Source organism: Falco peregrinus, chromosome 2, assembly GCF_023634155.1.
Source record: "Falco peregrinus isolate bFalPer1 chromosome 2, bFalPer1.pri, whole genome shotgun sequence".
In the NCBI taxonomy this organism is placed as follows: Eukaryota; Metazoa; Chordata; class Aves; order Falconiformes; family Falconidae; genus Falco; species Falco peregrinus.
Genome location: NC_073722.1, coordinates 10,038,556 through 10,182,734, shown reverse-complemented (window position 1 = coordinate 10,182,734; position 144,179 = coordinate 10,038,556).

Below are 144,179 nucleotides of genomic sequence, written 5' to 3'. Positions count from 1 at the left end.
AGCAAATTATCAGGCTGCAACAAGACTTTGCCTTCCATCAGATTCTACTGTCCATGCTGTTTCTCCTTCCTCCAGAGGTCAGACCACACTGCTACTGCTCCTCCTCCCCCATCCAGCCACCTCTCCTCTACTCCTCAGTGCTATTTAACTACTTAGGAGGAACGAGCTACACCTGCACATCACCCATGTCAATCAACCCACCACCCCGAAGCAAGCACACAGCTGCATATTATCAGTGTTAATTAACCCACAGCCTTCATTCCTCTACACAAGCAAATATATGAGTTCAGTCTATTGGACTTGTCAAAACCTGCTTTATAAGACAAAACTATTATTCTTCCTCTACTCAAGATTGTCATATTTGTTGGTGGCCACACTTAATCACAACACTTTAAATCCAATTAAAATCTATTGCTCCTGCTGAAAGTAAAGCAAGATCATGCTCAACATATAAAAAATATTCAATTTTCCTGCAAAAATTACATGACCGGGTATCTACTATATGTAAGAGATGTAATCAGAGAGTATATCTGTGTGTTGCACACAATGTAAAGGTATTTCTTGACTTAAGGTGTAATTACAATTACCAATAACTTAAAAGGTAAGCTATTGAAACAATATGAAAATTTAGGCAAGATGAAGCAGTACACAAATATGAAAAAACAGTAAAAGTTAACGTAAAATATTTCCAAACATGTAGAAACAGACATGAGAGGCACCAGATTGCTCCTATTACTGAATCTATGCATAAATCATGAAGACACGATAAAAGCCTTTTAGTGACCAAGATGCCAGCCTGGAGAAAAGTGATTGTAGAAGATAAGATTTACTTTTTCCTCCTGGTGTCAGTACAGGGCTGAGTTGAGGTTGAGTGTCTCAAGTCTCTGGTTCTGTAATTCAAATCTGTTTCAAGACTTCTTTTAAAATGCATTGCAAGTGTAGAAAAAAAATAATGTATCATTGCTTCTAAATTATTGATAAATACTGTTGCCTAAGTTCGCATTTCTGAAAGGTATTTTCTGTGTTCATGTTGAAGAACAACAAATACACATTCCCCTCTCTTCCCACTCCAAATTCCATATCTTCCACTTTATTTCTATTTATACTGGTATGACTTTACATGTAGGAAGAGTAATTTACTCATTTGAAAGCTCATTAATTAAATCAATACCTGTGCTTATCCCTCCTTTAGGGAATTCCATTGTTCCATTGGCCTATGTATTCACAGAAATCTTGAAGGAACCCCTCTTTCATTTTCCCATCATGAGTTCTATTGGCTATTTTACGCTAGTTAGTCAATGTAGAAGCATAACGGGTATCAATGGTAATTTTGAAAGCAGGTGAGAGTTTGGATGGACCTTCAGTTCAACACGTTCACAATGAAAAACCTCATGCTCCCACCTACTTATTTGCTAGCATGTAGTTTTAAAGATTTACAGTTACTTTCAGCAACTAATGAAACTTCATAGCCTTCAGAAAGAAATCCAAGTAGGTTTCTAAGTCACCGACTATGTAATGAGAAATCCAACAAATTATAATGATGGCTTGCATATTTTCTTAGTATTTAGTAGAAATGTACTGAATAAATAAATAATTTCAGAGTTCTAATTAAAGACTTTTAAGAATGAAAATACCTCTGTTTTTCTCTGGAAAAGTTTAAGTCTTCATCCTACCATTTATATTCAAACTTTTATCAGTCTCTACTCAGACAGGTGAATACTGCAGTGTGGAAACTCACTTTTCATCAGAATAGATGGTCAACTGTTCCACTGCTGCAACCCTGAATTTCACAATTCTCATCTACAACACAATTACATATCAAATTCATAAAACATCTATACTTCACATACATCTTCAATACCTAGCAAAACAAACTTAACTCAATTACAGTACTTGTTATAGAAGTTGATGTATTTTTTTTTAAGTACTGACATTCACTGCCAAATAGAAAGGAAGTTCCATTCCTCTTTGAAGCCAGACATAAGGCCCCAAATTAGCCTCCTACTTGCACACTGAAGCAGATGTTGTTATTACCTGAGTGATAAAACTAATGGACTTGTACATAAACAGAATGCAAGAAAAGGTGTGTTACACGGAAAAGCCAGGTGGAAAGGAGGCCTTGAACTGTTATTCATGGTTTACTCTATTACATTGAACAATTTGTTTATATATGTTTATACCGATAGTGGTCAATTCTTAATTAATTTTACCATTTTCAATAGTTGTTTATATTTTAACTAAGATTTACTTTGTTGTAACTGTAGTTTTAACTTTGGTTTAAGTTACCATTTTCTCCCAGAAATCTGTCTCCCTGTATGGGAAGTTTTCAACAGGGGATGCATCCTAGAAAGTCAATGTTTTCTCATATAGGATTCACTGCTAGTTTAGCCTATTTAACTTTTATTTTATCCAAGTTACAGAAAATGTAAAATGTAAAGGAGCTAAAAATTAAGTTTTGGTCTGCTGCTCCTCTTTGCTATAGCATGGATAAACAATATGCAGTAAGGCAGCAGTTCTGAGTAACAAGAAACTGAAGAAATTTCATTATTTACTTTTCATGGGGTGCTTTGTGTTACTCTGCTTCAAACTCTTTAATGTATAAAAAACAACATCAAAAAACCATAATTTCTTTTCACTTAATTTTAAAGAGGTTTTGCAGTTATTTTCTTCTCATTATTGTATAGAGGGCTAAGTATTGCTGGTCAGTGAATGAGTATGTCCAAGATTATATGAATCAGGGACATAGGTTAGTGAAATCGGTTTTGATTTTAAAAACTTATTGCCTGAATGCCCTACACTCCTCAATATCATACTCCAGCATTTACATAAAAATCATATTGGCAATTATACCATAGGTTATATTTATATGAAAAATACTTGTAAGTATGTACCTTTAAGGTGTTACCATTTTACATGATCAAAGAACAGCAAAGGTTTCAATTTTTAAGCCCAAGTGTGTTAGCAATAACATTCTTTTTATCACTTGAAGAACTGATATGTGAATGCGGTTTTAAAATTAAATTATTTCAGTAAACATACTGTCGTATCACTCAGGAAAACAGTCAGAACCTCAGCCCTGGTATCACCCCAAAATGACTGGTTACCAACTATCATGTCATGTCTCAAAAGACAGCCAGTAATGGAGCGCTTGTCTTAAACCTATTTATACGGCTGTATTAAGTTTGACTGGCAATGTCCATCTTTATACATAAATACAAACATCAGAAATACATAGAAAGACTTTACTCTCATATTGAACATTATCCTGGCCGATTAAAAATAGCATTTTGTGTCATACTGCCTGCACAACACATTTTTGGCCTGCCTAGTTGTTAATCTACTTGGACAGGTGACAACTGCATCTACCAATGCCCAACGGATATTAAAGCTTCTACTGCTAAACTGCAAAGAACAGTTGAAACTGATTTTTCACAAGATTAAAGACTAAAGCATTCTTAAAAGAGAAAGGAGGAAGTAAATATTCTTAAATGAAAGATATGCAAAGTATACATTAAAAAGTGTGGATCCCCCAAACTGCAACTCCTTTCCATGAGGGAGATCTGACATCAAAAGGTTGCAAAAAAATCAGACCATCAGCGTACAAAACATCTGCCAAACATCTGTCAACCTGTCAGCTGTATGCATAGGAAGTAAGAAGAAAAAACAGAGCTAATTATTTAGTATGTAGTTTTATTTTTTACTTTCCTCTATCTGTACACGTATAAAGTTTTTCAACTGTCTGTATTCTGCAGTATTGGGGGGTGGGGGTGGAGGGATGGAGCAAAAAGACTTTCAGATACTTTATGTTAATCAAGACTGAGTTAAAGCAAATGGGTAACTTAAGTTTGTTCCTGAACTTAAGTAGTGACCTAAGAAACCAAGTTCAGAACCAACTTTCACAGAAACCAGAACCTTTACACACTGAGTATCTACAAAGAACAATAGAAAATACTGATCGTGTAGGTCTTCACTTGGCTGCAAGGACTAGTTTGGGAAGCGAAACAAGCTCCAGTGACCAGCAATTCCACAATGCAACACTAGGGAGTCCCTGATTCCTGATCCTGAATGAGTACTGTATATATATACATGTATAAATCCCCGTGAGGATCTGAACTTTGGAGTGATAAAAGAAAAGCGCTGCCGTCAGACATAATAGTTGCAACAAAACATCACTATTTGATCTTCATAAAAATCATTCTTACATTCTTTGGACCTCCTTTAAGGGAACCTCTGAACAGCCCACTGACTTAGGCACCTTTGACAAGACAGGTGTTTTGTTTGCCTCTTCAAATAATCCCAAGATCTATCATCTCTTACAGATCACACTTTCTTCATACTGTTTGATATCAACAAAACATACCAGTTGCTAAGTACAATTATACGCTATATATATGCTAAGTATAATAAGAAATTATAGCATCTAATGGGTACATAAGCCTTCCTTAAGAAGACTAAAAAATCTAGAACTTTAAACATTAGAGGACTAAAAAATCTAAAGAAGACTAAAAAATCTAGAACTTTAAACATTAGAACATCAAAGGCAAAGTGGATATAATGATTAATTCTGGAGATGGTAGCCTAGATATCTTTAATATTTTGATGCCAAAATCCAGTTGCCTGGGAACAGGGTCATCCTAAGTAATCTCAGTATTTCATGTTATGAGAGCTATTATGTTATTCAAACACAAGCACAAAACCAACTAGATCCCATAAATCTGCCACTGGTCAGTATAGTAAAATGGCTTGAAAAAACTTAAGATTTCCTTTACTATATGCTGCCTTATAAACATTACCTTAAAATTCAAGTCCCCTTCCGAAAACTTTTTTCTGATCCACCATAGTATTAATACTGGTATTAATCCACCTTAATATATTGTTCAACAACATGAGGCATTTCCACTTGCAAAAAGTAACTTTTCTTCATGAGGAATTACTATTACGAAGCATGTGAGAGCTTATACCAAATATTTAAATTAGCAAGTTAGCTTAAGTTTTGCTTCTCTAGTAAATAATTATTTTAAAGCTCTGAGCTTATGTAACCAAAAATTTAGATAAGAGCTAAGAAGAAAACCCCTTATGACTATTTTTTTTAAGTTTTTTTTTCCTAAAACTGTTCTTCTTAACCTACAATACTTATAGATCAAATTTGAAATAGCTTTAGTTAAGACTTGAATTTCCAGATTATAAATTCATAAACCTGTTTATGAGATTTGGATCTCTTGTTTCATTCATGATTTTAAGTTAGGAGTTGGGGAGTTCATGAAATTTTCAGACATAACCCAAAAGTGTTTGTCCAGTAAAATCTCTGATGACCAGTTCACTAAAGCTCTACTGTTTGACAGAGGTGGCATAAAAAAAAATTGATTTTACAGTGTACTGGAAATTACTCTGAGCTCTTTGCCTATATTAGGCTAACCCTTCACTTGTCACCAGTAGTATTACCTCCTCTAAGCACAGGCACTGCCTAGCAGGCTTTCTTCAAGTCCCAATCCTCATACCAGTAAGACACTCAGAGTGGAGGGGGAGGAGGAAAAGCAATCTCTGTCTTCCATATTAGCTAAGAAATAAAAAAGCCAGTTAATAACAGTCTTTTTTACTGAATTGGACATAATGATGAAATAGCCAGGCAATCCATTGTGGAAGTGCAATGTGACATACCTACTCCATGCTATACACTTCCATATTTTTTTGTGTAATACACACATGAGGAACATTCAGTTCAGAAGCAGAATACTCTCCTCTGTGTTTTTTCTTTCCATACAATTGCCATCTTCTCCTGGGACACAAGTAGCAGTTAAAAAGCTGAGAGAAACTGCCCTTAAAGCAATATTTGAGTCTGCACTGAGTTTATCAGTGGCAGAAGCTGGAGAACATAGGATGTAAAAGCTCACATATCTGATAAGGTATGAGGTTTATGTGGGCATACCAAGCTTTCATACCAGGCTTTCACCTTTAGGAGAGGTGAAGCACATGAACAACAACAGATCATTGGCTCCATCATGGTATCCCATGATACTGTTCTCTTCATCAGACACAATTTCTGCCACATAATATGGTGTGATGCTATTATTTCAGATACATTGTTACACCTAACAGGGTATTCCTGATCCCACTGAAACAGATCAGTAGGTCATTCAAGTGTAAATCACTGTTAACAGATGACAATAATACAATCACCCAAAAATATTGCTCGGATTTCCTGACAATGGTGCTTTTAAGACTGGTTGGGCATTAAACAAACTGCTGTTTTATAAAGCTACAAAACCCCCATGGTTCAGGAAAACTTGGAAGTTACAGGGGACAATTATTTTGGAAGAAGAAGAAAAGAAAACCTAGAGATGCAAGTGGTAAAGAATACAAAATTATTCCCATGGAAAAATAACAAGTTAGCCAATATATATAAAATCTAAGCAGATAAAAATTAAAAATATAGCATGCCATTTATCACTATTTTCCAGTAGTTACCTAAACTTAATCCTTAACACCTCAGTAAAAAAAAAAAAAAAAAAACAAAAAAACAAAAACCAAAAAACACACAGCTTGACAAAACAAATTAAAATTTTAATAATACTCTGAGGGTTTGCTGAAGAAATATTAAGCAAATACTTTTATTTTTATGGCATATGCATGAGATATTTAGGCCAAATAGGCCAAAAAGCTATAGAATGACAGGGCAATAAACAGTAATTTTAGCTAGTCATTTGTATTGTACATATTAGTTAAACCAGACATGGATAAACAAATGCTATTTTTGAGGAAGGGAAGAATATTTTCTCATGTTTTGCCTACTCAACGCACAGGTACCTTTCTCCTGCTCATCTCTTTACTACCTCTCCATTTTAACTGCACTGTTAGGACCTCCCCAGCTCCATGTCACTTTTGAGTACCCTCTCAACCTCTTTAAAATGTCAGAAGTTCCCTTTTCTCTCTCATTTCCTTCCTTTCTGCTTTTATCACAACTTTGAATCTTTGTAGTATTTGAAGGGATTCTATTCTATGATATAATGGGATATGCATGGTTTTATACTTGAACTTCTTGCCTCTTCTGTTGGTTCACTTGGTTATGACTGGGACAAGCCCCACAGAAAGGGGAGGCAGGTAAGACATCCTTCTTTGGTTCTGAATACACTGCTTTAGCCTTCATGATTTAAAGAACCAATCAAATATTTTTTCTTTTAAGCTCTCACAAATGACATCTTTGTTTCGAAGAACTGAATCATCTGCTTCTCAAGCACAACCAATCTACTACCAGAAAAAAGAGGTTTTTCTCGGCTGCACTTTTCTGTACACTCTTTTTATCAATCACACATCTTCGCATGGTTTCAGGTCTCAGCTTTGACTTAAGACTTTTAGCTGTAGAGTTGCAAAAGTTTTTCATCTATCAACTTCCAACCGGAAAACTGGAATGGTGCTACTTCTCCTCCGGACCTTCTGCCACCACTTTTAAAATAAGAGCTGCAGGACTGCTGCTTGCTATGGTTTTAAAGCCAGTTTCCCAGAACTTTTTTGGAACTGTATTCTGTACTTATTTTCCTTAGTAAGCTATCATTTATTGGCCAACTTTAAACCAGTTTGGGAGAAGGATAGAAACGTCAAAAAGACAGTTTTTACAAGCTCTGTGAAAGATCAGCAGGAGATTGAAAAACTGATATAAGGAAAATGCCCATGTTTCCAAGATGAAAAGGCAAGTGTGACATCAATACTTGGTCATCTTCTGAGTGGCCAACATGAACACATAGATTTGCTAACCAGGTAAAGGATGTACTCTTCATTAAGGGACACAAATACAAGCTGAGACTACTGGCTGAAAAGGGATGGTTGGGCAACTGGAAGCATTACAGAATTATAAACTTCAAAGGGAACAAAGGAAGAGCTGGAATTACTGCAGTACAGGTATCTAAGAAAACAGGCTTTCATTTTTACGGTTAAATAAAAAACATGTTCTCTATCATTCGATGCAATGTCTCACATTGACTAAGATACTCGACTTACCTAGTATTAAGTGGTAACTTCTGCAAACCTCTGCATTTTAGAGCTCCAGACGAGTAATTTAGGAAAGAGGATCCTTCTTGCTTCAACAGGACGCTAAGGCTGCAAGAGCTTATAATAGGAAGATCATTTAAAATACGTGCTGGGCTGTTGAGGTGTGACCTAAGCTACCCTATGTATTCCAAGATAATCGTGCAGTGAAAGCAAAAATGGATGGATTCACTACAAATCTCAGGCCTCAAGTCAGGGACTCGGAGTTTCTACCTACTGAAATTTAAAAATGGATCAGAAATAAACAAATTCAAACTAGAATGGAAGAAGGGGAAAAAAGTTTGAGTAAGTTTCTCAGTTTTTACTGGCATGTAATCCTATGTTCTTTGCATTTTGGAATACTCCCCATTTGAGAAAAATAAATTACATTTAATAAAGCAGATTTCTCTACTGTCCTACACTACAGATAAGGAAACATGAAGGAACAGTTTTATGTCATTTTGGAAAAGCACTACAGAAAACCTACATATTCTTATATTAGAAGAGAATTCTCCAGTTGTGGATAGAAATGGTATTCTATGTTGGCAAGATCCCCAAGGGTAAACGCTATTTTCTCTCATAGAAAGTTTCAAATTTTGCTTTAACTAATGCGGTGGTAAAAAAATTAATCTTTAAGATTGAGAGGCCTAGCTAGGAAGTTATCTTCACTAAAAGAACTTTCCCTTTGACTAAAAGCTAAGAATCTGTTATTGTTTTTAACTCCCCACTTCTGAGCTAAGCTGGGTGTGCCACTCGCAGGCTTCACTGAGAACCCTCTCACCCTATTGTCATGTTACCTTCTGCTTCATTCCTTCCCCCAACTGTGGCAGTTAGCAAGCTACTTCAGGAGCCCATGGCTCCCAGGGATGGATACCTGCTTTGTTAACATCTAAATGACTGGGGTTTACCACCTTTCTTTTTTTGCTGAAACAGTATTGAGGTGGGGTGTAGCACTCCCTTGGCAGGGAACCAGAGCAGAGTTCTCTCCCTTGTACAAGTGTTATTTATACATTTGGAGTCCCCAGGTTTTCTGACACTAACAAGAATCACAGAAGTATTGGGGCTCAGTTCTTACTAGAATATTTTCCTCATTCTGTCATCAAATCACTAACAGAAGTAAAAAATAATACTTCATATGCTCCACTTATGTTTGCCTATTTATACTGTAGGAGCTAATCTACGAATACACCATTGTGCACTTAACTTTAATGCAGCTACTATTTTGCCTCCTTGTTTGTAAGAATGTTATAGTCTAACTGCCATAATTCATAACTTTTTCTCCCTAACAGGCCCATTAAAAATAATATTCTGTCAAGACAGAAATTAGAATGCTTGTGACATAATGTTTTTGACAGAACAGCTCGGTCTGTTTCTTTTCTACCTTTGAAGGCTTTTAAACTGCTTAATGTTATTTCAAAGTTTTCCTTGTTATTGACATTAGCCTGAGTAGTTCAGAATTTTAGACCTTCCTTCTTCTGCCTCCCCAAGTGTGCCAGATGACTTCCATTCATGTAGAGTTCTATGGACCATATGATCATTTCCAAGTAATAAGAATTAGGGAGTTTTTCAGACAACTCCACAACTAACCTACTATAAAATTCATCACTTTACCCTGATTTAGATGTGCAGTTTGTTTAAATATTCTAGACGTATTATCTTCATTGCCCTAATAGTTAATAGAACTTTGTGATCATGCTGGTGACCACATCACCAATAATTTAAAGACTAGAAAGCAAAGACATTAAACATTTCAGCCTCATTTATTTCACTCATTATTTCTTTATTCCCTTGGCTAGGCACTGGAACCATACTTTCCTTTAGCTTTCCCTGTTTCCAAATGTGATTTCAGAGTATTTCTAGAATCCTTAATACTCATTAACTGTCCAAACATTCTTACATTATTATTTTATATACATTTCTAACCATCTCTTCTTCCATCTTCTGGTACAATTCTATTTTGATTTTCAGGTGACTGAAAGGCCTTAGTAAATACATTTGGTATCTTGCTCTCCTTTTCAACACTGAACAGACCATTGCTGTGCCTTTAGGATGTTTCCTTTTCAAAACTGCCATTTGTCTACCCTGTGCTCTTCTACTCCCAGTGGGATGTCTTCCTCAGGGAATTCTTCATATACCAACTAATACATACTAACTATAGCTAGTAATACTAACTTCATAGAATTTATTTAATCCAAATTTTTACTGTTCTACAGATTTTCTTTCTCTAGATATGGTGTCTTTGATTTCACAATCACTTTCATCCTAATTACTAACCTTGATCAAGTTGTTCAATTGCAACTAGTTCATCAGAAGTCTAAAATAGCTTTATCCTCAACGTTATTCCCAAAAGCAGAACTGCTCATATTCTTCATGGACATGTCACTTAACTCTGTGATACTGAAGTCCTTTTTGTGTATTCAGAGAGCTTCCAACAGCAACCAAGTTTACCCATGACCAAGCACCACCACTGAACACACTGCAGAATTCTTCACATACCTTTATCAACACCTGTTGACTGTCCAAGCCCCTTTTTTCAAATGAAGAGTTGTTTAAATCAAAGATGTGATATGAAAACAAAGACCAAAAGCATTTCCAGTAATAAAGATTATTATTTCTTACAATGTAAGGTGAGAAAACAGGAATTACAGCACTGACATAAGGCAGCATCTGCACTTTTCTTAGTACAGTCTGTCCCTAAGCAGTCCTTTACAATGTGGAACTATAACAGGGTCCGGGTGAACAAAAAAAAGGTGATAATTAAGTAATTAAGCATCAACTTGCTTTGCAGCCCCTGAGCTGCTTGATGTATTCAGTGAGACTAACACATTCGCTCCTATGACGTATAGAATCTCACTATAGCTTACAATAGTGTTGGCAGTGGAGCACTGAGGTAGCTCCATATGCAGAAAGTGAAGCAGTATCAATTATAAAGCATGACTGGGATATAACTGCAGAGCAAACTACTTGTACCTGATGCAAATCCAGCAAATAACTTTTTTCCTTTCTTTATAAACCCCTTCAGGCAGCACAAATAAGCCCCTCATTTTCAATTTTTCCCCACTGACAGTGGAAAAAAACCACAAACACTATTTTCAACAAAAGTAGAACACTGACACTCAAATTAGGAATTAAGAGTCTACTACTTTGATGACCTCATTCTCAAGTTTTCTTCATGTAATCTGCTCCTGAGAGAATGTTCTGGGACTGACCGTGTAATTTACACCCTGGCAAAGTGTAAATGATAAAACGCTAGCACTGTTTCACACAAGGAGATAATTATAATCTAACACTGTTTTGCATCCACTGTGAATAGGTGTAAATAACTGAAGAAGATACGTGGTTATGGGAAATATAGTGAATAACTTCCTTTCCACGAGTTCTTAGTCCTTTTTGTATTGAGAGGTTAAACAGACTGCATATCATTGTTGCAGATTGTCTTAAAAGTTTTACTGAATCTTTCTACATTTTGAGTTTATTTGTGAAACAGTTAACTATAGGAACATCTTGATTTTAAGAAGCCAGCCTCTACATTAGCATTATGTTAACACTTATTAACAAGTGATGTATGGGTTGTTGCGCTACTTATTATTTGAGTCTGTGTTACTTGAAGTCCTTATTCTCTAGACCATAACCAGAGCACCTGGGTTCTATTGGTTATGGGATAGATTATTGGACAACTTGGCAAGACATGCATCTAGTCACCTAACTTGGCAACAAAACTTACTTTTAAGGTGTCCTGAAGTGAACTACCTTCATTATAATACTAAAGAACACACCACAGGTCAAGAAGACCCTTGCCCAGATGAAGACCCTTCCTTGCGCAAGCTTAGCAATCAAAAAGGATGACACAGCAGATATTATAATAAATGCAAATTAATAACCAGCCATTGTAACTGGGAGTGTAATACCTTGTAATTTTTGTGTATAAATGTAACGGTGAAATCAGCACGGGCATGCTTGATTTGTGGAGATTTGACCGAGCACCCAGCACTACAATAAACAAGTACCTGCTTATCTACTTCATGGAGATGGATCTTTTGCTCCCAGCTAACATCGTCATGCTAAAAAGAAAAATCATATTTAACATCAAAGATAGACTGTAAAATGCTAAAGAAAGATTTTTTTATAGCTATCATCGCCTTTGTGTATCTACCTATAGGGTTTTTATTGAATTAATAATATTCTAAGAAGAATTAAGATAGTAAAACCTCTCAATCAAACCCTGGTGTTTGCACATTTTTTTTCATTTTTTTTTTACCTGCTGACTCATCCATTCTATATCACAAAAGAAATAAGATTCTCCTGTCCATTTCTTTGCTTCTTCAAGGCACAGAAAGTTGCATAAGTTTTTTGTTTCAAACAGGAATAGTTAAGCTTTTGTTAGCACTCTTTACCCTACTACAGACATCCCTTGTTTAAAGAACCTTGAAGATGCAGGCAGTCATCCTGCTGGCAGTCACAGGTAGGTGCTATCAGGGAGTGCTGTACCTCCTGCCTTGTGCTGCAGGTCATTTCCACTCACACTTCCACACACAACTGCTTACTACCTCATACCAGCTGAGCAATTAATAAACTAAACAGGTTCCCTGCATCAGTACAGAACCATTTGAAAGCAGTAACCTCCTAATCTGGTCAAGGTCTTCAAGAATAAGTCCATCTACTGCAGCATTTCATTTGCATTTTGACCCATGTGAGCTATTTTGAGCTTTTGGGAAGGATACATTTGCAAAGCTTACCTTAATTCCAGATAGGTCAGTTACCACCAGAAGGTACTATACAAGACCACTATGCATTTGCAGGAGCTTCTGATTGCCAGATCCCCGCACCCAGTTCCCAGCACAGCCAGGAGTGAGGGTGCTGACACACCATCAGCTACAGGGTGCGATTAGGATCCTGATGGGGCAATTAAATTAAATGCTGTCAGCTAAAAGGATATGATTACTCCTCCCAGGTGCTGCAACAGGACGAAAATTAAGTACATCAAACACTCAGACAAATAATGTGCTGTTTCACAACTTAAAACAACAGGCTGGTAACTGCTGTGGTTCAAGCAAGTTTCCACAAAGCCTAACCCACCTCAACTGCCTCTGTGAGTCCCACCAGCAGAACAGCGGCGCTGGAGTATTAATTTGCAAGTTGGGTTAATGGAACAGCAAGTGAGAAAAAAAGGCAGATTCTGAAGAATGAAGCAAAATCAATGATAAGATTTTGGTTTATGAGGGTGGGAGCTGGTAACTACAAAATCAGAGAATAATCTAGTTTGGAAAGGACTTCTGGATGTCCCCTGGCTCAGCCCTCTGCTCAAAGCACCATCACTTCAAGCTGAGCGACCATGAGAGGGGGACACCAAGGGCCGGCCCACGCTGCAACTTTTCTCCAGGCTCGGAGTGAAAATCTGGCACCATCTCTGAGAAAGCAGATTAAGGAACTGTTCACCTTTTCCCCATTTAGTGTTCTCCCAATGTGTGGCGGCAGTTCTGGCTAGCATACTTGAATAATATTTATCAAATCATCTAACCTAGTGTCTAACTATCTCTAATTATGTCTTTAATTAGGACTGGACATTCACTATGTGATCTATAGTATGACTGGCCCAAGCAATCAAGCAATTTTTTATAATGTTATTTCTTGAGCAATTACAATCTTTCAAGACTGATAACTTCAAAAAACAATTACCAAAAAGTCTCAGAGAAGCAGCTTTTTCTGAACAAATTTTTCATATTAAACTCTTCACTAAAACAGCTGGGGCAAGCAGGAAGAAACTATAAGCACAGGCAAGGGCAATTCAGCATATTGTTTTACTCAGTGTAAACAAGAGGATTTTTTGAGGCATTTACTGAGCTGTAATTATTCTGATCTTGTATTGAGAAAGCATGTGTAGGAAATGTTTTTTCAATCAAATGATCAAGAAAGATAATCCAAAGTGCTCTACATCCAATGTTGCAATTAATTCTCTTAAGCTTTATCTTTATTCATGTTAAAAGCACTGTGCAATGCTGCGAACTATACCTCATCCTGATGTAGGTATTATTTTGTATAACACCACTAGAGCATAATAAAGCATTGGTTCAGTTATGTGTAATGCTGAGAATGATATTAAACACAGCTCATGCCTGCTCTGCATTTAAACTAATTCTGTTGACAAAGATGCTGGTTTTCAGTAGGCAGTACACCTACAAAAATCTGTTGTAATTACTAAGTTATGAAATAAAGAATGATGCAACACGACAGACCAGCATTTGGAACATACTTTTAAAAACATATGCAGTAAAAGTCAAAACATGCCTAGAGCAAAATTTTGCCACAATGTTTATTAATTAGAAAAGCAAGACCTGATATGTGATTTGGGTATACACACCATGTGTCTTTCAATATGTCACAGCAGACAGAACATTTTATAACCAGCTTGCCTTTCATAAAGTAAAACTTTAAAAAGATAATGCGCATACCACTGTGTACATTACTATTAACATCACGAGATGTGCATGTAAACAGATATGTAGGCAGACATGTTCCTTCTAGGAGATCAATTTATGTTTTCAGATGCTGCACATATAGCTCTACACTAATCTCCTTTTCAAACATTAATTTCATTTGGAACAAGTAGACCACTCTGTTTTAAACTGTTGACCTTAAATAGCTGATCATTAAAGTGTCAGCCATTTGTCTGAAAATACTAAAATGGATTTTGGATGGCTTCCAGAATCTCAAAGAATTATGTGTCAGTGTAAAATGGATTATATATTTTTTTCAATGATGAGTCCAGCCTGTCAATTTCATTATTTCTCTTCTTGCTGTGTACCCAATATATACATTATGCTTTGGAAACCTAAAGGTCAGCTTTAGGTGGTGCCAATTACACAGATAACTCACAGTGCTGTACCTTCCCATTTGTTCTGTCATTTCAGCTGGCAATGTTTAAAATGAGTAACACTTACTGCTCTGTCCAGTATTGAGTTTCTGATTCACTCTGACAGGATACCATTAGCAGTTATTCAGACTTTAGCTGGATACTAAATTTCGTTATATTATCTTTTAAGGTAATACTGAATAATACCGAACAATTTTGTTGGAGTACTGCATGCAACTCGGTTTCCTCTGATGAGAATGGAAGTCAACAATGTGCACGAAGCCTCAACAAGACATAAAGCTCTTGTTCTGGAGTAAGAATATTTGAATAGGAAAAATCAGTTTAAAAATAATAATTAACAGCTGCTTGTGTTATTTAAGCAACTAAGAGAATCTACACTAACAAAGACATCTAGAAATACTTTGGTTTGTTGATTTGGCAGGGGGGTGATGGTTCAAATTCTCTTAAGCAGCATATCCAATTGAAAACATTTGGCAATCAGAAAAAATTCTGGTCATCTAATCAATGATGCAAAAGCATCCTACCAGACGCAGTAGTGTTGTGTCATATGCAGTGTAAGTGCAAATTAATTGTCACAAAATACTAAATATTGTATTACATCATAAAAGAACTATTTCATACAGTAAAATTAAAAAGCAAGAATCTTAATCTCTATAATGTTAGAAGGCTTTTCAGTGTCATTATTTGGGGGAAAAAATATAGGAGAATGGTCTTTAAATTTTGGCATCCTCCTAGGGTTAGGTTGTAACAACAGGAACAGACTGCAAATAGCTACCTACCTATTTAAATGTAACAACTTTCCAAAGGCCCAATCTGCCTCTAAGTATTGACATATTTTAAAAAACCCCAAACTTAAAACGACTATGGTTTAGAAGTAAAGTGCAGGACCAAAAAAACAGCCAGGCATGTGCTTCAGGCACTGTATTACATAAAAGAAGTGTGTAAAAAGGTGGCTTAGAAACTTTTCTCAACTTTAATCCTCTAAAAACCAAAATAATTTTTGACAGCTTCTTGAAAATTCTGAAAAAAAAAAAAAAAAGAATGCTTCTCTGTTACCTGAAATTCCTTTTACTTATCAGTCATACAAAAAAACCTTGGTTTTACAGAACTTAACACAAATTAGGTATCTGTACGGAATACTCCCGACTTCTAGACCATGTAAAAGCCAATTGTTGAAGAGTAACTAAACCTCTTCACATAAACAGAAACAAATCACATCATGCCTAGGTGCATTCCTGAATGCATTACATAAACCAATTGCTTTCTTTTAAAGAAAGAAAACAAACATCCCTTCTTCAGAAATGGGTTTAATGAAAGAACCAGTACAACCCACAAATGTTTTTAGCCTTCATGAAAAGCAGCCGATGGTCTGTTTCCATATGCATTACTTTTCTAACACACATTAAACTGGGCATATGTACTAACTGATACGTATGTATAGATGCTTCCATTTTGTATTTCCAATGTCTCCCAAATATACAGAGACTGCTGATGAACCTGTTGACACCAATAATAAGACTCCAGCAATGCAGGTTATCAGGTTATTAGCTATTAAAACTTTCTAAGAATCGAAAACTCTAGGCTACTAGCTGACTATTTTTCAGCTCTTTTAATTCTAATAAATCTAGAAAGGCAGGTTTACAGCTAACTAATCCTTTAATCTCCCACCTTCTGTCCAAATAGCTAGACACCACCATAATTTTAATATCCAAACGAGTAATTCTGAAGTATAGTTAACAACAATCAAGTGTTTTTGAAGTTTCTTAACAAATGCACTTCTATCAGGATGTTTACTTCACTAAACAGGTTATCAGGAACGATTTGAGAACAACAGTTGGCAAGGCACTTTTGTAAACAAGGGTTAACTTTACAGCCTTGAGATTAGAGATGCTTGAAGGAGGTGCAGAAAAGTCAGTTAAGAGGCCCAAAAGCTTGCAGTCATACTGATGAAATTAAAGCAATTTTGCAGGAAATGTTTATTTATGCAGACATTTGGCAGAAAGACTGGACAAGTGATGAGCAGTGAGAAAGCACGTATTTTATTACCATTGTACCTGTGTACCTGTACTGTCCACACATGGAGTGCTTTCAGTTTCAGTATATCTTCCCCCCCCCCCCCCCCCCCCAAACTACAATTCAGCTTGTAAAAAGTTCATGAGATGCTAATAACTCAGAAGGAAGTATGCAACCACCACATGAGCTTTTATGTTTTAAGTAATAAATGCATTACACAAAGCCACAGCAAAACATTAGTTCACCGACACCAGTTTCTCTGCATTCTTCCAGTCAAATACAGACTCATTCTGAACTTCCTATATATTATTATAAAATTGTAAAAGTAAGATGTGGCTTCCAGAAAGGTGACAGAAAAACAATGTTATGTAAATCTGTGCAAGACCTTCATTGATTTTCATCAGTTTTGCATTGCTGGAAGCAAGGTAGTGAGACAGCAGAGATATCTAATCAGTAGGGAAAGAAATTTCCATCATTCTTTACACAGTACAGTTCCCAGGATATTTGGGGAAGCAAATGGAGTCAAAATAAAACCGCAGGAAGTGGAGGGCAAGGAAAAAAAAAATAAATTGAAATGTGCATTAAATACTATGGCTTAGAAACTCTGATGGAAGAGACAACATATTACTGCCTCTGGTTCTACGAAGATGAAGCCAAGCAGCTCGTCAAAAGAACCCTATTAGAAGTGAACCAGGGTTCCTGGAGGAGACCACAGACAAAGGAAAAACATAAGGCCCCCCATGCAGATTGCATCATCTAGATATGCTGACCTCTCAGGATTCAACAAGATCTGGAAAAAGGCCTTTACCTCTTGCTGTAAGAAAAGGCAAGTTTGCCTAGGTTTTTAATTCAGCAAAGCAAGGTTTTGTCTGAATCCTCATGGAAGCACAATAAAACTGTGTTTCTCTTAGCCTAACTTCTTTGGCTAGGAAAAAAGCAATGCAAATGCTTTTCTTAATTGAGAAAAATATATTTTACTACATGGCATGAAGTTTTCTGCCTCAAGACTATTTTAGGAAGTGGTTTGATTTCTAGCTTGCTATCAAATCAGGATAATTTTTGAGTACAAAAATATGAAATTACTACAAGCACCAGCAACATCTGTACCCCTCTCCCCCCAATCTGGAGAACATATTTCCTCAACACTTCTGTAAACAAGTGTGCGTATGTATACTGATCTTCCTTATATTTAAATGTTTTATGCCTTAACTATATTTGCTACTTCAAAGCCTTTTAAATTGCACAGAAGGGTGGGGGCTGGGAGGGTGAAGTGTGCTGAAGACTTTTCCTGGACAGCCCCCCAGCAGTCTACACTATAAGATCATTTTAGTTACACTGATTAGATTAGAAATAGACACAGATTTCTCCAAAGATATTAATCTGACATGTAGGGCCTTGTCCAGAAAACAGGTGAGAGACTTCATACATTTCATCATTTCTTTGATCTTTTAATCCATATTCATGACATCAGTCCCGCTACCTAAAATGGAATCAGGGTGCCTAAGTGGGTAAAAGAAAAATATTAAAAAAAAAAATTGTTTACTTGCTTGTATTAGGATTACTCACATAAGAAATGAGTTCCATGATTATAATCATAGCTAGTAACGTTCCTCGTGTGCTTGAGAATTTCTGTGATCCAGCCTTAGACAACTGGATGAGCTGGGGATTTCCATAATCTTGTCATGAGAATCTATGCATTAGAGATTAGAAGGTGGTTCAGCTTTGTTCAGTGAGAAGCTATAGTCCACTACCCCTGCCCCAGCATCATTCTAGAGAACAAAAAAAATCACAAACACTGTAAGACGGTTTTATGTCTTTCTCTTGTCAGACTGGTATTAAGATGACTATCTTCATAATGCTGTGGAATAATTGTGGAATTAAAGATTAACTTTCTCTTCTCCTTTACAGAATCTTACTTTTCCAACTCATCAGAAGGATGGCACCAGTAGATACAACTCTGTTTTAACTGTGTTATTAGCAATAAGAAAAACAATTCTAAATTCCTAAATATTAAAGTAGGTTCTGTTTATTCAGCTTTCTCATTCTCAGGAGTTAATTGGCTTCTTTGTTTAGCAAATGTTTCTAAAAAATGTTTTATCAAGGCTTTTTCTCTCGGATAAAAAAATGCACCACTAGAGACAGGTCGTTACCCCGAAATCAGATCTGTTTGGGTAAGCTCCTTTTCTATGTTTATATGTTGGTTTGTTTTTTTCTTGTCACTGACGAAATGGTAAGAATGGCAAGTTAGCTACTGATAGACACAGTTGCTTTTTTTCTTCCTGGTGATAGCACTCTTTATGAGAAATTCTGCATTACTTTTGCATTTTGACATTGTAAACTAGTGCCTAAAAGCTTCCTCTTTTAGCCACTACCAAACTAAGTGCTGAATGGATCAATAAATAGATAATAAATATTAAACCTTGAGCACTCATCTTCAAAATTCTTTGCAGAAAGTTTAATTATTATAACATCCTTTTCACAGATTAAGAAGAGTTATGATATAAAAACTGAATCACGGGCAGTACATAACAAAACTTTCTGTAAGTATACTACATGTGCAATGATTTACTCTTTGCATCCTTCAGTCTTTGAGCAGTGGATAAAACTAGTTTTGCTCAGTCAATAGCAATCATTTCACCTGTGCCCACACAGGGGAGAAGGGCATATGATACCACTTATTCTCTTTATATTCTAGCCCATGATGCTCTTGGTCTCCTTAGGCTGCCTCCACATTGGTTCCTGCTGTTCGGTGTCCCTATATGTCTTTCTTAATGACCTGCTTAGGTATTAGGGATTTTCCAGGGTCATTAAAACTGTCAATCACTCTGAAAACTCCAAAGAAAATCAGGCAGCAAGAATATGCTTTCAAATAGTCTGATCTTGGATGTCATTCTGGGATATGCAAAGAATTGGCTGACACAAACTCAAGAGTTGTTGGAAGTGCTTTGAAAGCATACAGAATATACATGAGCTATTAAATGACTGGGTAAGGTCAAAGACAGTGCTTATCTCTAAGAAGCGAAATGAAATATCTTTCCAGATGAAAATACTGGTCAGAAGGCAAAAAGGGGTCCAAAAATCCCCAGGAAGATTACGGAGTGATCAAAATGAATCAACGTAGTGTGGATGTGAAGGATCTTTTTTGTCTGCCGAGATTACTCAATAGATTTAGTCAACTTGTTTTTAAGAGCAGAGAAGTGCAAATACTACCTCTTATGTAACAGCTTAAAACATGTCCAGGAACTCTCCTAAGAGGTATGTCCCAGAACTAGAGATCTCTCAAATCCTGCATGAACAGTTCAACTTCCCAGCTGTCTTACTAGGTCTGGGTAAATCTGTCTCTCTTGCTAATATCAGTGTGTCATAAAAAGCAGAAAAGATTGGAGTGAAAGAGTGCACGTACCACACCATCTTGGTACAAAGACAGTAGTAAAACCAGATACAAAAGCTGAGGAAGTTTTTGCTGGTGAGAAGAGTCTGTCTGAAAAACAGATGTAGAAAAGTACTAAAAAAAAATAATTCCAGGTTTTGATACTGTAGAGCACCACCTGCTCCAGCAGACATTTTCAGATTATGAAGTACAAAGCACCATCAAGTTTCACTCTTACAATAACGCATGCATTTCTGATCTGCCCAGGACAACCCCTTTAAATCTCATTAACATCAATATAAGGAAAGAATGGGGAAAAAAAAAGTAGAACGCTGTTAGCTTTAACGTCTTGATCAGTTTTGGCACCATCTCAAATTTGGATTCCCAGGAGTCAAGACAACTCTTAGCATAACTGCTAAGTTTTTAGACTATAATGTAAACAGTAGCTTTGCAATTTTTTTTTTTTGGTCTGTACATCTCCATAACCTATGAAGTACAACAGGTATGTTTCTGCCTGAAAGTCTTATTATTTTCTTCTTGTTTATTTACAAATGTCCCAAAGCACAAAAGCATGTCCTGTGCACTAGCCTGTAGGAAGCGGGAAAAAAACCCCAAACAAATAAATTAAAGCCTGAAGAGATGAGACAGTCCTGAAGGGCTCTTTGAGACGACTTCCTAACAGCAACTCCTGTTACTGTTAATTTCTACATTCTAGTGCGAAAGTGGTCAAGATGACACTGAATGCTAATGCATTATTTAGGTCCTCCAAATTATGTGTGTACATATGTATTTCTTTTCAAATGAAAGAATATTTTTGTAGTATGCAAAATTACTTACTTTGGAAGCTTTTCACAGAGGTGTTTTTTTCAAGCAAGTGAAAGCTGGGCCAAATATAAGCTGACACTTTCCTTCAGCCACCTTCTCCGAAGGAAAAATACCTCACCTGCTACCACAGCAGTCAGTGAAACACTGGTTTTAAAAGTATTGTACGGTGATTATTTTCTTTTTATATAGGTAAGCCTTAAGCCCTCCCAGGACAATCAACACCCCCAGTAGCTTTCACTGTACTTTAACAGAGCCCGAAGTGTAGCAATACTAGATTTAATACCGCCATTGCTCCTCAAACGGCGGGCAGAGCTGCCGCCGCGACACCCGCCCGCACAGGAGTTGCCTCGAACGACACAAACCGGCTCCAAAGCGAAGAAAAAAAAATATAGTAATTTACCAAACCAGCACCAGCTCCCGCCACCGCCGGCGGCACACGGAAGGGCAGACCCTGCCGTCAGGAGGCGGCTCCGACTCGCACGGCCAGGCACGGCGCCCTCCGCGTCCCCCCCCCGGCAGGGCCGTGAGGCTGAGCGGGCCCGGCGCGGCGCCACGGCCCCCCCACCCCCGCGGAAACGGGGCGGGCAGGGGCTGCCGCGGGCGGCCGGGCAGGTACCCGCCACGCCTTGCCGCAGCCCAGCTGAGGGAAGGAGAAGGACCCGAAGCCCGTTACCATCTGAGCGAAAAGGCAGGCGCCGTTGCTGCAGCAGCGACCTCAGGCTTTGACGCTGCCGCCCTTCGCCATGCTCAAGGGGCCGCGGCCATGCCCATGCCCCTCGCCACTCCTCAGTGCCCCGGGAGGAGGCCGCGGCCTCGCCCCGCCCGGCCCCCCGCCCGCAGTACCGGCCGTGCTCATCTGCGGCTGGGCCGATACAGAACACCGCAGACAGGGGTCAAGTACGTTCCCCTTGCGTTTCACCATGAACTTGCAAACGGAAGGAAAGCCAGGCGTCTAGTTTACCACCACTGGAAAACCGTTTTTGGGTTTGGGGTGCTTTTCCCCTTGCCAGTGGCCTGCCTGTTCAGCCCAGTATCAGCCAGACCCACACTGCGGCTGCGCTGCTGTTCACGTTCAAGAAGCACTTCAGAAACACCTTGTGCCTTCTCACCAGGGATGGGAAGAGAAAGGAAAAACAACAGGTCTGTGAGAGCAGCCCATAAGGTGGCGGTGCAAAAATTTATCCCTTAGACACCGTTTTAGGGACCTTCTGTTCCTGTAAGAGATGCAACTTGTGTGTGTCGTCTCACTTGACAGTTATGGGAATTTATTAATCGCAAGCCAAATAACCCATTTCATTTTCCCTTCTTTGGTTACCAAAATCCACAGCCAGACAAGAGAGAGACAGCAGCAACTTACTCTAGCCCCGTTTACCGACTATCAATCTCCGCTGTTACTGTAGCTCGCCTGGTTGTAATGCTCAGCAGGGAGCATGTGTTCCTACATGCTTTCTGAAATATTAATACACAAAATTGTACTGAGGTTTCTGATAGCAGCAGATTGGCTTCTCTGTGGTTTTCTGATTAGAGGTGTATTGGTGATTCCGAGAAGCCAGTGGCGCCGAAATGGGTTAAACCTAATAAGGGTTTGAAAGCTGATAGCATAATTTAAGAGGGCTCAGAGTCACAATGCTACAGACCTGGCTGACCCCAGCAAATTACAGTGTTTGTTAATGTTCTGTTATAGACATCTTCTAGTCGACCAAAAGCAGATATATTAAGTGAAAAATTGACTTGCGGTTCACAAAGATAGGCTAGCCTTTCTGCCTTGTTTTTGGCAGTTGGTCGACTTAGATGTAAAGGAGGGGCATCATGGCTTCTGTTTTTACCAGGGCTCTTGGGAATGCAACCTTCAAAAACATTAACTTCAGCTTCCAACTAAAGAAACATAATAGTCTTAAAATCTTTATCATCATAATCTTAAACAATATGTGCCCCTTGGGAAATCTAAAAACAATTTAAGGAATGGAAGGCATGGGAAAAATCCCTTTTACTTTGAGCATGATGATTATAATCATACAAGCTTTAGAAGCAGTGCAACTGGAATATAAAGAAAGAGTGATTAAAAAAAGCACTAAAATTTATATTATGCTTTCAGAATCAGTGTTAATTAAATGAAGTGTTGGCCAATTCATGGTGTTTTAAACTGAATCTTCTTAATAAATGTTTAATGACAATGAGTTGGCTTAGGAACATTTCTTGTAGTCTTTCGAGGAGGGTTTTCCTGAAATTCTGTTTCCAACCAGGACAAGCTGACAGCTCGAAGAATCCAGTAACTGAACAGGGAAAAGGGATTTTCATCGTTACTAAGTCTAAATTAATGCAAACAATGAACAGAGGTAACAGTCTCATGACTCCTCTTACAATCTTGTTATGCTCTGAAGAAGGCATCTGAATTCCCATGCCTCCCCTATTCAGTAATGAAAATGTTTTCCTAGGCATGGGCCAGCACAAATGGGAACAGCAGTCAGCAGATGAAAAGACCAGGCAAAATAGGAATAGATGTGCAAGATGTCAGTGGTGCTGACCTCAGGTTATGCGTTAGCTGACGTTCGTGAGACAGAAACTGTAAGGCCTTCTACACAAAGATCATAGCATCAGCTGCACCATTTATTCACAAAGACTGTATGCTGAAGTTCAATTTATAACATTTATTACAGAACAGTAGCGTGAGGCCAGGCAAGGCTGAACACTCCATTTTGGTAGCTTTTCAGGCCCAAGAACCTTGCAGTGCTGATAGGACTGGCTGAGGATGCCAATCCCTCACAGCAGTAGCAATATTGTCAAAAAGAAAAACAGGTACTGGCCTTCTCCAAGCAAAGAAAATCCACTTGCATTCTTCAAGCATGCTGCCTCTGCCCTGCCTCCCTCCTGCTTCACAGACTGACTGGATGGTTCCAGGGTTAGAGAGAAACCAGAGTTCACAGGGAAGGGGAGATGTTCAGTGCTGTCTCAGGAAATGTGGGGAGCCAGGGGTCACCAGGCACTGCCTGGACCACTAATGAGTTTAAAACGTGCACTGTTGCTGTGCGACATGATAATCTCTCAATATGTCGTCCTTCTGTATGTTGCTCCAGAGGCAACTGATTCAGATGTAAAATTCTCTTCATTAAACAACCTTCTGATGTGCCCCTTTTAGGAAATGAGAATATAAGTACAGTAAGCAATGTGAGTAGCCTGTGATGATCACAGACAGAATTTGAGTGTTAACTGGGATTAAAATCTGGTAGTTTCCAACTGTCAGTGCTGTCTGTGCAGATAGCCCACCTGCTTTAATAAAAGGAAAAATACTCTGTTGGGTCTGCACTCTACAAAAATAGCATACTTGGTGAAATTTTACACCCATTTGCTTTAAAGTTAAAGCACTCACCTGAATTCACTGCACTTATCTTCTGTACCCGTGTCTACAGTGTCACAGCTGTCACTGCTGCCTGAAGGCCCAATTCCTTCAATGATCAAAATATTTTTTCTCTGACAGTGCTTCTGGGGACATCACAAAGGTGCCACAATTAGCCTCAGTAAGGAAGCTTTCAGTTTAGCTCTTAAAGTGGCCTCTCATTCTTATTCCAAGGTAAATTTTAGGGGAGGGAACCTTGGCCCACTGGAAGCAGTATAAACACTTACAGACTTCAGAGAGAGACCTGGGAAGTCAATTCTCTTTTAACTTTGTTACTACCCTGTATAAAAGTTAAAAAACAAAGAAAATAATAAGTATTCTTAATTTTTAGATTAAATAATTAATTATTTATATTAAATTACATTAATAATATAAATAATACAATTATTATTAATAAGAGAATTAATCTTATAATAAATATAATTTTATTAGTAATAAAAAATAATCCTATAATAAATCTATAAATTGAATTAAAATTAATTTTTTTAAATAATTGAGATATTTTATTATTAATGATAAGATAATTAATCTATTTTTAGATTAAATAATCTAATTATTTATATTAGATTATATTAATAATTAGAAAAATAATCCATAATTTATCTCATCAATATGTGGGAACGGATCTGCCTCCATGTTAACTGGGTTTAGAGAGCCCTTTAATTAAAAAAGCTAAGATATAAGTGTTAGGAACCCATTTTTTCCAGAAAAAATAAAGGCACTCTAAAAAAATCATGCTACAAGTGAAAACTGAGCACTGGCAATTTGGCGTTGCATAAAGATTTACAGAAAAAGTAACCAATTACATAGAAAACCCTGGAATCAAACTACTGTTATTCAATCATCCTAATTTTCATATAATGATAAGTTTCAGTAGCAGGTCCACTTCTGAGAATGTAAAAACAGCAGGATAATGCCACAAGAATAGATGAGATATATGTGTTGACACACTATTCAATGACTGACTTCTCACTCCTCTGGGTTGCAAATTGTTGACTGAGCAGTGACAGTAAAAAGCTAATTGCCTTTGTCTTCTTGACGCCTTAACTCTGCAAAGTATTCTTCCTCCATGTATTTAATTGTATTTCTCTCTTCTCAGACTACTGATGGATAAATTAAGACCACCCTGTTGGTGATGGCAGCTCAGAATTTAGTACCACTTTGAGACAACACAATACATTTCAGTGACTATCAAATGAAATATAAAACCTTAAATCAAATTAAAGAGAAGTTAGTTGTGTGGTTAAAGCTGTAAAAGCTTATTTTGTGTGAAATAAATTTAGAGGTTTATATACAAACCGGTTGGTTTTATCTATTCCTACCTAAAAATATGCACTGTCAGTGTATGACTATAGATTTTTACTCCCAATTCATAACGACAGGACTCTCTACAGATCTAGTACTGTGAGCTAGAATAATGGCAGCTCCAGTGATGAAAAAAAACCACCACGAACAACAAAAATGGCTAGGCTGTTTCCCAAGAACTTTAAGGAAGCATGATAAGACAAGTCCCACACCATTCCTCTTAAGGGTTAGTATAGGATTACGTCAGGATTTTTTTTTTTCTTTTTATCTTCATAAAAAATCACAGCCTAACAGGAGATTCAATGATACCTAGAAAGATAATGTAGATGAATTAACACTTCAAGGGGAGGACAGATAACCTTATGGTGTAATCCTGAATTCCAGGATGCCTGAATGCTGCCTGTGTAATCTGCACCAATTAGACAGTGCCACTTTCAGATGTAACTCCTGCCTCATGATGAAGTTTTCACTTGAGAGAGACCAAAGTTCAATAACTTCTTGTATTTTTACATGAAATAGACCTTATGTGAATAGATAAGGTATCATTCAAACAAGGACTAGGTATCAAGATAACTCTTACTAGTTATACAGCCAAGCTACAGCTGGTAATCTTTGCATGACACATCTTGAATTCTTTTAAGTAAAATGGAATAACTTCAGCAAAAATAAAGGCAGGATGCTTCCCTCTGTGCTATACCTTGCAATAATTAAGATTCTTTGGACAGATCGATAACTAGGATTACAAGGTCTCAGGCAGAGGAATGATGTGAATCCAGCTCTTGTATTTGGAGATTGTTTGAGCATTAAGATACTATATAAAAAGCACCTCCACTGAGTGACAAGTTAACTGAAGGATAGCTATTACAGTTGCGGTGTAACCTGTGGTAAACCGCGATCTTCAGATCAGATCAACTAATTTATTTCTACTAAAAAATACAGTATTGCAAGGTCTTGCAGCAATGTTGAAGGGTTTCCAGGAAGCAGAATATTGCAGCTACCTGCACACATCACCACAATGGCTTAATATGTCTTTTTTAAAATATGAGTTTAAAGCACTTTCTCATAACTTTTGAAGGTGCCTATCTGCCGTGGAAAAAAGGGAAAAATTAGATTAGTAACTGAAGATTTCCTTAGGCATCTTTCTAAGAGAATAGACACATCTTGTTTAAAGTGAACAGATAATGTATTTTATTTTCATGGGGAAAGAAGAGAAAGAAAATAGATTTGTTGAGTGAAGTTTACAATTTTCTTCACAAAGACAGGCATGAATATATTGACATTTCTTTGGTTTTCAAGAAGTGCAAAGTTTTCATAAAGCATAGAAATTATTAAAAATATTTAGCAAAACCTTTTAAGTCATTCCTTTCCTTTTCATCCTTCTATGACTGAACTTTACAAAGAGCATGGCTGTTTCTTCTACTGCAATAGGAGCTCCTATCAACACATGATTAGTTTAGGCAAAGAAAAAAAGAAATGGAAGTGCATATAGTTCAATAAAAAGCATAATGACTTGCACATGCAGCATATATTCCCTGAATGGGCTGCAAGGGAAAGCAGACTGTGAATCTTTAGTATAAACAGCTTTAGAAAGGTTCACTAAAGGGTATGCTTGTATTTCAAATGACAGTACAGGTCAAAATAATGGGATCTCTCCTGTTCCTGGAAAGAGCTGCAACGAACTGATTTGGAATTTCACTTTCAGGTCACCTTTGGTCTCAATTGTCTTCTTTAGTATGCGTATTATTCAATATCCACTGTGATGCTGGTGACAATATCCTGCCAGTATTGCAAAATTCCCAGTGCAATCTCGGCTTCATGTCTGAAAATATGTGCGCATTCATCGACAGGGGAAAGTATTTTAAAGCACACTAGATTTACCTAGCCCCCTTTAGCTTAAAGGATTTCAGTGTTTCAGAAACTACATGCCTTTAGCACACTTAAAATATAAGTCATCACTAGGGTGGTTTGCAACCACTCAGAAGCACACAAAACACTACCCAGGAGCTTGCTTGGTCATATATGGGGATGGTAGTAGCAGTTTATTTACATTAAATAATTTTTACAAAATTTTTACAAATCTTTTACTGCACTTCTACAAAAAGTGAAGTAAAAGTTTTCCTATCCATACTAAAGAAACAAGTTTATTATTCCTTCCCGTAAGAACTCCAAGTTATTTATATGATATTCAATTAATTTACCTTTGAAGGATGAAAGAGACAGTCAGGTTTGTCTGAATGATGATGCAGAGTTCCAGAAAGTCTGGAGATAAGATGTAGTGTTCAGTTGTATGGGTGCAATTCTACTGTATTAAATTAACTTCTCTCAATATTCATACTAATGTAAGAACAACGTTGATATCGTTCTGAAAATCTTATCAATCCCAGTTCTTTTAAGCTAGCTGTTTAGTTTTCTGATGACTCTTGTTCCTGCTCTTTTTGTTGTCAGCTACAAAGATGTCATCATCTTCAGTTCTGTAAAGTACTACCAAAACTGTAAATGATCTCATTAAGGATGCTATATCCTAATTCAAAAAGCAGCTGTTTATAGTAGAATTGCTCAATATTGATCAACTTTAAGTTAGCATTATATTAATAAAACAATTACTGCAGATGTTAAGTGAATGCTAAATAGACCTGTGAGTTAAAAGCTCAGATATCCTAAGTTAACACTAGAATAGCACTTTTAAATAGACATCAGGTACTAAAAAAAAAAAAAAGAAAAGAAAGTAGTACTCTGGATCAGAGGACCAAATTTAAATATCCTTTTGATATTATGAATTAAATTCATCATTAGAATTAAGGTCACACGTAACTGTTTTGCTGCATTAGATTCAAATCTTTTGGTGTTTAAGTGTGTCTTTGTCTGTCCCTCAGCTAAAGCCAGAAAATAACCCTATTTCTTTATAAAGAACATTTTAAGCAATCATTGTCCTAGCATTTAGGCACAATAATGCAGAGCTTTAAAAGCATATAATTATAGTACTTTTGTGGAATTACCTAGTTAGCAATGAATTTAACTTTTTTTTTTAACCCTTACCATAGAATTGTATATTACAAGTGAAAAAATGTTTAGAGGCATAAAATGATCAGTCATCCTCTACTGATTTGCAAATTGATATACTCATTTTTAAAATCCAGCACAGTGCTGCTCTTTTGCTGCAAACCAAACTCAGCATTGTAACCAGACATGGTTCAATGAATTACCTTTAATGCTGTTATTCAAATTTGCTGAGTCCAGATTACCAAAATGGATATAGAAGTTGTATATAGGCTTGACTAGAAGCTGGTGAAACCACCAACAAACATGAAAAAAATGTTGGCAGAGAGCAAGGACTGGCCTCAAATATTTAACTCATAGAAACTGCAGATGATAAAGGCAAATACTTCCTAGTAGCAGCAGATGGTAAACTCATAGAATAGTTTAGGTTGGAAAAGACCTTTAAGATCATTGAGTCTAACTGTAAAATGATGGATGATGGCCACAAGTTTTGGCTTGGAACATTTGATGCCACTGTATAGATACCACTGTATATACATTTACATCAGAGTATCTGTTAAGGGGAGGTTGGGTGGCTCACAGAAGGCCTTAACCTTTTGATCTGTTCAGGATTATGCTGAAGGACTTTTGCCATATAAGAGACAAGATGTCTAAACTCCCAAATTACCAAACTCTGATGTAGTGTTTAGCTATACGTTAAGCAAATCTGTGCACAAAGTTTAGGCCAGGCTGTCTCTCTAAAGTTATTAAAAGTGACAAGGGACTTTTAGTCAAGGAGTCAGCCTTGGGAAGGATGGGAAACAAAGAATGGATGGTGAAAAGAACACCATTAACTTATGCAGAAAGAAGCCTCCAAGGAAGGAAGTTCTGGCCACAAGAGGAGACAAGTTGATAAAGTTGCAATTCACAGAAAGTTGGTTGAAAATAGGACAAAGGTAATTGTGGCAGTGGGAGATCACGACCTCTGACTCAAATAGCCCGTCCCTGTGTCCCGTGTCCCCCCCTAAGAGAGAGCAAACCCCCACTTGAGGAGCATGTGTAGTTAGTAAAAATCTTCAGTAGTGCTATTTGAGGATGCATAGTAGTTTGCATCAGAAGCAAGAAACTTCTAACCAATCCTGTATGTGAATGAAAATGAATATCAAATACCCTATGAATGTGCAAGTACTCTAGTGTATATAATGTGTACCCCTGAGTAACTTGGTGAGCACACTCAGAGGAAACATTCCTCTGTGCCCCCAGCGCTGTAATAAAGAATGACTGCCTTCTAAAACTTCAAATCAAGTCTTAGAGGGGTTTTTCTCCATGACCAACCTTACAGTATCACATTCAGGTTGGATATTAGGAAACCTTCTTTACTAGGAGAGTGACACAGTCCCTCAAAAAGCTGTGGAGACCTCAGCCTCAAACAGTTGTGGGCTTCCTATCCCTGGAATTTTCCAAGACTGAGCTGGATAAAGCTACAGCTGTCCCTTCCTATACTTCTATCCTTCTCTAAAATTTACATAGGAATGAACATGCTAAGATTTCTGCTTTAGTAGATCACATCCGTCCTGTGATCCTAACACATGTGGCTCTGCTTATCAAATGGCCAACCCTTTCTGATGGCCAGCATTGTAGAAGGAACTCATGTCCCCAAGTGATTCCCCAGATGACTGGTTCTAGCAGAGGAGAGAGAACAGAAGGGAAAGTCAAGCTACTCTTGTGGTGAGTAGAGGTCTAAAAGGTACAGCATTCACTTCTTTGTGCCCCCTTGCCAAGTGTTATTTCACAGAGCTGAAGCCAAGCAACTAGCCAGCCAGCTTTCTCCTCTGGATGATGTCAGAATGACATTGAGTAGAAAGCACTAAGAGATCTAGCCTCTTTCAAAATCACACATTACTGATTTCCCAGCAGGTGACCAAGCACATCCTCCTGAGGAACATCTACAGTTTACTTGTAGGTAACAGAAGTCTTCACAAATCTGAAGACAAGCAAAGTTAACTCTTGTTAAAGTTCAGATGAACAAAAGCACTACTGGCAAGCACCTAGTAACAGGTAATGGTGACTGCACAGTACAGTGGGGTCTTCGATAATTAATACACTGTGTTTTCCTTTCTACACAATACATACTGAAAGCAAATGAATATGACTGAACATACTAGGGTTTTTAATGGACTGTGTTGTTAGAGAAAACTGAGAGTCACTGACAGGTGAGATTATGAAGTTATGGAGCAGTTGTATATTAATACAGATGGCACAATATAACAGCTAAATCACCAACTTCATAACGAGTCAAGGACTCTGAATAGATAGAACAGACATAGCAAGAACAGCCTTAATCCTTAAGCTTTGTCTCTGCAGCGTTGTCCAGCACTAAGGCTCTGGGCCACCTTCTTATGCAAGATGAATTTTCAAGTAAAGAAACTTGTCTTCATGCCAAGAAAACTGAAAATAATATGGCAAAATCAGTAAGGCTGGATTAAGGAAATAAAAAAGATAGAATTGATTTGTTCACTAGTTATCAGGAAGAAAAAAGTATCTCTCACCCAGTTTATGTTAAGATAGTAAGAGCCTGCCAAAACCTTTAGATGAAACACAGAAATCCTGTATATACAGTTCTATGATACACATTATAAATTTGCCCACACTATTAATTTTGTTGCCAGCTGTTCACATCTTTCTATTTTATATCTCTCAGCTTCTGTCAATCCACAGGAAAACTTTTTAAAAAGTGCTGGATTGCAAACTCTATTTAGATGATGTTGTAGATTTAACCTCAGTAGTTTAGATAGATGAGAAGTCTGACTCTCAGAGCCAAAACAAAGCAGGTGAATATTTTAGCCCTTTACAGAAAGCACTAAACCATTTTACTAAAATCAATAGTAAAGGATACAGTACTAAGTTTTTGGTTTTATAACTCTTCCCTCCCCCATTCCCTTGGGAGTACTATACTGAATAGTTTACTATCTTGCTGGAGTACGATACTGTAATAGTAAGTAATATGTCAAAGCAATATTTTCAAGCACAGTAATGCTGGGATTTTATATCAGACCACAAGTTTCAGAATAATCGATGTATATTTATAATGACTTAATTACAGTGATGAGGTATGTCTTCGCTGACATGAGGAAAACTGAAAGGAAGAGTATAGTTTCAATTATATATAGCATAACCCAGCTGAGTGCAGTTTTGCAAAGTTTGCTATTAGCAAAACCCATTTTACATCAGTGAAAATAGCTTTTTCAATAAGAGACTCTGGAGACGTCCAGTGCGTTACAACAAGCTTAGGAACTGAACTTGTTGAAGGAATCATCTCACTTGAAGCAATAATCAAGGCTTTAACTAACTGCGATGTGGCTGAAGAACTGATGTGACTTGGAAAAACCTGATTCAAATCTTTCTGATAGGCTACTACAACTTGTACCTCATGGTTTGCTTTTAAGTTATGGCAGACCTAAAAAGAAGCAATAGCTAAGTTCTGGTCTAGGAGTGTAATGTTGATACCCCTTTTGAAATTCTTTATGGATGCTTTCTGAAGTTGAAAACCAAAGTCATACTTGAAAAATAGCCGTGTTTGTTTCTTTTAATTTATTAACAGCACACCACAATGAGAGACAACAAAGTTGAATGAATCTTCTGTACGTGCTTCTGAGGTGATTGCAGCTTTGAAGGTCCACAACTTTTATCTCTGACAACCTGGTTTGGTAGCAAAGAAAGCATTCAGAAAAGATGCTTGGTATGGATGTAGTTACCTGTCTCATTTAGCTGCCTTAACCTATTTAGAAGTGAGTGGAATGGACAAGGAAAAAAAAAAAAAAGGTGTGTATTTTATTATTCTTGATGGTAGTCCTGTAAGAAAGGAGTTCCAAAGATTTCTCTCTATTCTAACGTGTGACTTTCAGTTGCTACCCAGCTCTGTATTAGGAAGTTTAGCTGGTACACAATGCAAATTAGAGGTCTGTAGAAAGAATCCTTTATCCTTTAAGACAGAAAATAAAAAAGAAAGGATCATGATCTTTCATGGCACTTGAGCAATTAGTCCACGGTTACTCTGTGTACACAGGCAGCAGCTCTGGACAGCGAGCTCTCTCCTGCACAAGGCTGTCAGCCATTCGTCTCGTCCTACATACACTTTCCTTGTGCAGACAGAAGAGTACTCAAACGGCCGTGGCAAAGCACCTCCCAGCAACGTGGGTGCATTGGATTTCATGGCAAAGTTTTGGTAACGGGGGGGGGGCTACAGGGCAGCAGAGGCCGCGTGTGTGGGACTGACCGCAGCCCCATCCCTGTCCCCTGCGCTGTGCGGGGGAGGCGGGAGGGACATCAGGAGTGAAGCTGAGCCCGGGAAGAAGGGAGGGGGAGGGTGAAGGTGGTTTTAGATTTGTTTTTATTTTCTCATTACCCTACTCTGATTTGGCTGGTAATACATTACGCTAATTTCCCCAAGCGGAGTCCGTTCTGCCCGTGCGGTAACTGGTGGGCGCTCTCCCTGTCCTTATCCCGACCCACGAGCATTCCATGCTCTGGTGGGCACCTGGTGTCCGACCAGGGTCAACCCACCACAGTGGGAGATACCGTTTCAAAGCAATCAGCCTGACTGATGTGTAGCAGGGACTTGAACACCATTTTCCCATATCCCTAAGGAGTGCTCTGCAGTACAGTGGCTGTCCTGGAGGGGTTCTCTGTCATTTTGAAAATTAAGTTTGATTAACTGATTATAAAGCCAGACAAGGCTACGTTCACCATGGAGACTCACTTCCTAGGCAATACTTTTTAGGGAAGTTCCCTGACAGATAATTTCAGCAGAAGACAGTAAAGCAAATCTCATTCTGATGTAAATAATTATATATTCATTAAGCAAGTGTGTGGGGAGGACCGCTCTAGAGAGCCGTCAGTAGGGCAGTGTAGCCATAGAGGCAAACACCACTGCCAAATTGCCATTTTTTTAAGGCAACATTTTTGTTTTCCAAGAGTACTGAAGTGGTCCTCTATTATTCTCTTTTGCCAGAAGCAGCCAGCATAAATATCCTAAAAAATTATCCTACTCACATATCCCTTCACTTCTTTCTTCTAAAGGATAGACCCTTATATAGGTCTACATTAACAGGTTAAGAATTTCACTAAAACATGAACATCAATAAAAAGTAGTAGTGAACTAAATATGTAAAGCAAACATTTTACCTTGATGTGCAAATGTGACTGTCACATTAAAAAATGTAACTGTCAAAGATCTGAGAAGGAGGACCAAAATTAAACTGTCTCTGGAATTGGTCTGTAAGCATCTGTTTCATAATAATTTTTATCTTCTTTTATTTCTTCTTTTTCCAAAACTTATGTTACAGCCACCCTAGAGTTTGAAAGAGTTTCCAGCTTACCGATTATTTAAATAACACCACCCATGCTAAAAGGAAAAACCCAAGTTCTTCCACTAAATCGAAGAAGGAATAAAACTGGCCTGTTACAGGTTGTGTTACATGACTTTTGCAAGTGGTACCCAACCTCCTTTAAAGCACATGTTGCGTCTTGCTTGTTCTGTTCCTTTCCATTTCTAAAACCATTGGAAAAAAGTATTTTATTCTCTACATTTTAGATTGATGAAAAGAGATTTCACATTTTTAAGAACCAGTCTGCTTTGACAAACTAAAATACTCCTGAAGTTCAAGAAAAAAAAAAAAAGAAGCAAATATATTAAATTAATAGGATTATAATTTAATAACTTTCATCACCTTTATGTAGTAACAGTAACCTGAAGTTCTTTCCTTTTTTCTTTAAAGAGATGAACAAAACAGAGAATCAATGAAAATAAACATTATAAGATCATTTCCCCTTTCTGATTTTCCTACCTCCATATCACCTACCTTGAAGTCTGATCAACCACCGTTCAAAATATATGAAAATTTCATGCTTTAATGTTTCTACTTACTGTGCAGTGAAGTAATCAAACAACAGTCCTACTTGCTTTCACATTTGCAGTAGCTTATTATTACTTCTCTGTTCAGGATGCTGAAGGTTCCTAAAAAGGAGATGAATATTTAATCCAATAGTTGTAATGGTAGCCTGAAGCTTTGAAAACTCAGGCAATTCTGTTTTGCTGGTGACTTACTGTGGTTTGTGTTTTTTCATTTGGGGTGGGGGTGGGGAAAGACTAGTACCTGTATCTAAGCTTGTCTGATACTTGATACACTTAAAGCTTCAGAAATGTACTGGGAAAAAGTGTATGGTAGGCATAATGTTATATACAGATTTGAAATGTGTGCTTTAGGATTAGTTTTCTTTCTTCTAAGGATTTGTGTCACTTCTCTATTTAGGATACAGTATGTTCTTGAAAAGAAGACAAATGTTTGGTCCAATAGGTACAGTGCTAGCCTGAAGCTTCGAAATCTGAGATAATTCCACATTTTGCTGTAGACTTACTGTATAACCTTGGAGAAGTCCTTTTGTCTGTCTCTTACAGTTCTGCATCTGTAAAATGAAAATAATATTAGTATTTCTCTATCAGTGGGGTGTTGTAAGGGGTGCAGTTTTCACAGGGATGAAAACTACATCAGTGTCACAAGTAGCTTTAGAATAATAAATCATTTTTAATTAGCAAAGACATTTTGGATACATGGTAAAAAAGGAGGGTGACTTTATCATTGCTGAATTTGTCAGCCTTGAATGGAGGCAGCACAAGTCCAGCTAACATTGTGGCACCTGAAAAATGAAAGAAGCAATGTGATTCATGGAAGCCCCAGAACGATGCATGCATATTGACATATAATGCAAATCAGTAAGGCTATAAATACTGATGTCACACAAAGAGCATCAGAACAAACAAATGTAGCTTCACTATTATGGAACCTTATCACAACCCTCTTTTCTCATGTTAATGCATTTTGCACGCAGGAGAAATTATACTTCTGAGAAGAGTCACTTTTCTGTGTTCTCTAAAGATTATTCCTTTACTCAGTGTTGAATCATGCATATCCCTTCCTGAAATCATTTTAATCTTCCCTCTCAAGCTCAGCTGCATTGAAATGTATATTCTGTATGAATGCTGCTTTGGTGCAGCAATTACTCCATTTTGATCAGAGATGTGTGTATGAAATCTCCACAAACTGAAGTCCATTTTAAATAGAATTCACTTTTGATACAGACCTGTCTCTTCCTATGAGACAAAAGTCTTCTGAGATCTCTGGTATCTTTTACCCCTTGTGAGCTAGATATAGAAAGGGCTTTTTTTTGATTCTAGGTCTAACTGAAGAGGGAAAAAAGAGAGAGAAAAAAATTTTCCCAAACTACCATGTACTAAAAAAATAAAGATTAGAGCGTAAAGTTTTATTCTGGGACTATTTCTCCTAATGAACATGATCAGGAATGATGAATACAAATTCTGTGCTGTGAGAAATGCAAGGTAAAGATAGTATACAAGCATTTAAAGGCCCTGTTGAACACAATGTCCTACAATAAGTAAGGAAAAGAACTGGTCCAAGCAACATGCTAGAGGGAAGACTCTCCTCCCTGCCAAAATTTTCCAGATGATCAGGTTCCTTTTCACGGCACTGCAGCAAGGTTCCTTTCATGTATATAATAATCTAAACAGTACAGAACAACACAATTTGCTTCAGTCTTTCTTTGCTTCTCAATTTCTGGCCAAAAATGAGAAGCATCAGATTTTGAATATAAAATCAAATGTGAGGGAATCCTGGTCCTAAGAAAATGAGCCAAGTGGAGACAAGGAGTGAATAATAAGCAAGTTATAAAAAGCTAATGTGAAGATTTTTACTGCTTATGTGCTTCTTCAAATGATCTCTATCTGTTCCAACAAAAAAAAAAAAAAAAAAGGAAAGACACAATCTACTTCACATCAGGAAGGAATAATATAAACAAGAAACAGGTGTGCTATTTTGTTTTTACATATCCTTTAATTTCTCTTTTTTGCTGATACTGCTAGGTAGTGTCTAGTGAGCTGACAGATCTGAAAGAAACCGATAAAGCAAAAGAGATCACTGAATTAGAATTACACAAATGAAGCATAATGTTATTTTTATATGTTCTTGTAAAGAAAATGTGCTTTTACTGTGGTGCTTGCTGTGACCAGTGACCTTTCTCTACTGTCCAGTCATAAAGCATTTGATAGACAGGTTTCATTTTCAGGAATGTTCTCACAGAGGCAGAACTGAGTATACTTGCTCAACAAGACTTGTTGAATGGTTTATATTGCAGATCTCTCTGTCATAATGTAAATTTTCCCCACAAAAAAATCTTGAAGAAATGTCAGTGAATAAATGCTAAATGGAAAATAACCTCTTTTGTTTAGAATGAAAATGAAAACAGTACAATGAGTTATCTAAAAAATACTACAAAGCTCATGCAGGGATAAACAAGTTTCCCACACGATTAACATTTCTCCACACAAACAGTATCTCAAACAAAAATCAATTACAAACAAATGCACATGAAAAATCAAAACCAATTCACAAATAATTTGCAAGCAGTCAAAAAGACTAAATTAATGGAATAAACTGATCAGTAGTAATAGTCTGTCTTTAATTTGGAATGACACCAGCTGTCAGCAATTTGCTGAGAATTCAGATTTTGGTGTGGAAACTCTTTTCACTTCATCCATCACAGCCTGACATGAGAGGGTTGGAAGATAAAGGGACAAAAAGTAAATAAATTCTGCTTGTTGCCCAAAGCAAGATTTAGTTTGTTACTCAGCTTGTTGCAGTATGCTTCACTTTTAATGAACTTTTTAATGAAATCCACTTACTTGATTGACTATTTTTTTCTTCTGTGAAAGAACAAAAACAATGTTTGTATGCCTCTGAGTTCAAATAGTCTCAGTATGAAAGAAATATGAAGAACGAGACTGCCATGTTTGTTGATGTCTTGCAATATATTGTCGATTCAGAGGTTAAGGTGGCTTTCAACATGCTTGTCTCTGATATCCATCAAGACTAAATGAAAGAACAATTATTATTCTCTTGATATCAATAAATGAAATCAAAGAAACTGTTGTCCAAAGAAGAAACAAAAAGAAAAGAAAAACAAACAAAAAACCCCAACCACCAAACACGGGTTAGATTTAGTTGTCATTGTGTGAAAGAGTCAAAAGACAACACAGACCACAAATGGAAAAACATGAAACCTCAAAAAAACGCATGTGCTGTGACACGGAGGGAATAACAGAAAGACTGCAAGGTTTCAGAGAAGTCTCCACCTACTGTAAATAACCCAATCAATCAACTTTGTCTGGCTGCTCAAGGAACATTAGATAAGAGAATTTTGGAGAGTATTGTCACAAGTAAACCTTGAAGTTGGGAAGGAACGGAGAAACCACCCTTCACAAAAATTGTGTCCATTTGGCCAGATGTCCTGATGGTGGCACTCTTCACTCTTGGATCCACTCACACCTGCCACATAAAGAACAATAAATAGGATTGGTTTAATGTTCAGAAATAGGTAATTTAAAGAATAGCTTTCTCCATTTTTTACATGCCTGGCTCAAAACACAGCTGTATAAACGTGCTATTTGAAAAAACAAGGAATTTTAATAATGACAAAGCAAAATCATGTCATTCCAATCTCAAACGTTCTCTATCTAAAAGGACCTCTCTTCATATTTTTCTCCTCTCACTGTGAATGGATTAGAGAACTATTTTTTCCTACTCAGTGCATTTATTTGATTTTTTCACTCTCCTTTTGATCAAGCTAAAATGGTTTTGCAATATTCAGCAGCATCCCAGGAGTGGGGTGTAGGGTGTTGTTTTGCTACTGCTTCTCCTGCTGGGCCCCCTGTTCAACTAGAGAGTATAGTCACATTTTAGACTTTAACGGGTGTTAAGTTGCCAGGGGTAGGTGGGTGGGTGGGGTTTTGTTGTTGTTGGAAGTTTTTTGTGTGGGTTTTTTGTGAGTGGAACATGCTGGTTGTGGTGGTGGTGTATGCCTGAAGGAAGAAATGTTCTGAACATGGTAGGGTTTTACTGATTCTTGCATTGCTACATTAACACCTTCCCATAGCAGGTCAAAACTACATCTGATATATACAGGACTGGACGTTAGTGTCAAAAATCTGTGGACAGTTTGAAGGATAGCCCCAAACTGCTGTCAGAAGATTGGAAACTGCATGTTTCTATGTACATGTTTCCATTTACATGGTGGAAATGAGTATGCTGACATTTACATATATATTGGAATTTTGCAGAGAAATTAATCCCATTCTCAGACAGCAGTTCAGTTCATTCCTGTACAAACCCTTGTGCGGATCAGCGAAACAATTTGTCTTGTCAAATGATTCAGATTAAACAGATACAACCAGCCCAAGTATGACTAGACATGTATTTTAGCCTGAAATAAAACTGATAGGTTCTTCCCCTTCCCTTCTTCTATCATAACATTAAAAAAAAAACCAACAAAAACATAACTAATTGACAGAAGTAAGCTAGTGAAAACATGTTGCCTTTATTTGATAGCAGTATTAAAAAACCTTCCTCAGGTTTAGGGAACAGTTGTGCTAGCTGTACAAACAAGGAAGGAGAAAGCAAACCTTGGTCTCCAGCAGGTTTACAGTCTTAAAAGGTGCAATAGATGGATAGGTAAGAAATACAGCTACAATGTTGAAGTAAATAAAGAAAGGGAAGAACTGATATATCTATTAATTATATGTTGTTGGGAATTTTTCCCCTTAAAAGTTAGAGAGAGGGTAATGGAGAGTTTAATTAGAACAAAGAAATAAGGAAGGCAATTACTGTTACAGCCCATCACTTTCCTCAACATGATTAACAGCTAGGATTTTGTAGGCCTTAGGGCAGAGTTGAGTCTTGAGGAAGTATTTGAAAGAGATATCATTTTTATAGATCACATCAGGAAAAAAATTCACACTTTTAAGTCATATCCTGCACAGATAATACAGTCAAAGAAAAATGAAAGTATTAGACATATTTATCAGTTGGAACAGTATTACATCTGTGAATACTGTTGCCAGTAAATTTGGTATCTGCAACCTTAGGGAATATAGGATATTTATGATACAAACTGGTGAAAGGTAAAGGCAGCTGAATTTTAGCAACTCCAAGTAAAGATTATGTTACAACATTTTCTAAGATGAATGACTAGCATAGGAACAAAGAAAGCTAATCAAGAAAGATGACTCAGGGTGGGGGGTGGGGCAGGGGGGTTTACAGGATTAAAAATTAGAGAAGTTAATTTTAGGTATACTAAAGGAGGAAAGATCTCACAACTGTATGAGAAAGCAACCACTGAAGTGAGAAAGGTAAAATCCAGTTTAGAGAAAGGAAAGCATGAAGGACAAATTCAAGACAAGGTGGGGTAAATGTCGCAGCTGAGAAGGTAAAAAGTCAAAAGGAGACTGACTGAATGGGCATCTATGTTTTCTTTAGCATCAGAAAACGTTCTTAAGTCTTGGGTTAGGGACAGAAGGAACTGGTACTGATAAAGTCTGAACAGAAACATGAAAACATGAGGTTTAAAGCTGAAGGAAGACTATGAAACAGTAGAGTTAATCATCATGAAATGTTGTGTTCTCCCTGTATGGTAGGACACTGCAGAATAGGTGAAAGTCCAGCAAGGATTATTCAAAGATTATTCAAAGTGTGTGAAAAATAGAAGTGTGTTTGGTTAGCTTGTTTCCTTTTTCCCCACAATTGTCTTGTTTTGTGATTTTTTCTTTTCTTTTTTTTTTTTTTTTTTTTTGAGACTTAGGGAGATTATTCAATATCTGTCCTGATGTCATGAAGGTACCTTTATGGAAGGTATTTACTGTATGTCCTCTTAGAAGGCCTGAATGCTATATTATCAGAAATAAGTTATTACTGCTTTTAGAGACACAAAAATGAGCTGCTAGACTGATTTCTGATGATACACAATGAGTCTTAAATAGCTTCCTAAGAAAAGGAGGGGTTCCTTCTTCCACTCACAGGTAGGTGGGAAAAGGACAAAGGTAAACTGTATCCCAGTTGTTACAGGCTTGGCCTAAAGTGTCGTAGATTTTTAAAAGTTTTCTTTGCAACATGTTAAATTGCTTTACATGTGCTGAAATAATGCATGTTAATAACAGTATATATTGTTAATAGTTCCTCATCCAAATGTTATTTGAACAAATTATGATTATTTTAGCTGTCCTTGATGCACCTAGGAACAACACAGTGACCTTCTTTAAAATAATTCCTATGCGGTATTCTAAATACAGTTTTAAATAGATAGATGTACAGTGAACAGCCATTTCCTCATATCCAGAAACTAATAACACTGCTGCCATCCTCTGCTTTTCATTTATGTACACTCATCTTACACTCCTGCACATCTCTCCCCATGTCTGCCTGTGCATGTTTTTGAATAAAAATGGAAAAGCCACTAATCGGTATCAAATATTATTTAATTGCCTGGAAGCAGGTAACAGTGTGTGTGTGTGGCCAGTTGCAGAAACTATGTAATTGTCTAGGAGGCTGATCACATGCAAGGCAGGTAGAGATTGCTTTCATATTCCCTTGATGGTATCCAGCTGTATTTGCAAAACTCCTGTTGTGTTTGCATTTGTGTGTGCGAGCATATGCACAGCTGGTTAGAAAAGAATGCAGACTGTTACGTATATATAAAAAAGAGTAATCTAATCTCACTTCTGAAGATGTTTCTTCATCTTGCTAAACAAGAATACGATTCACCAGTCTTGGCAGAGCTGTTTCAAGATATCCTAGGATGGCATAACAGAATCATGAGAAAACATAACTGAGATCTGGAATCCTAAAGCACATAAACCAGCACACACAGCACCTGCCTCTGCTGTGCCCTGTTGAATTTCCTGACTCCCTTATTTGCCTAGGAACTGTAATTGTACACACAGACACATGCTCCCTGTCCTCCCTCTGTTTATCTCAGAAACTGAAAGAGAACTATTGGTGTGCAACACCTTATCATAAGAAAATGATAGAGAATATCTCACTTTTGGCTGAAAAATATCCTCATAAAAAGTATCCAGCCTTAGTTCAACCTGATCTCTGCAAAAGATTACCAGTGAGAGAATTCTAGTGTCAGTCCAACTTAAAATGCATACGGAGATGCAATTTTTGTGGGAGAAATGTAAGGTTCATCTCTTTTTTAATTTATTTTTATATTTAGTTTGGTTTCAGTAGCAAATGGAAACAGTGATTGAAGCTGAATATATAGTTACTCACCTTTCCAGTAGATGGTAGTACAGATGTGCTTAAAAGAATATTACATTTGGGACTGAAACAAACAGTATGTAGACATTTTCAAATACCGAATAAGGAGGAATTTTTAGCTGTATAAGTTCTTAAAACTAAGTCATGTGAAACTGCCATTGGGAAAAAATGAACACCGGGATATTTTTTATTCCAGTCACTGATCTTTAGCAAGCTACTTAAAGTTTTATTTTGATAGAAATCTTGCTTGAAATGCATATATTCATAACTGAAAGACAGGGATCTCTATAAACCATTGACACTCCTGTTTATGTAGTGCTGTATAATCTGAGTAGTGGTGCACAATTGTCCCACTGAATGCAAAAGCCTGTGGCTGTATTAGTCTGTCTTATAAGCTGCATGTATTCATTTTTTTAACCAGGCTTAACTTAGCTATATTGGTAGAGACAGAGATAAAAATCCTTTGTGTGACCAGCTTTACAGATTTTCCCTCACAGATTTGTTATGCCTGTATGTGCTGATTTTATCAGCAATAACTAAACATGCATATGATAACAATGCAGTTCATTAATGTTCTAAATACAATAAAAATACAAGTTGTATAAGTTGGAGATATTTCTTAGAATAATAATTTAACTTGTAATTTTTCTGATTTTTTCTTTCATTTTTTTTTACAGTATTATAATTCTTTAACAAAATATATCAAAAGAATGACTGAAGGAAAGTAAGAGGAATGGATTACAATTTATCTGGTAACCAAAAGTCAGACTTCATTGAAGCCATTTCAGTTATGACATAAATGAAAAAAACAGATGTCAAAAACTTGGCCAGTTATTTAGCACCTAAATTTCTAAATTTTTCCCGATGGGGAATATTAACATACGGTCTATTAATACCTACAGAATATTTTCATAAATCACATCTATACATAAGTTCCGTGGAATGTTTTTTGCCATTAGGGTTGCTACTAGTTCATGTCAGAGTTACGTACATGTTACTAGATACACTAAAGCTTGCTTAGAATAAATCTTCATGAACTTTCTGAACACTGATTACCAGCAACAGCTGATGTTAGTCAATACTGCAGTCATATTACCTTTGAAGCCCTGCAGCATCAATATAAAACCATTATTAAGGATATATATAAATATAAGACTTGCAACGGCAATAGGAAGGAGTATAAAAACATTAATTATCTGTTTTATTAGTGTCCCTGATATATGGTTGCCACTGAGGAGACTCCTATGCGGGATTTACATCTGCGGGAAAAGCTGATGGTTCATTTTAAATGCTCAAAAAAGCAAGATCGGTAGCAAGGCAGGAGGGGAGTAATTATGTGGAAGACCATGGATGCTGCTCCCATAATCTGTTTCCAGCAAAAATAGTAGAGATATGGCAATAAGAGCAACTGGATGATGTCAAAAGAGGAATTGTCTTGACAAATGAGGGAGATTTTAAATGGGAGTTTTCTCTGACCTACAATAGAAGGAAAGGTTATGCTAATATGTTAAGGCATAGGCCTTTACTAATGGCTGAGCTGTAGACAAGGCAGTGCAGCCGAAGACGAGAGTCAGGTTTTTTTACTTCTTTCTCCCCGAGTGACTGAGAAACACTCATTATCCTGTCCTAGGTTATCCTATTATAAATGCTCTTAGCTTATTATAAATGTTCTCTGATATAAATGTTGCAAACAGTGATCTTGGAGAAGAAAGTGTGAAGTTAGCATCTGGCACAAAGAGGACAAACTACTTCTGTTTTAAAATTAAGGACAGCAATTGTCTTGTTTGAGCCAAATTCTGTTGTCATGAACAGTCATCTATCAATCTGTGCAACCAACTATGAATCTTTCTATTTTTTCTCCAAAATACATATTTTTCTGATTAAAGCCAATTTGGCCCTGAATTATTCTACATGCACTTTTCCCCATGAACAGTGAACTGAAAAAATATTAATCTTTTTAAAGCACCTTGAAGCCCATTTCTCTTTTCAACTAATGAACTATGTAAAGGAGCCTCAGTTGCCTCGGGGAAGCTTGTCAAACTCATCAGAAGGAGCCTTTATAAAGCCTAAAGGACACGTATCATAATGTATAAAATTTGTCATAGCATATCATTATTACCTTTTGGGAGGCTTGTTACAACAATTATGGATGATTAAGCCATATTAAAAAAAAAAAAAAAAAAAAAGGCAGTTCCATGACGAATAGAACTAGGGAAATTTGGCTGTTTGGGGTTCTTTTGTTTGTTTTTGTTTTCTGTTGTCTACCTTAGTGTGATAGAAAATGAAATCTTCATTAAGGATTTCCCTGCCATAAAGGTGTTTATAGGAGGCCTCTCCAGGAAGGATTCTTTGGTGTCCAGTATTACATTTATGCAAGACTACGTGCAGTTTCTCTCTGTAGGTTGTCTGTGGCTACAAAACTTGAACCCATGTAATTATTTCTGAGATCTCTATCTTTCACCAAATCTGTTTGCAACGTACCATGCAGAAATTATCAAAAGTTATTGGAGGATGTGGGAGGCACAGACAGGCACACAGATGCATTTGGAAAAGTACATAATTGCAGTCAGATGACAACTGCAGGGAACGAGGCTGAAAAAGGTACTGACATTCAGCCTTCCAGATCTTGTTCACTGTCCTGAGTGTTTCCTCTCTCACTTATTTCCATTTCAGACTGAAAACTCATGTGAGCATGATTACGTAGAGGAATGCACGCAACTCTCACCTGGCAGAAGGATGGGAAGGACAGTTTGGCCCAAGGGACAAACCCAGACTCACCACACTATCGCAATGTCAAATACAGGTGTGCCCCTTTCTCTGGTCTCCACAAATCCTGGCCAGCGGGTAGTCCCAGTCTCAGCATGAACAGGTGGATGAGCCATGGGCAGACTGGAAAGATGAGATTTGAAATCTTTGTCATGAGGAAGGAACAGCACTTAACTGCTCATCTAATGCATAAAAGTGTGTTAGTTTTATATCTTGCAGCCAGCCTTAGTTGGTATGCTCACTGTTTTGAATCTCAAACAGAAATGTTTATCTGTCCCTCTGCACTGTGGGTTTCCTTTTGTGTTTTTTTGTTGTTATTGGTTTTTAATTGTACCTAAGCCTAAGATAAATTTGATGCCGGCCTACGGTGTGTTTTGGAGCACCAGACAGCGATCTCTAAACCCATTGTGACCAAACCAATGGCAATAAAGCTCATCAGCTCAGCCATAATAAGCTAAGACAAAGTACTGCGCTAATAGAGCTCTGATGCTTACAAGACAAACTGGTAGCTATTGCACAGGAATTCACTGTACTGCACCACACCGCACCACGTGGAAGATATTCATACTAGTTTGCATAACCTTGCATTTCTAGGAGGATTTCACAAGCTGAGCTTGCTTGGCACCATCAGTGACAAGAGGTAACAATAGGTATCACTCTCACTAGCAGAGGAAGATACAAGCACCACCACTGCCAGTGGAGACCTTGCAGATTCTTGTGCAGTCTGGCTAGACTTCAGCTAACTATTCAACTGACACAGATTTCCTCTTGCATTTTAAATATTGCTTGGATATTTTTTTAAATGTAATAGAATAAAGAGTCTTCCTAAAATTCTAATCACTGTCAATAGCCTGATAGCGTACATAAATTTTGCTACATAAGCTTTCAGAGCGAAACTATGAAGAAGACTAGGTTGTCTAGAAATTATCAGTGTAAATTAGTTCTACCTAATAGATACTGAAATTATCTTCTGATATAATTGTATTTTTAACTCTGTCAATTTTTTTTGATCTTGAGGAGTAACCACATCAGCTAGCAATCACTAATACAATGGAATAGCAAGCATACAAGCCATCTGTCACAAGACAGTATTTTTTTAAAAGTGTTTATGCAAAACAAATCACTGTTCTGTTCCATCTTTTGTACCTTTTTGTAATGAAAACCACTGCCTTAAGTTATTTTCTTAAATCACATCTTTTATTATCCATGTTTTATGCCACATTTCCTTTTTTGTGATAGCTGTTTATCATAGCAAAAGCAAAACAGAAACATACTTCAATGTGGGAGTTTTATTTTTATAGTAGGAGGCTTGAGTGTAGATAGGATTGATACATCAAAGTCTTATCCCATGATAACAGATGTATTTAAATATTTACCTTCATTTTTATCCTCTACAGTTAATACAATATTTCCCTAACATAAGCTGCTAAATGTATTTTCCTCTTTTTTATTCTTATTAAAATTGTGATTTGAAGATATATTCCTAGAACTGTGAATAGTTATTAACATTTCTTTAAAGGCTTCAGTATTTGAATGGCCAAATTCCAGCTTGAGTAATTACATTCTGCCTACTTAAATTCCCCACACAGTTTCAATTAGATAAGTTATTCTTTTACTCTTTATGTCCTAAAACTGTTCTGCAGCATTGCTGCCACTATGAAACAGATGCTGAATTTTGCCCCAGAGGTGACCGAGCTGATCCCTATATAAAAAACACAATATATAAAACAAACTTAATTTTTGCTGCATGGAAGTTGGTAGATGCAAGTTTATGATAGCTTAGTATTATTTTTGAATGCCCATGTTTATGCTCATTTTAAGGGTAACAATAATGAAGCCTTTCCCAGTGTCCTAATAACGGTGCTCTAGAAAGAACAGGAGGATTTGTCTTCCATACATGTTCGGGGCATTTCCAAGGACTATCATCAAGAATACTGCCCTTAGATTGTGGGCACATTGCCATATGGGCATAGGAATGACCCCAGCAAAGAGATAAAAGAACTGCAGGCTAGATTTTATAGATACTTAGGTACTTAAAGCCTCAGAAAGGAAGCCAGTATCTGTCAGGCATACTGTGGAGGACTCTTCCCCAAATGCTTTTGGAAATCCTGGTAGGGCCTTTAAAAGGAAATGCAACCCAAATGTCTTTCAAAGACTTTCCCCATATACTACAACCTCAGCCTGAAACTATCCTGTTGCACGTGATTTTCCTTTACCAAGCAAATCCATTTCTTTCTACTGTAGTTAAACCTGTGAGATTCTCTTCCTTGAAGAAATAGGTAAGAAAGGATCTGAAGCAGCAAAGGGCACTACCTGCATCATTTAAGAACAGTTTTAGTGTAGTCCCAGGCTGGCAGTGTGCGATGCATTAAAGATTTTTTTCATATCCAGACCTCTATTTCTGCTCTTTACAAGGGACCTGTTCAGATTACAGTGGTTACTGTAACTTCAAGGTAATCTGATGCTGCTGGGAGGTTGTGTGGGAAATCCCTGTGTAACTGCACATCAATAATTAAGCCAAATTCCAGAACAGGCATTTGGATTTAGGCCTTCATAAATGAAAGCCTCCCTCCTTCCTTCATAAAAGATTTCTGCAGATAAGTCTTCAAATAAGCCTAGGACAGGTAGGCCCCGGGCTTATAAAAACTATATATAAACTGAAATTATTTCTGGGGTGAATTAAAAATGCATGTTTAAATATAGAACCTGTAAAAGTTGAAGGAATACTTAAGCATATATAAAATTGAATGCTAATGTGGCTGAATGGGGCCTCTTCTTGTTTTCCTTCCTCATGCTTCCTGGAGTAGGTGACACATACTTGGTGAGTATATACCTTAGCACAGACGTTGCTCTGTTTCTCTTTTTTGCTATTCTGTCTTGCAGAAGACAAACTACTCTCGAGGAGAGAGATAAATACTTTTCTCGTCTGCAATATTTCTTTTTCTTGGGGGGATATAAGGTTTTTCTGTTTTCTTGATGAACTGATGAGGTTTAGGGCATCACCTAAAAGAGATTCTGCAGTCTAAGATTTCTGCTCTTTTTTTTTTTTTTTGCCTGTTTCTTCTGAATTCTGTTTTTTTCCCTAATCTTCAATCTTCATCCGCATACTTTCTGTATCTATGAATCCTCCCTCCATACAGTCCAATCTTTTTCTATATATTCTATTTCAGATAGTGAATCTATTCTCTTGCTTATCCATCCCCATTCTGTGTCTTTTTCGGTTCTTTCTCAGCCCCAGGCTTTTCCTTGCCACAGCATCAGCAGGAAAATGCTACCTACCAATCTCTCTGATTATATTGAGCTGCACTTCAGGATACAGACCTGAGCTTGAACATTACTTGCTGCCTTCTGCTTGTGCTGAAGAGCCGAGACAAATGAGGCAACAGTCCTCAACCCTGGGTAGCTGCTAAACTGTTCTTCACAAGACCATCTAAAACACAAATGTTGGGAATGGTATTGCAGAAAATGTCTGGGCTGCAGAGTCTTAGTGCAACATAAGAACTTGGGGCAAATCAAATCAAGTAAGGACAGGGCAGTTTATGAATCGGCACAATATTCGCCTTGTAGCCCATATCTACAACATAACCAGCACTTTACTAGGACTATGTCATGTATCAAGGATCAACATTTTAAATAAAACCCTCACCAAAGTATACCAGGATTCCTCTTAAAAATCAAGGTTGCCAGAATATTTCTGTAGAGTCTCTATCTCCACTAATAAAAGTACTCATGGCTTCTTACCAGTTGCACTCACCAGAGGAAGAGCCCTGACAGTGTTAAACGTCCCAAGGTGCTGCTGCTGCTGCTGCAGACTGACAGCATCAGTCCCGTGTGCCTCATCTTCTCTTTTCCAGGAAAAACTCTGCCACGGATGCGGGCTTTACTTAAAACAGCAGCTCTTTTCAACTAAATATTTTAATTTCAAAGAAAACATGCTCAAATTTTACTAATTTCCCTGACAAAAATCCACCCAACACTTCATTCCCATAGTGCAGCCGCTGTTGTTAAAAAAAAGAACATTTTCTTTGTCCACGTAGTAAATGTCAGTGCTAAAAAATGCTCATCATTTTTGAGAACTGTCCCACTCTGTATCACATTTCTTAAAACATTACCAAAGTAGGAGCTGTACAGGTTAGCTAGCTGATAAAAAAGAATGGTCTCATAGAAGGGTCTTTTTTTTTTTGACAGACTTTGTAGATCATATCTGCTCAAGATGAATTTGGAATTGAAATTTTCACAAAGCAGGGTATGGAAACTATTCACGTATTTTTCTTGTCCTCTGGATTTTCACTGTACTTGAGTTAATTTAGTTATATATAAATATAAGCAGTTACACTGTACTTTCTGATTAGTATAATAACTGCAATAATTGTAAGGCCAGGATTCCAAAGAAAAACCCCTCAACATTACAGAAGAGTCAATCTGAAGCACCTGTATTAAGTTGCATGTATTAAGATAGAAACTCAGATGCATTAGTTATTATTGAACACTGAATAATTATATTTGCATTTTATATTCAATTTGATTTTTAAAAATTATTATACTTCAGCACGTTTGCTATATGTTACTTAAGAAGCCATTATCTACAGTTTGAAATAATAAATCTGGATCTCTCTGGGTAATTTCCCAATGTATTCTGCTTTTTTCTAAAAGCCTACAACAGAAAGCCTTTCCAATTAGAGATTAAAGGGAGAATAGTATTCTACTCATGATTGCAGCAAAAAGAAAGGAGATTTTGATTTTGAAAGAAACTCCTACAGAATCTGATATAGTTTATATATTTACTTACATTTTAATTATGTGATTCTCCAAATGTGTCAGATATATAAGTGCATTGTGACTATTAATATATTACCACCATTGATAAGAGAAGTACAGTATTGCACAGAATAATTAACATTAATTGAATGTTAAAAGTAAACAAAACTATGAAGTTTAATATTCTGAGTTTTGGTCACAGTATTGAAGGTTTAACTGACTCAATGCTTGTCAGTGTATTTCCTACATCTATAAATATGTTTTTATTTTTAAACTCAGATTTTTTTATGTACACAAATGTTATCACATTGATAATGAGAAATATGCAATTGTTGCTTAAGTGTTGTGTCACAAAAAAAAAAAGAGAAGTTTAATTTATTGATTCTGACATTATGAGAAATGTTAAGAATGACTGTGGTTGAAAGGACCCTAAATATATCTGAAGCAGAGCCCTACCGATATTATTCAGGGTGAGGCTGAAACAGTAGTCACAGTTGTTCATTGCTGTGTTCCCTGTAGTTTTCTACTGTGGCATATTCTTTCTATCATATAATATTTGTTTTTTTGACAGATCGCTGTAATGTAATTGGATCATAGGATTGATTTAACCTTCTTATTGCCTAGTCAAACATGAACTCACATACAATGGCATGTAATAATCGACAAAATTAAATGCTTCCTTTACTTAGACATATTGAGATTTGTATGTTGGTGTATATACACATGTACACACACGCATATACATAGACCACCAGTTCTCCCTCGTAATTAGGTCTGGGAGCAAATGAAATACAAGGACCTAACTCTGAAGCGCTTCAAAGTTTGAACAAACCTCAGACTTCGATCTTGGTTGTGACCATTGCTGTCAGTGCAGAATCAGTGATGGTGAATCTATTGCTTGCAGCTTGCACCTTCACAAGAACCACAGCTTACTTTTTTTCATCAAGCTTCATTCTAGTCTCACTCTCCAAACATAAGGCAACTGTATATTTACCATAAAGGAAAATACTGTAAGATGATTACTGACCTATATGCTTAGTTGTCTGTTTTTACATTCATGTCATTAACTAATAAGCGTAAGAAATATTTTTGGCTTACAAAACGTTGGTCATTATTTAGGCAGCCAGTATGTATCATGATGGCAAGCTTGGTTTCACTGTTTCGTCGTGATTCTCTACATTACTTATAGACACAGACCTAGATAATCTCTTCTGAATTTACTCACTCAGTCTGGTGGGGCCCTCAGTCCATACGGGAAGACTCAAAAGTGGTATGATAAACACGGTAATGTCATTACATCAAGAGTAAAGACTAAGCTATAAATTGGAGGCCTAAGCTTCTTTTAAATATGGTGTTTCTGGTTGGCAGTTCTCCAGTGTTGGACAGTTATGTCCATGTTTAGCATTTTGCTTACAGTTGTCTCATAATTAAGTTACATCTATGCCATCTCATGCAAATTGTCTATATAAGAAAGAAGTAATCCAAATGCATTGTGTATCCATATATGAATTTCAAAATCAGTTAAGATAATCATGTCACATTAAATAGCATAAGGTGACAGAAGGTTCAAGTGGGAGGCTTTGGCAGTTTTAGCAGACATCCTTAAATCAACAACATAAATTTTAATATGGTAATTGTATTACACCAAATGGATGTGTTAACAGGATACTGCTTCCAAACTATTTACAAAGAATGCAAGAGAGAAGTGAAATAATATAAATACATTCATATTTTTTCTAACCTCTTTGTTTTTTAAATCTAATGCAAACAATCCAGCCCAAACAATTCTTTGTTTTTATAATCTACTCCATTTCTAAACCCCCTACTGGGTTAGACTTTCCAATTAAAATAAGATTCCTTATGCACGTCTCATAGAAAATGTTTACTCAGACATTGTGCAATGTTTTCTGCAATGTATGGCTTTTCCATTGCAAGAAAATGAAAATTTACAGAATCTTGTGTAAAGCTCATTTCTATTAACAATTCACAGACAAATATCTGTTAATTTATCATATGAAGACAGGAGGACTAGCACATTTTGTGATACAGTCTGGTGATGTAAGCAGACTAAGAATTGTGAAGATTTTCCCAGATTCCTTTTTTTAGGATTGTGACAAGGTGAAAGGAATTAGGGAATTCCCTAGTATTTACATAGCAATACAAGAAATCCCAAGACCATCAGTTCATCTAGTCGTGGTAGTGGTGCCATTCCACCAGCCAAAAGCAATGGCTATCAGGGCAAAATCTACAGCATAGTGGAAGCGCACAAGTAAACAGTTGGTGCTAAGAATTCATTATTGACGCTGTACATGCTTCACAGGAGCTACTTCATTCTCACCCTGTGGACTGGGCATTCTTTGATCACTGAAGTGCAGAAGGCAAGCTCTTGGAGTGTGCATCTTACAGTTTTGTTTTGCCCAAAAGGAGGTAATTCTCAAGCTCTGAGGCTGTTCCACGACGTGAACCAACATACCTTAAGTAGAGATGGGTCAGGATATCAATTTTGGGTAGGTGCATCCCAAAGCAACTGCCCGGTGCCTGCGTAGACCACCAATGCTGTTCAGAGATGGCAGACAGTCCACTGGAATTTTCACATTGGAACAGCATCTGGAAAAAAATGTGTTAGGGAACAGATGAGAGTAACTTGTTCCAGGCAAGGTATCTGCTAAACAACCCACCACTGGTTTTGGTCTTTGGTGGGGTTGAGAACAGTCAGTGAGAACTGCTCAATGCACATGGATTGTCCAACACCTTCTGATCAATGGTGGCATTTCCTCCAGACCTGCAGCGGCCGTTCTTTGCGTAAGGTTTCCTTTCAATCTCTCTCTTCCCTGAACCAGTAAAATCAGATAAAGAAGAGAGACTGTGGTATCTAAGTAGCACTTTTCTGGGAGAGTCAAATCTGTGACTTTAAAAATATAAAACCTACCATCCGAAAGTTAGAAAGCCACAATGATATCAAAGTAGTTCCAATTTTAACAAGCAATTTAAGAGATTTATTATTATGCTAAACCCTCAGATTGGCTGACTACTACTACAATACATACAAACACCAATAAATGTTCAAAATAAATTGTTTACATTAATGTTAAACAAGATAATCTAAAAGAAAGGTAATTGCAATTTAATTCTAGCATCTTTTTAAGTGTCCATTTTAACTATTGTCCCAGAGTAATCAGCTTTATACTAGTTTTTTAAGTATATATATTCTATGTTATACTGAGTTAGTACAGAGTGGAACTAATCAAGATCACTATGGAAATTAAGATTACATATCGATAAATGCCAGGATGATATTGTGCTTTAGTAATCCTCATCAGTGCAGCTATGAAAATTAATACTATTTCTGGATTGCACTATTTTATTCTAACAGTTTAAATGGAAAACATCTGATCTGGAATTGTTTACAATGGATAAAAGGAGCTGCACGGGAAAGGATCTGACATATTTGTAAACCAGCAATTATGGCATATACCCAGCAATTTGAAATACTTCTGAATTGTTCAGCACATCCCCAAATTGCTCATGTAATGAAAACACATGAAAATGTTATTATCTTTGTTTCTAGTTGTCTTCCATTTCCCACTGGAGACTTTTTTGTCAGCTTAATACATTTTTGTTTGTTTTCAGCTCTGGCTTTATTTGGTTTTGGTCCTGGAATGAAAATCAGCTAATGACACCTTTTCTCAGTCTACAGAGGCTTCTGCTGTCTAGCAAGAGTGAATTAGTCACTCAGTGCATGATCTCAGAGTAAGGTCGGGGTTTGTAGCTTTATTTGTTTATTTAAATTTATTTTAGAGGAGGGAGATCCACAATGCAGCTGTACTGGACAGTGTCACCTATACTGTCTCAAGGCTAATAAGTAATAGTAATTTCATATCTTAAAAATAAACATGACAGACTCATCACTGATGGGTTAATTATTTTTTTTTTCCAAACAAAATGAAGAAATGCAATAGAACTCTGAAGAACATCTTGCCAAAGCCCCAACATACCAACCCATAGTATTTTCAAGAGTTGAGAGCCGAAGTGACTCGGGGATTAGGAATGATAGTTCTATCAATTGAATCTCCTGATTTTCAGTCTGAAGCTAGTCAGGTTGGTGACAAATATTAACAGAAGCATTACTTAACAGCTTAGAACAGGATACAAAATGACAGTCACAGTCTCTCCACCCCATGGCCCAAATGTTGTTTTATAGATACTGTGTGCCATGCTGGAAGCATAGAACAGCTGTAACGCAACTAAAATAGCTCTCAGATGGGTTTCCTCCTAATCCCTAAGTAGCACAGCGTTGCTTTATTCTTTGCAGCATTGCCACCACAGCCAGGGACAAGCAGGGATGGATGCAGCGTCTCCACCATCAGCTGCTGCCAAAATGCCTCCGGAGCACAGGCAGTCTCTTACAAAATGGAGTGGTTCTCAGGATGCTTTGATACACAGGGGACCAGGCTGGCACATACTGGAAAGAACTGGGAAAGAAGGGAGGTTTAGCTCCAAAAGTTTGTGTGTAATTGTGTGCACACAAGAATTTTGATTATAGTGCTCAAATGAAAGCCCATAAAGAATTAAAATATTACAACTGTCATAAAACAGAAAGTATTGTTATAATATGAGATCGTCTTCCTAATTTGTCGTGGCATCCCTGAGGATAAGCAGGCATTTTGGTTCTCAGTTTTTCATTTTGTTTGACTGATATCAACCTGAACATCTAGACTGCAGTGCTTAAAATATGAACCTTGTAGAAGAATATCAAACTGTGTTCATACAAATTGGAAATACATTTGCCAATGCAACATGTTGTCTCCGGTACAATTACTCAGTCACCAATAAAACCTCTGCAAACAAAAGTGTCTTGCAGTTTAAGAAAGAATATAATAATATTTTTACTTTGAAATTGCAGAGTCTACATAAGCTAAATAAATCATCAGGCCACAGCAAAGAAAAGGATTATTCTGACTCCATACATAATGATGAAAAGCAGTTTTAAAAGATATTCTTATTAAAGGACAGAAGAAAGTGCAGACAAAATCAGATTATTTGGATCACCAGTAATTTTTCTGGGTTTGTACCCCCTTCATAGCCCAAAGAGACCTCATCCATGAGTAAGTCTCCTGAGCGTTATTGCAATACAAGCGCATGAAGCAATTACAAAGTTATTAGCATGGACTTAAACCCCATCTGAACAATTCATATCCATAGATAACACACAGGGAAAAATGCAGGTACATTTAAAGGAAAAATAAATTCATAAGTACAACAGAAAGACATGTGCCTGTTCTCTTTCTCACATAAATTCACAGACACACTGCTGGCATAGATAATGTGTTTTGAGGGAGGGGAAAAGGTTGTCTTCACTTTCCGCTAACTCAATTAAAGACCACTGACAAAGGAAATGTATTTCAGAGGCTGTGAGGGTCCATATAATTTCAGATTCAAACTTACAGATATCACAGAGTCGTTATAAAAAAAAAAAAGTTATAAAAATTATAAACCTATATATATATATATATAAACATTTTCGCTGTCACCTTTTATGTTTTTTATTATATAGTTTTGATAATTTTTCTCCATTGTATCAGGTCTATTCTGTTAGTGCACTTACACGCTAAATATACATTAGCTGTAAAAATTTCTTTGTTTTCCTACAAGAATCTCTTGACATTTGTGTTTTTCCATTGAATAGTCTGAAACTTCACCAACTGAAAAATTTATAACATGCAAAGGTGAAAACTGAGCATAATTTTTATAATAACTAGTGCTTGCTTAATCATGGTTTTGAAAAAGAAATTTGTTTTTTCTTCTCAGTTTTTGATGAGAAGAAAATACTTTCATATTATTTCCCAGATTTATGGGAATAAGAGTTACTATGGAGTAATAGTGAATACAGTATTAACTATGCAAAGTGTGTAGAAGAACTGAAAACACACATAGAGATACAACCAACACTTCAGACATGCAGCTGTACTTACGTATGCCTGGCACTTCTTTCTTCCTCTAACTCTCTTCTCTCTGTTTTCTTCTGGATTTCAGTATTTCCTTAAGACTACCACTAAGAGTTTCTTCTTTCTTCTCCTCTTTGTCCAACATTCTTTTCATGAGTAAAAATTAAGCTATTTGTGGTACTTCATCAGTCTTTAAACAGTTTGAGTCCCTTCCATTTACTTCTTTTTTAACTATTTCTCCTCCTATTTAATGTAATAACAGTTAAAATAAATGGAAAGCAGGGGGGAAAAAAAGGTTCATATTTCTCCAGTTGAAACCAAAGAGAAACAGAGGGAGAGTACTGCAGATGAGATGTCAGTTGCTAAAATTACCTTGTCTCCATGATCAGACAGGCCTTGGATTTATTGAACTACAGGGCGCTCTACAAGGTCTATTTAGTTTCTCACATTTGTTTTACAGCACTGAAGGAACTGAATGATTTCAGCATGGTTATTGATTAATATTGTTTATTGCATATATTGTTCCAGGCACTTAGGGAAAAATATAGGTATGTTTAAAGGAAAATAAATACATAAATAAGATGGCAAGCTGAACTCCCTTTCTTTCTCTTCCATCGCATGTGTATGCATTAGCACAGCTCTGAAAAGCCCCCTGGACAATTCATAACAATAGTAGGCACTTAGGAGAAAGTATAGGTATATTTAAAACTAAAACGTATACATAAATAAGATAGTAAGGCAAGCTATATGCATATGTCAGCAGAGATATGAAAGCTGTTTGAAGAATTCTATCAGTAGTAAGTGTGCCACAGGGCAACTGCGTGAACACACAAATGAGATGGACCACAATAATTCCTTCCCTGAGCATTATCCTGAGAAAGCATCACTTAGCGATACAAAGGACATTCAGAGGGCAACTGGGAATGTGAAAGCCCTGTGTGCAGGAGCACTAGCTGATATTTTGACAAGGTTTTTTTGTTTGTTTTGTTTTGTTTTTCTTGGAATACTAAGTCGTGTGAAATTTTAAGAACAACTCAAAAGTTCAGAATTTCAAACTCACACTTAGAAGTACAGAACTCTTTCCTGTTTTCATGGCTTTGTCAGCTTAATTCATGGCAAGAGAAGAATTTTCTACTTAAACCGTTTACAGGCATGATGTGGTTATTAATATATTCTGGTCCTTGGTGTGGCTCTTACTATCTCATATGAAAACCATTTTCTAAACAGTTTTAGTTAAATCATAGAAAGGCCATAAGCACCTACTACGACTGGCCCAACTGGGAGTTAGCCTGCCAGTATTTCTGGATTAATATGCTTCCTGATTTCTCACTAGCGTCTTCGTGTAGACAAACCCTTCCTAGTGACTGAAACAGATTTTCTGTGTAAAAAATGTCTCTTGTTTTTGTTGTAATGAAGAGGTTTCATACTTCAAAGTGTCGAACTGTCTTACCATAAGACAAACCGAAAACACTTTGATCTCAAAGCATGACTCCACAGTGTACTGAAGGTGTGATGACAGTACAGACATCCGTTCTAGTTTGAATGTAGCTAGCATGGGTAATGTTAAGAGCCTGTATGTCTACATAGAAACTAGTAGAAACCTTATGGGGGCAATCCCTCGGGCTTCTGAGGAATAAAAAGGAGCCATTCTTTGTGGCTAACAGGTTACTAACAGAACCATCTTGGTTTATGGCCCCCAATTCAAAGGGCGCACATGCAATGTTAGTACAGGGCAACACATTTTCCTTTCATATGATGGCAGTTTTCATGGATAATGATATATTGAGTTTTAATATTAATATATTCCAGTCAGAAGGCTTGCCCTATCAAATTCTGTTATGCTGGTGAAATCATAAATTTAGACCAAAATGTGTGTTTTCCTAAACTATCAAGATTTCCCTGTGTCTCTTGTTTAATCACCGTATTTCTGGTGCTGGTATACAGACAACAAGATTTTCAGGCAATTGATCCACTATCTTCCTCTTTGTCTGTTCTTTGACCTTACAATGAATAATCCCATCTTTTTCCAGTTTTTTTATCCTTGTCCAGATTTTATATTTGCTTATAATTACTTGGAACCTTTTCTTTCTAAGTCTGTGCAGGTTTGATGCTAGCAAAGCTTTCTCTTTTATTCCAGCGTGATTTTGTCTGGATAAAATACCCCTCTCTTTGGCTTTTAAAAGAGAAAATATTCCAGTCAACAAGTGGCAAACATTGTGACAGATATTAAAAATAAAGTACGCATTGGAATACTTCAAGTGTTATCTCATGTCAGAGTTTCAGAGGTCTGTAACAGTTGTACATTTGTGTATGTACACATGGCTACTGCCTCTGTAACATCATTAAACATAAAAAATAACTATGACTATAGATTGCACATGAAAAAAGAAAATGTCAGAATTCTTAAACAAAGCTTGAACATCTGTAGAAAATTTTAAGATAAAATCCTACACTGATTTGGAGGAAACTGTTTTCTGATTATGGAGAGGAGGAGATTTACTCTTATTATGAATCAGAATAGAAAAATTTTGAAATGTCATCTTTACTGGTACAATGGAAAATCAAATTTCTGAGCGGGGCTATTAATCCTTACTCTAAGTGTGTCCTGTATGACATGAAAAAGAGTCAGATTGAGCTGCCACAGGAGCTGGAAGCTCCACTTGTTTAATGATGAAGAAACAAGTAGACGTTCTCTTTTGTTACAGTTCTAATTCACAGACTCTGTTAAATCTAACAGAATACTAATTACCTTAAGTGGATTTCACAGTTGACAGAGACCTTTGCCGGGAAGACAAGCTTGACAAAGGCAATTGAAACTTAGCTAATGAAGAATACTAGATCCACCTTTGAGGAATGTTAAGTAAGTGCTTTGCTTTTTATGAAAGGTACCTCTTTTATATGTAAAGTAACCATAGAAATGTCAACATTTCATTTTTAGACACCTTGCTAAATTCTGCAGAGGGTTATCAAATTACCTTCAGGTTTTCCTTTTCCGTAATTATATTTATTCATAGAGCATTGCCTTGCAGTGAAGCTCTGTGGACCAATCCTGAAAAAGGCACACTCAACATTTGCTTAACACAGCTTAATCAAACCAGTCTTCATATTGACAATCACAGTATATAAGAACTTGCCTTCCTTGCAAATGAAGGCTATGCAGGTGTGTCGAATTATTACAGAATTGCTCGAAAGACACAAAAGTGCAGGTGAGAGCTGGGACTGTAGAAATGTTCTTTTCTGATCACGTTACCTCAGGTAGCTCAAAATATGCAAGTAACTATTGCCTTTGGTGGTACTCAAGAGCTAATCCCAGCTCAGAATTAGTACAAATTGGGATTCTCTAAAAGCTACCGAGAAATACGGATGAAGCCTGACTTGTGTGGTTGGCTGGGTGATCTGCTTGTACAGTCAGCATCAAAGACACACAATCCAAAAGCTTTAAGATTAATTCTCTCCTTTACATGTTAAAATTTGCTTCCTCATTTTAGAAGATCTTGTGATGCTGTGGCATCTTACACAACAGAGTACACTGCTGTGATCCTTACGCTACTGTGAAGTATTTTATGGCTTACTTGGATTTTGCAGGTATTGAAATGTTTGGTTTTCAGCACCAGTAAGATGTTCTATATGCACATAAATTAAAGTTGTTCAGGTAGCAGAGAGTTTCAGACTTTTTAAAGCCAGAAAACAATTTATTTTCTAATTACTCAGGGTTTTACTGAAGAAGCCAATCAGAGAAAGATTTCTTTGAAAATGATCTAGTTTAAAGTTTTTGCTCTCTCTTTTCTGAATCATGTCCTACATGATAGTTTCAATTATTTATTATAAGGCAATGGTAAAAAAGTGTTAATTAGCAAAGATGAAAAAGACTGACTCAATGGGAGCTCCTGTAAAGGAGCTCTTATTTCTAATGCCTGAGGTGACCACTAATTTACAGCTTTTGATAGCTTGCATGCATGGTTCACAGAATAAATTGGTCTTGGGGAAAAAAATACACCTTATACACTGTGGTTAATAAAGAAGGTCTAGGTTTTGCTGTTGTTCTGTTCTTATTTTTTTAGTTCAGGCAATTTTGTTTTGATAAAATGGTTTAACTTGACGATGTTAGAAATTAAAATATGCAAAGAGAGAAAGTATGACACTGCAACTGCAAGATCTTCTCCATTCAGCCGAAATGCCCATACCCAGACCAAGAGGCCAGCTCTTAAAATAATCATGCACTTTTTTTTTCTTTCTGTGCCAATTTCAGCTAGTCTTTTCCACTGTACAAAAACCTTTGTGATTAAAAAAGGCTTTAAAAATATTCCTATCCCAAGATCTTTACACTTTTTTTTGTCTTAGTGAAAACAAGAAACAGAAAAATAACACACACAATAGTAGATTATTATGCTAATAATGGGAATCATACAAAAGACTGAAACTAAAATTTCTCTGAAACGTAATGCATCAAAATTGCCTTCATATTTTGTTTATATGTTTTTGTGAGTGCCAGTAACACAGCGATCAGAGGCCTAGTTTGACTTATTTTTGCCTGTAATCTCCATTGGACATATCAACTTGTTTCTTAAAGTTACCACACAGGAATTCACTTTTATCACTGGTTGTCCTAGTTTTTATTTTTATTTATTTTATTTTTATTTTTTATTTATTTTTAGGATTTTAAATAGATGTGACTTATATGTGAAGGATTCTGACTCTTTTCTCCACCACCCCCCCCCCCTTTTTTTCCCCTAATATGCCCAACTCTCCTAGTCATTCTCAAAAAAAAAACCACCAAAGAAACTTAAATTAGTCTTGAAATTTTGTTCACCTGTTTTCGTATTTAACATAGGTAGGTCAAGAAAACAATGTAAAATTTTTCAAGTGACCACATGGAAGACTGTATTCCAAGGACCTGAAATGTGCTGCACATCCCTCACACCAAGCCCTTCAAGAAAAGCAGAAGTCTTGGATGTTGGGTTGTTTGGGTTTTTTTATTTTTTTTTTTTTTTACTTCACATCACCAGTTTGGGTTTCGGCTAGTAGAAATGACTGGAATATTTTTTTCAATGATATCTGAAAATTAAAGGTTTTTGACCGAGTGTCTGTTCCATCTACTCTAACCCAGAATCCCCACTGTCCATCTACTTTCTTACCCAGTTCTGTCAATTTTGCTTATGCCTGTAGTCTTCACACTGTTTCACGCCACCACAGCTGTGCCGGACTAATTCCTCAAACCTCTAAGTAGATGAATTCACATGAAAAACTCACTCTTCTCTTGATTCTTTATGTTTAGATCTTTCAAGCCTTTCAGGTCTTCCTCAATTAACACCTTTCCACTTTGCCTATTTTCCTTGTTTATTTGTTCATTTTGTTGTTGTTTTCTTTATTAATGAGATATTAATTGACAGTCTCTGTGATGTTTCTTATGCTTCCAGCTTTTTTTTAATCTCCTGATGAGCCTTGCTGAACATAAAATGAGAACAATGAACAAAGTCATTGTGAGAGTTAAACTAAAAAGAATTATAAAATGGTAAAGTCCAGAATCAACAGCAACAGATAAAAGATTAACATGATGCTGCTGTTGCGAGGACTTCATTATCACCATGTTCCTAGTCAGAGCAAAGGTGTGAAAGGACAGGAAGGTTTAACAAATTTAGAGTGTGATGTGAAAATAAACAAGATACTCACAGTCCACCCTAAACTGCTGTGGGCTTCGGGACATTTTAAATCCGGGAACAATTAAAATCCAGATTATTCAAATACTTAAAAACTAACTGAAATTTACTGGTGTTAGTGTCAGAGATGCACCTCCTCACCTGGAGAAGAGCTCAGGTTTTTGAAAAGATGATGTGGTATTACTTGATTTTACTATTTTAATGACAGAACGTAATGATCTTTATTTAATTGCCGATCTGTTCTTCAGAAATGTATAGATTTTTAGCATTCTGAAAAATATTTTGCATATTTAGCATACTGAAAGTGGACAGAGTTTTATAAAGGTGATTCTCCCAATTATCTTACAGAGGATTCCAGCCTTAATTTATTACCCTTTACTTCCCTCTATACATTGTTTAGAGGGCCTAGGAGACCCACTCAGAGTAGATGTCTAGTTATTATAGCTGAGGCTGGATGTCATGAATTTCATACATGTTATCATGTGCCAATATCTGTGAAAATTCACACCTCCTTAAATTCATGTGCTCTGTTTAAAAAAAAAAAAAGCATATACTTTTTTTTGAGTATTTGCATGTCTTCCCACGTGAAGTCTTTCTTTTACCAAACAAAGGACATTCAAAGAATTTGCACCAGTATTTCTTTCAGCCAGGGCCAGTGCCAATCTTAAAAAGTAAAAAATAACTTGAAAGTACAGAGAGAAAGCAGAGGATATCATCTGCTGGTGTTGAGAAGGGAGCATTTTCTTAGACTGATTCTTTTCTCTTTGACTTTCTGGTACTGTATAAAACATGGTCATTCAGTTTTAGACCAATGTTCTGGAAGTAGGCTTAACCTAAATCAAGAAATTTATCATGCAACTTCTCTAGTGAATCACAGAAGGAGGTGAAACAAAGCAAAAGGGGATTTATTAAAGATAAAATTTAATTAGAAGTTCAGAATATGAAATACAACAAATATTAATATAAAAATAAAGAAATGCCTTCTGGGGCAGGTAGTGACATGAACATGGGATTAACTTTAATAAGGTGAATAACCCTTCACTAATGTAAGTATTGGGGTCAGAGTCTAGCCTAAGCATATGAATAGCTCCTTTGGTTCAGATCATTCTTTTCATATATATGAAACAGTCATCTTTTTTTGTTCTAGCTGCACATAATTTTGATAATTTTTTTGTGAACAAAAAGAAATAAGAAGGGAAAGTTACAAGTTTGCATTTCATGAGGAGCGGGGAGAAAAGCCTCTTCAGTTTTAATGAAGTTCTTTAAAGTTTCACTTGAGAAGACACTGGTCTACCAGAAGACAAAAAAAATAAGTTAACTCATGTTCATGTACAAAACTGGATGACAAGTAAAACTAAAATGCAAGGCGTATTATGCAGATTTTTTTGTGAATGGCAGTTACATAGAATTAAAATAACCTTTAAAATTAGGACAGCCAGGTCACACTAATTTGATCTGAATTACTCAGCTAATGATATTCTTATCCCTCCATGTCCTCTAGGCACTGCCACTGAAAATCTAAACCTCTGCAAGAAAACTTAAGTTGGAAGAGCTACCCTAGGAAAACCACTTCATACTTCTCTATTTGTGCCACATCTGAAGACAAAATACAGCTCTTAAGTAGATACTTAATGCCAGAAATATCTAGAGCCAAAAATAAACAAAACGACCATTATTTCTTATTGCTCTTCCATCTGCATTTTGGACCAGTGGGGTTTTTTATGCAGACAGAGATTTGATTTTGGTGCATACTCTTGATATGCTATAAAGATCAAGACTGCAAAGTCATCAGAAGTAATGAAATTAGTAAATAATACTTGATTTTCTGAAAAGTACAGTCAAGATCCAGCTGCATAAAAGGTATTTTTATGCTGTACTACTGGTAAAAACAAACCCAAAACTGGATTAAGTGGCCAGCTAGGGATACTGACCACATAATTGAAAATCTGAGTGTTAAACAAGTATTTTAATTATCTTAAGAAAAAGAGTGTCCCGAGGGAGAGGGGAGGAGTGACCACAGTACATGGTATTGTGGCAGTCTTCTAAGGATCTAATCATTGCTTGAGACTATAAATTAGAACAACCCTACAGAATATAAAAACACTCGTGTTTTCCATTTCAGACTTTCACATGGATGCCAGAATCCAGCCTACTAGTTTTAAATAACCCAGTGTGCAGACTTCCTTACTTTCAGGACAGGTATTTTAACTCTGTAGTACCAGCGTGTCTCTTTGTCCTTTGTGACCCCTATGTATGGCAAGCTGTTTTCACAGCCTTCTGATAAAAACTGTGACACATTTTTGGTAAGGTTTGTATATGGTTACTAGATGTGATTTGTCTAAATCTATCATTAGGCAAATACTAAGCGATTGTCTAGGAGCGTCTCTTGCTATTAGAGAATGCTTCCAATCATATATATTACACATATGCTTCCAACCTGTATACATCTATAGGCACACATCTCTTAAGTAGTTTGAATCAAACACTTCAGACATATGGCACTGTTTGTAGTGGAGTGATACAGGAATCCACTACGGGGCTCTATCTCAATATTTTGAGCAATGATTTAGAAGTAAACACAAAATCAGTGCTGATAAAATTTATGGCTGATGCAAGGATTGGTTAAGTGGTAAATAATTATAATCAGGTCTCGCATTCATCTGGAATGTTCTGGATTACAACAGTTATATTTATTTGACTTCTGTTGGTTTTGGCTCTGCTGTGAGGCAGCCAGACAAATGCTAGCTCCAATTCAAAAGGCATGCAGATGCAGTCAGCCTAACAAGTGTGTTTGAACTCTCAGCAGTGTTCATTAGCTTATTGAGCACACCATCCTGCTACTTGTGACTGTATAGCTTCCATTTTGCTGCTGTCTGGGTTTTGGAGTATTCGTAGAAAGTGTTTGTTTCTTGCTTAAAAAACCCCTTCATCCTTAATACTCCAGGCTCACTCCAGCAAAACAAGTTTTAAAAGAAGAAAATGCAATGTTTTTCATCTAATATAAGGGAATTGGAGTCCTACCTATAGCACAGGGGACTGAGCTAAGATTTCCAAGGACAGAAATCTATTGTGGCCATTATATTGGATAAACAAATTTAGGTATGGAAAAATGAAATTAAAATAAAGCTATCTTAAAGTCTTCTAAACCCAGAAATAATGGACAGGAGACAGACAGTGGTGTTAATCCTTCTATGCAGCACTGAAGATACTGATGCTCAAATGTTTTGTCCGGAGCTCCTGCCCACATTAAAAAAGAAAAACTGAAAAATTATGAAAATAATAATACACAAATACTAGACAAAATTTTAATAGTGAAAAAAAAATTATCTCAGCCTTTTCATCTTTTCAGAAGCATGAGGCAAAACCTGATTGTGGAATTATATGTGAGAGACAAGGAAATACTGAAGTCTGAAAGGTTCTTTTTTTTTGTCTTGGAGAAAGGTATATCAAACAACTGAGTACCATACAAACAAAAGTATGGCTGCCTCATACAGGTAGAGCAGCTGAGATGATTTTTAGCTAATGATTTCAGACTGGGTTGTTGGAGACTGTAAGGATATACTTACGTATATATACATTTCTAGATCATTAACTACGAGACAAATGAAAATAGAGATTCTCTGTTTCTTTGGGCAGAATACCTGGGGGTAGGTGAAATGTATAGAAGAGTTCAAACTAAATTATCTAATGTTCCTTTCTACCTTTAATGTCCATGAATCTATGTATTCTTATGTTTGAAGAGCATATTAATGCATCATTTACAACTCGCAGCATTTTTATGTTTTAATGACACATTTATTCTGAATATGTTGTGTGCATGACCCACGTGCATTAGTATGATATATTAGAAGTACTGCAGCAATATCATGTCTCCCAGATGTACTATTACAACATGTATTTGCATAAGCACTTTAACTATGGAACATAGCACATTTCCTTCTTATCAGTACAGATTTGCAGAATTTATTTATATAAGTGTCTACAGAGAATAAAAGAGTACTTCAGGTTCCATAAAAGTTACGTTTAATGACAATTTTGATTGCTGTGGTTTTCACCTTCTATTTTAGGTTTAAGTGCTTGATGCATTTCTTTCAAACCTGTCACTGGAGGATTTCACTTCTCACTTTTCCATCAGGAATGTAACTAGCTCATTATTAGCCTGTTATTACTGTTGCTTGTTAATTATTATTTGTTGATTGGCTTTTAACTGGATTACCAGTAAACTTTCCAATAGTCCCGTATAAAAGAGGATCTACATAGAAGACTTTTCAGTTGCTTTAAAAATCAAATCTAAAAAGAACAGACTTCCCCATAAGTCTGCATAGAAATAGAACTATGTTGATAAATATATGTACTTACTAAATACAAAGTTAGATTTTTAGTAAAGAAATGTGTTTGCTTTGCTCAGCCTAAGGGGAAATACCAAAAGGTCTGATATACAGAAAGAACCTGCCACTCACCCGCTGAAAATTAGGTCTTTTGAAGTTGCTGCAGTTCAGGCATTCTTAAACTCAGGCATCTAAAAGAAAAAGGCAGCTACATTTTAAAATATTTTCTGTTATATGTAACTCTTATTAGTAGAGTCTATACTGGTATTTACACACATGTGATAAACAGTAGTAAGCTACTAAGAGAATAAAAATCTAAGAAGGATCATGATGTTCCTCCCCAAGTTTCCATTCTAGATTTGTGTTCTGCATTCCTTTTACCTCACTATCACATTTTGCCATTCAGTGTTCTGCAGTGGTATTTGAATGGAGTTTTTGCCTAAATGCTCTAAGTTCAGATGCTATTGTGCTGGTTTTGGCTGGGGTAGAGCTCATTTTCTTCACAGTAGCTAGTGTGGGGCTGTGTTCTGGATTTGTGCTGGAGCAGCGCTGGGAGCAGGGCGGTGTTCTCGTTACCGCTGAGCAGCGCTTACCCAGAGCCAAGGGCTTCTCTGCTCCGCAGCCCACCCCACCAGCGAGTGGGCTGGGGGGCACCAGGGGCTGGGAGGGGACACAGTGGGACAGCTGGCCCCCGCTGACCCAAGGGATCTCCCATACCTGTGCCGTCATGCTCAGCTTGCAAAGCTGGAGGAGGAAGCGGGGGACGTTCAGAGTGACAGCGTTTGTCTTCCCAAGTCACCGTTACGTGTGACGGAGCCCTGCTGTCCTGGGGATGGCTGAACACCTGCCTGCCCATGGGCAGTGGTGAATGAATTCCTTGTTTTGCTTTGCTTGTGTATGTGGCTTTTGCTTTGCCTATTAAACTGTCTTTATGTCAACCCATGAGTTTTCTCACTTGTACCCTCCTGATCCTCTCCCCCATTCCACCGCGTGGCGGGGCAGGGGGAGTGAGCGAGCAGCTGTGTGGGGCTTAGTTGTTGGAGGTTAAACCATGACAACTATACACTCATTTTTAGTACAATCTGTGACCAGAAAAGACATACTAAAATTGGTTTTCATTTCCAGTTTGACTGTGCAGTCCAATTACCAAAGTTCAGTCACCTTGGACGTTTCACGCTACCTCCCTCTGCTACAGTTTCCTTATTTCCTGAACACTTCTTACGGTAGCCTTCTTCATAAAATGTTCTATGAATACTTTAAATGAAAGGTGAAATATAAAATCATTTAAATTAGGAGAAAAGCTGAAAAACTGCAGGGTAAAGCTGCCATTCAAAGGGCACTTGACAAGCTGGAGAAACCTCATGAAGCTCAATGAAGGAAAATGCAGAGCCTTGTGCCTGGGACACAGCATCCCCACGCACCTGTGGGGATCACATCAGTCTGGTTTCTGATGAGGTAGAAAGACATTGGGTTGTCCAAAGAGGCTGGAATACGCATCCAAGATTTCAACAGGGCCAGGCCATGAGCAGCCTCATTCAACTCCGAAGCGGAATCTGACTTCAGGATTGAAGCTGCTTTGAGTCAGGTGCTGGATCAGACATCTCCAGAAGTCCCTTATGAAAATAAATAAAAAAAAAATATTCTACATCTCTATCTCAGCACAGTTTCTTTCAGCATGGTACCTGAAAGATCTACAGCCGTGCTCAAAATTTGAAAGTGCACTAAGGAGTCACCTATTCTCCCTCTTATATCCCCCTCAAAAAAAAATAAAATTGTAATATAGAATGTAAAAGGAAGTTATTGTCTGCTCATTTTACCGGTTTCTGGTCTCTTAAAAATACAATTGAAAAGAGTCTTTCTTTTGTGATTAGATCTAAAATGCCACAAGACTACACAGCAGGTTGCTCTTTCTCAACTATAAATTTTATTGCTACTACTTCCCGAGTTCTCCACTAAAAATGGACAGCTTGTGAAATACGTTAACCTGTCTGGCTTCTGACAGGTCTTCCTGCAAAAATCTGAGTTATCCAAGAACACTCTGTAGCTGTCATGGCTAACCATCACTCCTCAAACCTGACTTCTAAGGAAAAATCCTTTGGGAATCACAGAATAACAGCAACATTAGCCAAAAGTCCACCTTTCTGTGGAAGAGCACACAAGTAGAATTTATCTTTGTGTCATAGCTCTGAATTTGGAAAGAATGTCGCTTCACATTTTATATGAATGACTAGACCTCTGCAACCATTAGAATAGATCCATAACTTTTTTTCAGGAAAACATAGTTAAAGATCAGACACTGTTTAAAAAAATAAGATACAGCAGAACCTTACTATTGAGGTTGACATGACATAAATTGACAATGTCATAAATTGAGCATTTTTTTTCTTAATCTGCTGCTATTAGTAACAAAAATATTGACGATCATGATGAATACTTGAATACTGTTACATTCTGCCGTTCAACAAGATATGTGCTACGGTTTGGCCACCCTCACTGTAGAAAATTCAAGTTAAACAAGGAAATATTGAATTTGTGTCAAGAAAATTGCTAACATAGTAATACATTTATTGACTTAATCAAAAAATGCAAAATTACTGTGCTTTATAACACTTAGAAGATCATTAGACAGTATCTCTCTTCTGACATACTCACCTTTCTGCAACCATGGCAATATATAAATGTCAGGGCTGGTTTTCTCTGTTTTTTGGTTTTTAGTAAATATAAGGTTAAACAACTTTCATTTGGGTTTCAACAAGCAGTTGTATTGGGATTATTAGATATAATTTTAAGACTATGAAAATTTCAATGTGTGTTCCAATATTTCTAAATTGCTGGAACCCTGGAAATTAAATGTACTTTTCTCCGTGGTTTCCATTCAGTTTTCTCCATCTGTTTTCTTAAGTGCTCCAACTTCCATTAGGCTAAACATTAAGTGCAGGCTGCTTTTCTAGAGTTTCTGATGTCAAGTTTCTCCAGAGTCAGATTAACAAATTACATATATATAATGCGCTTTCAAAATACATAAATCTGGCATTCCTTGAGAGAGTTTTCTTGCCAGTACATTAATGAGGAAAATGTTCCTTATGACTATCTATTTAAATTACCAATGTTTAATTAGCTATTATTGCTGAATTAAGGACTGATATCTCGTATCAGTATGTATTGGTCCAGGCTCTCACCCCTGGTAGCCAAGTTTACTCAGATGAAAAGCACAGTGAGAAGGTGACCTTGGATTCTGGCGATACTTTATGCTGGCTGATCCAATGGTTAAAGACCAGAGAAACACAAAAGTTGCTCCCACTCATTTTATTTGCCAACAGCAGATTGAGATTGTCCAGGTAGACCTATCAGCTTTATGCAAAAAGGTTTTTCTTTTTAAAAAGTTACTATGAAAGTTCTATGCCAGCAAACTTTTGCTGCAGAGCTATTGTGCTGAAAACGCCTTTGTTGTGAGGAGGATTAAGCAGTGCGGGTGTAGCCCACATACTGGATCCACTGACTTTTGCACTAAAAGAGTGTTCCCTATTTTTAAGAGTTGCCTCCAAGTCTACTGAAATAGCAACACTTCTACAAATATTTGGATGCACACCTTTTGTTTATTTGGAATTAAAAATGAATGGATCTTTATGCAAGATAATCTATATCTCTAAGGTTATGAATTAAGAAAAATTGCACTACAAATATTTCTGAAAACAATTAAAAACACAGTAATGAAACAGAAATACAGTTCAGCAACCTTCTGGTTCTCATGTTCAAAACACAATTGATGGGGACAACTAGCTGAAATGAAGTAAGAGCCCATTCTACGGAACAAAGACAAAAGGTTGCATTTTGTAAACCAAACATATAAGCTAAAGAACACATACTGAGATCATATTATTCTATTGAGCTTACAAATTCCCAGGCTAAGATTTTACTACCCGTAACATTAAGGAATCATTGAAGGGATTTCTGACTTTGTGCAGTGTTACAGTGCAGCAGACAATAGACCTAAACTCTCAATTCATAGTTGTCCATTTAGCACTTCTGCTTTCATCAAATTTGTGGTTTAGACATGATTGAGAAATAACATTATAAAACCAGTGGAAAATAAGCTGGCATTATAGTATTTCTTGACAAGATGAAACCAAATACTGCAAAATAACACTCAAAAAGAGTCACAAGTTTGAGTCTGTGCTTTGGACTTCTATGAACTTAAGGACTAAAGATGCTTAAGTTAAAAAAAAAAAAAAGGGAAAAAAAGAAAACAAATTTGTGCATACTTAGCCAAGGTGATTGATACACAGGTAGTGAATCATAGAATGGTTTGGGTTGGAAGGGATGTTAAAGACCATCTAGTTCCAACCCCCTGCCATGGGCAGGGACACCTTCCACCAGCCCAGGTTGTTCCCAGCCCCGTCCAGCCTGGCCTTGAGCCCTGCCAGGGATGGGGCAGCCACATCTTCCCTCATGCATCATGGAAATGCATCATCAGGATAAAAGCAAGAACCTTTCATTTCCTGGTAGGAAAATAAAATTAGTACCACTCAATAGTTACCTTTCACTAGCTTAACTTCCCCTGAACCTTTTGGTATAATTATTTAAAGAAGGTGATAAATAAGGACAGTATCTAATACAATAAAGTCTGTATGCATCATCTTCCATACCAACAAAATGATAATCCTTATAAAGAACTTATTTGCGGTGCTCTGTATTCCCATGGTGAGAATATAACAACTGCATAAATTGAACATTGCATCTAAGTTGCAGCTTCTTCAGAAAGCAAAAGGGATAAGCATCTTTAAAGTACCTAGAGAATGGAAAATACTGTATAATCAGTCTCCCTTCTTAAGTTGCACATGATGAACGGAAAATAATAAAACAATATATATATCTGATGTTAGAATTCCAAATCCATCACTTCACAGGTTCACAGTCATTATTTGATCTACATAATTATACTGAACATTTCAATTAAACTAAGAATAATTAAATAAGAAAATGATCTGAACCTCATTTCAAAAGAAGACTTGACTATGGTTAGAAAATATTTTTACATGACTCAAAGTATATGACACCGGAAATATGATTACACCTGAGGATTACATCATTTGTCCTAAAAATAGGAACCTAATATAGGCATCCATTATTTTTAGATATGGCAGAGAATAAAGAAACACTTAGTTAAAAAGTGGTAAGTGATCCCCTGTGGGGGCGAGAATAAAAAAATATTTTATGGCTTTTTTTAAGGAATCTGTTCCCCTGCCCAGTTCACTTCTCAGCTGTGGAAACAGTGGTACCAGCACAGCAGCAAGAGGGGCAGGGAGCAGTGGTTTGAGATAAGGACATTTAAGCCAGTATTGCCTTCAAAGAAACGCACGTGGCACCCTTCTTCAGGGGGAGAATTCAGTCCCTGGGACAAGTCCATGCTCCTCATGGAATTAGACGCTGCTAAAAACCTCCCGTGCACGTGCTGCACCGTGACCTCAGTGCCTGTAAAAGCACTCTGGCTATGAGCACTTTCACCCCTAATCTGATCCCTGAAAACCAAGCCTCAGAAGATGTGTAAAGTACTTACTCACTTCTGACCATGCTTTAAAGCTATCCCTTGGAGCAGATGGAGTTTATTTTGTAATCTCTGTACAGCAGCTGAGCAACAAAAAATATACTGCAGTGCTGTCCGGAGTTAGCGTCTCCCTTTAAATTATTTGAAATATAAAAATTACTTTGTGTCTGATAGAGGCACCCTTTCAGGTCAAAAGGGAAAGGTTAAGTTACTGTCAATGGCACTAGATAAAATATTTGCTAATCAAATTTATTTTTCATTAATGGATGGTTTTGTTAGTCTCTGTGTCTCGGTGATAGTCTCAAGAACTCAGCACTAGAAAATCTTTGATTATCCTTTTACAGATTTATAAATATTTTAGTGATCTAATCAAAGTAAAGGAACAATGGAATATGATTTAGGTAAGTATTATAAAAAGAGCTAGTGAACAGCTAGTCTACCTTTGCACAATCTATTTTTGAATAATTTTGAATAAGAATGGATTCCTTAATTTCAGATTGTTTGGAAATAATTTATGAACAGAATAAGGACAGGCATTCTTGAATATGTTAATTTTTGTAAGTTGTTTCACCAGTTCTAATAAACGCTAAAAATAAAAATCTTTAGAAAATATATCCCCATTTGAGCCTGAATTTCTCTCTGAGAAGAATCTGACATGATCTGGAAGCCAAATTTTTTCTTGTTTTTACAGAAATTGGGGCAAATGAAAGGGAAGTGTGAGGGAGAGAGAGGCTCTATGCTATTCTTTGCTAAAGAACATAGTATTATAATGTAATGTATATTAATTATATATATTATATACATTATAACAACAGCTCTATAGTACCATTTTATACCAAGGGTTTTTCTTTAAATTTAATGTGTACTTGAAAAGATGAACAGAAGACTCAATGGTGTACTTCAGTTACCACTTACTTATTTCAACATAGTATATGCTTTAGTTGATTTTACTTGCACTTTAGTTTTTTATGGTAATCGCCTACTTATCCTGTTCTTGTCAGCTAATTGGGAGTAATTATTACATCTCTAATTGACCAACAATAACTACTGTATCTTGTTTTCTTAATTAAATGCTTGTTTAGGAGAATATTTAATTTGCTGGAGGAACTTTTTTTTCTTCTTGGCAAGCAAGTCAACGTAACTTTATTATTATTCTGCCTGTATAAGGTAGTGCATGCAAAGCTCCTAAGAAGATTAGGTATAACACCTTATATCTACCATAAAAGGGCTCAGCTGAAGCTTATGTTATTGTTAAATGCCTTGTAAAAGGAATCTGTGACAAAGTTTCAGTTATGATATGGAAAGCATTCTGGCACAGGAAAAACTCAAAATGAGGTGATTTTCCCTATAGATATTAAGTTAGCGATCTTATTTCCCTCTGACTCCCAGCTTACAGAGTCTTTAACGATATCCCAAAGAAAACACCTATCATTGAAGTCACAGCTCTTTGTTCGTAATGCAGAGGTGACCATTACCGTGAGCCAGCCCAGTCCTCGGGCCCTAGGAACGTTAAGGGATTTCAGCCACCTGGGAAGCCGGACTGAAGGACTGAAGCAGAGGAGGGACCCAGGAGACCCCGCGGCCACTCTTCCAGCACGTAAGCTCTGCAACAGCGCTGGTGCTGCCACCATGCAGAGAAGTAGGAGCGGCATTAGCATCCAATAACCTCTGGGGAGATGGTCTGAGGCTGCTGACGGAGGGGAGCCTTCATGCCTACCTCAGAGCAGCGTATGGAAAGTCAGGTGGCAGCCTCAGGTGTAGCACCTGCGAATGACATGGTTTCGCATCCAGTTCCTACAGTTACCACGTCTTGCCACAGACACGGCGCTGATGCGTCGTTGCTTAGTCCTCAAGATATAGCAAATCTGTGTGTAGGGATGAACACATTAGTTCTAACCTCCTCTCAGTGTGATTTAGTCTCACGAGCTGCACACGTAACTCGTAAGTTAAAGCAGGTAGCGCTGACTCAGTAAACTGAAGACGGCGTAGTTTCTTTGTTTAAATGCTTGCTCTGCAGTTAAAGGTCCACGTTTGCTTCTGTTATTTCAGAGGTTCTAAAAAAGCGCACTCACATCATTCCACAATACGGTGCTGTTTATGCAAGCTCATGAACCAATGCAACACATGCAAAGTCAGCCTGCTGACGGAAGAGGTCAACAGGCAGTCAGGACTCCACAAAGCATAATCTGAGAGCTATGGAACTGCAAAATAAAGCTCTTCATTTTTTCCCCCTAATCAGTTGTTATTAATGATGTAAAAGAGCAGGATTGGAATGTTTGCCTTAGTCTTACGATTTCTCAGGGGGGAGAAAAAACCTTTAATATATCCATGGGCTTTTCTTCAGTGAAGATAATCTTTCTGTGAAAAAGACAAGGACATTTCTTTCTTACAGAAATTTCTACGAATATTTTCTATTACAATAGAAAATACAGCCGGAGAAACATGCTGGCACAAGGTTGAAAAGATTGAAATCGTGTGATACACAGCATAATAAATAAAATCTTTTTTCTCCGGAAAAAAAAAAAAAAAAAAAAGAGCTGTTCTGCATCACCTTGGTTAAATCAGAATGTTTTTCACTTGTAATAAACTGCTGGTATTTTCTCCAAGAGGCCACACCTTGGATAGGCAGTGGCCTTCATTTCCCTTTCATCAGCCTGGGAAGCACAGGGGTCTCTGAATACATGACTACTGTTCTCTGCTGTTCTGAAACAACTCTCCTGGTTTTCTTTCTCAAGCGAGATTGGAAAATAAAACTCCGTAGTTCTTAGTAATTACACATCTGGTGAAATTCTTTGGCCCTTATGCTCTGAATGTCACATTTCAATCTGTACCATATTTAAAAGAGTGCACCATTTTGGTACCCAAAATAAAGCAGCACCATTTCACCTCACGTGTAATGCTTCCATAGTTCAGATGTTGGCGCAGTACAGAGGTTATTTTTGCCTGGTGGCGTGTCAGTTGTGCTGTGTAAGGGCAGCTGTTTATTTTAAGTAATACGTGATCCTTGGAACCTGTCCAAGCCGTTGTAGTTGTAGCTGATTATGTGCTTACAAGAGAGGGGACTGTTGTATTGTATTTTATGTATTTCCTTCGTCTTGAACATTTCCTACCAGATTTGAACAACTTGGTCTATTCTTATCTGTAAAGGCAGAAGAGCATGAAGTCTGTTTCTGAAGGAAGACTTAAAAGGAAAATAAATCCAGAATCCTTCTAGCAGCTAGCATGGAATTAATTGGAATATTTAATAAAGCCGATATTGCTAAATATCACATTGAGTTGGAAACAGCTGGTTTGAATATGCAGAAGCTTTAAAAAATATATGGGAAATAATATGTGATTGGGAGAGTGCTTCAAAGTACTTTTTGTCATAACGCACAATTATTTCATACTAAGTAGGATTCAAACTACAAACAATTAAAAAGGAAGCTGGAGAATTAAATGGGAGCTAAAGGGGTAGAAAATACTGATAAATAAAGCAAAGTTTCACAATGCAGTAGTATATCAGAATGAAGGAAACTAAATTCTCCCTGTTTGGACTTGTTTTAACTAATTCAAGGAAACCCAAAATCACTTTAGGACCTGCAGCTCAAACCAGGCTTCCTAGAACATCTTATGTATCTGATTTAGTAATTTTTCATTGGAAGTAGAAAATGTTTCTAGCATTCCCAAGCTGATCTTAAGATGTGGCAAAATCTGCTAGTGAATTCAACACCAAAATAAATGTGACTGCCGAATCTAAGCGGCAGGCTTCATTTAGATCACTTTTTAAAAAAGAAATAGCCAGATTGGGTTAACGGGGTTTATTAATTGTTACTGACTCAAGCATCTGTAGTTTTTACACACCAATACTTCATAGGTCTTGTAAACGTGTAAGTTATGAGCTAAATCTACAAAATTGTCCCTCCCCCTACCACTCAGCCAATTAATATCTTATTCATTGGAAGTTTTCATGCTAATAAACGTATGTTTAAGCAGGCAATGTAGCTGAATAAAAGCAGTATTAATAGATCTAATACAAATAAACACCAATTTCCCAACTTGTTCAATTGAGAGTAGCTGAGTCGAACACAAAGCTGGAAAAAGGCTGGTGTGTAAACAGGTAACTTCAAAGGAATATTCATAAAAAAAATGGATTCAAATATCCAAAAGAGCTTGTTTTCATGCTCAGGATATCAGTACATTTGAAGCTACACAACATGCAGAGGCAGAATTGAAAAGCTGAAGGGAAAAATTGCTGTGATAGGTGAAAAGCAGACATTTCTCATTTTATATTGAAATTCAAACCATTTGGGGCCTGAGTCCTTAGGCAATTTTCTACATAGGAATTCATTTAATGCTGCTGTTATTTCCCCCTCAAATTGATGAAATAAGACCATGGAAGACATTATACTTTTAAATACTCCTTTCATATGTGGAAAAGATCAGAACACTGAACTCCTCCAGATCTGGTTTTCTGCTGGAGCAGAACAGAATTTCCGGCCAGATCACTGCTGTATAAAGCACAACAGTCCACGTACAAAATACAATACTACCTCTGACAGTCCGTCTTAAAATAGACAGGTAGAATGATTTAGTAAAACCATCACATTACCTGAGGATCACCCTAAGTAGAAAGCATGGGATCATGCTCTCAAATCGTGTTGTCAAAACAAAATGAGAGATAAGGGTAATACATTGAACAAAATACTGACATGGACTTAAAAACAGGTTTTCAAAAGTAATCGCTGCCAAAACAAGCTAAGCATATCCTTCTAGGCTAGGTTTTACCAGGCTTACTTCAGAGATTCCCCAAACCAAGCATGATTAAAATCAAAGCACTACTGTGCATTTTTTAAATTTCTGAACCTGCACCATTTCAACCAGTCCCAAAAATAAATCTTGGCCCTTCAGATTTAAATATTTCTTTGACTGGAGATAGAGTACTCTGACTGTAAGCCTGAGAACAATCATAAACCCATATATTTCCAAGGCTTGCACACATTTTGTGTTTTTTTTAAAAACATATTTTCCACAAAATGTAACAGGTGGTATTAGTAATCCAATGAAAAAAAAAAAGAAGATAAAAGACGCTTAAAAATTGAGATAAAGGAAAAAAACCATATGTTTTTATAAACTAGTCTCTTGTTTCTTCTTTGGTTTAGCCTAGATTGAGCTATAGTAAAAGAACCGAATGGTTTGAAAATGCCAGAAAGGAAGGAATTAAATAGGAAATAAATGGATGTGACAGAGTGGTATAGTTCATTTGTAAACTGGATCACAGGAGAGGTAGTAAATGCAACTATTACATATAATTGACTTACCAAGATGCAAGATTTGAGGCCCGAAGGGGTGCTAAGCTATTTAGTCACAACTTATGGATGCATATGAATTCCTCTGTTACTCAGTCCAGTGCCCAATTGTTTATCATCTCACTAGAATTTGGAGGACATCCAGTAACTTCAGTAGAAGCTATGCAAGTCTGTCTAAGGATGATGATTGTGCAAATAAAAAGGTTATTTTCTTTCACCAAAAGAAACAGAACGTTTCAACAGTACAGTATGCAGGTACATATATTTCATAGGTATAGCGATTATGGCATAAACTATAAAGCAAGCTAGTTTAGTGTGGCCTGTAAACCAGTGTGGTTTTGACTGGCTAGTTGCAGATATCCATGGAAAAGCTTACGACTGCAGGCACTTCATTGTTTATTATTCCCACCTCCTTTCCCCCATTTTTCCTGGCTGATTTTTCCAAAATACTTGCCCCAAATCTGTCTCAACCCCTCTTCATCCTGGTCACCTTTCTCTGCTTCTTACCCATTGATACTGTGCTATCCCAATAGTATCACATCTTACTATTCTGTTTTGAGAGGGCAGAGTGGATCTGCACCCAGTGTTCAAATGGAGGTGACATGGTATGTCATGACATGTATGACATAAGCTGTATGTATAACAGCTCACAGTCCTCTCTACTTTATTCTCTTATTTCATTAAAATGTGGGGTTTGACCACAGAGGTAAATTAAGCTGAATTTCATAAAACTCTTTCTCACAATACTCAGTAACAAGATTCTTGGTGTAAGAGTTAATTCACTGCCCACCATTATGTATGTTAAAATGCAATTACTTTTCTTCCTGTGTTTACCATGCTACATATATCGACATGGATTTTGATCTGCTATTTTACAACCCAGTCCCTGAGAGCACCTTCTGCATCTTTTCTGTCATTACCCTTGCCTTCATTACCCTGAATAAATTAGCAAACTGTGTCACTTCACTGCTCATTCTCTTTTTCAGATCGCTGATGAATACGTCCCCGTGGGACTCCATGGTGATTTTCTTCCAGCAAGAAAACTGACCATTAACTCCTACTCTCCATACTGTAAGCTGTTTCTGTGCGTGGTAAACGTGCAGAGTGGGAGGCTTCTTTATATACTCGCACCTTTTAAAAAATTATTCCATCTAACTTATAATTATGTCTAATACATAAATGATATTTTAATGAAATAAATATATTCCTAGAAAGAGACTCAGCAATTATTCTTTTGAAAATGTATTTTTTTTTCTTATTGGAATTAATTTAGGTTTGCCCTCTGTCACACCTTGACATTTTTGCTCAGCTTCTATTTTTCACGTATGTGAATCACTCGCTTTTCAATACCAAACTGTCATAGACTTGTATATTTTGAAAAGAAGCCAAGTTTCAGTATCATTATACTTACGCATTCACCCTGAGGCATAATTGTTCTAATACACAATTTTCATCATGCAATTTAAAGGGGAGTTGGTGTGTCGTTTTGCCTTCCAGTAACTGTCACAGGATTTTCAGTATGCACTGGATAACACGAGCCCTTTCCCGTTCCCATGGAAATCAATAGTAACACTTCATACCCATTCAACTCTATCAGAGTAAAAAAATGGGATGTAGGTAATTAGGACGCACTTCTGTTTGGTCACTGGTTCCTTTGAAATCAGGAGAACTGTTAGGGAAGCACAGGGTGGTCTGCCACGAGCTGAAATTTTCAGACAACAGAAATAAAGGTGAAACACTCGGTGTCCCACCGGGTGGGACCCACACTACTCCCGTCCCCTCACCATGGAGCCACGTCAGGCTGTGCCAGTGGTAGGGCCAGGCTGAAGGGAAACTGACTTACCTGGGTCCAGATGTGCCCTCAAGAGTGGCGATGCCTGAGGCACAGCTGGCACAGCTGGGGTAGCGGAAGACACAGAGCAAGCAAACCCTGTCTCTGCAGCAGTGCTGAATGAGAACTGCTCAGCCAGGAATGGGAGACCCGGGCAAAGGTAAACCACCATCGGGTTTCTCCAGTCTCATATCTAACCTGAGCATTGCTCAGCATCATGACATCCCAGTGTGAGGCATCCATGTGTACCAAAGGACCAGTCTAGGATACAGAGTAAAAGTAACGGAATTTTGCCATCCATGTTCCTTTTTTTCAGGTTTCTGCATCAGGTTTGTGTGCCCACAGAGGTCCTTCTCTCATGTGACATTAAAAGCGCTTTTAACCCAGTTTGCTGCAACAACAAAGCTAAGGATCTGACATTTTAAATGGGCTGCCATCATCTCTTGGTTGGTAACATTAATTTAGTTGAAATAAATATATGGAAAAAGATTTATTATTTTATATAATAATCCCCCAGGTTTGAAAGACTTATAAAAGCTAAACAACTTGTATGGGATTAATCACCCATTGCTGTAACTAAGTTTTTGCTTAATAAAAGGAAGAATTTGCCAGATTTACCAGCAGTTGAAAGATACAGAAAGCTGACAATCAACCCAATAGCAATACTGTGCACTAGGAGGGCAGAAAATAACTTTAAAATGCAACGTGACTCAGTAAAACTAAATTCTGGACTTCTCAAAGGAACATAATTCAAATACAAGCCTTGCACTAAGTGTCTTAGGATCACTGCAAGTTTTCTTGATAGTGGAAGTTTTTTGACTCCGAAGAAGGTAGTTCAAAGCTTTGTAGAGACACACTGCCTTCTTGCTATGAGTGAAAGGTACAGCACTAGTAGTGGAAAAAGGGAGAGGTGGGGGGAAAATGTTTTAGATTTGGTTTTATTTCTCATTATCGTACTCTGATTTTGACTGGCAATAAATTAATTTCCTTTAGTCTAGTCCGTTCTGCCCGTGCGGTAACTGGTGGGCGCTCTCCCTGCCCTTACCCTGACCCACGAGCGTTCCGCTCTGTGTCCCCCCTGCCCGGCTGAGGAGGGCAGGGACAGGCGGCTCCGGTGGGCACCTGGTGTCCGGCCAGGTTTAACAGTCCCTGATAAAGCACACTGTGATTTGAAGAATTTCAGATTTTTTGGTTCTCCTTATGTTCCAGCTGTGCTTGGAATCCATGGGACTCTCAAATTTAGAAAATAGTACTTATGTAGAAGATGTTCTGGGAAACTTCACCATGAATGTTGATGGAAGAGTGATAAAAGTCTCCAAGTATAACAAAGTGACCCAGATACTCTGAGAGAAGCATTGCACGGACATTGTATGGTCACTACAAATCATGCAAAGCCTACAAAGCTAATCTAAAATTCTTTTCAATAGAAAAAGCAGCACAAACAGAAATAAGTAACTATGAATGACCGTTTTCTTTTTACACCTTGTTGATGCTCTGTGTAGTAGCACACAGTCAGTAATTACAGTATTCCAAGAGCACTTCTCTGATGATCTCACTTTTGCTTTCACCAGTCCTGCCCTCCAGTTTTTCCATCCCTCTTAGTTTTCTTCACAGCAGTGCATTGATCCTGCAAGCTGTAACTTGTCTGTTATTGAGTTTAAAAAAAATCTATATTTTACAAGTCTGATTTTGTACTGAACAGGCCTAAAATAGCAGTGCATGTTGTTAAAATAAGAAGAATTGTATAAACAGAATGTTCTGCCTGTTCTTTAAGATGTATTAGACCTATCAAATAACTGGAGAAAAAGAAAAGAGCACATTCTTAGTACAACTTTTACATTGCCTAGTTATCATAACATTTTTACAGTTGTAGGAGGCAACCCCACTAACTAGCAAGAAGTGAAGTAATTTAAATTGCAATTCCCACCACTGATACATCTCACAGATCTTTGCTATCCTTTAAGTTGTCAAGTACATGGACCTATTTTGGGCCTCCAAGTTCAGTATTAGTTTTGAGTTCTTTTTAACAAAATAGCTATGAAAATTGACCTGTTTAGAAAGCTTGCAAAACCATATGGAAAGGTATTTTTCAAAACACTCATTTTTTTAAAAAAGGGGAGATGAAACAACAGAAAGGTTGCCTGTATTTGACTATAATGAAAAGCAGGTGAGCTTTGATAAAGCAACTGAGATTAAATACATTTTATATAAAGGTAACTATATATTATATGTGCACAACATGTTTGATAACTAAAGAGAGTATATACACACACGTAGGTTTTCATTCTTCTGAACCAATTAACATGCCTCAAACAGTGTCTGCTACAGGGATCAAACAATAAGGTACTCTAATGGACTTTAAGATGTTTATAAGAGATAGGACATATTACAGTGGGTCAAATACAGTCTTTACTATTAGGTACCTATGTAGTAACGTTGGTGGATTTGATTAATATTATGCAGAAATACAGCAGAATGAGTTACAAGATGGAAGCTTATTGAGCAAGTCTGCGAGCCTATATGTATGCCTCTGTTCCTAACGCATTCCTAGTTATTCTGCTGAACCTAAAAAGGTAGGAAAGCAAGAAAAACTCTGCTATGATTTGGCTATCGTCAACCTTTTCCCTACAATACTAATACTACTGTAAAACAAGAACATCAGTAAGTATAATGTAAAAACAAATTATGCAATGTGAAGTTGTAAAAAGTGTTTTTACGTCAGTGGAGTTTTGTCAATAATTTTGATAATACTGACTTTACCAAAACATTGTACTAGTAAGTTGGAAGGTGATTCAAGCATTTCCATATGATTCCTATTGAGTTCTAGAAGTAAAATAAATTCAGGTATTTCTGAACTTTATGGCAAGTATGGTTCAAACGAAGCCTGCATACTATCGCATGAGAAGATTCCGATTGTCAAGAGCTTTATATTCAGCAGATGAGGCAGATATCACCTACTTGACATTTCATCAACATCTCAGCCTAAGTGCAAAGAAAGAAATACAGTCCCAGAGTGCTTCACAGGAAAGCTTTGTGTTTTCTTTATCTTATTTTTATTATTTTTATTTTTATTTTAAACTAAGGTAAAGCTTGTACACATCTAACTTTGAAAAGACATGCAAAGTTTTAGTACAGCAAACATAAAAGAAGTGTCTTTCAGTTTTGTTTTCTTTCTAGGTAAGGGTAGGTAAATGTCAAGAAATCACTTTAATTTTATATTCTAAAAAAGAATGATTTATGGGGAAGAGAAATCAAATTACTTGCCTATAATAGGAGATTTTTGAAGGTAGTTCCCTGTTTCTCTAAAGGTAACACTGAAAGATCTGTGATGATTCACCAGTTTGTACTACAAAGTTAGGAGGCAGAAACTCCATTAATTATTCAACTGTATTAAGGAAAAGAAAGACAATGAAGAAAATTAAACGTAGGAAACACGGAAATGAAAAAAAAATATTCACCTTTTCCTCACCTGTCAGAAATCCCCAGAAATTTCAAATGAGAAAAAACAGGGGAGCTGAGCCTGTTGGAAGAAAACCCACTAAATTCAGGAAAGGAGAGTTTTTAAAAGCGCAATGTCTTTCCTTCAGATTCTTGGTCTCTTGCATATGAGGAAGTTGGTGCCCAACAGAACCAGCCAGGCATTTGCATCTTTTAGCATGTAAATACAGGTGTAAAGCTGACCATTCCCATAACTGAGCGTAAAGGGCTGCCAAAACCTTCCTGGGGTTCAGCGTACTGAGCAGCCCAGCAGCAGCACCGCAGGCTCAGACCCCACGCTTGCAGTGTCAATGACAGCTTCAGCTCACCTGAGTTAGCAGCCTTCCGTTCACCTCACTGAAGCAAAATGTATTCACCAAGTACAATCCCTTGGATTTTAGTTACCATCCTATGTATAGCAGAAAGATGTTGTGGGCACATGGTGCTGGATGTAAACGTGTGCACACAAACCTAGAGGTAAGGATTGCAAATCCATAATGTAGAAATCTAAATGCCTATTCAGAAGCACGCAGCTGGGAAAGCTTAAAAGCAGAAGGAAGAGAGAAAATGGCAAGTATTCATCAACACTGAAAGAAAGGTCTCACTTTTTATTTATTGAGCACTGAATTAGGATTTGTATGTAAAAGAAAGGACTTTTAAACATTAACTAAGGGAGTTTCAAGCAAACTTAAAAGAATGTTATTTTATGGAAGGTCTGATGGTGTTCCTACCTGAAGAACCTGGTGGAGTTCCTTAATTCCTGGGCTTATATTGCAACTGAAATAGGGAAGCAAAGTCCTTATGATTTGTAGGCAAAAACTAGATCTACGGATAAGCTTTAAGGGATCACTTCTCAGATAAAATGACTGCGTAAACCTGTCTCACATACAGTCTTTCTTAACCTACGTCTTTCTATCCTTAATGTGTCCAACATAATGCATCTGAACATCTGCTTGAATGCTCCATAATTTTAATTGATTATCATAGATGGTTAAAAGGAAAGTATAACGATTGCACATCTCAAGAGAACATGATCTATGTTTGTTTAGATCTGTAGAATTAGCTTGTCCAAAAGGAACTGTTAAAACCAGTCTAATAAAACCGTAAGATCAGTTCCTAGAAGTGATGGTTAAATCAATAACATGTGCAACCTATTATTCTGGTTGATACAAGCCTTGAGTAGTCTGTCAGCAGAAGGTTATGCTATGAAATATAATTAAAGAAAGATCAAATTGATTACGTATCTATGTCTTGAAACTGGAACGGTATTTCTGATGATTATTGAAATATTGATGTGTTTATCTTCTGTTTGCACCAAATCAGTAGAAAAATCTCTTTTGCAATTTTAATGTATTACTCCTAAATTTGCTTTTACTAGAATAATGTACTTTTCCAGTCTAAGAAGTAGTTATGAATATAAAGCTGATATTCTTTGAAAATACCAGTTTGAAACATAATGAAATCAAATTAATACCTCTTACCATATTTCTGTGCTTATCTTACTGAATCTGTAAGAGCTTTACATATAGATTAAAAATGTAGAATATTCAAAATTGCTACTTTTATTTAAGAAAGTTTTCTTCTAAAGTTTACAGGACAACAAGAAAAAGACATATATCTTGCTTTCATATAATTCTCTGGGATGATTTGGATTATAATGGGTCCTGAATAAGAGAGAATCCCTACAGTGTTACCTGTGACAAAGCCTTCATATGGCTCTATGTCAGTAGTCATTGTGCGAAGTCTATTTATTTTTCTTTTTGTAGAAAAGAAAGTCATTTTATTGGTCTTTATGCAGACACCAGGGTTAGATGATCTGAGATGTAGTTTTAGATGTACCTCTGAAGATACTGTGCAACTTTAAATAGGTCAGTTAACTATTGTATAGTTCTGTTTGCCACTTTTTAAAAGGAGAATAATAAGGTAGGTAAAGACCTAAAAATATAGTATAATAATATTTATATTTTCAGTGGCTTTGCAAGGCTTGCTTATATAATATGCCTGTTCCATTGAAGTTACGCGGCCATTATTACAGAACTATGATTAATCTATGGCTATAATGAAAAAACTACTGTATCTCATTCCCTTTTTATTATACATTTTTTTATAATAATGTAACTTCCAAGATTTCAGTGCAAAGGCAGAGTACTCATGTACCCTGACAGGAGAACAGAGCTTGTTGTATATCATTCCCACCTGGTGCTCCCAACTTTGTTGGGAGAAGTGTTAAAATGATCAGAATATAATAATTATTCAGATTCATAATCAAGAATCAGCTTTGCATAGGAAGCTTGTCTAATCTTTTTGAAATATATTTTAAACTGCTTTTTTTGCACTAAATGAAAATAGTGGTATTTCAGTGAGCTGCATGAGTTCTATCATTTCAATTGAATCAGAGTGGTTAATAGTATACATCACGCAAGACTGGGAGAGGGAAGTAGAGCTAACAAATGTTTCCTAGTTTCTTGTTTTGCTTCACCCTTTTATACCATACTGATAGCCAAACTTAGTGGTTGAAGAAAATAAAGCCTCATGCACAAATTCTGGCAGGCAGGCAGCCTATGAATTCCAGAGCTGTCAAGGCTGTATGTTTCAATCAGTTCTGACATCTCTTGGCATTTCTCTTCAAATTCTGCTTTCTATAAATAAATCCCTTACTTAGGTGTTATTTCTAGTTCATTTCTGAACATACAGCAAAAATGCTTCTCACCTCTTACTATGGCTTTTGTCTTCACTTTGGAGAGCTCTATGAACAAGAATTAAAACTTACCTGGCATTAAAATACTTCAATGTGTTTGGATTGTAGAATCATAGAATGGTTTGCGTTGGAGGGGATCTTAAAGACCACCCAGTTCCAACCCCCTGCCACAGGCAGGGACACCTTCCACCAGCCCAGGTTGCTCCCAGCCCCGTCCAGCCTGGCCTTGAGCACTGCCAGGGATGGGGCACCCACAGCTGCTCTGGGCAGCCTGGGCCAGTGTCTTGCCACCCTCACAGTAAAGAATTTTTTCTTAATATCTAATCTAAATCTACCCTCTTTCAGCTTAAAACCATTACCCCTTATCTTATCCCTACATGCCCTTGTAAAAAGCCCCTCTCCGGCTTGCAGGCCCCTTTAGGCACTAGAAGGCTACTACAGGATCTCCCCGGAGCCTTCTGTCCTCCAGGTTGAACAACTCCCCAACTCTCTCAGCCTGTCTTCATGGGAGAGGTGCTTCAGCCCTCCGAGCATCTTCATGGCCCTCCTCTGGACTTGCTCCAAGAGGTCCATATCCTTCTTACATTAGGGGCCCCACAATTGAATGTATACTGCATTTTAAATTAAATTTGGAATTCTCACACTGAGATCTTGGAGAAATGACCAGCATCCTCTTTTCTTATCTGAGATAGGCTGAGTTTCCTCGCAGAATTTTGAGTGAGTTGCCAAATTAACTGTCTCCATCACAGCAGGAGAGCCTAGGGAATGGGTCACATCCTCTTTCTGTACTTTCCCCCTTGGCTCTGAGAAAAGTAAGTTATGGTATGATTTCCTTAAACACCTGTTGACCTTTATTGGCACTTTTGTAGGTTGTGCAGAAAGAGCAGCCAGTGCTTTTCCCATACAACTCCTTTGAGAGACCACATATTTCCCCAAAGGAGGGGAGGCAGCTCAGCAAGACCACTTTTTGCCCTCATGCCTGGTGCTTCCTTTGACCTGAGCTCTACAAGGCTCCAGAGGCCTCTGGAGAAAGTCCACCGAGTGACCTCCTAGGACAGAATGGCTGTTTAAACCTCTTTTTTACCCTCAGATATTTGTACCTTCCTGATTCCTTCTGCTTTCTGAACTACAGAGAGACAATAGGAATCACTGATTCTCTGGGAAGAATTCCTTGGCATAGCTGCTTCCATCAGAAGGTCTGTGTCAGGCGATCACCAGGCTCTTTCTGCTTCCTTTCAGGGAATTGTCCTGGTCCGGAGAGCATCTCGGTCTCTCAGTGCGGGTGGAAATATTCTGTTTGAAGTGTTTCTGAGATGTTCACCTTCCAGTGTGATTCTGCAGTGAGTGGGAATAATACCCATCCCTTTCAGTATGGAGAAAGAATGGGATAGGATAATTGTCCTGGGGAACCAGTAAATGATGGTCCTGATGAACCTTGAATGGGACTATTTAATGGGGCTATCTACTTAAGCCTCTGAGGAGTAAACTACATACAGATAATGAAAAGCTTTGCACACAGTTCTCTGAGCTCATATAATTTCTGGCAAACTTGGGGTTTTCTGTTGTTGGGGTTTTCTGTTTTGTTTTTTTGGTTAAGATTGCATATTTGATTGAAAAAAACACCTCTTTTATTTTCCACTGTCTGGGTCATTTTACTTAAACAAAGAAAACTGGTAAATGTAATAAACAGATCATGCAAAAAAATGGATTTTAAGTTAAACCAAACTGAAATTTCCTGCTAGAGAACCATCAACAGACCCTTATGAGCTCCATATTTTGACAAATGCTTTTCTGCATTTTCATCAGTAACTCAGATTACAATATAATTACCAGCAACTCTGCTGCATCTAGAAAACTTTTAAAGGATAATAAGCAATTGAAAGAACAATTAAAGAATGGTAAGATTGCCTGGATGCCAATAAGTAAGTTTTAATACAGAAAAATTCAGTGCAAGATATATGTGAGGAAAACATTCAAGCTAAGACAAAAGACCCTTTCTGAGAAAACAGGATTTACGAGTCATCAACCATGAGCACATTGGTATGTAAGTTTGCCATTGCTAAAGGTATGTGGAAGTATTTGGATATATGAAAACGGAGAATGTAACACTGAAGAATGTACCCACAGCACTAAATGACACACTGTATTTATATATATATATATATATATATATATATATGTATATATAACACTAGCATCTGTGTCCTGTTTTGAATGATACAAACAGTTCAAAATGACCATGGAAAAACAAAAGGAATCCAGTAAAGGCGGGGAAAAAAGAATCCAGACCTCATTAACATTCTTGCGCAAGAGTTAAAGCAACTTGGCTTTTTTGTCTTGCAGGAAAAGAAGCTATCATCCTGTCTTGCACAGTCATGGAGAAACATTTGAGATTTGAATAGGGACAACATATGGAAAAAGCTTCACAACTTCGCTGAGAAAAGCACAGAAAGCTCTGGATGTTAGAAACTGAATTCCTGTGAGCCTTGCAAAGAACCTAGGTTTTTGGTTTAGCTAAGGCAGGTCCCTAAACATTCATTTGAAGACCTCCACTGAAATATCACTGATAGAGTTGTTTCAGTAATTAATTACATCCTATGTTATAAACATATCTTATTTTTCATCTGAAAGTAGATTTCTGTCCCTACAATTTGTGAGCTGGCATGCTTATTGAAAAATCGTCACCTTCTTCCTGAGTGGGTACTAGAAGAGTATGCTTCCTAGTATTTCTTTCCTACTGAAAAGCAGATATTTTTAACTTCAAATCACTCCTGCAGTTCTTTCTTGAACTCACTTTAAAAATACCATGAAACCTGACCCAACAACTGATAATGTTGTCAGGGATGTTGCATACAGTACAATAGTAAACACTGACTTTTACTCCATATTCTCCCGAGTTTCCATCCAGGAATCCTATCTTACAATTTTAAATAAGGAGCCTCGTTTAAACCCATGACGCTACAAGTCTCCTCTGTAAGTGTGGCTCATACTCTTGTTTCAAGAGAAATATTGATCCATATACATATAATAGCACGTTTGAAATATGGAAAATTTGATTACATAGACAATTCTGTAAAAGCTACTGGTCTTATCAGTTTACCTCTGCAAAACGACAGTTCCCTGTAAAATTTAGTACTTTGTTTTAATGCTGCAGCCCAGAGTAAGCCTGCCAGCCCCGTGCAGCCAAATGTAGTTTCCATTTAGAACAATACCAATTTGGCCTATGACTTCAGTTAATAGATATAGATATTGGCTAGTACTGGGCAAAGAACAGACAGCTGCAGAAACTGTTAGAAATTCTCCCAGCAGATGATTTCCTACATACAATCCCTTTTTAAGATCTATCACTCTACATTACAGATGTCTGCTATTTGGCATGATCAGGAGGGGAAAAGAAATGCACTTACTTGAAGCTGTAAAGCATAAGTCCTTGCAGATCCACACCAATGGGGACTGTATGCCGTTCTGCTCAAGCTATATTGTGATTCAGACCTGAAAAAAACCCCAGCAAAAATATAAGCCTTAACATGAATATGGAAGTTGTAAGTACCATGTTTATTTTCAGCTATTGATCTGTTGCCTATTTCTGGAGTGGGACTGTGCAACTCTGCAGAAATACCTCCCAAGGTGTCAAATCATTGTCAATAGCAGGAAAAGATCCTCTCCTTACTGTTCACAAAAAAAAAAAAAAAAAAACCAACAAAAAAACCCCAACAACAAAACAAACCCAACAAAAAACCCCCAACAAACCAACAAAAAAAAATCAACCACAAAAATCCCCATACCACACACACACACAAACCACTACAGCTTTTTGCCTTTACTTTTGCGCCTCCCCCCCCCCCCCCCAAATGGCTGGAATTCTTTTAGCCACTTTGATTTAGAAACCTTTTCTTCCTCATCAATTTGCCTCTGTAGGTTTTTCACTCCTGGCAATTAGCAAGCAGAAGAAATCCTGCTGAGGAGAGCAAGTTAAAAGGGGACTTAAGAATGACTGTGCCTGGGAAACAAGCAGCCAATCTGGAGCAGCAGACTTCCAGATTCCAAATACACACATTACAGAGATGAACAGCCAAAGCAACCTCTCTTAATTCCTTTTATCTGGGTCTCCAATCTGCTCACAGCAGTATTTAGTCCAAAACTTAGTCCACTTCAACGGGCTTGGAAAGGAAATTACTAAGATTCCAGCATTCATTGTACCCCCAAAAAAGAACAATTTAGATAATGGCTCGCTACGTCTGGATAATAACCAAATGGCACTTTTCACATCCAAACCATTTCAGTCTGGCATCTTCCAGGAAGCCCTGATGTCTACAGATGAAAACTAGAACATTTACACAGAAGGAAAGCTCTTCCCGCTGCCTAGCTTTCATCTGCAATGTGAAGAAACCAAAGACATTTTCAGTGATTTCAGTAAATCAGGGTAGTCAGTCTTATGTGCCATATTTATGAGGAGCGAAATAATCTTAGAACTATGGATCAGCTTGAGATCTTTCCTTAAGGTCATAAAAGCTGTATAAACACAAGGCATGAGAGGAAAAATGTTCCCCAAGTGCAGCTCTATTACAGACGCCGTTGCAGAAAATGCATTTTTGAACTTTCAGAGATGATCTTAGTGTCCCTGTTCATGAAGCCTGCATGATATTTTAGCAACGTGAATAAATGACAATGACTTTAGGTAAATTATCTTAAAAACATTGTCAGAACACTGTGAAATAAAATACGTCTTTTCAAAGAGAATGCAAAATGTCACATAGTATATTACCATTAAATAACACTGGGTTTCGAGTGAAAGGAAAACCAAAGATGCAAAACTCTCTCCAGGAATATTCACTTCACACAAAAAAAATCTGAAAATACAGAAAACATTTCAAACCTCAATTAATTTCACAGCTTCCAGAAACAAAACCTGAACATATTTCTTCAAGTTTTCTGGTTCTTTTTGGTTTGGCTTTAAACTATCAAAATGCAGCAAGACCTATAAAGAATTATGCATACAGATAAGTGAGTTGAGGGGGTTTTACTAGGTTTTGGTTGGTTGTTTTTTTTTTAAAAAAAAAACTAAACAAAAAGAAAACGATCCAAATTACACAGGAATTCACTTTGCAGCTGCTCCAGCAGGCTGGTGTCTTTCACTGCAATTGTGTTTCTGCACTCACACTCCCGTCTGCTTTCCTGGTTGAACATTTTCTTGCCTCCCACAGCACTGCAATCTTCTACCCCAACCAAATCGAGAGACAATCAGAGCGAGACCATCCGGTCATCAAGCTTAACTGTCATGCAGTTTGGAACAATTTCTTGACAGGCATTTTCTGATGACTTGAACATTTTATGAAGGACATAAAAATAGCATCAAATTAGAAATATGTAGGGTTGGTGCTAAACTACTAAACATAATTTCTGATCTGAATTTTCATTATGTTTGGAGATAATTCCATCCAGGCCTTTGATTCTGGAATATTTTTCACAATTTGTTTAGGCAAGAGTACCTTTCTGAGCAAGATTTCCCACTCTATATAAAATTCTGTTTTAGTTCCTTCAGTGTTGACATTTTGGTTGAAATCTCTGGCACTTACCAAGTCAGCGGGAGATTTTCTGATTGGTATCATCAGGGCCGGGAATATTCTTCTGGAGATATAATTAGCATTGCTCACGTTATTTGTCCCATTTACATACCTCGTTGCCGTATTATTATCCATTTTCAACAGATGAGATTGCATATACATACCGGTGCACATATAAACCTACAAACCTCCATCCAGTCATTTAATCTTTTCCTGTCTTTGAAGGAAAATCACTAACATAAATCGAGGAAACTCTGTCTATTTTCTGGTCGACTGAAAAGGTGGTGGTGAAGAGGCAAAGAAAGGTGCTTTTCACTAAATGCAAAGATTTGCTATGGCGAGCTGAATGTAAAAGATGATGTCCATTGCTCCACGATACAACACTTGCTGTGAGCAATGTAGGGCTGATTATTCAGCCTTATTCTGCTCATAGTTTTTATTTTTTGCTTTAACAAGGGTAGATGCAGAAGACTGGACCGCCTAGGAAGGTTTAACTGTATGTATTAGATAGGAAAAGCTCTTCTTTTAATGAACTGGCATGTTTGGGGTAGAAGACAAGACAGTCATCTCAGGAACAGACAGAATTCTTGCCCTTGAGCGCCGGCAGGTGACAGAAATGCTTCTGCCTCGCACCGCCTCATTTACAGCAGGTGCACCAAAAAGCAAGGAATGAGCTGGTCATTTCCAATGGTCTTATCTTCTTCCCAATGAATTCACTAGGCCCTCGGAGAGGGTCAGTATAGATGAAAACTTACCAGGAAACCTTTCCAGCCTCTACTCATTTGATTTTCCACCTTTGCAAAAGGCTTTCACTCATAGGTTGGATGGGTCAGGCACGATCATAAAGTCTCCTCTTGGTCTGATGGTCAGAACCTCGTGGTTCTAACCTCACTGTCTCCGTGCAGTTCTGCGTTTCAGGACTGTAACCAGATCAACTGAAATTACTCCTGCCTATTAAAAACACATTTTTGGCTGAACATCTTTCTCACATTTCATTCTGAGTCACATTTTTTGCTTCTTCGCCACAGTTTCATACGATCTTTCTTGTTGCCTGACTGCGCTGAGTAAAGACAAGCAAATAGGAACCAGCAGTGCAGAACTACCTTGTCCCTACAGTCATCCTCCACCACGGGAAGGGTGACAGGAGTGCCTCCCTGCGTTTGTCTTAGCCGTCCTGAAATGTTCAGGAGAAAAATCACTGGTTGCCTGCCCGCTCGCACGAAGCTCACCAGCTCTCAGAGCTGTAGGTGTGCCATTTGAAAGCCAGTTCCAATACAGGTAGGCAAATCCAGTCACAATTTAATGGAGTGCCTCAGAGGTCAGTATGTGTGTAGCGCAGAGGATGCAGACTGTAGTCTAAGCGCTGGACCTATTTTTGAGTTTCTACCTCTTAAGTAGCCAGAAGGGGGTGTCCACATATAATGCAACCTGCACACCCTCCCCTCACTTTACATATGCTATATATCAGTGGGATTTGCAGCCTTTGCCACTTCAGTAATGAGCACAAAATTCTGATGTAATCTTGGGACACCAGGTCAGCCAGTCTTCATATTAATCCTCTGCTCCTTATTTCAGATACGAGCAATGAAACTGAGAACACATGTAACAGATTGAGATCATTTGTTCCCAGGCTACTTTCTTAGCCTTTTTTATGGCTTTATATAGAATTTTGTCTGCATTTCCATCCTTCCTTTTGGAGAATCAACAATGCAACTTGGCCATTTATGAATGACAGATGTATCGAGATATATACTCTTAGACAAGTGTATTTAAAGGTTCCAAATAAGTAGTACAGTACAGTTAATTTTGTAAATAAAGCATGGATAATGTTTAAATTATAAAACAAACCACACTAGTTTTAAGCCTGCAGTAAGGAGGCAATGCTGCTTTCATTTCCTTTCAAAGTAATATTTGGCAGTGTCTCTCTTTAGTAAGTTTGAGTTGTCAGAAGCATCTTTTCTTATTTTTCTAAATACAGGAAATATTAACTACTTCAATTAAATCAAACCTTCTAAGTGGCCACATCACTCTCATAATCATTTTCATAACGTGTAGGTTTGTTGCTTGTATTGGTAAGAATCTAATTTTGCAGAACAATACTTCCAAAGGAGTATTTGCTGCGCATGGGGTAAATTATGTTCATTTTTGGATTTGCCTGTTTTTTCATCTGAAATTGCCAGCAAACTCCACTGGAGGGGGAATGGTATGTTGAGCAGGAAGATACTCTTGTTAAATGGCACATAGTTCATCCTAGTTTTTATTGTTGCTCCTGAAAGTGTTTGAGATAATAAGAAATCAGCTTATATTTGCTTTTGCTTTATGCACGCCAAATACAGAGAGGCTGAAGCAGTCAGGGGATATGATATTAAAAGTCAAATTACAATAGAAAATCACAACCAAGGGTTCTTTATAGCAGCCAAAAATTAAAAGCAAATAACATAAGCATTCCTTTGGGGTCATTGATTTGGTAAGATACTAAAATACGTTCATATATTTATGCAAAATAATACATCCACTGAAATTGAAGAGAAAGTAAAATTAGGCCCATGCTTAATAGCATTAAACTGAATTCTAGCTTAAAACATGTATATTTCCTCAGAAAGATGCATGTCCAACTTTAACTGTATGCAAATATATAGATACTAGTGATCCTGTACAATTAAATATGCTGATAGAGACTGATCCTGGTTTTGTGCGTATCTTACTAAAGGTACATCCAAATTACTCTGTCTTTATGGACTACAGTAGGACAAGTAAGATATACCAGGTTTCCCTTGTCAGCACTTCCCAAGAATTTTTCTATCATCCTTTCCTTCCTTCCAGTGGGAAAGTTCCTTTGCATTAAAAGCAATTTATCACTTGAAATCTAAAATATAATCCTATGAAGCCCTACAGAAAACCTACTTCCTTTAATTAAAGCTGAACCCCACTGCTGATTTTTTAAGTGACAAAAATGTAGATTTATTTATTTAATAGGACGTTGAGAGACAAATTTTCCTCCTTTCTTTGTCTGGGAAGTGTTTTATTGTTTGCTTCCTTTCTCTTGCCTGCTTGCTGTGTAATTTAAGACTGATGCCTCCCTGTGGGAAACAAAACTTGATCAGAGAACAGCCTGCACTGCCACCTAAACAAATTATGTTTTAGTCACTGCTGATGTTGGCTCTGTCATAATGGAAATCTATAATTAATGCCTTTGCTTTTACTGCTTTGGAAGGAGAACTTCCTGAAACTGGTTCAAGAGGGGGAATTTTAGGACTGCACCCTTTCCCTTTCTAACTGTTACCACAACAGATCACTACGGCTGCCTCTAAAAATGAATGATCGGGTCCCTGATCTCTACAGTTATTTATTCAATCTACAGTCAAGGCAATTTATTATTATCAAATAATAAAAATCTGCTGTGCAGTAAGAAATTGGCAAGAAATAAGAGAGGAGGGAAAATTCAGCAACGCAGGTGAAATCCTGTATTTCTCTTTTTAGAAGAGCTTGAAAAGATTAAGCTATTTCCATTAGTTTCCTGCAGAGTTCCAAGCAGTGATAATAGACACGTGCTAATTTCACTATTGCATTGTGCTATGAAGCACCGTTTTAGATCATCTTTCACCTGTGACATGACTCCAAATATCCCCAATTAACAGCTCGCTTTTTATTTTCAGTTTTTGTTGTTGAAATTATAGCAATAGCTAAACATCTGGTATTATGACTGCAGATAGTCTCCATCTTCTCACCTCTGGGATGCAGTGTAGCTTTAGACTATTTATACTTTGATCTAAAATTCTAAATGACTGAATTATTCTGCTGTAATAGGTCCTAAGTGACATTAAATGGATGGTCTCAGCTTTTTCTTTCCAAAATGGACAGCTCTCTCACCTCTTTTAGCTACTGCACTGCATGAAAAGCTCAGCACAATGAAATAACAGCAACACCATTTTCAGGATTGAAATAACCTTTGATTTCTACAAAGACAGGCACAGGCTGAGGAACAGCAAAGGCAATGAATGCGATAACCGTGCTGTAGGCACATTCTTGTGTCATCAGTAACTTCACCAGAGGGATGAGGGGAAGGCATCCATCCTCACAGAGTCATGATCTAGATTGGCTGAAAACACGGACAAAACAGGCTTGGCTTCTAAAAATCAAACTGCTTCTGTATCCTATTTCCTTGTAAAATATTCCTAGATATTCCCATACAGTTCCCTACTTCCATAGATGTTTCATTCTGAAAAATCTCTAGTTCCATTGTTCGGTATCACTATCCAATTAACAATTGTAATTATCATCATTGCCATCCTGTTTTACAAAAGAGAATACTGGTGTATAGGGGTTAAGTCGTTTGCTGGACTTCTTACATAAGTGTTTTGGGGTTGGAATTTTTTTTTTTTTTTTGGTCAGAGCTGGAAATAGATGGGAAGAGGTTGAAAAGTGCAGGTCTTGAGCTGATGTAAATTAGGTTACTTACTCTGAAGCCATAAATAGCTAAGATTAATTCAGACAAGTATTAAATCTGTCCCCAGATCTTCTGACTTCTGGTCTTGTAACTGAACCACTGAAGTATTCTCACTCTATTTCAAATCCAAAGAGGCAGATAGATACAGCTGCTAAGTGCAGCACTGTTCATTGATATGCCTGAAATTATGAAACTTACATTAAAAAAAAAAATAAGTCTGATACAAGTTCAAGCTTACATCATTCTCCCTACGGAGAACCAAATCTAAAATACCACCTCTCTCTTTTTTAAATGAAAAAAAAAAAAAAAAATCATTTCTAGACATTAGTTTAGGGAAAGTAACTGTTTTTTAAGAGAATCACAAGTCAGCCAAAACTTTTCTCACCTTTTGAATCTGATTTTTTTTTTTTTCCTGTGAAAACTTTCCTTTATTTCCCTCTGGGTTTTTATTATTCTGCTTTTTGTTTGTGGACTAAGACCTCCTGAGAAAGCAGCTGGGACAGAAGAAGAACAGGGTAGAAAAAGAGACATCTTGTTGCCAGCCTAATTCAGAGAAGCCTAGACCATCTAAAGGTTATAGACCAATAGCAAATTATGTTTCAGATCTCTCTGCATTCCAGTCGGTGTGTGGGACATCACTGTATGTGACATCATCTTCTCTTCAGGCATTCAAGTAATGAGAGACCAGGAGTAGGCTTGGCCGCTGGCTCTGGCACAGCCACTGACACTCTTCAAGGTGGGGGCAATGGGCCCTCCTCTGTAGACCGCTGCAAACTCATTTGCCCTGGTTCCTCCAGTTTTTCCCCTTTCAGTTGGTGATATGGATGTAAGTCCATCTATATGTCAGCTGTCAAAGATTGATTTTTAGGGTATACACATAGTTGCAAATGGGTCGAGCCTTTTGGGCCTGGCATAAGCCCTTTGCGGCGTGCGTCATGGCTACCGACAGCCCGATGAGGTGCTCAGGGGGCAGGACAGCTGTGATCTGGATGTGCCCTGACGACCTGTCTCCAGCACCTCATGCACCAAGGGGGCTGATGTTGGTCGTTCCTCCCCAGCAAGACCATGCAGCCCTGCCTAGTGCCTCTTTTCTGCAAGTGTAGCAGATTGGTGAAAATGAAGCCATTTCTAGTCTGATGTGTTTGGAGACAAGACAACCACAAGGCATATTAAAGTACAGAGAAGGCTACTGGGCCCATGCTGCTTTCCTTATTAAAATTCTCTCCTGGTTTCTACATATACATCACCTCGGTTGGCTCCTTCCTCTGAAATGATAAGTGCCAATAAACAGATACGGGAACACATGGTAAAGACTAAAGAGGATGCCCTGCCCAAAGCTGAGAGTTTTGGGTTTTTAATGATGATTTCCTCACGGTAGAAACTTCATGATCATTAGCTATTCAGCACAACAGAGGGGCCTGCATCTCAGAGCCTTCAGCGTTAATAATATTCGGGACCTAAAGCTTCCAGAACACGGGAACTTTCCACTGAGAGCTGAAAAAAAAAAAATACCAGAGGAAGAAAACTAAAAGGAGCTGTGATGTGAAACAACAACAGCTGTGAGTCACTCATCACCATCCGAAAAACTGGCGTGCATCTGTGCTGGCACCTATAGGAAGTGACTGGCAGCTGTGTTAAAGGTCACGAAATCTCTCTCATACATCGAGCACAACGCTACATAAGCGGAAAAACAAAGAATACAAGCAAACCCAACAGTTAGATGCATATACACACATGCATACGTGAGAAAAGAAGAAAAAGGCCAAAGCCTCTCTGAATGTTCGAGTAATTGGGAAGTACACAATACCCCGGGGTAATCACATTTTTCTGAAAATCTATTACTGGAAATCCTGTTTGCTAAACTTAACAGTCTGACATGGGATTCCTCACACACATCACTGCAGGCAGGCAAAAGTATGAATCTCTTCGAGGTCTTCACAATGCTGTCAACAGATACCCCTGTGTTAGCCTCCCTCCTGCGCAGCTATTTTTGTTTGCCTCCTTAGTTTGTAGACGCTAAGGGCATAATTTATTTTAATTATTTGTTTTCAAGTTGAATGGCTACAGACTCTGAACAAGAAATATCATTAGGCTTCAGCATATCAAATAGCATTGTAAAGACGCTATTTATATTGTGGGCACGCAAAGAGAATGTTACCATTTTCATTTAACACATTGACACGCTGGACGTATTTTTTTCTAAAGACAACACGCCAACTTATGTTACAATAAAATGTATTCTATAATATTCTGGCAGAGATCTTGAGATAACAGCATGAACAAAGGAGAAAAAATACAGAGAGATAAGAAATATTATAGCACATTTATTATTTATATACCTCTCGATGTTAGGACCCTTACCTTTCTCCTGGTTGTTTCACTTGAGTGGTATATGGATAAATGTATGATAATGTAGCTTCATGGTTATGCATCATGCCATCTTTCACTCACAATGGGAAAAGCAGTAACAGAATTATGCTACAATGATCTTTTTTCATGTTACATCCCATCTTCCTCCTTGTACGTACTGCAGCACTTGCAATAAATCCCTTAATATACATTAGCTGCATTTGCATCTATACATTATCCATAAAGATAGTTCAGAAAGTTGTGTTTCAATATAATTGGGGAGTAACATCACTGGAGAGAAGGAAATTAAGCTGAAATCAAAATATTACGAGTTGAGAATTGGGACTAAAACCTCAAGATGATTGCACGGGACCACTGTGAGGTTCCTTTATTATTTTATAATTAGAAGGGAAGCACGGACTTGAAAGTTAAGATGGAAAAGGGAGGGGGAAGCAGGTAAGAGCTGCAGCAGTTGTCTCTGAAGATCAATACCAGCGAGAGTACCTTCTGTTTTGCCCTCTGCCTCCCGCTGCTAGAGGCAACCACTGCGCCTTCTTTCCTTCCATGGGACTGGCTGCATTTTCCACACTGGGCGCAGGAGTGTTTGCAAAAAGCTGCGTGACTAACAGCCACCGAGCCAGGGAGGGAGGCAAGGGCATCAGAGGAGTTTCCACTCATTCACTCTCGTAAGCTTAGACGCGGGAGTCCCTAATATAGGCTACTGGGTTGTTTTAGTATGATGTGTAAACCCTCATTTTCCTCCCTATTTACGTATGGAACAGGGTTTTCTGTGTCACGGAGTGGAAATGATGTGTTCAGTGCCCATTAGTGCCTGAAAGGTCAGTGGATTTATTTTTCCTTGTAACACTACTGTCTATCAATGTAACATTTTCCACCTGAATCCCTAATGATACTTTCACAATTAAATGAACAAAACTTTACAACATTTTTCTAAAATATTCACAACCCTAATTCTGCAAACACATTCCTCGGCTGAGCTGAGATCAGCTTGAGCCCTGCACCCCTTCTGCCTTCCAAACACTGACCAAATACTGAGATGGCTCTCTCTTGGGAAACGCCTCTTAATGGCAGAGCCTATTTTCATCCTTAATTCAAAATCTAATGCCACCGCAGTCTTGTTTTCATTCACGGAAGCCAAAGTGCTTCATTTCACACTGAAAAAGAGCCTCTCCAGTGGTTTTTGTCTCTCTTGTCCTGCATTCTGTCAATGAGCGGCGCAGCTCTGAGGAATATGTTATTACTGCTGCAGGCCACTCCAAATGAGTCAGAGAGACCCTTTATATCATAGCCAAAAACAGATGAAGAAGAATTGGGTCCCCTGGGACCCAGATATTACCCAGTTCAGCTGAAGCTATTCTCCCTTGGTTTGTCTGAGAATGATTTTACATTTTAATTTTTAATAATTCTTTAATCCATCTGAAATGGGGGAGGGAGGGGAAACAAAACAGAATCCCTCCATGGCTTCTCTCTTTTCTCCCTTATTCAATTTCCCATTTTTTCCTAAATTAAATATTCCTCTAGTTTTAGAAACTATTACTTGAATATATTTTGTATACTTTGAAGTACTAGGAACTTGCACAGTATTTTTTTCTATTATTGCTTTACTTATTTTACTAAGAAAATATTCTCTGAAGGTACTGTTTTATGTTGCATTAAAAGTTAGAAGCATGTAGAAATGGCCAAACTAGAATTAGGGTTCCCTTGTATTCTTTACAAATTCTCTCCCTATTTCACCTCTTCCTTCTTGTAATCTAACTTTTCTGTGCCATTTCTTCCTCCTGCAACTTCTTCCATTTCAGCAGATTTCTTTACTGCACTTTGTCTTACCATGGTCTAGTTTCTGTATATTCCTTGTAGAGATGTGTGTATATTACTGAAACTCCCTCAGAACCTTGAAGTATTTTATTTTAAAAGCAGTCTTATCTCGGTTTCATAAAGAAAAAGATTAACTTTAGCTCAAAGCTGCTCTGTGACAAAAAGTCCCACTTCTACATGCACGAACCAGAGAGAATACACCAAAACCTCGGCAGGTAGCCACTTCTGCCAGCAATTTGAGAGGGGGAAAAAAAAAAAAAAAAAAGCAGCGATGCAATATAAATACATGGGAGAAGCTGAACAGCAATAGGACAAATGTGATCTGCTTCAATCTTCACAACTTCAGAGCCTGAAAAATCTGTACGGACTGAGCCTGCACCTTACACACAATTACATGTAATCTTAAGAGCTGAAATTGAGAGGATTAGTTTACTGCTAGTTCCAGTGAATTGTAGCAGCCCAATTGTATTTTCAGGGCACTGGTGGGCAGCAGCAGATGGTGGTCATTTCCCTGGCAGGCCATATGGGGGATAATTACCAGACACAGTTCCAAGGTTTATGATATTATAAACCTCTCTTTCATTTCTCATTCACTGCATGTGGAAAGTATGGCCCTTTTAACCCTCTTCTTATTGATTTTATACTAGTGTAACACCTTTGCCTTCAGTGATTTTGAAATGATTCAGTGGTGAAGTAAAACAAGAAATAGACCTTTCAAGTCAATAAAAATAATTAAACCCCCCCAGTCTTAATGCTGTTCTTATTTTTTTTGCATTTAAAAATGAAGAATAGCTTTACGTTGATTAATGAAATAAAATGCAATTGTCACTAGCAGAATTTGGTGCATTGGGTCCTGGCAGAATTTAGTACCATAGCCTTTTAGAAACTGCTGATGCTTAAGATGATTCTGAAATAAATTAGCCTGTGAAATAAGTATACCTACAAGACCAGTAATACTTGAAACGGGACATCCAAAATCCAGAACACCTGTTTTGAACTGGACTAGCTACAAACTGAAACTTTTTGGTGAAGTCTGATCTGGATGGATTGCAGTACAACAAATGGTGATGACAAAACTCAGGCCTTTGGGAGCTTACAGAATAGATGGAAACACAAGTCAGAGCACGCAGGTCGAGACAAGGCACAGATCTCCTATTCCAGCTGAACACTCTTGCTCACCATGTTTTATAGCAAAAGAAATTAAGTGCATGATGTGTCTCTAATAAGAATGAAGAGACTCACTCTTGTAATAAACTTAATTCAATGTGGTTAAATTGGCTAAGCCTGAACTTCTAACACGTTCCAGAAATTCAATCTCTGAGTGGTGAGATTTACCCAGTCAGTCCAGAAGGACCTCGAAAAGCTTCAGAATTGGGCCAACTCAAGTTCAACAAGGAAAAGTAAAAAGTTTTGCACCTAAGGCAGAATAACCTGTGTCTGTACAGGCTGGAAGCCAACCTGCAGAGAACCAACTATGCTGGAAAGGTCCAGCGCTCACTGTGGATGCCTAGCTGAAAATGAGATAAAAAGTGTGCTCTCGTAGCCACAAGGTAAACTGCACATGTGTGTTAGGAGGAGAACGTGTAACTCAGCCCTTGTGGAGGCTCACCTGAAACACTCCAACCATTTTTTGGACTCTCCAGTTGAAAAGAGATGTTGAGAATTTGGAGAAAATCCAGCAGAAGATGGCTAAGACAGTAACAGCCCTACAGTATGTGACTTGTGAGGAGAGACTGAGGAAGCTGGATTTGTTTAGTTTGGGCAGTAGGTGGCTATGCAGGCTACAGCAACTTGGAGGGCACGTATAACATAACACAGCCCAGCTCTTCTTAGCATTGGTGGGTACTGCAATGTCCTGGTGCAAAGAGTGCCTTGTCGGGAGGGGAGGGCAGGGCTGCAAGGGGTTACCCCAAGCGGCACTGCAAAGTCCATGCCTGGCATTTCTCCAGACTCCAGCAGACAAAGCCCTGGCTGGCCAGATGTAGAGCTGGTGGCAGTTGCCGTTTGAGAGGAACACTCCACAGGGTGACCTCCTTTTCAACCAACATTTCTATCATTCTCTTCTATGTTTTCGTTCTTTTTTTTGTGCATTACTTTGATGATGAACCTGTCTTTTAAGAAAGGGCTTTTTGCCCTTTCCTTGAAGTGGAAATGTAATAGGTGACACATTTTGCTATGGATTTTTTTTGAAACCAACATGGGCAACCGTGTTATAAAACAAAGAATATAAAAAACATGGAATGATGCTGGTAAATATTTACCTATCATGAGTTCATTTGTTCTCCTGGTTTCTAACCAGGTATTAGCAGGTGAAGGCCAACCAGAACAGCACAGAAGTCGCTGAAAGATAGCCCGAGGGGAAAGAGACATACTCAGAGATTCTACTTCCACTCTTGTACTAAGGTATTTGGTGCTTAATAGGCCACTGTAAGAGTGTCACTTCCGCCTCATATAGAGGCCAGAGAACTGCAATTTCACCTGTAGTTGATGGCAAGAAATTAATATGCAATGGGGTAAAAATTAATATAGAAAAGGGGGGTATTAAAAAAAATAAAAAGAAAAAAAGAGTAATAGTACAAAATTAGCTGATCAGAGTAATTCAGACATCTTTCTTGCATCTAGTTTGAAAACAAACAAAGAGTTAACATATTTCCGTCTAGACCAAGTAGTTTCCAAAGTATATGATATATTGCCATGGCGATAATCCATGCTGTGAACCCATTACTGTATCATCTCTGATTTTGTTTCAGGTATGGAAAAGCTACACCATCTCACACAAGTATGTGGGTTATTATTGGAGCATGGTGAAGTGTGTGTTGTTTTGTAGAAGCTATTACAGAAAGTAAAAATGTACCCCCACCTCCTACCGGAGGCCCTCTGAGACTTCTCAGGGAGTCCTGTCACTGTGACCTCCCATGGCGATTCCCTTCACATCTCACCAGAATTGCTCCTAGGCAAGCTCAAAAACAAGGAGAAAATGAGAACTGACAGAAGAAACTCTTCCTAGAACTAAATCCACTGCCTCAGTGAACCTCCTATCCTTTACTGTCCCTGAGTAATAAGCGACTTGTCCTGAATTTGGCTTGTGAAGCGCTGTAAGAAAATGAAAATGTGGTATGTGAGATACTAGTATTGCTTGAAACAAGGAGGGGGGATCATTCCTGTCGTCTGATTAATCCCTCATGCACTGCTGTAGTCCATTAGAGACATAAAGGTGCCTTTAACAGGCCTCTGAGCAAAGTGCTTTATGCAACATATTCCCTGTCCTTGACACAGGGACAGAGAGTATCTTAAGCAGCGTCTCCGGCTAACACAAAGTATTCGGAAACAGAGTAATGCCTCCAGGGAGCTCCTTCTGCCAAGAGAAATTAGAGCAGCTTGTGGTTATTGTAACTCATGGGGGAAGCTGAGCCGTGCCCGGGGCCGCGGGGTCAGGAAGGTGCCGCCTGCGACCCGCATGACACCGCTGCCTGGCTGGGCTGCACCGGGCGCTCGCCGCAGGAGCTGCCCATGTCTGACCACCGGTGACCACAAGTCCCACGGGTCCCAGTGACCACTGCAACACAGGGCAGGGTTATCCCCTGCTGAAATGATGAAGGTGGCAAAACTCTGGGAAAGTATTGTACTAGTCAATTTCTTGTTATGTTTTTGGTGCAATTTACACCTCATTCTGTAAGGCTGTATTAAAAGTTGCTGGGAACTGTTAGTTGTTTCACATAAAAACAGGAGGGATGCTCTGCGAAACAAAGAATATCACATATTTGTTGTGATTTAGACCATACCAAACAACTTAAAGAAGGGGGCAGATGTTTCAAATACACTTTCGCTTCCAAGTCAGACTGACAGAGACAGCAGCATGCACTAATGGCATCGCTAGACCACTCAATACTGAGCTGCAATGTTGTCCTGGTTAACTTTTCACAAGAGGGATTCAAACATGGATGGTGACAGCACCTTTGTGGGCCCTGCATGACAACATTTGAAAGTACACATGCTGTAGGGCATGATCTCCATAAGTCATGTTGTTATTGTCTTCTTATATGTCTTACAAACTATAATTTTAGTATGAAAGAACAGCCCATCCACTCAAATATAGCAAAAAACGTGCAATGAATCTACAGTGGTGTAGCTGCAGAAGAAAGTAGGAAGATCTAAAACAGAAAAGCCAGTTATGGAAAAAAACAATTCAAGAACGTTAACAGATAATCAGAAATTTTGAGATCAGGGGAAGGAATCAAGGAAGAAGGAAAAGAAGATTCCTCTGTAGTACTTTTACTAGAGTACGACCAAAGATCACCTCGATAGCAGCAGCAGTTCCTCATGGTCACCAACACAAGAACTAATAAAAACTCGTACAGACCTGGCATGTTTTGCTTGAGGAGTAGCCTACACTGTTGGCATCATTCCAGTCTGTCACTTAACATTTTTACAACAAGCATCAGGTTAAACCAGAATATTTAAGTAACCCCAGTAACCCACCAAATATCTCACAATAGTAATTTCCCATCAAGGAAGTACTTTACACCAAAACACTCAAAATAGGATTATAACCAGTAAAATTTTAAACTACTATAAGTCTGCTCAATTTTGACATCCACAATTTGCTTAAATTTAGGATATATTTACTTCCACTATACTGTATGGTTACACAGAAGCTTTTTGAGAAACAACTTTACTATTGAAGCTGGAAGCCACTTTCAGGAACTCGGTAAGTGTTACTGTTTATGCAGCTGAAATGCCTGTTGAATAAATGGTCCTCTGCAGTGCTGTTATACTTGTCTATTTCTGTATGCCAACTATGATATTTTCTAAAGTATATACCCTCGTGGTATCTAATCACTGACAGTCAAACACTCCACTTAGGTATGGTTCCAGCAGTGCATAGGAGCCATAAAGAAAACTTAATGAGCTTCCTGGGGGTTGCCTATAATAGAGAAACATGCATGTGGCATATAGCTACTTGGTGCTAATTCTGTAGGAAAAAGAAAAAAAAAAGTTGTAAAATCTAATACATGGAAGTCTTGCACCAATGGGAGAAAGCTATCAAGTGCTGAATTTATAGCAAATAGTTTTAAAGTGCTAACCTGGAGATTAATGAAAAGATCTGAGACTTCAGAATATTTCTACCTTTAAATTAATTCTTTCATAAGGACTATGGCTAACAAAGTTCTTCCGATAGCTTTATGACTTACATCCTTTTAGCCCCTGTCCCTCTCTATAGTAACTCTAGTCCTTTCCTGTGCATTCCAATATTTTCCTTTCTTATTTTTGCAATATTAAGTCCTTCCTCCGTATCCTCTAAACCCCTCCTACTGCTCTCCTATCCCCGGCCCATTTCCCTCCAAAGCCTATTAGGAGAGAAGAAGAAACAGCCATGACTGATTTTTAGCTACAAATATTTTGAGTAACGTCGACAAAACAGATCAGCTCAAGCTCCCCTTGTTTTTCCCCCTAACTCTCATCACCAACATAACATCCTCCTTCAAGACAGCCATTGGAACCTGTAGGCCGTTCAAACCTCTGAGAGGTCTGAAAAACATTCTTCTCTCAAAATTAAACTACTTAATAGGTTGAAAAATTACTTGGAGGCAACAGAAAGGTGTTGCAGAACAAATAAAACCAGACGGTCAGGACAGATAAGCCTAAATAAAAGCAGGAAGCCAAGAAATCTGGTTATTAGAATGTTTGAAGCAAAGCAGAGGCCCTTTATAAATAGAAATGATACTCTATTACCATCATTCCTGATTTTGTTACTCAGGTTCACATCATTGCACCTTTTTGCAGACATCCCTCTTCCAAAACACCCCACAATTTCCAGAGCTAGCTCTGTATCGTGCCACAGCACCACCACCGCTGCCGTGTGATGCTGTAAGGAGCCAGCGCACCAAGGGCTGCAGGCTCAGTGAAGTGGGACTTGATTCCATAAGTGGATCTCAAAGAGGATTTATTAGGACCTAGCACCTGCTGGCAGCGAGCCACAGCATGCCACATACTACAGTGGGAGAAAAGATGGCTAAAACCACGCAACACCTTGAGGGCCAGCGAATGGCCACATGCAGGGCTAACAGAGAAGCCAAGTGCCCTGTCCCTCTTCCCTGCTACACTCAGATTAGCTGAACACCTCTTCCCTGTTCCTACAGTTGGCTGCACCTGCAGGCTGACGCAAACAGTTGTTTTTCACCTCTTAGTGCTGCTAGACCTGGATGCTGCCCCTTCCCATACAGACTGCTCCTATTGCTTCCCTCCTGTTTTGATCGCCCTCCCTGCAGCAGAAGGTGCAGAGCTGCGCTGCCACTTTAGCATGGGTGACACATTTGGAGTTCAGTATTTTTGACACAGATATTTCACTTAATGCGGTTTCCCTCCTCTTTCTGCTGTGGGTATCCCTTTGAAAGTAGCATCACTTCTAGTTTAGGACTCGCATGTAGCCATGCTGCCTAATTAATGGAGAGCAGCTCTGTGGGCTGACCTACCTTGCAGGGAAAAAGGGTAAATTGATGGGCACTGGATACATCTGAAACTGGGGCATCTTACCATTTCTAGGTGCGAGTACGTGCTAGGCTTCCTCCACTCTGCACATGGTGGGTCAGGATGTGGCTGTGCATCATCTTCACACTCCTTGATTTCCAGAGGAAGGGAACCCAGGTGTCTACACAATGAAACTGCAAATCTGTTAATAAATCGGAATTGGACTCCTATTTGCACCTAGGTGTAAAATACCTAGTTTGAGGTTTACTGTAGATACAACCATTCCTATAGAAGTATTTAAGGCTCCTCTATACTATTTTTTTTTTTTTTTTTTTTTTTGGGGGGGGGGGTTAGTATTCATTTTCATTTTATAACAAAGATCTTGCTTTCTCTCTTTGCAAGGTCCTTTTATTATCTTTCCTCTCTACCTAAAAATGCAATAAAAAGAGCAAAACCACATAAACATGAGACACTTCATAATAATTTCTTTACAGCCTAAATGTTTTAAGATCAGACAGGGAAGGATATGTATATTTTATGAAGCTTGCAAACATCACATTAGATACTCTCTGATCAAAATATGTTGTGCTTTGTGCTGAGAATATTTGGGGTGGAGCATTTGCTATTATTTCAGATGTTCACTCAAACTTTCCTACTTAAACTGAGATTTAAAGTTATCCAGTTCTCCAATCCCACAGGCTTTCTTATTTCAGTGATGAAAGGTATTAGCTACCTTAAATCGGCTTACTAACCACCTAAGAATCATAACCTCAAATAGCAGTTCTCCACCTAAAACCTATTTTGATCAAATGGTGGGAAAAGCTTTGAGATTTGAGACCACCTGGTCACTGTGCAACATTTTCCTGCTAACTAAAGGAAGGAGAAAAGATAAATAACCTTTAAAAAGTAACTTTGGATAGAGTTTGAAGAAAACAAGTACAATGTATCCTGCAAATTCAAAGGGACACAAATAGAAACTTAGTATTTTTACAAGCTGAGAAATATTTGTGAAACTGCTTGTAGCTTAATCGCTAACAATTAGAATTAAGTTTCTGCTGTTCCAGTAAAATATAAGCATGCCATTGTTCAGCTCCATATCAAAGTAGAATTACTGACACTATACCAAGAACATCAGAATACCAAGTTAATTCATTTTAAAAATTATTTTAAATTCCTTCCTTCTTTTTTTTCCATCCCAAGCAGCTATAAATTCAGAAATGTGTAGTAACTCCATGAAGTGATAGTAAGATTTGTTGTGACTCACTTATCTGCACCTGCTATTTAAAAGTCTTAAAGTTTAGAAAGCTGCTTGTGTGTAACGAAGTGGCAAATCATCCTCTGACACTTCAGATACAATGGGGAGGGTTGCTCCCTATTGGAGTAGGTAATTTATTTGGGTTTTGTTATTGATGGTTTTTTTTCATCATCAGATCAAATTTAATTGCTGAGTCATATTTGTAGTCAAAAACCATATTCATCCAAAGCCTTCCCTACTTTTTAAAGCCATCCTTTTTCTCTCATATAACAACCATGTCATTTCTATACCTTTCCTAACTTTGGAAGAAAAAGGAATCAGGGATGAGCACGCCTGTATATGGGCTTTTCCAAACCTGAATCTAAAAATGATTAACAGTAGTTAAGAAACTGGAAAGAAATTTTGATTCTTACTGACAAATAACATTAGAGTAGACAAAGCAAGAAATCAAAAGATAACCAAATAATCTCATTCACTTTTTTACATGAGCAGTCCTACTGTGGACAACGGGATGAGTCATACCAGAAAGTCTATGTAAGATTTTAAAATGTTGCAATCTTCTTAAAAATAATCATGAGAAATGTTACCATTTCTGCATAGACACAAGTGAGAGGAATGTTGAGTAAAATCTGAACCAAATTATTCCTAATAGTGACTCTGGAGATACATCATTCCCTCCTTATCCATTTCTTGACCTTCATTTGCCCTGAAAAACATTCCAAGTATGCAAAATAATTTAGCTGGTTATGATAGACTTTAGTGATACACTTCAGCTCCTTTCACTGCCAAACGTTGAAGATTTACAGTGCACTGTAAAGACTAAAGTACAGGCATAATTATTTCTTATTTCTTCCTTTTGTAGATGATTTCTAAGTTCTCAGCACCTCTACCCTTATGACTCACTCCACAAGTCAGTCTCCTGAAAGAACAACCCAAGACACTTCAAGCAGAAACTGTGCACAGCCAAAGGAGCAGGCATATTGCCTCTCGTTCCCCACCAGGTACTGAGCCTGGGAAGAGCAGAGAACTGCATGATGTTTCTTTTCTGAAATAAATGGCACTACCAGTTTGACCAAGAGCAAATCTTTACGCTGGCTCTACTAGGACCCTGTCCCACGTAGATCACAGAGTGCTTTCATGCCATACCTTAAGGATCCTGTTTTGAACGATAGTTTAGGATCATATAGTAACCTGATCTGAAAGATAGGCGCAGTGGTAATTACATTTTTGGTCATTGAATTATTGAACTGATATCAAGTACATGCGAGATTATTCAATCTGATACATCTTTCCAAGTTGTGCGGGTCTAATTTCTTTATTTTCATATAACAAGCTGCTCAGACAAGAACTTCCCACACCTGTACATGTATCAATATCTAAAACTGTACTGCATCACCCATATTCATAATTCCCTTCAGCTGTCAGAAAGGAGCTCTTTCAAAACACTAACGAGATAGACAGTTTATAGGGATTGCCCTCTCCTTATACACACTGGCAGTAGTAAGGTCAGAGTCACCAGCTGGGCTTTGCACTCCTGTGACAGAGGCAGACTGTCCTCTCTGACCCACCCACGTATTGCAGGAAAGAAGCTGACAAGGGGGTTCTTTTCTCTGTCTCTCATTCTCTATTACATTCTCACTCACTGCTCCTGCATTAATGGCCTCGTTCAGTTCGACAAGATTTTATGCATGTGTTTCGTTGTTGTTAAGTATTACACTACGATGAGGTAGCAAATCCTTTTTTTCAGGGGATGTGTTGAACGAATATCCTTCAGGGGATAAAAGCAGGTCAGCTATTTCAGTAAGCAGCATCTCCAGATGCAATTCCTCTATGAATTATATACACAGATATAAACTCACAGGCATTCTTAACTGAACTGGCATTTGTAAAAGAGGCAGCACACTGAAGCAGCTAATTTTCTACAGCAACAATCCTACAACATGGGTTGTAGCTGTGTTATACAGACCAACTTCATTTAACTCCTGAAAAAAAGGTTTACTTTGATTTCAGTTGATTTGGTTACTTTGATTTCGTGAGTCATGTCACACATACTATATTTAAGCAAGTCTTTTCAGAGAATGGAAGAAAGAATAATTGGCAGAATGGTATAATTATGAACTGAGAAATTGCTCTGAATGATGTGAACTAAAGGAAGTGTTGCATTGCTCTAAATTTATGAAGGTCTCCTGTAATACCAGAAATAGTAAAATTAGAATCTCAAATAAATTAGACATATACCTTAGTAATCCTTTAACAGATAAAATAAGCTGATCTCAGTTGCCAGAGAGATAAATATAGTGCAGAATATCTGTATAAACAGAAACAAAATCCATAAAATTTACTAATAGTTTAGTCATTTTGTCAAACAAGCAGAGAGACAAGGAACTATAATTATGTCATCTGCATATCTTTTTCAGTGCCAAATGGCAGCGCCCGCTGATGACAGTCAGTATTTTGTGAACTTAACTATTTATCTTGGCTGAAGAGATAACAATCTAGTTCTCTGAAAGTAATCAGAAAGTTTTCATCAGACCTGAATGGGGATGTATAAGGAGAAATTCCAGAGGATATTATATCCTGTGGGCACACTTTTCCCTTACAGTTTCTCAAACATCTTATTTTCAGTCTAAGATTATTTGCTACTATATTATACCAGCAATATTGTATTTTCTAGTCAGACTTTCTGTTGAAGCAACAGAAAGGTAGAGTCGCTGACTTCTACTGCTCCAGCTACCTCCCACCCATATATTCAGCTATCAAGAACAATGAAAAAGCATTAACACAATTTATAATTTTTCACTCTTTTGAAATCTAGCAATTCTTGGACATACGTATCAAAAGGTCTGCCACAAAATTAAGACCAAATCTGGAGATGAGAAACTGGAATTCAAAGCAGATGCAAACCCTCAGTCTACCATTATCCGCATTTGGTTTGAGTTGTGAACACAAACTTAAATTAACCATATCCTTCTATGTTTAAGGTAATATTTGTAAACATAAAAGTTACTTTGCTGCCCGTGGATGCTATCCCCAACTTTAAGGGATGGGGGCAAGACTCTGGTAGGGAGACAATTAGAAAAGAGTTGAAGGAAGGAAGTGGAGGAGGAAGGGAATTAAACAACCAAAGGTTGTATATGGTATTTACTGTGAAGGTAAACACATTTTGTAAATAGTACCACTATGTCTATTAACTAGAGGTCAGACAGTAGGACAGAGTTAGGAATGTATTTCTGAGATAGTAACTAGAACATCCTTATGACATTTTTTTTTTTTACTTTGACTGTGATTAGTAAAGCTTCTTTTATTTGTTTCTGTCAGTTTGTGTTAAGTCAATGCTGAAGAAAGAGCAAACAATCTGCTTATTTGCTTCATAAATATAATTATAAACTTGCCAGAACCAGGTTAGCCACAAATTAACATGACAGCTACATTCACTTGCACATGGATTATTTATGAAGAAACTTCAACAGGGTAAAGCTACTGATAGGACCAGGTGTTGCTGTAGAAGCCAACAGAGTTGCTATAGTGACAGGCCACAAGAGTGGTCTAAAAGGTATGATAAATGATGAACATCTTGCAATTTGCAAGCCAGCAAAGTTTGGCATTTAAGAAATATCGGTTACATCTGCAAACGTACCTTCTCGTATGGGAAAAGGTGGGTATATTGCAGCCGGGTCCACACTAAGTTAATATACTCCCTCAGCTCTCTTATGCCTATAAAAATTTTGTTGCTTTCAATGTCCATGTACTAACTGAATTCCTTCCTTCCTCCTAGCAGACACTGATAGCATCTTTTCCTTTCCTCTAAGCATTAGACTTGATAAATGTCCACAACATGTTTCTTCTCAGTATTGCTGGAGTTTCCAATATACACTATTTGTTGTGGTGCTGGATTTTAAGTATTTGAAGTTCATTCACCTTTTCAGATCTTTAAGCTGCTGAAGAAACTAGCAGCATATTTTCCAAATAAATAATACAACATAAACCTATTTATCCATTAGTTAGCACTTCCAGACTAAACAGGGAAACAAAACAAAAAAAAATAATTATCCCATACCTCCATAAGCATAGACAAGAAGGAGGCCTGGAAGTTTCATTAAAGCTGTTAGGAAGACCTGTATAGAGCCTTCTTTACAATGCTAGAACTTTCCGCATGGATAAATGTCGCATCCATTCATATTTAAGCTCTTTTCCCCCTTCTCATTAATTGCAAGAGGTCAGAAACAGCTTATGGATATACCTGACAAGGATTAAGCCAAGAGGTGAGAATCATAATGCTAAGAAATAGGAAAAAAAACCCCAAAATAAAAGCCCCGTGCTTTTTTAATAGCACATTGAAAGAACTAGCTACTATTTAGGTGAAAAGTTGGCACTAACTTTCAGATCAACACATTCAGTGGTACACCCCCCCCATACAGAAAGCATGAAGTCACGGTAAAGTAGTCAAACAATAAATTAATGCTAAGACACATTTTCAAAGTGGTATTAGCTGCAAATGGGGACACCCGAAGAGTCCATTGCAGTTTTGAGATGTATAATATATTTAAGGCTCAAATTCATCTTTTAGAACAGAAATGCAGAAGGCAATTTAAGTCGCTTGTGTAACTTCCCCACTCACTTTTTTCCTTCTTGCATCTTGTGATAGAAATACTAAACTTGATTAGGAATGGTCACAATTTTCCTCCTTCTCCAAGGCTAGAAACATCTGAATTCGTACACCCCCATCCATTGCTAGAAAGGGAAAACGAACAAGCACCAACCTTGCAAATTTCAGAAATTACCTGTCTTGATAAAAATCAGGTATAGTTTGTTACTTCAGCACATGGTGGGGCCTGTCTATGTGAGAAAAAGCCATCACCAAGATGACTGCACTTTAATGACTGGAAAAGCAGCATCCATGACATGAGTTTGCTGCAAGCTGCTAGAAGTATACCTTTTAAAACGGCGGGTCGCATCTTCTGTAGTACACAAGGTTATGCAGAAAGCATCACATGCAGCTCCTAACTCACCACGTGTGCTACGAGGGAAGAAAAGCATAACTGTATTCAACTTCTACATCATGAAAAATACAGTTTCACTCAAGCAAAGTCATCTTTGCAACATTGAAAGCTGCATTGTACTAACATAACTGCCTCACAAGCAGAGGGAAGAGGAAAATCTCCCAGTGGCTGAGCAATGAGCAAGGAAAAGACTGGGGTTGTGCCCCCCATAATGCTGCATGTTACACAATTAGCCTTGTAATGATTGCTTCACTGGAGCCTCATTGTCTGCCTGGCAGCGGGCAACGGATAGAGTGATGCATGCAACTTCCTTCTTGGGGGCTGTCTTTACTGGGTGACCGCCTTCTAGCTCCACCACCATCACAACAGTTATTACCAACTTGCCTTTTCATGGCCATCACCTACTTGTTCCCCATCTACTCGGTGGTCAGAGCACGCATGCTTTCATTGGCCTCTGATGATGCCGCTGTTGTGGTTTAACCCCGGCTGGCAACCAAGTACCACACAACCGCTTGCTCACTCCCCACCCCCCCACCCCCCCCCACCCCCCGAGGGATGGGAAAGAGGATTGGAAAGGAATGTGAAACTCAAGGGTTGAGAGAAGAACAATTAATTTAATAGGTAAAGCAAAAGCCGTACATACAAGGAAAGCAAAGCAAGGAATCCATTCACCACTTCCCATGGGCAGGCAGGTGTTCGGCTATCCCCTGGGAATCAGGGCTCCGTCACACGTAACGGGTCCTCGGGAAGACAAACGCCATAATGCCAAATGTCCCCCCATTCCTTCTTCTTCCCCCAGTTATATACTCAGCATGACGTCCCATGGTATGGAATACCTCTTTGGCTAGCTTAGGTCACCTGCCCTGGCTGTGTCCCTTCCCAATTTCCCGTGCCCCCCAGCTCTCTTGCTGGCAGGGCCCAAGGAACTGAAAAGTCCTTGATTTAGTATAATCATCACCCAGAAACATCTAAAAACATCAGTGTCCTATCAACATTGTTCTCACATCACAGCCCAAACACAGCACTGTACTAGCTACTAAGAAGAAGATTAACTCTATCCCAGCTGAAATCAGGACAGCCGTCTTCCACCAAACACCTTCACAAAACCCCATGACCCTGTACAGGGCACGACGATCCACATCCTTAAACAGCATGAGCCTTACCATGTTATTTCTTGCTGTGTGGACCAGGTTGTTTTTGTGCCTTTCACCTAGCTGCTGGTTTATGCTCCATGCGGTGGTATCCATCACTTTACTACACAATTCACTGTCATCGATGGCAAGCTGCCTTCTCCTGGAGAGGTGGCAACGTCACACTGTGCTGTGGACCCCCATTGACTGAAGACAAATCAACAGAAATCTCAGTATTACACCTCTGCTGATCGATCAGTCGTGAAAGAGAAGTTTGCTAACTGGTGTGGGCTACTGACCGATGTCATATCTGATCCTGGTCTTGATTTTCACTTGTAAGTTGGCGATCAGGATATCCCTACCCTAGCCACTACTGTATTACACGGTGCAAGACTCAGCATATTTTAAAAGCTCATTGAAAAATTAAAAATGGACTGCTTTCTGTCTCAGTATCTCTCTTCCAACCACTGGAATATTCATGTTCTCTCCTCTCCTCTCTAAATTCTGTTAATTTTATATGAGGCTTCGCATAAAGCACTCAACGATCACATGAACAGAAAACTGAAAGTTCTCTGTTCTTCATTTCTCTACATCAATAGAAAAAAAAAAGAGAAAAAACAACAAAAAAGACTTAACTGAAACAACAGAAAATGCTACAATTTATGAAGGCTGGAACAGCCTTATAACCCCAGAAACTGGTACCCTTGTAGTGCACTTTGCAAAGGCAAAGCCTGTCAGAGGTCTGAATTCATATGAGCCAACCAAAGAACTATTAAGACCTAAGAAATCTGCTAGGCTTCAGTGGTATCTATATTGAAAGACCCAGCATGTACAAGTCTTATGTGTCTGCAGTACTTTAGCACTTTTTTTTTTTTTAAAGACCAAATACAGACATGAAGACTATTTATCATCATAGAGGAAAGGAAATGGATTGTTAATGCTATATGAAAATGTTATTTACAGAGACAAAACAAAATGGATTACAGGCAGAAAGCCAATGTTTTTTGAGTTGCTTTGCAAAAGCAAATATTCTCCAATCAAATCTATTTTAAGGAGGCTCACTTTGATTTTAAAAAAAAAAAAGCAGCTCTTCTTCAATCAAAACAATGTTTTTTTAGTTCCTCCTAAAATCTTGTGGCTGGTAAAAATTCAGAGGAAGTGAAGACTGGGTAACAGCAAAAGGTTAATTAATAACAAACATCTGCCCCTTGACTTACATGAGAACTTTAGCACGTGACAGGCTTTAGTCTTAAATTCTTACAATTTAAGGAAAGAAGAACATTTTAAAAAAATACACAGTCATTCACTTCTAGGTGGATTTTAGAATCAGCCTTTTTTTTTTTTTTTTTGTAATAAAGATGCTAAAATACTCCTCTACTTAAGAAATACTCAGAGGCTTTATTTCAATATTTAATAACAAAAAAAGGTGGAACAAAATGTTTTGTTCTGCCTGGTACTGAATAATTTAGGTCTTTATTGATCTTTACAGGCTTATTTTCAATATTTGAATTTTAAATACAACTACAAAAATTACTTCTGCAGCTGCATAAGACAAGAAGAAATAGGCACTGATGAGCCTTTAAAGCATAGAACTGTAAAATACAGTGTTTGGATAACTTTTGGTAAATGTTCTTTGCCAGACTCCTTGTACTCTTCTTATTTTTCTTCTGACGTGTAATAAAATTTTAATATGATGGTTTGCAAAAATACCCAAACAGATTTCATAACATTTCTATTCTTTTCATATTCAGAAAAACATATCCATTGTAAAATCATAGTCCATTTATGGTATCACCACATCATAATTCAGCTTTCTTTTTATCATTTCCTTGTGTACCCTGTGTGGCAAAATTACAACACCGTATATTGAGCAGAACAGCTTGAAGACTTGCAGAGGTATTTGCTATTATGTCAAATGACTTCACTCCTATTCAGAGATGTCCTAAAACCAGCTTATTTTATAATGCCCATGAAAAAAACATACATTAGAATTTTAAAAGGCAGAAAAAAGCCCACAAACAAATCCTGATTTCCAGACTTCCTTATGTCTCTCTCTTAGAGTTATTCTATCATTTAGCATTTCAATTGTAAAGATTGTGTTTTAGTTTACAATATAATGTAGTGACATTTTATTCTTGTTCTGCTTGCAGAACAAGAAAGTAGCTATAGTAAATAAATTAATCACTGTAAAACATTCACTGAATTCTGCAATTAGAGCTTTATCATTGAACAATGACATTGTTCATTCCCAGAAATGCCTTCATAAATCTTTATTTTTAGATAAAGCAGCATTACCCACCTTACATACTGCATTCTTTACACACCAGAAGCTAAAAAGTAGCAGAATCAAGTAAACAGTCCACAAAGTAAAAATTTTGGAATATTATAGATGATTGCTCATAGGGACAGAGCCTAAATCATTTGTACTAAGTATAATAAATATATGTACATGGCCTCCACATCCCACTCCTTCTCCTGCTCCTTGAGTTAGGTGCCTGAATAAAAGTGTCCGAACAGGGAAAATCAAAGACAACAAATACTTCGTGAGCTTTGTCCTATTTCTATGAATCAGCTGGACCAATAATGAAACCAGTTGCAGACTTATTTATCATTTCTACACATGTCCAGTTCCAAGGAAGGGGAAAGTCACAGGATGAATTCAAAGTAGCATCAGTTTTGGATTCATATGAATTTTGAACTGGTATCTTAAAGAGATTTCTATCAAGCGCTTTTTTCCTTGGATCTTAGATAAAGTTTAGAAGCAAATAGTGTCTTAATTCCAAGACAAGCCTTGGGAAATCCAGTAACAGATTCACGATCATCTTTCTTCAGAACCAACAGAAAAAAGTAAATGCAGATATTTTCTGGATAAGCATTTTTTAAAGCGCAGCAATACCTGAAGAAGCATGATAATTATTCAGATTACTTTTATATAGTAAGGGGGGAAAAAAAATTATTTTTAAAAAAAAGTGTTGCCAATCAGAATGTGAAGATCAAGGAAAAAAAAATTCTGAGAAACAGCAGGAAAATACCAAAGCATTTCCATATATATTTGAAATACTTTCTGTATTGTCAAGAATCAGCTAACACCAAAGAGGCTCAAAAGTGAATCTCACAGAATATCTGGCTGGAAAATACTGAAGTAAACTTGGAGTATTCAAAGAAAATTCTGAAAGAAAAAAAAATCAAATAAGAGGTTTAAAAGTGAACAGAAGCCTGATGAAAAAAGTACAACAAAAATCTCATTAAATCAGAGCTCCACAGTAATTATAAAAAATAATTCAGCTAAGCAAACTCAAATGGCTCTCACATAGCTGCTTTTGGAACACCAGATCGTAATTCAAAATCAAATGATTAGAATATACCGGTTCAGATTACTCCTGTTCATCACTATTTGATCTCATTGCAGAGCTGGCAGTTTGTCCTGAGCTATTAGGTCAATTTACTAATTAATTTTCAAAGTTAAAGAAGTAAGATGCACTTTGCAAGAATGCATTAGTTCTACTAAAATGCAATGACAAGAGAATCTCGATATTTTTAATTCAAATCTCCCCTAAACTGGCTGCAAAGCCAGGTTTGACAAACTTTTTGGATCCAGAAGCATTACAAGTCTTTAAACCTCTAGCTTAAAAAAGGAAAATCCATTTCTTGACAGCCTCACCTACAGAAATCATAAAACTGCTTATATGTTGTTCCATATACAGCTTTTGTTCAATTGCTGCGAGTTTGTTGATGTCTGTTTACGTGGTTCCTAATGGGTGACTGCTGTAGTTCTGCATAATTTCTACACTTACTGAAGTAGTCAGAATAAATCTCCAGATAGCTTTACGAACAGTATTTCAGAGTATGATAGATACGAAGGACTTTAATCTGTAAGTAGGCAGTCCTTGTTTCACAAGTGGGAGCTTGAGACAAGCAGGAGCACGAGCAGAACTCAAGGGAACATCCCGCTCCTGATCCTAGTCAGACTTCAGCAGTGTACGTGAATAGAGGTAAGGCAAGTAATATACTGATTCTCTACCAAATATAAATCTCAGAGCTAAGAAGAGGCACCCAGAAGTACAACTGGTTTGGGAGGCTGGGATGTAGCGGAGGCAACAATAAACGATGTAACTGCTTAAGTGTGTTTAGGAATAGACGTACAGAAAGGTAAAAAGAATCTGAACAATGAAAATGTTGGTTTATACTTATCAAATATAACTTCCCAAACATGGCTGCACAAGTTTGTAATCTATCCCACTGTATTCTTTATTCCAAGTTAATAAACAAAACACATATGTACACATTTTCAGACTACTCAACCATGAAAAAAGACCTGAGTTTGAAAGACTCATAATTAAGACTTTTTCCAAATTCACTCAGACAGTTTTGAGCCCTTATTACACCACTCTAGATCCAATATGCTAATCTGGTTTACAAATGAATGCAACATATTTCAGGATCTTGATATTTGAGATTTGAATCTATGCTAATTTACTCATTCCATACAGAGAAGTTTTGTTGCATTAGGTATAAATTGAGCTCAGTTTCCTGATTTTCATGGAAACTGACCAACTGATAACAACAACCCATGGACTTCTCCATTAGAACTTGCACAGTACATGCAAAGGTAAATAACAAGCGCTTGGCGCTTAGGGTGTTTTCTTTCTCCTAAGACCAGGATGCTGCTTTCAAAAATAGTGGATCAAATTGTACAAGCTCATTTATTATTTTTTCAGCCAATGACCTTCGTGTCAGTTTATGACTTCAGAACTCTAATGATCAGCACTTGATGAGGTCATGCTTAGAGAAATCAAGTGGCCAAAACTCAGCAAAAGAGAAGAACCATTAACTGCAGATCCCAGGCTATCTGGAGATATGAATTAATTGACTGATTACTTAAGACAGTAAAAACCAGCCTGAGTAATTATACATGGCACAGCAATAAATGTAACCATATACTATAGAATATCATCACGTGATTCATGCGTGGAGCTTTCCTGGACATTATCTTATAGTATATATTTTGGTTAATACGCTTCGACATTCATCTGAAGCCTGACAAGCTGGTGCTGTATTTTAATTTATGGGAATTATGGTTAAAGGTGATCTGAACAAACAGTTAGGAATTGAAGCAGTAATTAGTGGAACCAAGGAAGTGTGGAATGATTAGGGATAAATAAAATGAAGTCATTTTCTGGTAAAGGGTGTCAGAAAGGTTCTTGGGGAGAATTTGAAATGAATTGAAATTGTGTTATGAAAATGCAGTATTATTATATGGATTAATGATCCATTAATGTCTATCATTTATAATCATAATAAAGTTTACTACTTGAAGTTATGTAAAATAATATCGTATTTGATATATCACCATGAAGATGTAGGACCAAAATATTTCAATTTAACTGTTCATATAAGCTGGAGCACTAAGCTTCATCATTATGTTGTAAAGTAGCAGCCTTCAGGACTCATAGTTCTGCCTCTTCAATTCCCTCACATTCAATTATGATACATAAGTAATGTACAGAGCATGCTGTCCTTAGGGTTTAAGGCTCCTCTTATGGACGAGCACTTTGAAAATAGTACCCGACGTGGATGCAGCCTCATTTCACCACTTCACCAGCACAGTAGCTCCCGCAATTGTCTATGTGAAGCTAAAGTGTCATTCAGGTGGGTCATAGAGACATCGGGACCCACGTTCTCTGCATTTGCTAGGTGACCAAGTTTACAGTACCAGAAAAGACATTTAAAAACATACCAGACACAAATGTCCCTTTCTTTCAGGAATGGACAAGTAAGAAGTTGCTAAGCATAAGGAAAATAAACAGCAGTGCCACAGTGCCAATGCAACATCTACATTCTCCAAGAAATACCGCCAAAGCTTTATGGAGTCTTGGCAACAGCTGGGGAAGCAGCACGTGGATCAGGGGTGGCCTCTCCCAAAACCTTATCTATCTTTTTTAAAAACAATGCACTTAATTGTGATGATAGCTTAATGCCCAGCCCTGAATGCTCCTGAAATTTTCTGGATCATCCAGATGTGCTAGACCAGGATCAGAGAGATACTGCAATAGGAGCTCACCTTGTCAGGTGCAGAAGAAAACGGAGGTACTCAGTAATACATATCGCAAGATCTTCACCTGGGCGCTTCTCTTAAAGGAGAGAAAAACCTATCATTTAGCAGTTCTGTTGGGGTGATGTTGGCTCCAGCTGCAACCCTCAGAAGCAAAGTAGGTGTTCCCATCCATCAAGGAAAGCAGCACCAATACCTTAGGGACAAATGAAAGATACTGTAGCAGTACTACTGCCAGATCTCACTCTTTTTTTCGTGCAGAACTGGAAAATATAAGTTAAAAAATAGCCTACACACCTCCAAAGCAGGATGTGGGATTTGAGGATGTATTATGAGGAGTATAATTTTTTTACGGGATAAGTGGCAATCCCTAGCTGGAACCCCCAGCTGTCACGTTCTAACCCTGGAGTGGGTTCATATTTCCATTTTCTGTGGTAATACAGTCTACACTGTGTTCAGGTGTGCATTTTTACAGAGTAATTAAGACTTTGGTTATTTTTTATGAACGCTTCCTGTAGTCTTCAAAGAAACTAGAGCCAATGAAACGGTTTAAATTCAGTGAACTGGATGCAACCTGATCCCATCCTAGAGGCATTGATTGCAGACCATCTGTAACTACACTGGGAAAAAATTAGACATAATTTGCGTATGAAAAGCAAATCTGAGATGCTTCTGAAGCTCAAAAACTGGATTTGGATCATAGAACTTTTGAAGCAAGAAAAGACTATCTAATCTGACCTGTTGTGGAACTACCACAAGGCATGATCTGCATGCAGATCCTTGTTATGATTCAACAAGCTTGTGTGCAGATATGCCTTCAGAAACGTAATTAATTATTTTGAATTCATAAGTCTCAAAAATGTGCCTAAAATTTTCAAAGGGAATATTATTTTTAGGGGAAATACCATCCTTATTTCTCATCTTGGATAGAAAACCTGCAAGATCACCTTCTAGTAATTTTGTCTGCTTTCTGCTTTTCTGTCACAGGCTACAGATATATCAGTTGTGCAGACAAAAAAAAAAAAAAAAAAAAAAAAATTAATTCAAATTCTTTCAGATGTTTCTAGACATCATAATTCCTCCAAATTCTTTCATATCACATGTGACAGGGAAACTACCTTCTAAAATGAAACCCTACTACTTGAGAACTGCTAGAATAATTTAGTTCATAATGTATTTATAGATCTCATTCAGGCCCCTCAGTCTGACAATGCCATATCTTGATGTCCAATGTAAAACAATAATAACTTCATATTATTTAGCTTTCTACCATTGCACATTGGCAGACTGCTCCCTTGAACAAATGGCCTTTTTCAAATCTGATATCGTTTCACTGCCATCATATTTTAGACATTAGCCTTACACGTTCTCCAGGAATGGGATGCCTAACCACCAGAAAAAGAAGATACACGTGGATCAGTATTTGTAGGACAGAAATTTCTGTTTGCAACTGCATCTCCTTTTGTCTTGTCACTTGTCTTACCACTATCCTACCACCTTCATCCACCTGTACCTTCTCCTCTACACTGGCCATTTCTGCTTGCTAGTGAACAGTTTTGTTTCCCCTCAGGAGAACAGCAAGAGAAAGGCAAAACGAAAAGGCTGTAAAATATCCGTGCTTTTGCTTCTGTTGCAATAGGTTACAGCCCACCTGGTTACAAGGCAACAGTTATCTCTCTTCCAATATCTCATCTTTCACATATTTATAAAGGAATGTATTTCAGGTCTCAGAAACCTTCTGGACACAATCAGCAGTGCTGCTGTGCCATAATCCACTAAATACCAGAGCCACAGCACCATTTTAGCTGCTTTGAAGCCAAGCAGTGGATATGGCCAGTGGCACAGTTTACCTAGGGACAGGATTGACACTAATGAGCAGTAATATTGGTGTGGTGCCATGTCCCTTTTTTCTGGGCTCTAGTGCAGAGAACATAATCAGGAAAAAAAAGGACAGATCTGCGATGTCCCTAAGTTTCAGCAACTCCTATTTGCCAATAAGCACCACTAGAGCAATAAGCTTTAATTTTCTCTAATTCACAAAGCAAATCAGCTTGGCCAATGGCCAGTTTTAGAACAAGAAGAGTGTGACAGTAGCTCAGAGCTATGCGACTCCATCACAGTACATGTTGCTGCGCTAAACCTGCGCAGTGCTGAATCAGAAGGCTTGGTTATGAAGAACTGAATTTACAAAGGTGAATCAATTTTCTTAAAATTTCCTACTAAAGACATAGCACATAGGGAAAAAAATCCTCAATATAAACAAAACAGAAAGCCCCCCAGCTGTATTAGAAGACTAAATGCAACCAATAGATTTTAATAGTTTTATATTATATGTACAGTGCTTCTGGCTTTTAGGCAGTATTGTCTACGGTTTTACAAGGTTAGGCATAAAAAGATGCTGAACTTAATTCTAATTCACTGTGGGAATTCTTGCTGCAAGATGAGCGGGGTGAGAAACAATTGACATTGCGGAGCCTGAAAGAGGGAAAATGAAGGAAAGCTTGAAGTTATTATTAGGTTGCCAAAGTTTGTGGACTCAACAGTGTCTATGGGCGATCTATCATAATTCAATTTAAACCCAATTCATATCAGTTTGAAGTGATTTTTCTCATATAAAACTAAATCAATGGAATCTTGAACTACATTAATAAAAGCGTCCATAGAGGAAGTTGCATAGCTTTAACCAAATAAACTCTTAAAACGACATTAAGAAATGCAATGCAGCTCACGTGAAAACAAGTGATAGGACCATACGCCGATGAATAGCAATAATGGGCGCTGTATAGACAGAGACTTATTTGATGGGTTTGCTTTCAATCTGTTCTAATTTTGGATATGCCGTAGTGGACCTAAATACTATCCCTGTTCTTTGAAGTCACTTTGCAACACTCACTGACATTCCTAAGGACAGCAGCAGGCCCTTGCTATCAGTTGCTTCTGCCTACGCATGTCCACAGGCAGGCTCCCAGTAACCTCATGCAAACCTGGTTTCTAAGAATAACTGGCTCAATAATGGATGAACTGTGACACACACATACCACGTTTATTCGCAGTGAAACCTCTGAAATTTCATCGGTAACTCAATTAGGCTGTTAAAATCTGATTGCATTATGGCCAGTAAGTATTTCTTATTGGGCTTAATTCTTACAAAGGCTGTCGATCCAGTCCTCATGCTCCTGTTCTACAGTTTGGATTTTCTCATGTATCCAAGCTTGCAATTTGCAGAAAATCTTCACAGATGATGGAATGGTGTAGTAGTGTCCGCTCATTACCGAATTTCCATCCCAGATGGCTTGGCAGTAACACTTCTCCAGGTCCTGCTGTCAGATAGGAGCTTCATCTGAATTACCTCCATTCCAGGCTCCTGGATACCTTCCTGCCCTTCTTTCCTACACATAATGTCTTCTCCAGGTATTTGTTCTCACTATTCTTCACCCCACTGAAGCATAATGGGGACAGCTGTCTTCACCATTAATGAGACAGGATGAACAGATGTGGGCGAAGGAGCCACTTGCTGTATGACTAGTAGTCTAAGTTCAGAACAGAGACACAGAAATTACAGTATGCTCCAATATGTGGTAGATGCTCACAGCAGTTACTTCACATGCCCTTAGGTCTTTGCGAGTAAATCTACATTAAAGTGCATCAAGCCAATTGTTCTTGTTGCTGAGCATGAATTTCTTGGTGCTTTAATTAATTCACCCACAGCATGAGCACCACTGTTAGATGCACACTCATTCTTGAAGAGCTTGGGCATATAATTACTACCATGAAACAAAGACTAATGGACTGATAGCAACAGTGGCCTAGAAACATGCAGGAAAACTTGAAAGTAAAATTTTAGCGAGACAGGAAAATCTAACTTGAACTTTTTCTGGGAGAAGCTGTCATCACACAAAAAAAAAGATGTATATACATACATGTATATTTTTTTATCTTCACTCATTTCCGAGTCTCCCAAAGGCTTTGTGGGTTGAAAAATGACTCTTTTTAGTTTTAAGTTTTACCTGGAGTTGTACTTAAAAATTATGTCTAGTCATATTTTTATTGGTTGGCTTAAGAACACTTAGGGCAGATGGAAAAAGGAAAATCATAGTTTTCATTTGCTCTTGTTCTTGAAAAGCTGGTTTATGTACCCTATGCAGTGAGATCAAAACCAAAAAAAAAAAAAAAAAAAAGGGAAAAAAATTAAATCACAGCAATAAAATATGTAGGCAGTCCTCCGACTTGCACAATAAATGTGCTATTCCAGATAAATGGGAAATACGTATATTCTGTTAGCATACTTCTTAAACACGAATGACTTTTTCACCCTTCTCTCTGAATTCTTCTACAGCAGGCATAGCCTTCCAGCTAGTTCTTGTGACATGGCTGCAAGCCTCTTGCTTCTGTGAATTTCAGGATTTCCTGGAATCAGACAGCAGGAATGCAATTTTTCTTGTGGTGCTGTTTTTCTTACTTTATGAATCTGACCACACTTCTAATATATGCAACTAATATGTCCTGGTGTGTGCTTTTCTAATAATAAGAGAAGGTTAATATAGCACTGGGTTTACAACAAAAATGTCCATTTCTACAGTTACCAGGAAACTGATTGGTTTAAGCCAAACATATTCATGTACAGATTTTGGTCAAGTCTTTAATGCAGAACAAAGCTACTACAAAAAGCTGAACAGTCAAATTAAACCTGAATTAGAAAAAAATTACAGCAAGCGCTATCAAGAAACACAACCATATAACAACATGCTAACAGTTTAAATTATAGAGGTTTTTTTTTCAGACAAATCTCTGTATTTAGACTCAACAATACAAAGCTGTGTAAAAAAAAAAAAAAACACCAACCAACCAAAAAAAGACAAAATTGACATCTTTGATCTCAGATTCAGATTAAAGACTCACGTGCTGTACATCTTAAGCAAGTGGGTAATAACTAACAGGGTATTCAAAGATACCAACTGCCCACGACTACCTGAGGTTTTCCCCTTTGCACAGAAAAATATTTACGGAATCTACAACAAGCTGATTTCGGGCCAGCTACTGGGACCTCATCTGGAATGTGCTAATTGGAAAGGAACGTGTATTCAAGTGTCCCAAAACCCAGATGATTGCCTTGATCAGCAGGCTATGTAATTAGGGCTCTATTTCTGGGTTTTCATGAAAATTTGGAACGTAGTGTTGCAGTGTTCTCTCCAATAAAGAACAAAAATAAATGTGGAAAACTCAGTATTATATTACATGTGGAATTCTTTTCCATCCAAATCTACCCACATTTCTTTGTTGTTGCTAGCAAAATCTGTGCTGTTTTTAGGGAACACGCTTGCTTCACTTTAAGGAAATAAGGCAACATTTTCACACTCAGCAATACTCTACAGAAACCCAGGCATTCACTGGCAAATTTAAAAAAAATAAAGAAAACAGGCACAAATGAACAAAAGGAGTCAAGCTATCATGAGGATTTTTAGGTCCATCTCAGAGAACGAAATCTGTACCAATGGGAATAAGCAAACTCTTCAGTGTGGCAGGTCCTTCAAAAGGTTTGCCACCTCTGATTCTCATTGACAGACTCGCCTGGGTTTCCATCCTGTGTTCAGCACTACAGTAAAATCCTAAACAAACATCCAGTTTAAGGAAGAGCTAGTGTCAGCTGCCGATCAACACAAGTTCTGCTTTACTATATATCCAATTTATTCTCTAGGAGTCCCAGCTGTAGTTTGCCCGCTCACTTTATTTTGTATTTTTCTTATGCTGTTGCAGCTTGGTTTTACACACTTCCTCACAATCCTCGATAAAGCCGTTGCAGTCTGTTCACATACTGCACAGTACTCATGCAATACAGCGGTTTCTGTTGGTGTTCCAGAGCTATTAATTATTGTCATCATTTCAGCACACTGTGCTGTTATTGCAGGCTGCCAACTATTGTTTTTCATGTGCATAGATTTTATGCCTAAAGAAAGACACCTACTATTGTTATTTAATAAAATGACTATAATAATACTACCTTACATTTATATAAATCTCCTTTCATCCAAGAGTCTTAAAATACTTTATGAATTATTTTTTTTTCCCTTGGATACAATGCTACAGCTTGTTCCACCTGCCACTGAAAAAACAGCTCCTTTTAACATGCAAAATATCGGCTTGTTGGCACAAAGCCACGCTACACCATTTTGAACATATCTATATGACTACATCAGTTACAGAAGACGGCATCACAGGCATCTCGGTGCCAAAGCACAGCAGGGCAACGCTAGAAGGTACCAGTACGGACCAATTTGCTGCTCCTTCGGTCACTGCTACCAAGAAAATAGGGTCACTGGTCTGCTGACCCACGAAAGTAGATTTAAGGGGAAGTCTGTGGCACTGCTTGTAAAAACGGATGAAAAGAACTCAAGAATAAAGGGAGCAGTGTCCTCTTTTAAAAAAAGTGCTGAAGAGTGTTTTTAACCGTGATTGTGTCCAAAAAGCCTAAACACTCAAACAAATGCCCCATGCTTGAATTTAAGGATCCAATGAAGAAGCAGGTGAGCTGCTTAGCATGAACACAGACCAAACCCACTCTTCTTGTCTCTCTAGCTCCCAACTAAAAGAAGGTCCTGGAACTGTGAGAACTTATTCTCTCTATTCATCTTCACAGCCAACCTAACCTAGTGGTTTACGGTAAGGTTCTTACTTTCACAGAACCAGACTTACCCCTTCTGAGTGCTTTGATTCAGAGATTGAAACTCATGACAGCGCCAGGTATTACTATTTCTCGTAAGTGCTGTACTGAAGCCTGCAAAAGGAAGGGAGAAGAGATGGGATCATGTTATTTCGACAAGAGAGACTGAAACACTATGCGGCAAAGCCTACTGTCTATGCTCCTTCATCACTTATAGTTATAATACCAACTATTTCTTGGGAAGGTCATTTGCACTGTGCCACACTGTGACTGAAAATGCTGCACACCTATGTAGGGCTTCATAAGCTTAAGTGTAAAATTAAATAAGTTTTGGAAAGCTTTCCACTCAAGCTCCTTCTGTACCTAATAAGTAGAAAAAAAGTTATTTTTCTAAATATGCGTCTAACGCAAACCCTTGAAGCTCTCTAAGCACATCAAGGACAGCACGTGACCATAAGTTTGTCTGAATCTGCCTTTGTTGAAAAAGGCTGTTATAGTATTGGCCCTGTTCTTATCTCTTGCAGACAGTAGCCCAAATTCTTCCCCGTTACACAAGTCCAATCTCACATTGATTTCAATGGGTTTCAGTGGAATAACTGAAGAGAGAATTTGGCCCGTAATCTCTGACTTTATCATAAAACTAGTAAGTGCTTGGCTAAGATTAGATTTAAAGATAGCCCAGGGGGATAATTCAAGGACTCCTTTACTGACACCAAAAGTCTCCTGCCTTTGGGGAAAACACAAAAGAAAACAAAGTGACTTTAAAGCACTGTATTCCTCAAGTGGGGGGAAAGCCTTAACTAATATGCTAACTGATGTTTCTCTTCCTCCATCAATAAGCCATGTAAGAGGGAATACTTAAGTTCTAGAAGAGAATCTGTTTTTTCCTTTTCTAAAGTTTTCTTTCAAAAATTTGTATGTGGGTATACTTGGTTGTCTTAGCGAAGGGAATACGTTCTGATTTTTTTAATTCTACATACAGTATAATTGGAAACAGCAAGCACCTCCATACGCATTTACGTGCAAAGTTTTTTCTTTTTAATTCCTGTGAATTAGTTATCTAAATACATGGGTCTAGTTTCTGTTGCAGGCCTCCGTGTGCTACAAGTTAAGCAGTCTGTGACTTAAGGGATGAGACGTTTTTGAAGCTTGAGTTGTTGAGTACACAAGGCAGACTCCTACAGCCCTGTGACCTTCAATACTCACAATGTCGATAAGTTTAAATGCTTGTTCATGATTGAGGAGGTGGCTTATTAGCCTCTGTTCCACTCACCAGTCTTCCTCCCTTGAACTGGACTCAGACTTGCAAGTTAGCAAGAATCAATCCCCAAAAGCAGAAGTCACCGAGTAAAAAGGACTTGATTGGATTTCACAGAATGTGGCTGTTTGCTGCTGGCTTTGTGGAGACAAACACACCACTCTTGATGTTCAAAAAAAAAAAAACCCCAACCCCCTCCCCCCCCAAAAAAAAACCAAACAAAAAACCCAAGCCCAAACAAAAACCACCCAAAAAAAACCCAACCAGAAAAGAAAAGAAAGCCAAGCACTCTTCACTCTCTAAATTCTTTAGTCATGCGCTACCACTTGGTTTATGCTACAAAATATTATGAAGCAAAAATAAACCCCTGTGACTTCTATCTAGCCTGGATGAGAAGACCAAGAAAAATCACATCCACATTTCCAGATTTTAGAAAGATTTTAATCTTAGCAGTTGCAGCAAATAATCTTATTAATGGAGTGAATGAACAATGACTTACCCAAAAAACCTCAAACCTCTAATGTAAAGGTAACTGCAAAATTCAATGCAAATGTTAATTCTGCAATCATTTTCCTAATAAAATTACACTTGAAGATCAAAAGGAATAGGGAAATACTAGGAGCACAGGATCACTGAATTAAAACAAATGCCAGGAATAATGGGTAACACAACCACTTTTGCAAGCTTTTATGTATTTAGATTTTTAGTCTAAATTATACTTCTGGAAAGAAAATTTATCCTGGGTTTAAGTTCCTGCAGAAATGTATCTTTTGAAGAATGCTATTGGAAGCTTTAAGCCGGCAGAAGCCCCAGCCCTGCTCTCTGGAAAAGGCATGGATCAGGGCCACGGGACCAACCACCAGCTGAAGGTGCCCTGTTCCCTTCCTAATTTACCTCGGGCCATACTGACAGGCCTGAAACACAATCAATTAGCAGACAGCTGTAGCTGTTAGAGATGCCACAGCCTGACTTGTTTGTTACTGCCCCTCTGCCAGAGGTTATCATCTTCTCAGAAGAACATTTCAGAGCTGCTTTGTAGTTGAGCATTTCAATTTAAATCTATCATCTCTGGTGGGGTAAGCTGAGGCTGCAGACTTTGCCCTCAGGTTAATGCCCCAACCCTGGTGGAAACGGCAGCATCCAGGGCAGTAACAACAAGCAACTGGTAGCAACAACAAGCAACTGGTAGCAGTCGTGTCCACCACAGACACTAGCTAGGCAAAAGTGTCTCAGCAACCTATGGTTCTGGTAGGCGTTGTTACACACCATCTTTCACTTACACCACTACAAACTGCAAATGAAAAGATGCAACACCGTCTTCAGCTCTCCTTGCACTCTTCTCTTAAACCTTGCTTCTTCTCCAACCTTAGTTCTATATGATTAAAACCAGTAATGGCTGATAATACTATATAGAGAGGGAACATTTCTGTGTTGCCTTTGCTGACTGGTTGAGCAGCAGAATAAATTTATTTATTTTACAATTTTGTGCTATGGACTCCGAAAGGTATTACTAAAAACCCCAAAACTTCCACAACAATAAACCAATTCCAACTTATTTCCATATGCAACATCAGACTTGCTGCACAATTACAGGGAACTACACTCTGCCAACACTGTTAAATTGAGGACCTCTCTTTTCCTGGCTCTGCTACTGCTGGACAGCTTATGTTCCCACTGCTTTGCCTCCATCTGTGCTAACAACAGAATCCTTTTGATTAAAATGTTGCTGAGTTATATTGTGAAAGTCCATTTGACCTGTGCACTGGCTTCACTTAGAAATATTTTTCCCCAATTTGGATGCAAGATATAAGCATTTGAGAGTTATGCCTCCAGCCTGAGTTATTTCAATGAGAGAGGAAAAACCTAGATCTTTTAATTAATGTCAGTTTTCAAGCAAGGGGAAACTCAAGCTCTGGAATAGGCTTTCCCTATTGTGTATATATACCTATTCATTGGGGGGGTTTGGTTGTCTTTTTTTTTCTGTGGTTTTTTTGTGTGTGTGTTTTTTGGGTTTTTGGGGGGTTTTTTGTTTTGGTTTTGTTTTGTTTTGTTTTTTTTTTTTTTAAATTAGAGATAGTTAACCGACATTTCTGAAAGAATGCCTAGAGAAAAGAGCAAATAGGGGACAGAGGATGTGCAGATTCAGATTTCAGAGCTTTTGGAAATTAAAAAAAAAAATGAATTACTCTCACTAAAGATCTGCTTAATTGAGATGCAGAAGGAATGACAACTAAGTAAGTAGGAAGGAGATCCTAAACATTGAAATTACTATTATTTCATGAAGAAACCTCTGGACACTGGTCTCCACACAATAACTATCTTTTTTAGTTTTTTTTTTAATTTTGAGAAATGTATAGCATAAGTTTTCGTGTGCTCTCAGTGAGAATAAGGATTGCATGGTCATTCGAATTTCTCATGAAAGCATGCTAAATGCAAAGTCACATTTAGCTGTGTTTTACAGAGGTAAGAGACATACCTTTTGTCATAGCAAAGGCTGTAAAGTCTGTTTCCCAATTAAAGAAGGAAGGATAAAAATGTAATATAGTAAAGCAGGGATTAATAAGGAAATTACCAGAGGAAATTAAGATAAATTAGTAATTAATTAGGCTGTAATTAGGAGATAATTGAGTAAATTAAGGAATTTAGGATGTACCTTATATGTTCTAGCTAAAACAATAGGTCTAGTTCAAAATCGAATGTCATTAACTTCTTTTGTAATTCCCAGTGACACGTTTCAGGTTTTGAAGTATCAAGGTTTGCATTTTCAGGTAGGCCTTCAGCCTGAACAATTTCTCTGTGCTCCATCACAGTGGAACCAAAGAAGAGTTGGATATGTTTCGTGGGAACTGTTCAAAATTTTGGGAATGATGCAATTCCTGCATTGAAAAATGATTGGATCCAAGTCCAGGATTGAAGTCCCTTTGGTAAATGGAACAAGAATTTGGCATTTTGTATCAGTCCTGCTGAAAGCAGAGAATACTAAAGCAGGAGATGTAGACAAACAGAAAACATCAGGATTCCTGACATCTTCAAATATCAGAACACGTTCATGCCTGAATTGGATTTGAGGGATAGACTCAGACTAGTTCTTACTTGCTCCTTGTATAGATACTTTCAGGAAGGGTTACTTAACAGGTTGACAGAAAGCACGGTACGCAGGTTCCATAGGTATTGCAAGAACAGAAATACTCTTCCCTGTCCCACTAATGTCCAAACATTTACTAGTAAAAGAAGTAAGATTCTGTTTGTTTTCGCTGGTCTCCAGAGTTCCAGTGCCACTCAGATCTAACATTTACTTCCAATATGCATTATTTAGTATGTTACAGTTCAACCCAGGTACAGCTAGAACAGGCATTACGTACAGTTCAGAGCTTGTGGGTCCAAGTTAATCACACTTTTTACCAAATTCTTACCCTTTTGCAAAATACAATGCACTCTCTACAGAGAGGGAAAAGGTCTGTTTGCAACAATTCTATGACATTGTACTTCAGCTATTCCAAAGCAATCCATTTTTCAACACGCTTAACCAGGAGTAAATTTAGGATTCAAATTATTAGGCTTAAATTAGCCTCACTGCCTGTTATTCCCATCTGATATGAGTTCTTCTTATACTGCAAAGCTACTGAGCTAAAGCCTGATTAAAAATAAAAAATGAACATACATTACTTTCTCTACAATAAAATACCTCTCCCTTCAATGACTTTAAACTTGCAATAATGGTTGAAGACGGATGTCAGATAACTGCTGAGCTTCTGGTCAGGCTGTGAGCAATATCTTTATATTTGCTAGGCACTGCTCAGACCCATAGGCCAGCATCATGAAAACTGCCTCTGTTGCTGATAAAGGGGACTAAGTAGTTCATGGGATGTTTCTGGGAAAAATCCTTAGAAAAGTCTCCAGCAGTTTTCACTAAAAAACAAAGGGAAATGTTTTCCTTTTGTTCTATAATTTTGTTTCATCTCTCTTTTCCATCAGAAGTCCGAAGTACATCAGAATATATATGATACATAATTTTTTGTTTACATGGTATTAATTACCTAGATGGAAAATGTACTTGCCAAAGACAACTGTATAGGAGCCATGGGAGTCAAGACACTAAAACACGATCATCGTCTGAATAAACTACACAGCAATAAACTGCAGCCGTATGCAGTACAGTAGAATAGGAGGTGGAGAATAATATGTTCAATTGTAAATCACTGTGCATGGAAATTTAGGCAGGCGTAATACAATTACCCAAATGGAGGTCAAATGCAATTTCACAGGGTGAATAGCAGACTATGACCATGTATCTGTTTAATTTTTTTTAATTTCAGAATGATCCAGCCATTATTTAACATTTGGAAATATCTTTCATTTTTCATATGCTATTCTGATGAACGCAATTAATTAATTTAGCAGACGATTGCAATTTGCATAATTTTCACAAGGAACACTTTATTTAATGTTTGGAGTTTTTTATTCTGCTCCCCATACTTAAACTGAAAAGGGAAGGACACAAAGGGAACAGAGACTATTAATCATAACACTCAGCTGAGATCACCTCAAACCACTACCTACCATTATAACCTGAAATAAGTTTGTTGGAGAGAAACAGCAGTATAACACATAAGTAACAGAGATAGAACATTACATGTATTTTTCTATTTTAAGAAGTATATATATATATATATATGAGGAAAACTTCAGTCATCTGACTTGCCTGTAAGTTTTCCATCAGATATAAGAAACAAAACATGTTAAAATGCAAGAGTTTTGAGGTTTTAGCCTTCAAATCCCTAACAATGATCTCAGCAAGAGTTCTTGTTTGTGATCAGTCTCAAGTGGGGTCTCACAAATACGTGGATCTTGCTTTTTAAGTCCTGCCCTATGTTTTGTAGCTATTATTTACTACCTACATGCTTCATTGTTATTTACCAATATTCAGATTTTTTTTTCTCCCTCTCCTTGTTATTTACTGATATTCAGAGGGGTTTTTTTTCTCCCTCACCTTGAAGATCTCAATTCTGTAATACATACAAGAACAAACAAACGAACTGGCCAGGCTTATTGAAAATGTGAAATTTTGTCACTATCTTGATTCAGAGCCAGAAGGAAAACTCTAATCAGAGGTGCTGGGGTCAGTTTTACCTCTCAGACACTGCTGCAAACAAATCAACATTCATGAAAATATTTCTATTGCTTCACTTGCTAGTTTCTGTATTAGCTTTTAAAACCAACTCACAAAAAAAAAAAAAAAATCATTATTTTTGAAGATGAGATGTTTAACCTGTCTTTCAGAGGCCTCACATACATACCTGAATGATGGTATCCAAAGAGCACACTCAACACAAGCAGTTACAGCTTGCAAAATATAGTGCTTATCACAGAAAATTACATAAATGGTTCGTCACCTTAAAGACCTTTAGCAGTATCCCCATAAATACAGTCCTTCATTAATAAGACACTGGGTTGGATCAATGCTAGCTCTTCCTGACAGTTCTGCTACATACCTGTCTCATTTTGTTAGTTTAATGCAGTTGTTCCCAGCTCAATCCCACAAGTACAGTGTGGTCTCTGCCTTAAAAAAAAGAAATTAAAAATATGATTCAGCTGATACAGATTTTAGAGTCACTCATCTATGCAATACTGAGTGACTTCTTTTGGCCAGGGATCAGCAACGAGCAGCAGTGTGAAGCAACTTTTTCTGCTGCAATGCTTTTCCCTTGTGAAAACTGGAAACAATTTTAAAATACTGCTCCATTTCGTTAGTTAAAAAAGTTCTTTGAAAAATAATCACTATACTCACCAGCTATTCCCTGGGTAGGGACCTACATGCTGTACCCCTGAAAAACAATCAGGACAGGCCGATGGTACACAGATGTATCTGGCTGCGTTGTTTTCTGAGGCTCTCCCAGAATTAAAGATTTTTCTTCTTTCTGCGTGCAGACTGATAACATCATTGGAGTCACAAGTCTACAAATAAAGAGGTGAACTTGGCAGCATCAACACTGAAACCATAGGGTAAAATTTATGTTTACTGTACATAGCCCAATTGTTCAAAGAACGGAGCATGTTGGCACTACTCCAGTAAAGCACTTAGAGGATGGCTGGGAGTCCTGGCATGCTGACAAGCTCACCCCGTGTCTCAGGGCTTTGCCAAACTGGGGCCGGAGAACTGAGCACCTCGTAGGGCAGAACCCAGGCCAGACTACTGTGCCGGGGCTTGGCCGTCATCCTTGCTGTTAAAGGATTGGCATTTGCTGATAGTAATAACAGTTAGCAATCCACTCAGAGGCGTACCGGGTGTACACATAGAGATCGACTGTGATGTACCAGGAAAACATCAAAGAAACCCTATCAAGGAAACATCACTGAAGTTAATGAAGGTTTTACTGTTGGTTTCAACACAGGTGATATTCCAGTTGCTTCTCCTGGCCGCCTTTTTTGGTTTGGTTTGGTTTTTTTTAATTATTCTCCCCCAGTTTTTTTTTTATTTAAAGCATTTTGCAATTGCCATTGATCACTAATTGCATAGCAGGACTCTGGCCACTGAAGGAGGAAACATGGGTCTCTGAAACACATATATCAACCGTCTTTGAAACCTCATTAGTAGCTTGTTGGTACAAACAATTACAACGTAATAGGCTTGTGCTATGTTGGTAAGAAGAAATATAACCAAAGTCTGAATACAAAACTGCTCAAACTATTAGAATATTACTCGTAGGAATGAAGTTACTTACCTGGGAGATTTTAGTCTCCATGCTGATACTGCAGCGGTCAGAGTGAAGCAAGCACCTGGATACATTGCTTGCTTCTTTCAGGTTTTGATTAGTAACTACCTACCTCCAGGTTTAAATATATGGAAATATTTCAGAGTTTTAATCTCTTAAGTACATTTTGCAGCTTTGCATTTAAGAGTATGCATACTTTTGAGCCTGAAAATATTTGGAACAACATTTACTGAAAGTGAAAGGAATAACAGATTTATCTTCTAGTTTACCAAAAAGTGCTTGGGCTTCTGTGAGATAGGAGAACTACTTGATGACCTCCAGAACACAGAGGTCCCATATTATTTACCCTGAAATTTCTAAAACTCCAAGGGAAACTTCTCAATACACGGACAAGAAGAATACACCCAGGAATTCTTTCCCACTCATATTTCATGGTGGCTTGTTGTGGCTGTGTGGATTTTTGTGTTGTTTTGATTTGGGTTTTGGGGGTTTTTTTGTTTGTTTGTTTTTTTCATTTAGAACATCAAAACTTTGACATTTACAACTAGGCTTTTCTACAAGACAAGCAGGTAGAGACCCCAAGCTAAACACCCTGTGTAATAGCAGCACACCTTCTCATCTTGATCCTGGTAACTTGCTAGCAGCAAACCACAAGAGAAATGCAAAGGAATGGTAATCTGAAAATAAAGAATGATGGGACACAGCAGATTTCCTAATAGCAGTGAATTAGCAAACATAATTGGTTTCTTAATTTCAGATAACGTTTCCCTAGGAACTCATACAAAACAGCAATTCCTTTAGTATACTTTAAAGATAAAATTCTACAAAAAAATCACTCTCTGAGTACAGTCAACATCTTCAGCTTCCTGCGTTAGGGTCTCCCTCTGTTCCTGTGTTCTTGTTTTTTTTCTGCTGTACTCAAACACATAAATCAAGCTTTTATTCTGAAAGCCTGTTTTTAAAGCGATTTGCTCTCTTGATTTCCCTCCTACATATTAGTCTGCCTCTTCATCATGAAATCATTGTTAATTTTCTTGCCACTTCTTTTTTTTCAGAGGGTCTCCTCTAATTCCACTGTTTTGGAACAAATGAGATCCTCGCCCCCAGCCTTTATGCTAATAATTTAAAAACTAACTTGTCAGTCCTAACAGAGCTCTATTCATTCATATTGCAGCCTGGCCCATTAAGACCTTTTTGTAGATATTAGACATAAAAAAAACCCCAAACAAACACCAAAACCACAACCAACAAACCCCCAAAACAACTGGTAGCAAAAGAAAAGGTAAATAGGGATAAGGTATCAAATCCACAGCTGGTATACACCAACTCTTCTTATGAAAGTTTGCTATAATACTATTAAAGGATCTGCACCCTGTTCTCTTCTTCAATAATTTCTCTTCATCCATATCTCTAAAGGCATAAGTAACCATGAAGTTTAAAGGGTTCTGCCTCTTTTCTATTGGCTTCTTTAAGAGTAACTTTCAAATGGAACCAGTATGGGGAGCCAATGTGTATTTTTGATAGAAAATGAAGGACTTTCCTTTTTTTTACCCTAAGCCCCACATACTCCTCCTGTCATCCTACCTTCCACTGCCAGCCCTACGGACATATGAACAAGAGGTACGAGACAGACAGACCCAAAACGACTTCTAGAAGAAATTCCTGCCTATCAGATTGAAATACTAATAAAAGCCCACTTCCATCTTTTAAATGTAATGATGCTAGAAGGGAATTATTTTATTATTTTTCAGTAACTTTGACCATTTGCATATGATCTGCAGAATTCCCCTCACCTTCCAAACACACACAGGGTATAAAACCATCTTTTCTGTCTCCACGAGACGGCTTATTGTCAGATGCTCCACAAAGTCCACAGCCATCTCTCTAAGTGGCCTGTAAAGTTCACCTGGTGACACTTCCTACTACAACACTGTGATTTTTAAATTTTCTTTAATCTTGGGCTAATAATAAACTGGAAATAGAAATTATTTATGAAAACGCAATTCCTCAGTGGTTGTGTAAAACACATATTGTAGGTGTGGGAATGGGGAGAGCACAGAAGGATGTACCTTATCCAGTGCAGCGACGAAAAGCAACAGAGAACTTCAGTCTAGAGGAAAGGGAGCCTTGATGGTTTCCATTACTCAATCAGTCCTTTCCAACACTGTTGGCATAATTGTGAGCCACTGACTTTACCCGCAGACAGAAGGGTAGGAGCTTATCGCCACACAACTTGCCTATCTGTGAGAAGGAAAAAAAAAAAGAAAGATATAGGTGTACAAAGAAGAAGAAAAGGCATACAAGGAAGAAAGTCTGAATTAGATATACTGCAAAGCTGTACATCACCCTTGCCTTCTCTGTTTCCTACAGACTTACTACCACCATCCTACAGGTCAGTTAGGCTAGTACTGTGAAGAGTCAGGGCTTCCTCCCTTGACTCAGAACCTGAGATGTATGCCATCTTAATTTAGTCAGTTCCATTTAAAAAACAGAAACCATGGTGTATGGTAAACTGTAACTTTCACCTCTCCTATAAAAAATGCAAAGGCTTATTAACAAATTCTCATTCTGCTCCAGAGCCCTGAAACTAAATCATTGATTTCATAATCTTTAAATTTTAATTAAAATTAAACTCTTGCAAAACAAATTAGAAACACATAAATATCATGTGTTAAGAATACCAAAGGACTGTTCTGACAAGGCACAATGTCAGTCCCTCTGTCTCTGTGGATGTAGCACGGCATGTATAAATGTGTTTTGAGGTTTCCTCAGTCCTAGCTTCAGTTTGTGATCAAAGGAGGTTGTCAAATAAATGTCACAAAATTGTCACTACATTAAAAATGAACATAATTTTAAATTTATGTTTAAAATATTGTCTAAGGTTATTACCATTAGAAACTACTAAATGTTCCAGAACTCACTGGATAATGTACTTCAACAAAAAAGCTCCGTTACCCTGCGTGCTGTGTGTAGTGGATTCCCTGTGGCTGGCTTTTGTGGCAAGGATAATGCCCCATGGGGTGTCCCACCAGCCTCCACCACGATAAGTGCCAAGAGAGTGTGCCACGGGGACAATGAAAGCACTTTTTTCCTTCACAGTCTATTCATCAGGTTTTCTTTGTTATCTGATTCAAAAAAACCCCCAACCAAAACCTGCATGTTATTTTAATTGTAAAATGTTTTCACTGGCATGTGTAGTTCACAACTCTTTGCACTCTGTGATTACCAGTTTTGAACTGTTACAGAATTACAGGAAAAAAACATTAGAAAAGTTTTCCTTGACAGTAAAGTCAAGCACAAGCTTCTATAATTTTTGCACAGTCAGGGCTGCTGGTTAGCAAAAGATGGGCCTGCTAAGAAACCCTTGCAAGTCTCAACCTGTGGAAATGATGTTTTGTGTTTACCGTCTTAGTTTCATTTCTTGCTAAAAACTGGATACAAACAAAACATATTTTGGGTGAGGATTTAGCTATAAATTGATAGAATAAAAAACCTGTGAACAAAATATGTCCCAACGACACCAACAGAAAACATTCCAAGGGAATTTTCACCAGCCCCCTAGACTCTTAAAAGATCCTAAGTTTTAGCATCTTCTTTTAGTTGCTTAAACATTTTCTGATTTCTGAAGGGAGGGCTCATTCCACTCAGTCCCCAGTCCTAACCTGGGAGAATTTAATCTTGCACTGATTGCTTTAAAAATATTTTAGAATGCTTTAGCAAAAAAATCTCAAACTGGTTCCAAGCCCAAATTATGGTGAATTACTGTCTTAAATATAGAAAAAAATTTGTAGCCAGTTCCTTGAACTGCTTTAGCATTTCCAGTTTTGCAGCAGAGACCTGAAACTTACTTGGGGTTGTCTTTTGCTACAAGGACTCATCTTCTGCTAGATAGAGGAAAAAGTAAATGCTAAAGCTGTCCTAAGACTTTGATGACACTTTGCGTATGCTCAGCATTTTGGCAGATGAATTCTCTAAAGAGCCCATCTGCACTGACCTGCTCCAGACCAGGACTGCACCGACTGCCTGGAATTTCATCCGTAGCTGCGGCAGCTAGATGCCACTGTGGCACAAAGCACTGTAACTGAAATCAAAGATCTTTTTTGCCTTCCCTGCTCACCGTCTGCCAGGCACACAAGAAGAAGGTGGAAGCAGCCAAACTTATACGCAGACAGAAGCAGGACCTGGCCACGTTCAGAAGGCTTAGTGCATGGAAAGGCCAGGATTCAAGAGGAGGCCAAGCTAGGAAGGAATGAGAGAAGGAATTAGGCTCAGGAAAAATACTGAAAAAATAAGCTGGGATTACGGGGACAGAATTAGCAAATAAAGTGAGCAGGAGCCAGGGAGTGACTCAAGGTACTGAGATTTCGTGTTGCAAAGGGTACAGGCAGAAGAGGCAGGAGAAACCAAGTGTGAGTCCAGTTTTCTTTATCTCTACAGCTTGGAATAGAAAATGAGAAAATTGGTGTTAAACATTTGTCTCCTGACAATTTGCTACCTTAATGACAGAGATATACATTCTGTGGACCTCAATGTCAATTAGACACAATCATTCTGCTGAAAATTTGAATCTTCAAAAACTGAGTGAAGAAGGGCATTTGAAAAGTAAAAGCAATCCAAACTTAAGGAACCTGGTCATTCCCATAGCATGCCTCATAAAAAAAGAGTTCCTTCACTTGCATTGCTCTCTTTTTGTTGCAAAGAACCATTTATACCATCAAGCTGTATAATGTTTTACAGGATTACTTAAACGAACAATAAAAGTCTTGAGCCCAATGTGACAAAGTTTAGAGTAGCTTATTCTACATACAAAGATGCACATGTGGGGACCAACAAAAAAATAAATTGTGCAACAAAACTTACCTCTGTGAAATACAATGTGTTTCATATTGGCTGAACAGAATCCGAACAGCACCCTTCACACTACACAAAACAATGTTAGCCGGCGACAAATGTGCCCCTGAAGAAAAATTAAACATCTTGTCCTAGAGCTGCTGTCATAGCCTGAACTTCTTGGAATTACTCTTTGATTGAGGGAGAAAGCTGTAGTTGCTTTATAAAGCTAAGCCACTCAACAATAGTACTATTCCATTTGTCCTTGACAGCTGTATTTTTTTAATGACACTCATTTGCTTGGATTTAAAAGTTTCAAGTCCTCAGTACCGCAGATCTGTAAAAATGATAAAAATACAAATTTCCAGAAACTGAAGAGATGGAGCCTAACGTTTACGTTTAAATTTTCAACGGTGCTCTGAAAATCTAGGAGATCCATTTGGTGAGTCCTCCCTTCAACGATTTTACAGAAGGGACCATGGAAGTTGCGATAGGGAAATTATGTTGATCACTAGTGGGGACTTTATCTGGAGTAAAAAAACCCAAAAAATACCCAAACTGCCCTACACTTACCTGTTATAGACAAAAATATAAACACATGAACAGAAAAGTCACACCCAACCCTTCCTTTGCCTTCCTCCCCTTATGGGTTGAATATATCCTTTCCCCTTCCTGCAGCCTCACAGCCACCTCAGGCTTTCTTCATACATTTCAAGAAAATCAGGAGCACCAGAGCTGGACCAGACAGGTGGCTTGTTGTCCATCACCAGGAGAGACAGAGGCTCCTGCCCTGCCAACAGGGACAATACATTTCCTCCTTCACCAGCAGCTCCAGCCTTGCTCGTTCCCATTTGCAGGCAGGGTGTTGCCCAGTTAGCAGCTCACCTTCATGGAAGAAGGGGTGGCTGACCCCTTGAAATCTGCAGTTGCAGGGAGGGGACAGCATATACACAGACACCGCAGCCAGAGCGGCGCGCCCTTGGGATGCAGGAGGATGAGGCTCGCTTCCCTGCTGCAGCTGGAGCAAAACAGGGATGATGCATTTCCCACATCTTGGACAAACCCAGGAAAGCTTGCTGGTTGGCACTCTGCTCCCTGACCTGGTACAATCCCTCAGAAACAAGGTTGACTAGCAGGAGTTTTCTGATGGAAAAACACTGTCAAAAAAACCCCTCTTCACTGAAAGGAACTGTATTTGGTTTTTCAGGTTTGTTCCAAGATTTTTTTGCTGCAGAATGTGTTATGCCGCCCACATTAGACAGCCTCACAGTTATTAATGCATTGCAGAGACCTTGAAATCTCAATCTGATATACGGCTACTTCAGTCTGTGCTTCTTCCTACCCCATTATAAACTTGACCTTAATTAACCCTCTTAGTGAAACGGAGTTTGTTGACTCTCAAGGACAGTCTCATTGAAAAACAATGTTGCAATGTCACTCAAAAGCTAAAGTAAGGCTGCTTTATAAACGGATTTGTACTAATAACCCTTGAATATTAATAGCTTCTTTTGCTATGTGGTTTATATAAACTTATCTATACAAGCTAGGACTGAGATGTGTCTTTCTCAGACTTTAAAAAAAGTCTGTATTTCCTTCAGCAAGGCCTATTTTTCTTTGGCAATCACTATATTGATTTTGTAAAAAAAAATATGCTTAAATGTAGATTTAAAATCAAATACGGCAGATTAATTTCACCAGCTGTAAGTCAAAACTGCCCCTGTCAAACTAGGACATCCAGTTAACACATTAACTCCTACTGTGACTTCCTAATAGAAATGTTTGCTCCCTCCCACTTCAAGTCATTTTATAAAGAACAAATATATGGAGCAGACTCTTACGCTGGATAATTGAATTTAAAAATCTCCTATGGAAGAGTTGGGTGTGGCAATGATAACACCTGCCCTGCATCATTACAAGGTCTTGGAACATGCTCAGGGCTGATGGTGAAAAGGGTCTGTATTAGCATCCTACCCGTATACAGTAACGATGACATAAGATAACAACAGCAACTGATCTTTTATAATTCACTTTAAAGGAAACATAGGCTTTCTTATGAAAATAATTGAGAGCACTCAGAACTAAATTGCTTGCTTTGTCCAGAGTTTAAAGGTATACACTTCAGAACTGATGGTCACATTTTTGCTCTTATACATCTCTGTGCCAGTCTTCATTTTCAAGAGTTATAATGAGCTGTAATTATTTTTCAGACTATTTAGGGACTGAATAGAGATTATGAGTTAGTTTAACAATGAAAATATTCATACAGAGCACGTAAGTAGCTGGATTTATTAAAAAATCAACTGATATTTTCTGAATGGTATTTGAACATTAATGTTTTTTCCCCATAAATTACAAACTATTTTATGGAGGTACAGTACATTTATTACCTTGTCACAAAGTACATTTTATCCTCTTGATTCTGAATAACAGTATGCATATATAGCACTAATGCCAAACAAGGGAATTTAAGAAATTTACATACCAGGGAACCAAAAATTAAAGCTATTATTTACCAGTGGGTTAGTGTGCAAGCATTTCTCAGTAGTTGGCATTGTACCTGAAATCTGCAGAACCTTATATTTTCACTCAGGTCTAAAGTATTTCTCATTCAATTTATTTTTCTACTATCATGCTGAAGCATTTAAGTAAATCCCCAAATAGTTAAAATACTGTGTCTACTATAGTCTCAGTGGGAGATGAACAAAACATCCCCTAGCATCTGAGCAGATGTCTCAGTGGGCAATGCTTTGTATCAGAAGTTTCTGTTCTTCCACCAAAGCCCAGTGCTGGGGGAGGCTGGTCAACACTCCATGTTAAGGGGGAGCCTAGGGTACACAATCTATGCACATCCAGTTCTCCTGCCAGTGCTCCTGCACTACTAATTGCATGGACTAGCAAATGTGGTTCAGAAACATCCAAACCTCTCACCTGCCCTCTTGCAGAGACTCCTTTCCCTTATGGATACAGTAAAGAGAAAGAAAATTCATGTCATTTTTTTGTGTAAGATTCAGTAGAGTAGTGAGATCTTTTTGCTCTGCAGTGTACCTGGGGACCACCAACAACTGTCAATCCCCGTTTCCTTCACCTGTATGATTCTGTCATTAGACTGTTCAGTTGTTGAAAATTATGATATTGGAGGTTTCCCTTATATGCCTATGAAGAGACACTAATTTCCCTGAAAATTCTTGCAAAGGCATTAGGTAACAGTGTGCTGATATTACCACCTTAACAGAATTACCTAATGCTGAAAGAGGAAGTACTCTAAAACAAAGCCAAATGCTGAAATCAGTTGACAGTCAAATCTACAGAGGTTTACAAGCATCACTGTGTCTATCTGTCACTGTAAAATTAGTAATTCTTTGTCCAAGTCGTGCAGCCATGTTAGCACAAAATTTGAATTATTTCTCTCATACCAAAGTTGTGTGCTATGACTGCAACATACAATACTCAATTAGAGAAATCTAACTGTTCCTTGAAGCTCTTCCAGATTTTATGTGTTCACAGTAGCCTGGCAAAATTATTTAGGATAAAGTAGTAATTTTACCTAGAGCGTATGAAATCATCAGCTGTCAGAATAAGCCTTTGTCAAGTTCTTTTGAATGAAGTTATTCTAATCATATCAACAAGTCACTTTGACTGCTCTTCTGACCAGCTGGTTTTAGTACAAAACAGTTTGCAGTCGTGTCACGTGCTTCATCATTTAAATGCCATGGAAGAGGATGGATTCAAGGCTTGCTTTACCTTAACTAGCGTGCCTTTGAAAACAAACAAAAAACCAAAAAAACTCAACCAAATAAAAAAAAATAATCCCCCAACAGCAGAACAACTCATTGTTAAAAGGATGTGGTATGGTGAGAAGTCAAAATGTGTTATATCCCATTTGCTCCCTCCTCTACCATTTCCTTCACGAGGCCTCATCCTGGGACATCATCTACTGACCACCACTTCCCCGCTGTATATAGCTATATGTCAGTAAAGGCCAAATTAAACTACAACTGTGTGTAATGAAGTTGGGGACTACGAATCTGAGTAGTTTATGTATCCAGCTCAAGATTTATTATCTTTACAGTCTTTATTTGCCATTCTGGCATACACACAGCATATTTTCTCTTTCTCCTATGACAAATAACCTTTAGGATCTAGGACTCAATTTTTCAAATATGTCAAAGTGTTTAGCAATGTTTAAAAAGGTAACGTTTCTCTGTGTGGAATGTGAAACTTTTTGATTGATGACATTGTTCTGGAATACTTAACCAAAACAGGAAAGCCTAACACACTGCTGGAAATTATCTGCTGGTTATCTTTTGTTTTTCCTTCCTTCAAATATCATATAAATTGTGCAAGCTAATTCCATTTACTTTCTAAGATAGTTTATTCTAAATATATTCAAGAAAATATTTACTTTTTCTATTTACATTGTATAAATTGTAAAAGGAAACAGCTTCTTCAAAAGCAAAAATGATTAAATACATCATAAATGTGGGCAAGTAGCAGAGTATGTGTCTCTCATTTTTGCTGTTCTAAGGTGGAGGAACTTGACAATTTTCCTTAGGTAACAAAGTAATGACATGATTTATTTTAACCCAACTCTATTTATTTTTGGGTGTTTGTAGCTAAGAAAATATGTATTTTCAATTCTGATATCTATAAGAATTCCATCTGATCTATCCAGCATTAAATACATATTTAGTTACATTCAAAAGTGATACATTTCCTTTTTTAGAAAAGTCTGAATATGCAGAGGTTGGCAGCCTGAAAGTAATGTATTACAAATGAGAAGTCCATGCTATGCTTTAATTTTTTAGTGGAAAAAACAAATGACCCCCTGAAAATTAACCAAACACAGAGCATATAAGTTGCTAAAATTATAACAACTCCTACTGGTATTTCCTGAGTAATACCTGACCATTTATTTTTTTTTTCGGAAAAATGATAAACTAAATATTTTACAGATGGACAGTACATGGGGAAACAGAAAATAGAAGTGCCTTCTATCAAAATAACACCACCTCACTTGCCTTCTCACACTCCACATGGAACAAAGCACACTGAAATCTGAGAATCAGGACCTACACCACATATACTATCTATATCTGTATGTATGTATACATGCACACTAGAATGTTTAATTCTAAAGAATTCTAAATTTCTGTCTTCAAGGAAAGCCTCCCTATGATCCCAATGCCTACTTTATTTTCGAGTGTTGTAGATACAAATACTAAAAAGGCAAAGAATAAATTTAATGATTACAGTAGTGGGTCTGAAAACAAGTCAGACAATGCATACATTTAAGACAATGAATATTAATCCATTATTAGACTAAGAACTGCATTATTAATAAGGATGTTCTTCTTGTATTTAACACACTTCCATCTGTGATACATGGCCACCTAGTGACTCATTTAAATTGATGGAAACATTTATGTGATATATACCGTTAATTACATTTCACCTTCACCACTTCAACATATTCTGAAACAACTGTCAAGGATGCCACACAAACCTGTAATTGGTGGCTGTGAAATGTGTAGCTTCGATAAAGACTTGGTGAAAACTCTGCTTATAATTATATTAAGACATTATTTTAAGAGTCAGAGGCAGCTCCACAGTTTACAAACAGATGCACATGCATTCTTGTTTGGGAGAAAGAAATGAAAAAATCATACTTAGAGAGAGCAGGAAGATGTTTGGCATGCCCTTTTTTTTTTTTTTAATCTAAGTTTAAACAATAACCTTTGTTGTTGATGTTGAAACTAAACCCAATTCTCAGTAAAATATAAACCATTTTGATCAACTTCAGCTGAAACTAAGAACTTTTCAGAGTGTAAGAAGTTGGTTCCATTTGGATTTGGCTTCTATGAGGTTAGGTAAAACATATATGATTGTTTTTACGCTTCTGCAATTCCAGGTTTTATCCAGAACTACAAATACTTATATGTGCCTCACAAATGCTGTCATTTTGTGGGGTTTTTTCCTGATGTCTTGTGCCACATTTCCTAAAAAGAAAATAAACCACCCCACCACTAAAATAGTATTTGGAGATGCAAATAAGTATTTGAATTGTTCATGCTAAGCTCTCAGGTTATTATATCCATACTGAATGCTCACAGTTGTCTATTCAAACACAGAGAGATTAAAATCCAGTCTCCTACTTATTTTGCATCCCATCATCTTAATTACAGATGCACATTGTTACTAAATTCAGTTTACAGATACCAATTCTTCATAGTGTATTGTGAAATGCACACAACCTCTAGTAACCATCACGAGCGAAATAAGGAATAGAAATAGGAAACTCATTTACTAACTTGCTCCAACTGGTTTTCTCGCTGTAATTCCCCTGTTCTCATTAGATTCAAGAAGTTCACATTTGTACTTTACTAGTGAACT